The sequence below is a fragment of the Bactrocera tryoni genome, chromosome 4, assembly GCF_016617805.1.
Source record: "Bactrocera tryoni isolate S06 chromosome 4, CSIRO_BtryS06_freeze2, whole genome shotgun sequence".
Classification (NCBI taxonomy): Eukaryota; Metazoa; Arthropoda; class Insecta; order Diptera; family Tephritidae; genus Bactrocera; species Bactrocera tryoni.
The window spans coordinates 32,111,302-32,246,488 of record NC_052502.1 but is presented as its reverse complement, the minus strand read 5'-3'; the positions used below and the strand labels follow the sequence as shown (position 1 = coordinate 32,246,488).

At 34.7% G+C, this 135,187-nt stretch overlaps 1 protein-coding gene across 10 annotated transcripts; it reads left to right on the top strand.

Moving 5' to 3' along the window:
* The first annotated feature begins 37,468 nt into the window (after positions 1–37,468).
* Positions 37,469–107,788, top strand: LOC120776161 (proton channel OtopLc). Of its 10 annotated transcripts, none has more exons than XM_040106766.1 (11): positions 37,469–37,840; positions 42,538–42,671; positions 81,873–81,980; positions 86,539–86,723; positions 88,731–88,876; positions 91,855–91,908; positions 99,067–99,178; positions 99,483–99,643; positions 102,284–103,761; positions 103,828–104,176; positions 106,453–107,788. In XM_040106766.1, exons 1-11 carry the CDS (start codon positions 37,709–37,711, stop codon positions 106,591–106,593), a joined length of 3,000 nt encoding a protein of 999 aa, XP_039962700.1. In that variant the 5' UTR covers positions 37,469–37,708; the 3' UTR covers positions 106,594–107,788. The 10 variants fall into 10 exon arrangements, with proteins under 10 accessions (XP_039962700.1, XP_039962693.1, XP_039962692.1 ...); XM_040106759.1 differs by having other exon boundaries at positions 103,828–104,188; XM_040106758.1 differs by having other exon boundaries at positions 37,469–37,858.
* Positions 107,789–135,187: the final 27,399 nt, after the last annotated feature.

The window sequence follows — 135,187 nt, the reverse complement described above, 5'->3', positions numbered from 1 at the left end:
TTTATATTAAAAAAGTCTGACCACACTAATATACAAATAAATATATGTATATAAAGTAGTAGCGCTACATTTTCTTCAAATCACGTATTGTGTGTGTGACGCATTGCCGATAATAAAAAACACTTTCAAATTGTATAAATCAAATTCACGCCCGGCCCAGCGGTCAGCAGCAAAAAACAAACGGCGAGACAAAACGCAAGCATTTAACCCATTTTCCACGATATTCGAGACAGCGCAGCACGTACGCGTTTCTCATGGATCTCGAATTAAGAGTTTGCGTGTTTCCGCAAACAATTTCACATACATTTTTCCAATTACACACTCGCCCACTTTGATGGTTGTGGACAAAAAAAAAAGAAGAAGCAAAGAAAAAAGTAGAAATGTTTTAAATTACCAAAATTAAATTTCAATTCGATTGTTGGTGTTTGTACACCAGCAAACAACAATAACAATCGAGTTAAATAATCAATTTGAAAATATTACCCTAGATTGTGCGGCATGCTGTGTGCTGAGTGTGGCAAGTAATTAACGTTGGCAAGCAATTAGGTCAGTTGCCAATAGATTAGCATCCGCATAATGAAGTGCGCGAACTCGCGGCGACTCAACAACACAATGGTTACACGGTTCATGCATAAGTGCCCTACAGACTTACATTCCTACATACATACATACGCGCATGTGGATATGTATGTATATGTGTGGCGATTAATTTTGCAAATACAAGCTGAGAGTGAGTTCGCACACACACAAACACACTCACATGCGCTGGGAAAATCGAAAAAAGGAAGACAAAAAAAGAAACTTGAAAACATATAGTAGTTTCGAGACCTCAATGCCAGTGAAATTGCGGGCAAAGGGTGCAAGCGTGTGAATAATTAAATTAGCAATGTAGCAAAACTAGCAAATGTGTGCGAACGAAAATATGCGATGGCAAAATAAAGGTAACAAACAACAGCTGAGATCATCACAAACATTTTTCGCCGATACCATCATGCATGCACTGCACTCGAGTGCATAAACATACACACTCACACACATCTATAGCGTGTTGTTGCACCCCCGACTGCATAGAGCTAGCATGCAAGCCGCTAAGTGACCAGCGGAGCTCGCTTGGCGCTTTTTCGCTTTCAAAAGTGATCTAATATTGTATTGTATCACCGCTAAATTATGCCATGAAATCATAGAAATAATAGAAATCAATAAAGCAAACACGAATGGTCAATACCGAAATGGTTTAGCTAAAAGAGTTTTGCGCTCCAAAAAGGCATTGCGCATGCGTGAATGCGACAATTTGGTGATGGACAGGTACTGTGGTATATACATACATATGTATGAACGTGTTTGCATTGAGTAGAAGTATTTAATGAGATAAGCTTTCAACAGGTTTTGGCCAGCTACAAATAAGTAAAGTCAATTAGACAAATTGCGAGAGCCTTTGTTTGGAAGTTGGCAAAAGTTGCGACAGGCGAAGGCATGAAGTGGGTATTTCGTTCAAAGGAATATTTTAAAATAAATTTTAAAAGTTATAAAAAAGGAAATTTATGTAGTATAATGTTTATTAATGATTTATACTTATACCAAGCTTAAAGCCTTTGGAAATGGTGAAAAGTGAACAAATAACAAAAAGAAAACGTTAACTTCGGCTATAATACCCTTAACGGGTGAATTTTTTTTATAGCGTTAAGGGTATAAAAACATCTTTATTCTTATTTTATCGATCAGTTTGATGGGCAGCTATAAGTCATTGGATCCAATCTGAACATTATGTTCAGAGATTGTAGCAATGCCTTAGTCAATCAAAATTTCGGGAAAGTAACTTCAAATAAAAAAGTTTTCCATAAAACGAATTGATTTTGATTGTTCAGTCCGACAAATGAGTAGCTGGAAAGGACGCATGCAAAATTTCAGACTGAAATCTCAAAAACTGATAGACTAGTTTACGTATATACAGGCGACCAGACAGACGGATAGAATTGATGTACCTACTTCAGGGTATAATAATAGCATGGCATGAGTTTATAAGGACAACAAACATATTATTTCGATTTCTGAAAAAAAAACAAAAGTTTTATGGAAACACGTTAAGCCATAGTTAATAAAAAGACGTACAACTTTCGTCGCAACACACAACCTCAAATTTATGTGAAAATTTCAAATAGCCAAATTTTTTGTTTTTTTTTTGTTTATCCAAAAAATTTTTTCACGAAAATTTGGCGTAAACTAACTTTTGTATGTCTAAAATATAGTGTATTTTTTATTTAAAATATTTTTTTCTAAAGCGAAAAAGAAGTCTAATTGAAATATGATCGAATAGTCTAGCCAAAAAGAAAACTCTAAGTTTCAAGCCGAAACTCTCAGGCAAAATAATAATTAATTTCTAATAATCAGACTTCGATTGCCCATGTTCTATTTTCGTCTCATTTATCGCTTTTTCCATATGCAACTATTCTCGCGTTGTGCATTCGAATTCTACATTACTATAGAAGAATTCAAAAAAAAAGCCTTTAAACTTTTGTGATAGTATCATAGATTCCTGCATAGAAAAATTCGTCAAACTATCTGGCTGTCTCCGGATTGAGAAACCACCAACCAGATCGATCATATTGTGATAGTCGAGAAATTCGCCTTCAGTGTTGTAGACGTGCGTACGCTCCGAGGTCCTAACATTGACTTGGACCACGTCGACGTCGAAAAGCTGCAATCACTTGCACTTCTGCTCTGTGAGAGCACTCATCATCAACTCGGTGTACGGGGACTGCGGGGCGACATTACAAGCTTCTTACCTACAGCTGCAAACGAAACCATTGGTTTTCGGAAAATGCAAACGACCAGCTGGTACGATGAGGAGTGCCGTGTCGCAGCGGAAAGACAAGGTCCTATCGTACGACTTCTTCAATCTACTCTTAGACCTTTCCTATCGTACGACTTCTTCAATCTACTCTTAGAGAAACTAATTCGAAATAGATAAGGTACCATCTTCAATAAGAGTGTACAGCTGCTGGCGTACGCCGATAATATTGATATCACTGGCCTCAACGACCGAATCGTTAGTTCTGATTTCTCTAGAATGGATTAGGAAGCGAAGGAAATTGGCAGTGAACGAAAGCAAGACGAAATATCTTCTGTTATCAAACAGTCGTCGCACTTGCGACTTGGCTTCCACGTCACTGTTGACAGTCCTAAATTGAAATCGTAGATGTTTTCGTCTATCTTAGAATGGAATAAAAGAACTGAACTTATTTGGTTTTAAAATGAACCAAACATTTTTCGGAAATTAATAAATATTTATCAGAGGGTTGAAAAAAGAAACGCGTCTTGAAATCATGACCTAATCATCATATAAACATCGAACAAAATTTTTCAAAAAAGTCCGCCAACTTAGCCATAGACTTGTTAACTTGTTTCCGCAATTTTTTATTAAAAATTTCCTATTTGCAAATTTTGCTAAATTTAGCTTCGCGCCAAACTTGTACGAAATGTCTGTAAAATATGAATACTGATTTCAATTTCAAAACAATATTTACGGTATTCATAATCACATGTGTTAAAGCTTGCCGGCAGGCAAGTTGTTTTTGTTTCTTCGTCTGCTCTTATGACACTTAGTAATAATATACAACAGTTTAGTGTATTGTTGTTGTTTTAGCTACCTGCTTAGCATTGAAAAAGCAAAAAAGACAAAAGCGAACTGCCGCAAAAAAGCGAAATTTATTCTATTGACCACAATGTGCTCAATTGGAACCGGTTACTTGAGTCTAAGTCGAGCTAAGCTTCGGCTATTTAATATACAAAAACAACAATTCATTAGATAATAACTCTTCAATCTTCAACACGTTCTTAGAGCGTTCGAGCGGGTGTTGAGTTTTTTGAATGAGGTGCTAAGCCGCTTTGAGCCTATTGATAGCCGAGTAATTTATGCAAAGAGCGAAGTGATTCTTAAGCCGGTATTTTGTGATTTGACGTCATTATTAAATGAATGATTATCGTTTATGGCAGTGACAACTATTGTGCGGCTTGGAAATTAATATTATTGCGTGTATATTAATATTCGAACATCGATTTTCATCAGCTGTTGTGTCAATTAGGTGGTTACTCAATTGTGCTTGGCATAATAAGCGGTTGGCTTCCATTATTAGTTGAATTTTCGCTTGCTTGTGAGGCATTCATTAAGTCTCGATCGGATTATGTGATTAAGTCATATTTAATTGTTTCAAAGTTATATAACAATGTATTCAATTTGCATTTTCGTGCATATACATATATAGTATGTGTATTTAGGAGTTAACGATTTGAAATATTTCAGTTATTTATGGCAGTTGGAACTGGAATTTAAAATAATAAAAAACGAAATATTGAAATTTTATCAGAATATGTCTATAAAAATATTTTCAAAACGCAGAAGACACAAGAATTGAATTTGAAAAAGAACCTTATTCGAAAAACGAGCTTCTAAACCCGAAAGTATTTTACGGCGAATTTATTTGTCAAAATATAGGAGGCAGAAAGTAATGATCAGAGACCAGGGCTACAGTGTATTGTGAATTCGGTCTATTTGAGCAAAATGATTAAAAAAAGCAAAATTGTAATACTTCAGAGAAATGAAGTTTGAACTTTATAGGATTAAATTGCAGTGTTGATGAATGACAAACAATCCATGTAAATTTAATATTGGGAAACCATTGGAACCATCTTAAGCGAAATTCTTAAAAATAATGCTTTTATAGAAACATACATTTTTCAAACAACAGGCCACGATTACTATCAAACCAAGCTTTTATAACTTGAATAATGTTCCTTATTTGCTTTTTTAACTAATTTTTACAAGGTTTTGCGGTTTTAAAAAAATCGAATTTTTTTTATTGTATTATTAAATTCTCAACACTTCTAGAATATTGACCAAAATTTTAATGTAATACTCTCGGAGAAACAGCCTTGAGAACTTATATGCTCGATGCTAACTAGGCTAAATGTGCCGTCTTTAAACGCATTTTTCTCGTAACTGTGTTTTCGAAGTTGGTTGGTAAGATTTCTCGAGAACTACTCAACCGATCTTCATGAAATTTTTCACTGGTTTTTGAGATACAATTCTTAAAAACTTGGATGGAGGATTTTATTCTCGACTACAACTATTTGAAAAAAAAAAAATGTAGCGAAATTTTAATTTTTTTTAAATGTCTGCACAAAATCAAATTTTCAGTATTTTTCTTTCAGTCAAGTTCTAAGTTAAGGGTTTAAAAAAACACGTATTTTTTTACTTTAGATTATCGTGTAAGAAGTTATCCTGCCCACGCGGGCAAATCTTTTTCCGAGGCATCACCGGAAATGGCGTCGCAATGGCCGAATATTTTTTTTCCAAAAATTTCAGAATTTCTTTGTTAATAGTGTATGTTTGTAACAAAAAAAAATTCTAATAAAATATTAAATTTTTTATATAAAAAATAAATTGTTGAAAAAAGACTGTTCTTTACCCGAAGAAGCCCACGTAATCCCTTAAAAAAGCAAATAATGAAATGGTTTGAATAAAAAACCAATCTTCAACGTACTTTTCCGTCTATTCATTAAAAATGTCTCGGTTAACACTTTCGTAAGAGGTCTACTTAGCTCTTAGCTTTCAGTAATGTTAGCTTCTCCCTAGTTGTGGGAGTTCTAATGGGCAATTGCCGTATCGGCGTCCATACTGTAAGGTTAGGAACTTTACCGCACGCGAGCTGTAGAAGCTGTATGGAGGAAGGCGAGGTAGAAACATCTCAATACTTTCTTCATCATTGTCTCGGAGCTCACACTTTCGGATATCTCACAGAGCTGATGGTAGTTGAAATTAATCATCTAATCAGACGCCACAAGGCGTTTTGATTATCAATATAATCGAACACAGGAGTTCTATCTTTATGACTTCACAAAGGACTACAAAAGTAATGTAAGTGCGATATCTGGATCAGCCACATAACCTAACCTAACTAAGTAAGGGTATATTAATAGCAGAATTTAAAGTTGCAAGTTTGTCAAGTCTGTTCATCAAAATATCTCCCGGAAACAAATTGCTTTGTGCATAGATAACTACTAAACTTAAATAGACTTCAACAAAAAATCGAACAGACATAAAAAAATGATAATTCCTGCTTTAATAATTTGTGTCTCATAAGTAAATTTTGAATTTCTAGAAAGAAGAACGAAAAAGTCCTAAGTATTGTAGTAAACCTTAGCACAAAATTTGGTAGTTACAGCAGGCTTATTCTCTGAAACAGAAGTCAGGGGAAGTAAATAATTCATTTTCTTGGAGATTTTCTACTTTATGTCCCTCTTAATAGAAATATTACTTTTTGCTTTTGATTTTCGAAAGGAACCTCTGGAATAGAAGATTAAAATATTCCGTTCATCTACTGAGTTTTTCTGGACTTTGATTTGAACAGAAATTCTGAAATTATTATCGTTTCTGAAAAATTTTGCATATAACTGTATGTTATGTCTGATCAAATTTGAACCGGATTGACAAAAAAAATCTACAATATGTGCTACTGAGCCAATACAAGCATAACAACGATTAATCAAATTTTCCGTACAATCGTTCCTACTTATTTAATTAAAATCATACAAATAAATCACTCATTATTGAGTACAGAAAACAGCTGGTTTTTAGAAATTGGTTATGCTCTAAACTCAATGTTTTTCCAAATTCGTAAAATTGCGGAAATATCTTACATCAACTCTTTTTCATCTAATTAATAATCTCATCTAATTAATAATATACCACAAATGAATCGCCTTTCAAAGCACAAACTACTACTTACTACAAAGAACTGACACTTAAATCGCTCTACGCCAACAGTAATAAAAACCTTTTGGCTAAACTAGAACAGAAGTATAACAGAAGTGACTACCTTTTCATCTTAAGTAATCAAGTAGTGCCAGCAAAGCAGCTCCGTAATCTTATGATTATCTCTGCTATTACACACTTACGTTTTACTCTCTAATTAGAAATACGGTTGTAGTGAAATACTCATAACTCTATGATCCGCTTATCTAATTATGTACAAAAGTGTCTATTCAGACCAATGACGTTGTCATTTACGGAATTCTGCTAGATTAATAATTATGTAAATTTATATTATGTATAATATCTAAAGCAAGTTCAAAGCTTTGGCTAACGCAAAGACGACTTCGACTTCATTAGAATGTAAGCATAAAACATGTAATTTATGTTTCCTACTCTTTCGAATTACTAGCACGAGTCGTTTTTTAAATAGAGTATGATTTTGTTTATGATTTCGTTTTTTAATAATTTTTTTATTATTTTTTTTATGTGTTTTTTTTTCTATTTTATTTTTTTGCAAATTAAAAAGAGTCGATGCGGGTGCGCAAACCGGTCCGCGTAAAAACTGCCTACACTTAATTATAATTTTTGTTTTGGAATCTAAAAAATGGCACAAAAAACCGATCTAATGGCAAAACCAACAATTTTATAGAAACAACAATGAATATTTTTAGAAGTGATTAAAAAGTATACACAAAGCTGCGTATAAATATATATTGTTGTATATATTAAGGTGACCTATAACTAACCTGCCGAATACAAGAGTTCTGTGTATGGAGAAAAAAATATCCCTGCAGGGGGAATTTTTTTAGATGTTTGTAAAAATAGTGGAAATTACACGCAAAAATATCTTTTCACTTAAAATACGATCACTTTTGAAACATTTTGGACACAAATTATTCATGAAATTTGCTTAAAAATCTACCACAGGGAAGCCGCTCGACCTTCCCAAGCGACATCATTTCGCTTTATGCGTTCTTGAAAAGTTCCAGGAAGTTCCGACGTTTTTGAGTCAAATGTTGCTCATCGATGAGGCCCACTTCTGGCTCAATGGGTATGTAAACTGCAAAATTTCCGCACTTGGGACGAAGAGCATCTTAAAGAGATTCAAGAGCTGCCATTTCATATAGAAAATACAAAGGTTTGATGTGTGTGGTTTGTGGACCGGTGGAATCGTCGATCCATATTACTTGAGAAAGTAACTGTCACAGGCGACCGTTATCGCTCCATGATAACCGACTATTTGATGAATGAAATTGAAGGTCGTGATCTTGGTGACATTTGCTTTTAACCAGACGACGCCACTTTGCGCACATCGCATAAATCAATGGATTTATTGAAAAAACACTTCGGTGAGCAGACAATTTGAAGTTTTTGGCCGGTCGATTGGCAACTAAGATCGTCTGATATCACACCGTTAGACTTTTTCCTGTGGGGATACATATGTCTAAATTGTAGGCGGACAATCCTGTCTATCCTAATTTTCAAATCAAGATAAAGGTCTTTGCACTCTTATGTCAAAGTTTTTTCTTGATTTCAACTTTGAAAAGTTCAATTCGACAAACAAATTTGATTGTGTCATTTTTGGTTCACCCTAATTCTATAAACATAGATATATGTATACCTACATATTAATAGAGCAATTTAGTAACATCAAAGCAAGAGGAAGACAACATTAAAGAACAGGTGGTAAATAATAGCGGCGCTAGAAAAAAGAATCACTTCCAAGCACTTGAAGCGGAAATGGGTGTACTGTTAAATTTCAGATGAGGAAATTTTCAACTTAAACTTGAACTCCAGAAAAATGTGTATTTTTATTACACTCTTCAATGTAATGTTGCTTGTAATTTAATTTGTAGCGACGCTTTAACTCACTGCCTGTTGATTTGAGCAGAGAAAAACCAAGAAAAGCAAAGAGAGGTTGAAGACAGGGGCATGCCAAAATGGCTACGAAAATAAGTGGAAAGAGTTGAAAAATCAGTTAAAGTGTTCGCGGTTAGATGAAAATAGCGCGCCATGCGGTGGCAGTCGGCAAAAACAAAAATAATATAATAAACAACAACAATAGCAAAAAGTTCCAACTACAAACTTTGCGGTTTTTTATAGTATTGTAATTACTTAGTGCTCGCTAACCATTACTTTGCCACGACGCGGACTAAAAACACAACACACATGATAAATATTATATATATAAAACCGATTTACATACCGATATAAAAATATATGCATGTGTGTGTGTTCCCGCACACGTTGCTTAGCAAATTCATTCACTGGAAAAATTGAGTGTGTATGCAAATGTGTGTTGTTGGTGTGTGTTGCGACTTTGAGGTGACCAGCTGAAATGAGCACATTAATTGCAGCATATTAAAGTGTTTGCTGTTGTTGTTGCTTAATGAAAAAGCACACACACACACACACACAGGCATGTACAAAGAGGCATAATATACAAGTGCTTGCCACACATTGTGTAGAAAGTAATGAGCAACACATAATTTAAATGAACAGCAACAACCCCAAATGTGAAAATAACAGCAAGAAGCCAGGCGATTAAAACAACTATGGAGTATCTAAGTATAATTATGTAAATATCTATATGTGTGTGTATATAAGATATAAAAGTGTACGGCGATTAGAAATAGCGGCATTGCCACACTTGTGCAGCAAGCTGAACTCTAGCGCCGCTACTTCAATGTTGTAAGTGGCGGTGGTGGCAATGTCAGCCTCCCAAACAATGCTTGCAACATGTGGATACCCAAGCATTTATGTACTATATGTATGTATTACAAACACATTTGCATATGAGCACTTGCTTGTGTGCTGTTCCCACCACAAAGTACTAAAATTCAGATGTCTCGATTTTAGCTGAGGGCAATGTAGGACGCTGTGGGTGCACTAGACCAGACCATACATACTATGTATGTAGTAGCTAATTGTTATTGTTTTTTGTTGTTCTATTAATCTTGAAATCTAGCCAATCGTTGGGATTTTGAGATTTTGCATTCCACACCGAGAGCTAAAAAATGCTTATGGAAGATGGAGGCATGAATCTGTGGGTATTGATGGCCATACTATTCACATATGGACATAAAAGACCCTTGTTAATGTTAACTTATAGTTTCCAATCCGTTAGCCAATATTTGCTCTTTGATTTATTTCGTCGGCCTTTCATATTATGTCTGCCTTATGACAGTTAGATCTGTCTTTAATTATCGGACAAAGCGAATATCTCTTTTGAAGATATGCTTCACTATACGTTTTAAAATCGTTGTATAATTATATAAAAGGGTTCGTCAAAGTTGTATTTTTCTTTTGGACTTGTTGGCTTTTTCTAACTTTTTCTCAACTTGCTTAAAATTATTTGTTTTGCTGTCCATGGATCTCCATAAAGGTCGCTATAGGTTAGTAATATCCTATTTTTATTTTACATAGTTAATTCGGGTGGTTTTAACTGAAATATTGTGGTATTATGGGGTATACGATTTTCAAAAATTCGAATTTTTTTGTTTGGTTAAGGGATTATATTCACTTGAAAATTTTATCTAGCAAATACTTTTGGAGTTACGAGTGTATTTGTAAGAATTTTCAGTTTAAACGGCTTCCACAATTCAAACGAGTCAACACACTGTGAACACACGGTGAAGAAAGTTTTTCCAACACGTTTGCACTCATCGACTTGAAATTTTCATCCGATCTGCTCAGATACATTTGTCAGATAATGATAGAATGAATAATATTTTGATGATAATTTCGATGTAATAAAAAAAACTACCGCCATTTTGTCAAAAATCGAATGACCAGTGCTTCGATTATTACCTGTATCATCTATAGTAAAAAAATTGGTTTTTGCTTTTGGATTTGAGGTAATTTTAAGCAGAAAAACATCTTCCTCAAGATTATTTACGATTCGATTAGTTTTAGGTGATAGAAACAACCGTTAGGTGAATCTAGTAGGTGAAGCTGCCACCAACCTGTTGGTTCTAAAAAGATTTGTATTCGATACTCTTTAAAAAAATTCGTGTGATTTGTTCTCCTAAAAATTGAAAACTTAGCGACCTTCGACCTTTTACTGATGAAAATATTATAAAAGTAATATTTCGAGTACGTTCGAATGATTTTGACGGGTATTTGGAGTATGAAACGCTTTCTTGTTCGACTCGTCTCTTTGGATATGCTTGATCGTGCGAATTCCGATCGCACATCCGTGGAGAGCAAACATGTCAACAATCATCGGATTGGATGAAAAAAATTAGCCGAAACCATGAAAATCATGAAAAAGCCGATCAAAAATAAAAGTTTTTTTCTTGTTCACCAAACTGAAATTGTCGCTGCGTGGAAACCGTTTTCAGTCAATCGAAGATATAAAATAAAATTTGCTGAAGGAACTGAAGGCCATCCCAAAAAGTGCTTATGAGAAGTGTTTCGAAGACTGGAAAAATCGTTGGCATAAGTGTATTTCATCTGGAGGATGATTTCCGAAAAAGCTGTCTAGCGGAGTTATAAATGAAACTTTCGTTTTGCGAAATTTCTTAGTATTCATTGAAACTTAAGTCTACAGAAGCTATCCTTCGTTGAATTATCGTTGTAAATAAGTACAATATAATCGCAATATTTTTAAATTATTTAAAGTCTTTACAGATATTTGGGTGCCACGAACTTACATGCTTATTTATATTGAAACACAAAAGAATTAGCCGAGTTCAACGAGAAGTGTGCCAGGAAAACCTGAGCTTTTTTGAATAAAAATCATCAGTGGCCATCTATTTGATAAAAACCACTTCAGTCAGTTATAGAGTATTAGCTTAGAGCGCCTGTAGAGAAGTTTAACTGTAGACGTATAATCTTTAATTTCGGCACTTAGAAAGCGAGGCGTTTGTTTTCGGTTTCTATAATGTTTTTATTTAGACTTTTCTTTATTCTAACTTTTATTTATTCTAAGCAATTGTGAATTAATACAGAAAAGTTTAACATATTCTTCTGAACTAATCACGCAAGAGACTTTGCACAAGAATCCAATCTATGTTAGAAAAAAGCAAGTGTGTAATCGAAAGCATTCACGGCAGCATTCCAAGGGTTTATTTCGACCAGACAGTAGGTAGAGCTTGTGGTTACTTCGTACATTGGTTAATAATAGTGTATGGTATTGGTTAATTTTTTAAAATTTTTTCCTCGACTTCAATGATTACCCCCAGACAACTTATGCTCTTTTCACAAAATTTATAACGTCTAACTGTATGTATATGAAGTAAAGAACTTGCTCTTCTTCAAAACATTATTCCTGGACAAACGTCATATTTATTGACGCAAGCGACCACCGCTGAATTGAACAGTCGGTCCTCAAGCGATGTTGCGCCATAAAACCAATGCTACACACATATTGCAATAAATCTTTCGAATTTTCTTTGTATATAATTGCGGCAATATGAATAATTGTAGGCATAAATATTTATGATTTCTTAATGCAGACAATATGTGAAAATGCAGCGCCGCCAAGCGGCCGGAAGCGGGCGAGCGCGGCGGCGATGGTGAGGGCGATGTAGAAGCAGCAGCTGAGAGACAACGGTTGATAGGCAGGAAATGCGCTACTGTAAATTCTCTAAACATGTTCATTTGTATGTTTTCATGTAAAGAAACTGTGTATTTTTGTATGAGGAGATTAACGACTGCGTTAGAAGAAATGCAAATGAGGGCAATTACATCCACAATGGGTGCAGCTCGAAGAGCATACAAGAATAACACATTGTAAAGAACAAGAGGCGTACAGTTACAAATGCAAAGTGGCGTTGTGCTGTTTAATGGGCGGCTAATTCTCCTCAAAGCTGCGAGGCTTCGAGCATAAATGCCACAAATACAATGTTGATTGGAAGCCTATTTCAGTGAAATGAAATGATATGCTTTGAGTGCCCAGCAGCTTCTTAAGTTCCGGCTAAGAGACAGCAAAAGCAGAGACGTATATATGTAACAACAAAAAATAATGCAGCATATGGTGATAAATTACTTATCTGAGATTTCTTTTGTTTATATCGCACGTCAATCAAGTTGGTAGTCGGCGTGGCGTGGCATGCAACATGTTGTTAGTGAGCGGTGTCAATTCGGTAATATATGACCACCTTAAGTGTTAGAAAATATATTTGAATTTTGTATTTCTTATTGTTTTCCTTTCTAATGCATTGGCGCTTATTTAAACACCCTTGCGTTCTTTGCGTTCGCTTTTGACTATATTTATCTGCGTTTGTAGCTTGTTATTTATTCTTTTCAAATGGTTTGGTGTATTTTCCGCAAAACCTAAAACGATTTTTAGCTTCGCTGCCGCCCCACTTGCAGCTGCGCCGCCTGTGAGCTGGGTTGGATCGCCTACATTTGGCTTAGTTTGCAGTGTTGCCTTGATGAAATGCCGTAATTAGCTTAAATGTGCGAAATATTTTGCAAGCCTTGCGTGTTTTTTACAACATAAATGCAAACTTATACGTTACGAACATACATCTTACGAACTTATCTTAAAAAACATATAAATATATAAAATATTATCATAAAATTATCGGCGAAGCTTTAATCGTAAACATATTGCATTAAAATGGAGAACGACTCAGTTTATTTTAGCAAAATAATTAGGAAATAAGGGTCTAGTAAGAAGAATTCGATTATCTTTGCATCAAGTTGAAGGTTTTGTTTGGCATAAATAAAGTAATTCAATTTATTTCAAATATGTACTGTAAACTTCACCAGCTTCGCCATTAAGGGGATTAGAAGCCCGAATTTTAGGTATTTTTTTTTACGCAATACAAAACAATCAAAAACTGTTTTGACTATCCGTGTTTTTACATGCTTTTTATTGATATCCTAAGAATACAAAACATAAATAATATAAGAAAAAAAAATAAATTAAAAAAAACTGCAGGTCGGCGAAGTAGAGACTGATGAAACAATGGCTTGTCCTAGTGTGCAGGATATAAATCCTTTCCGTGAGCTAAAATGAAAATGTATGCCAATTCCGTGAAGAGTAAAAGTGTAGTTACCGCACTACGAAAGGTTTTAAAAAAAAAAAAATAATTTTTTTTTCAAAATGGTGGAGGTTTGAGAAATAAGTTCCGTATTTTCCGTTTTTTTTGTGGTTCGGATTTCAAAAAAAAAAAATCTTTCGAAAGCTCTTCGTAGTGCGATACTATAATGTATAAGAAAGCTTTGGGTAAAATTTCATGTGAATCGGTTGAGTATTTGAGATAACATGCACAACGTTTCTAGAAAAGTAGTTATGAGAAAAACGAGTTTAAAATTAGAGAACTAGTCGCGCGCAGTCGGAGTCTGAGTCACAAAATGAGCTGTAATAATTTGAATTTCGAAAAATCTATTTTTTCGAATTTCTAAACCAGAATACCCCCTTAACAGAAACTGTAAAAAGTCCGGACTATCATTTGGATGCTGCAGAATCTCTCAACCAACCGTCTGGAGCTTCTGGCTGTGTATGGCCTGTCGTTGCCTTAATGGTACAGATTTCCTCTCATATTGACCAAAGCTGTCCACTTCCTGTCGATTGCTTACTTCGTATAGGGCAATTGGTAACAATGCTGGTTTGAAATAAGAGCTTGATTTGAGTTTTCCTGCCTTAACTCGTGCGGCAATAATACAGCTTATTTTTGTATCCAGTATTTAAATTATTTTAAACAGTTTTTTGTGCAATGTTTAGTTTCCAGCCAATCAAGGCTTTCTATTATTTTTTCTTTCGAAGCATGGTGCATATTTGGCTACAAAATTATCGGAACTAAACACACGAATCCAAATTGCGCGTGATTGGCTGTTACAATTTGAGTTTTCTTAATACAAAATCTCTTTCAGAAAACTACCGTCTATTGAAAAAGAGACGTATTTCTTTTTTACTAGATCTTATAGAAGTATATTAAAAAATAAGTCAGTAACAGTATTTCAGCTTTCTTAAATGATTTGTAAAGAATTTTCTGATATGAAAATATTGGGGTAAACAAGACGAAAAGGATCACTAAAAGATCTAAAACCTTTTCCGGATTCTAGATTATTATTCGTGTAGAACAGTCTTATTAAGATTGCACTTTGACTAGCCGATATTAAAAATTAAGTGAATATAGAAACAAGAGGTGATTTGAAGCTTACATATTACAGAAAAAATATATGAATGCCATAATTTTGATAAAAAAAACTTGCCGTTCTCCTCTTTTGGGGTTCTTCTAGAACCGAACGGAAAAATATTGGCAATAAAATCATAATTAGTTTGGTCGACTACGTAGGATAGATAGGAAAGCAAATGTGTTTTCTAATATTTTTAAAACTTTCAAAAAAGTGAAATAAATTTCAAGAACAGTTTTGAGTAGCTTTAGCCTCAAACCAAGCACATATACTTAAAATGTTTAAATGTGTAGATTTAAAAATGTTTACGAAAACGCACAAAATGTTTCATGAGACGGAATTTGACTTACTAGGATTTAGAAAAGCCTTTAATGAAGTAAAAAAGTAAAATGAGTTTGTATTTACAAAGCAAGTAACATGGCATTGGCATATCAATCACATCCATTAACAGATTGAAAATTTAAAAGACCGAGTGGTGAAAGTTTCTAAAAATATATAAAAGGTGCAATGTTCTCGCGACAGACCATTATATTTTCAACGAATATGCTACAAGTATACAGATACCACAAGATCCTTTGAACATATACACATATGTATGTATCGCAATTTGATCAAAGTGCTATTTGAGCTTTGTGATTCATCTTTTAACAGAGCTCTTACATGAGTCAACTTTTTGCAATTCTTGACTACTTTACAATTCTCACTGTCTGATAGTTTTCGCGGTCATAACGGGTGATTTCAGTATAGTTACTTTTTTCAATAGCCTTTTTTTGACAGATCATTACAATATAACGAAAATTGAGGTTCTGTAACTGTGTTATGGTCAACATAATCGGCCTACTATTCGCAACACCATCAATCATCTTGAGACCCTCTAATCACTGAATTCGACTGAATAGACCACGTCCAGCACGCAGTGAAAAAAATATAGCAGCTTTAGCTGAGAGTATACACGAAGACCGTTTGGAACGACTTGGCGCATTTTACGTCGAAATTTTAAACTGAAAGCATACAAAATACAGTTCAGACGTTTTCGAGTAAAAATTTTTTTAAGGGGGTATTCTACTCTAGAATTTTGAAAAATTCGTTTTTTTCATATATTTAAAGTTTAGACCCTTAAGAACATATCCTCCAAAGGATTTTTAAAAATTAAAATTATTTTAAGAGCTACAGTTACTTTAGTGACGCAGTACCTACCCCGGTTCGGCCGTATCGAATTTTTTAAACGCGTTTTTCTGGAAACTACTTTTTCCACACGTTACCGGCATTATCTCAAGTTCTATACAACCGATTTACTTGAAATTTTGTGTGAACCTACTTTATATAATTCTTTATCGTTTCTGCCAGCATAGTGTCAAAATTTTTGTTTTTAATATTTTAAAAAAAATTAGGAATTTTACAAAAAGCGTAAGAAATTATTTTTATTTTCAGGCAGTCACCATTTCTCAAACAAATTTTTTTTCGTGTTCCCTGAAATAGGGATTATAACAGCATCCTTTTGATTTTGTTTTTCAGATAACCAGGAGAGTCAGGATCAATGTCACCAGGATGCGCCATTTTTTTCACCTGTCTCTCCCCCGCTATAATTATTTTAATTTTTAACATTTTTTTGTAAAATTTTTTTTTCTGCATTCTTAAGATATCAAAAAAAAAAAACCATAAAAAAATGGAAACTAAAAATATTAATTGCCTATTTTTACGACACATTAAAAATTACCTGAAATTCATGCTTCTAGAGTAGAATAGCCCCTTAACGATGAGACCCATTACTGATTCAATTGGGAACAATCGAAATTGCCGCATTTGGGACGAAGTGCAAACTAAAGAAATTCAACAGCTGCCATTTCATCTAGGAAAAACCACGATTTGGTGTGGTTTGGGGGCCAGTGGAATCATCGGTCCCTATTTCTTCAAAAATGTTGGCGGTGAGAACGTAACCGTCAATGGCGACCGTTTGATGCCTGAAATTGAATCTGGTGATCTCAGCGAAATTTGGTTTCAACAAAACAGCGCCACGTCTCACATATCGCATCAATCAGTGGATTTATTGAGAGAACGCTTCGGTGAGCAAATAATATCCCGTTTTGGGCCAGTCGACTGGCCACCAAGATCATGTGATATCTAACCCTTAGACTTTTTTTCTGTGGGGATATGTAAAGTCTAAAGTCTATGCGGACAATCCCGTATCTATTTAGGCCTTGGAGCAAAACAATATGAGTGTCATTCGCTGGTTACCCGTTAAAATTCTAGAACGAGTCAGAGTCATCAAAAATTTAACTCAAAGGACCAGTTGAGGCGTAGCCGTGGCCACTTTGAAAGAGATAATCCTCAAAAAATAAATGCCAAAGAATGATCTTTGGAATGATAAGAACCACTCACAATTAAATTTGAAGTTTCTGTGTTTTTTCTTTAAAAAAAAGTAGTGAATCTCGAAATGTATCGCCTTTTATATACAGCCTATTTGATTTGAAGGTAAACTTATTGATTTGATTCATTTCAGTATATAAGCATAGCTAGTTGAACTTAAAATTTACGGTTCATCACCTTCAACAAAAATAAACAAAACAATCCTTTGTACAGAAATCTATAAAAATGCGGGAACTTACTGAGGCTTTCTAACACTTTCGTAAACAAGTTGAATGCACTTTTATTTGTTTTCAACCAAATTCAAGTGCGGCCAATAACGAAGTGCTTTGCCGGCATTTTCTTTGCCCGTTTGTGTTTGAACTTAAGTTCAATAAAATTTTAGTACCTCTCAAATATTTACTGCTACAGCTGAGTGCTCACTAAAGCTTCTGGTCGCAGAGGAATCAATATTTACTTGAAGCTTTGATTCATACATACATATATACCTTAAAGATCCATATATATTCATTCAATCGAGATATAGAGATGTAATTGATATACATACAAACATATTTACGTGCAGGCTAATCTTTGTACTATGTGACTTATCTCTGTATCTCTGCTCACTCCCACAAAATGCTTTGAACTTTTGCCAAATTTCGGTTGACTCAGCGAGGCCTAAAAAACCGAAAGGCCAACACACGCACACACATATGATGCGTAAAATTAAAAGCACGCTCCATTTACAAACTAACACATACATATATATGTATTTATATGCCTATAAATTAATGTGAGAAGACACATCAAACTCTCTGCTTTATTTATAAACGCCGAGTTTAACAATTCGTTGCAGTGAGTCAAGTGTGCGGCCGCCGTAACTTTATGGTTTCGGTGAGTGCGTAAATATACAAAAATATATGCAACGGTATTTATAAAGCTCCCCAACTACCTTAAGATATATCCATACACACATATGTATACATATATGTATGCGTGCCTCCATTACAACTAGACAACTGCCGCCAGTTGTGTGGCATGCGGGCACTTGCCGCCGCTCATTGTGTGATTTGTCTATCAACACCCAATTAATTTGGGGAAATTGCTTACAAGAGACGCTGTGGAGGGCAATGTCGTTGTAAATAAGGGTCCACTTCTGCTGACTTGGCCATATGTTCGTCAAACGTGAAGTATACAAGCGCATAAATAGTCCAAAAATTTTGTGTTTGTAAACAAACAACTATAACATATTAATATAAATTATTTCCTTTAGGGCGAAACGTAAGAAACACCTTTGGCATATGTATTTGTGCTTTGCGGTCCCCAATTATTTGTCTGTCCAATTACACGTTAATTGACAAAAAATATTCGGCTGATTCAAAAGTCAACAAGTGTTTGTCTGCCGCAATTAGTTGACATCGCACGCAATTTGACAAGCCGAACTGACGGGTGACATTTGTCAAAGTTTTAATTACCGTTATTTGACTTATTTTTCGGCGTTTTTAACAAAACACGCGAACAATGTTTGTTTATTAATGTATTATATTCAAGTTTGAGGAGATTTTTTTGTTGTATTCTTTGCTTAAACCCAGTTTTTTAAATGTAGGTGGTTATTTTCGCTTGCGTGATATAAAAGTTGCAGACACTACATTTTCACCATCTTCGATATTCGGGGACAGGTGCTACAGAATAACATAAGCAAAGCTTAAGTGATAGAAAAAATCTTAAGAACCAGTTAAATTGTTGTCTCATTATATTTCGAACATGATTTTAAATCTTCTTTGGTGCAAACATCTTAAAGCTATATCTCAAACTTTTCTGTGATCTGTTATCAATTTATTTTGTTTAGAAAATATTTTATTTAAAATAATTTTTCATGTGAATTTCAAAAACCGATTTTTATATATTGAATTTACATATATTTGAAAATATTCTCCAAAAGTGTGGAGTTCAATCCGCAAAAGTTCTTTAACTTAGCAAAGCCTCCGGCTCTCTACGGAAAAACAGAGCTACTAAAGCTAACAAATAAGCACATACTCCTCGAAATAAATATGCAATGCGAATATTCTTAGAACACAAAAAACAGTAAACTATCTAGGCATAAGACTGGACCCTAGATTAACCTTCTGTGTACGAAACCAGCACACCGCAGGAAAAGCAGCGAAAATCGCCTCCCAACTGAGCAGACTAATGGCCAACTTAGGAGGCCCCAGATAAGAAAAGAAGAAGCTTTTATTGTCGACGAAAATCAGCATCCTATTATATGGAGCTAAGGTCTAGGCAGACGTGCATAAAGAGGAAAACAGGCGTAAGGTAGTGACCAAAGTGCACCATACCGCAGCAGGGTTGCATCAGGCTACCGAACAGTGTCAGGTCATGTCATATTACGAAACGAAAAAGCTGTGGGAGCTAAAGAAAACATCCGACAATAACAAGAGCGCAATTGAACAAATAGAAAAAGATACAATAACAACATGACCACAAAAATGGCAGAATGAGAGTCGCGAGCAGATGGTCGGCCAGACTAATAAAATATCTAAACCTATTGACAAGGATTTTTACATAACCCAGCTGTGTCCCGTCATGAATACTTCAAAAGGTACCTCCATAAAATTAAAAAAAAAAAACGAAGAGCCGTCAAGCCTTTACAACGACGAGACAGAAGACGATGCTGAATACACATTCTTTGAATGTGTGCGCTGGGAACGACAACACACTGCCGCCGAAGACCTGGTTGGCTCAATAAACGCGTCTAATTTAAACATCACAGCAAACTTGCTACGCAGCAAAAAGCGGGACCTGGACGCAGGTGCGCAGATGTAAATCTATCAATGATACAAATATAAAGACACCCTGAAGTAACGCAAAAGTGGTCCCAGGGTGGGCGACGGTTCCGTGGAGGGTGACGGTGTTTTTAGTGACCTGCAACTGGCACATACCATTGCTGTAACGATAGCACTGATGATGCGGAAGGCATTTTCAACCCCCTCACCCGAAAAAAAATCTGCTTCCAAAACAGTGGACGCCCGACGGAGGTTGTTACCGACGAAAACATCAAAACATCAAAAAAGCAACTAAATAACTTTGAATGACTGTAAAGTTAAGTTTTCGAGATTCCGTGTATTTTAAAGATAACAACGGAATGTGTAAATCATATGAATCACGAGTATTTTGATATGAGAAAGACGATCAAGGTCACTCTTGACCAAAACCAACGATGAGTTGATGAATCGGAGCAGTGTTTGGAGATGTCCAAGTGCAATAAACCCGAGTTTTTGCATCGATATGTGACAATGGATGAAACATGGCTTTATAATTTCACTCGGAAGTCCAATCGACAGTCATCCGAGTGGACTGCACACGATGAACCCGCTCCACAGTATGGAAAAACGCAACATTCGGCTGACAATGCTATGGCGTCTGTATTTCGGCATGCGCATGGACCTTGAAAAAGGAAGGACCATCAGCAGCAACTATTACACAGCATACAACGGTCAGATAACGTTTGCAAGACGAAATCGGCAAAAACAATCCTGATTTAAAGAAAAGTAAGGTGCTGTTTCACCAAGACAATGCACCGTATCACAAGGCATTGAAAACAATGGCAAAAATCCATGAATTGGGCTTCGAGTTGCTTCTGTAAGCACCGTATTCTTCAAATCTGGCCACCAACTACTATTTTCTGTTCTCAGATCGCAAAAGAACGCTCGCTGGGAAGACATTTTCTTCAGAAGATGAGGTGATCGCCAAAACTGAAGCCTGTTTTGAAGCAAAGGACAAAACATGCTATAAAACCCTTACAGGAAAGTGAGATCAATGTTGAAGCGAACTACGCTGAATAAACAAAAATAAGTTTTGCCAAAATAATGTGTTTTACTATGGTATGATGGGAGGTGGGTGGGAATTGACCTTTCAGAACAGAAAAAAAACTTCAAAATATTTAACAATATTCTATTAAATATTAATTAGTTTTTCTATTACTATTTTGAACCAAAGTCAAGCTTTAGTTTATTTCATATTGGAAGTCAACAGAAAAATTGTCTGTCAGTAACACATGTTTGCCTTGCTATATTAACTTTCCTCATTTATATTCAAAAAGTAAACTCAAGTTGGCAGTTTCAAACAATCCAAAAAAAAAATATAATAATAATAAAAAAAAAACAAAAAGTTATTTTTGGCCAATTGTTTGTTGTTGTCAATTAAAGTAACTTCTCCATTCAACATTGTTACTGCACCGTGTCACACCGCCAGCCGTGTAATTACTTTACCCATGTTTGCCGATTGTGTATTTTATTTTTGTTTGCTTGTTTGTTATTGCCGTTCGGTGGCTCCAATTAATTCTATTGTTTATTTACTTTATCACGTATTTAATTGGAGTTCCTGAGCTAAAGTGAACTAGCGGTGACAAAGGCGACTCAATAAGTTTATTGTCATGAGAAATGTCATTCAGACCCGCTTGTTGGAAAAATAAATACAAAAAAATACAATTTGCAGATGCAAATCTATAACACAATTAGTACATACATATATTAGCTTTATGTATATTATATACTACACTCACTATATATAAAAAAGGTGATGTCATTTGATTTTCTGAATGAAAATTAAACAAATCCATGTGTCAAAATGCTTTATTAAGGCACCGAGGTGCAAATAGTCATATAAAACTTATAAGCGAATGTCAAAAAGAGGGAAATGTGAATGAAACTTAAGCCTTCTTCAAAATATGCATTCAAATTTTACAGCCTGATATACAATTCCACAGTTTAAGTAAGGCTGAAATAACCTTTTTAAATATTTAGAAACATTTTTTGTTTATGATTTTATAATGTTTGAAATTTAGAAAAAAAATAACGCATTCCGAAACTCATTTACTGTTACTAACTCTAATATCTTGAGCACTTTTATGATTCAGATTTTTTGAATGACAAACGCTATATTATGCAATACTGTATAGTATTTTACTCGCCCTTGAAACGTTGTGTAAAATATGCCAGTTTATTCTAAACGAAACAAAATACTTTAGCGCAAGCAGAATAATATCATAACCCAATAGGGCGACAACAATTTGAAGCCATAATAGAACATTTAATGCCTAAACGGTAGCGGAGCGCAACGAAGCGGAACGAAACCGTCAGAATTAAAAATAAAAAACACTCACACACACAAATATATATGTATGAATAATAATTTTTAGTCGCAATGTATAACAAAAAATGTAGAATTAGTCTGGGATAAGTGTTAGAATTCATTAAATCATCCCAACGGTCAGTTAAACCGTACTTATTGAGCCTAATGTTTATCTATTTACCTTTTTTAATAGCTCAAAAGTCGCCATCAAATTTATTTTTTCTGGAAGTAAACTTATTTCTTCTTATGCCGCAATGCGCTAGGTTTGTCAGAAAACCATGATGAAGACCTTTTGCAGACCTCTTGAATTACTTCGATGCATTATTTTTACTCAACAGCTGCTTTTGAAAATTTATTAAAACAGTACATAAAATTAAGATAAATTGACTTAACCCTCTAATAAAAAAAAATGAAAAAAATTAAACAACGAAAGCACTTCGTACAGAACTTGGAACACATGTTCTTTGGCAAGAACTGGAGGATGGTTACAAAACCGTTCCAATAATTCCATAATTCCTCATATACCTTTTAGAAACATTTGCGAACTTCCGGCTGATTATATACTTTATTTATCGGCCAATTTGAAAGATATCTCAGCAAAACTACTTGAACGTATAATATTGGATATACTATAGTAGGTGCCGGGAATATGTGATATTGGACTACAAAATAACCAAACTCTCATATGCTACATACAATGATTCTCGCTATTTTAACAAATTCTATGTCAATATGTCGGTCAGTGTATAAGTTATTTGTTTATAAAATGAGCAATGAAGTTAGTGAAATCAGCGCATATCTCTACTATCCACAATATACCCTATATAATGATTTTCGACTTCCCACCTGTCTTCAAACCATTTAGGTTGGTCAACATGTGTTCTATTTTAATAAATTTAATTATCTACTTGTTTAAAACTTATATGGTTTGTGGCTGAATATGAATGGAATTGGCTTAGACCTTGGTCCAAACATTAAATCCTCAATATAACCAATTTCGATCCTCTAATTGACGTTATGCACATCAACTCAATATATTAAACTAAGCCTTTTCGGCAGACTTTTTGCAGATATACATATGTACATTGAGGCAGAATTGTAAATAAAACGCAAAATATTTAATTATTCGTCGATATTTTTTTCGTCGCCTTCAAAGTAATCCCCAGCAGATGTAGTACTCTTAGCCAACGATTTTTCTAGTAGTCGAAACACTTTTCATAAACGCTTTTTGAAATCACTTTCAGCTTCTTCAGCGAATTTTGTTTTATCTCTTCGATAGACTCAAAACGGGCTCCACGGATATGTAATTTCAGTTTGAAGAAGAAGTAAAAATCCCACGTAGCCAAATCTCGCGAATACGGTGGTTGATCGATGTTATTCAATGCGTTTTTGGCTTTAAATCGTGGCTCGATTTGGTGGTGCTTTATCATCGTGTAAAATCCAAGAAGTGTTCTTCCACAATTCCGGAAGTTTCGAGGGATGTTCTCACGCAATTGCCTCAATACATCCAAACAGAAATCCTAAAGACCGTCTGACCCTCCGAAACAAATTAATGGTGTACCAAACTACGATTATTGAACAAAACACTGAGCATCACTTTGATTATTGAGCGGCGTTGTTGGGGTTTTTTTGGTATCAGCTCGCTTTTTCCCTCCATTCCAATGATTGCTGACTTGATTGGATTGAAAACTCATAAACACATATCCCATCGGTAGTTATAGCGCTCTCCATGAATGTGGGATCGGAAATCGCACCATCAAGCATATTGAAAGAAACCCATATACCGTACTATTTAAAAAAAAACAACTTTATCGGAACGAGTCAAGCAAGAAAGCGTTTCAAACCCTTAGTATATTTTTTCGAAAAACATCGTCGCATCGTTCACGTTTGTGATTACTACTTTCTGACTACCAGGATGTCATGAAACGTATGATTACTGGCGATGACTCTTGGATCTATGCCTACGACCCCCGAATATAGTGGCAGAGGTGAGCCGAAGCCGAAAAAACGTCAAAGGAGATCAAAAACAAAGGTTGACAGTTTTCTTCGACTTCGAGTTCCTTCCGACTGACCAAACTGTCAACAAGGAATACTATTTGAACGGTATGCGTCGTTTGCACGAAGCTATTCTAAAAAAGAGGGGCGAATTACGGGCCGACATGTTTTGGTTTTTGCCCCACGATAATGCACCGTCGCATGCTGCATTGATTCTTCGTGATTTTTTCGCCAAATTTTCAAAAAATATCGTGTAGCAACCACCGTATTTGCCTGATTTAGCTCCTGGTGACTTCTGGCTATTCAGCAAACTCAAACAACGATTCCGGGGAAACAGTTTTGAGCCAATTGAAGACATTAAACGTAAATCGCTAGGCGCATTGAAGGCTATTCCGGAAATTTACTTACTCGTAAATAACTTTTTCGAGGATAGGGAACAACATTAAAACAAGTGTAATGTGGCCATTAGGAGTTACTTTGAGGGGACGACTTAGATTTTGAAGAATAAATTAAGAATTTAAAAATTATGAACAAAGTCTTACAATTGTTTGTATATAGTAGCATATTGATATAGTGAATTTCAGTATGATAAATTTGTACCGAAATTTATATGTTTGATTCACCCAGCATGTCGTATATTATTGCACATTTCAAAACTTAAATTACTCATTCCAACAACCTGAGACTTTTCAACGACAACATCTATGATCGCACAAAGCAAAACTGAGTTGTGAGTATGTACAAGCAAATACTTCAAAATAAAAAGGTATTATAATTGAAGCGAATCTCATCTCGATTAATTTCACTTAAATAATTTTTATACATATTCAAATATACTATGTCAACTCGAACTCATCTGCACTGTATCCCCACAAAAAAGTGTTTTTGTTGATTTGATCATTTTATTCTGCGGCTTTAATTGTCAATATTGATGTATTGCCAGCAAGCTAAGCAGCAAAGCGTGTAGCAACGAAATGAGCGAATCAAACTAAAAACAGGCATGAAAAAACAACAACAATAACAGAAATAATAACAACAACAATAGCAGCAACAATAAGCGTATGACATCAGCTGGAAAACGCGTCGCGTCAAGCAACTATAAACAGCAAACAAATCAAGCGTTGCAAAGCATTCCGAAGCGCCGCTGCTTTGAAGCAAAATAAGTGCTTAATGCTCTGGCGAATTTTAATGGCAAATAAATGTCATGAAATTACACAAGAATGCTTACTACATATCACACAGAAAACGAATGATATGAAACATGCGCGACTTCCTATTTGAATAACTTCTTAAGTAGCAGCTGGCGTAACGTATACGCCCTGGCGTCTGTAAGGCTTATGGAAGGAAGTTGGGCTGCTGTCTATGCAATTAAAATAAATAAAATTTGGAACACAAGCAACTCAATTGTATTCAAATATAAATATTTCGCACACACTTTCGTCTCTCCTCCTGAGGACCACACCTTATGTACGCTCTCACGCCACAGTCACTCAACTCGTTCCAGTCTTAATCATGACTCGTGTTGGCTTTTGTGTTCATTTTAATGTCATTAACAGCATAGAAGGTGTTCATAACTCGTAAAATTGTTTTATCACCACCACCCAACAACAGCAGCAACAACAACAGCGGCGGCAACAACGGTAGCATACTTTGAAAACAAAACCAAACAAACAAGCAAAACAAAAGGCAGCTACGGACCGGCAACAAAGTAAAGAGTTATTAAATATTGATGTTGTTGTCTAAATTATTGTTGTTATTGTTGTAGTTTGCAGCAGCATCAAATGGCACAACGTGACGAAACAGCGTCAGCGCAAGTTTGCTAGCTCAGTTATACATATGCTCATGCATATGTACAGTAGCGTTCATATATATAAGTACAACCGGAAGTTGTGTGAAGGGAGTGAACTTTTTGCGTGAATAAGAGAAAAATGCTTTTCAAAAGGAAAATTTTGAGTTTGTGAACTCGTACTAAAGTGCAACGTATTTCAGAGGATGATTTTGGAAAATCTCCGGAGCAAAACTTTGTTCCAAAAGCATTTAATTTCAATCTATAAGGCTACAATAGCAAAGCTTAACCAAAAGGCAAAATGATTATTATGCATAAATGAAAGCGAATCATAAAGATATGGCTATGACATAAGGTTATACGATTGAATGGATCTCCCATTGACTGAGCTCAGAAGAATCACGAATGAATCGTTTAGTAAGGTCTTCTATTGGTCTAGTATATATTTTTTATGTCAACAGAAAATAGAGATTTCAACGAACTGTACGCCGATGACATCGATATCATTGGCCAAAACATCCCCGCCGTTAGTTCTGATTTCTCTAGGTTGGACAAAAAAGCGAGCTAATGGATCTGGTAGTGAACGAGGGCAAGACGAAACATCTCCTGTCATCAAACAAACAGTCGTCGCACTCGCGACTTGGCTCCCACATCACTGTTAACAGTCTTATCTTCGAAGTCGTAGATAATTTCGTCTATCTTGGAAACAGCATTAACATCAACAATAATATAAGTCTTGAAATCCAACGCAGAATAACTCTTGCCAATGGGTGCTACTTTAGATTAAGTAGACAATTGAGAAGTGAAGTTCTCTCTCGACGAACAAAGAAAACCCTACAAGTCACTCATCATCCCCATCCTGCTATATGGTGCAGAGGCATAGACGATGACAACGTCTGATGAGTCGATGTTACGAGTTTTCGCGAGAAATGTTCTACGGAAGATTTATGGTCTTTTGGGAAGTGGCAACGGCGAAAACCGCAGGCGATGGAACGATGTGCTGTACGAGATATACGGCGACTTTGTGATAGTTCAGCGAATGAAGAGACAGCGGCTACGCTGGCTAGATCATGTTGTCCGGAGAGAAGAAACCATTTCAGTTTTAAAGGATTCCGATTCAGTAACCGCCGGCGAAAACAGAGGAAAAAGAAGACCATCACTCCATTGGAAAGACCAGATGGATACACTTGGAATCTCCAATTGCCTACAACTTTGCCATTTAACTTTTTCCATAGGACTCGCAGTTTTGCCAAGAATCGATTATACCGGTGTTAAAATTGTTTTTCCTTCTATTTTTGTTAAAGGGTTTCATTCTAATTTACTTTTTTTTGTTTCAAAAATTTTCGTCCTTGGTCTACTGCCCATTTTGTTCGATAACCATGACATATAACATGAGAAAAACCCACAAAAAAGATTGTAGGGTCAAAAGATAGTACTGTATTGTTGCTTAAGACTTTTTTTTATCTCGAAAACTGTATAATCCTTCGAGAGTTAAGAAATTGACTACAACAGAGGTAAACAAAGTAATTTCTGGCAGAACTCACCAGAAAAAAAGTGTTTCTCAGAAGAGCTTCAAGTTTTATATTTTCTTTGAGAAGATTATTTGAAAAAGACAAATTGAAATGTGCTCAATGGGCGTTTAACCAGATTTCTTACTACGACATACAGCCTATCATAGCCTAGCCTATAAATAATAGACCAACTCCGTAAAACCACTTTATATTAGCTAGTAATTTATGTTAAAAAAATCGGCAAACTAACTAAAATAAATTACATGAAATCCTGTTCATATTACGGTACTTGAATGAGAACATTGAACTTGATTGTTTTTTATGGGGAGGGTCTGCAATGTGAATATTATTTTTTCTTTGAGAAACCGTAGTGAGTTATGATTGCTTACATATGTTTAGAGCTAATGTTATGAGTAATGTGTTTCTGATAAAAAATGTTAAAACCAAAAGAAGGAATAAGTTCAATGTAAATTGCACAGCTACAAAAATACGTGCAAAGCACTTCACCCAGCGCAGTCACCATTCGCCTAAGAGCATGTTGATTTCATTTGAGGCTACATGATCCCATGAGTGTTAGGCACGCACCTACCGTCCTCAATGACGAACTCGACTAAGGCGGCCACCAGGAATATATAAATATGTACAAAGAGCACACATAATGAAAACACAATCTAAACGAAACGCTGACAACAACAAAGCGAAAATGAGGCTGTACAAATAGCGGAAGGACGACCGAGTTTAAAAATGGGAATGGCGTGAAGGACGTTCGTTGATTACGTGCAGGAAACCCAAAGCAAACGTGTAAACGCTATACAAGAGCAAGCTGGAGCATATTTAGACCAAGTACAACGGCATATTTATGGAAATTAGAACAACTACATATGTGGTTAGTAGAAGTAAACTGAGTGAGAAAACCAGCAAATAAATTCGCTGGCAAAGTTGCAGCAGCCTTGCAATGAACCAAATGCACACTGGGCCTACAGTACATACTATATAAAGTAGGGGAAAAATAAAACCCTGGAGTTGAAAACGCCTTATATGAAATGCAAAGTTAATACATACTATTTCATAACCACAAACTAATTGGTTTGAAAGTTATGTGAATTGAGATGGTTTGCGAACCGGTGTTCATACGAATAGCTACTATCATCTGGTGTATATATTGGAACACGGCAGAAGTAGTATTAGTAAGGAACCAAAAGTAACTGGCAAAACTAGTTAGTAACTAGTTAGTGGTAGTAGTTAGAAACTAGTTAGTAAATTGTTCTCATCGAAATATTTGGTTGAGCAGTCCCTACAACATAACAAAAAACCTTATCGTACAAGTGTAACAGTTTCTTGAACTTGCTTAAAGCACACATACTTACATAGATAGCCCATTGGGGTAGTACGTGTGTGAGAAAATAAACAAGGATAAAGGATGCCACAGCGCTGCTCAAGCAAGTGTAAGTGTGCAAACTATGGCCGAAGGGGACCTGACGACACAACGAGAAATAAAAATAGTGCAAGAAAGCATGTGCGTTTGCAAAAACAATAAAAAAAAATGCAAAGGAAGGAGTCAAAAGTTTTTCTCGTGGCAGTTACAGTGTTCATTTGGCGCTTCAGCGGCAAGTTTCTTCCAACTAGACGCATTGCAGATAAAATCAAATGATCCTGAAGTGAACACTGAATAAAATGGGCTGTGTGGGTGAGAGTGTAAATACACAGTAGAGAAATAATGATAGATATAAGGACGTGCAGCGCTTCGCCTGGGACTATTGAAACGTCAAAACTTGAGTTCCATAAGAAATGTCACACTAATTAGGAGAATATTAAATACTTTGAAAATATCCTTGAGTTTACTATATATACATATGTATTTAAGCGAAAAGAAAATAGAAAGTTGACCACAACGGTTCAAACTGTCTAGAACCTGATGAACATTTTACTTCGATTTTATGGGAAACTACTAGGGTTCATATCGTCAAACAAGGTAACATCAATTTTCATAAGTTCACAGGCGAAAGAAAACCGATTAATAGAAACCACTCAAGTTATCAAAATTTGAGTTTTGGATATAAAGTGATTATGTATTGGTTATAAATTGGTTATCTTACACTCATATTGAAATAATATTTGAGTTTTGGTTATAAAATGGTTATAGATTGGTTATTATAGTTGACAACTTTTTTGGATATTCGTTTGATGAAGCGCTGTTTTGCATTTTAGTTTACGATATATACATAGTTTACCATCTAGATCAGGAGTGACTAAAAAATTTAACTCCAGAGCCACATTATATTTACTTACTTGCTGTAATCATTTTGGGTATTGTTTTTAAACAATACTGCTTTTGTTGTAGGTGAGGTTTTTACGAGCCAAACGGAAGCAAGTGAGCTAAAACGAGAGTAGCCTCGATCTAGATGAAAAAGGAAAGAATAGATGTTCTTTAGAAAGGGTTTAGGGATCTATGTTTGAAACGGTTAGTAATTGTTGATGAGAAGTGGTATAATTTAGACATCGTCAAATAAAAAAGATCGTGATTCGTAAAAAGATTGCGAGATGAGCCGGTGCAAACTGAAGCCAAGCCAGAACTGACTCTGGTTAAATTGCCAATAAATCATGTACTATGAGTTTGGCACTGTACTGTCAATGATTGGACCGTCTAAAGAAAAAATCGTCCTGGAAAGCACAACTTTGGCCTATATGAGGGGAACTCTGTTTAATCATGACGACATCAGGCTACACAAGTCTGTTGTTAGTTGCCTGGAAGTACGGCAGCTTGATTGGAAAGTTCTTACGCATCCACCATATATTGTGACAAAAACGCTTCATATTGGATGCCTTTCTTTCTACCTCTTCAACGTCAGCGTTCTAGCTCGACTCGACCCGATAAATCTAATTTTTTTCAAAAATAATACCGTTAACAGGTCTCTTTGGAAATTTTTGATAGTGCGAATTTCGATCCCAAATTAATGGAGAGCATTAAAACTGACGATGAGAAATGTCGACTTTCATCGGGTGGGAAAAACGAGCCGAAACCAAAACAACCACTTCAAAGCCGCCTAAAAATCAAAGTAATGCTCATTAATTTTTCGATATTCGTGATTTGGTGCATTTGTTCCGGAAGGACAGACGACCAATAAGGAGTTCTATTAAAGCTTTTGCGTTTCCGGAATTGTGGAAGAACAATTTATGGATTTTACATTATCATGCACCATCGCTTAGTCATGATTGTGACCGAATTTAAAGGCAAAAAGGTGAATACCATCGATCGCCCACCGGATTCACCAGATTTGGCTCTGAATGACTTTTTTTGTTCCCAAAACTGAAATTGCTGCCCTTTGGAACCAGTTTCAGTCGATTGAAAAGATAAAACAAAATTCGCTGAAGGAGCTAAAGGTGATCCCAAAAAGTGCTTACGAGAAGTGTTTCGAGAATTGGAAAAATCGTTGACAAAAGTGTATTACGTCTGGTGGAGATTTTCGGGTACTTTTTTGTCACAATGTATAATCAATATCTGGCTTCAAGTGATTATTATCGGTATCTGTCTACGGCGAACGATTTGGATGATGACAATATGCCCTCAAGAGAAGATTGTCTGTTTTTTTGGAAATGGGTATTAGGGTTATGAAATAACTTTCAAAATCACAACAAGTTAAAAAAAAACGTTGCCTACTTGATCGCACTAACTGTGACCTGTAACCCTTCCATTTAATGCAAAAATAATGGATTTTCTTTTAAACCCATTTATTAATATTTTTGAGTTTGTAAGGCTATTATTAAAGAAAGAAGTGAGTTTATGGGGCTAAAGCCCTGCACTTTCAAAAACATTATGTTCCTTAAGTCAACTCTAATTGCTTTGATTTCCTTTGTTAGACAAAGATGCATATGTAACAGCGGTAGCCACAACAAAAACTACAAATACGCGGAAAATCAACAAAAAATCGCATAAAATCTATAATTGCATGTACTTGCCGCTGGCTTATGTTCTTGCCACAAGTCATAAAATTACAATTACACAAATGCAAAATTGCTTCATTTCTATATACATACATAGGCTGAATACATACAAACATAGTATGTTAATATGTAGAAGTGCCACACGCAAACTCGCTGGCAGTGTGTAGAGTTTGGCCCATTTTTATTGCGGTTGCAGCTTTGCGTTTGCTATTTTCTTGTTGATTGCGCACAGACAAATTGCAGGCGCTGATAACAACAACAGCAACGGCAGCTATAACAAATAAATGCAACGGCATATAAACAGACGGATGAGCCAGTCAATAAGCACCAATCGATGTTGCGGCGGTTGGGGTGTTTGGAAACTGCATTTTTAGCGTGCATCCATGCGAAATTGGGCCAATCGTATTTACTACTATTTTTGTTAGTTTGTTGTCTCTGGAGCATCGAAAATTTTGCAACACAAACTAATAATAATATACACGTACGCAAGTCTATCAAAGATGGTGTGAGTGCAACAGCTGTTTGCTCAGCATCACCATCTAACAGTCGATCAATTCCTTCTAGTGGAAGCTGCCCCCACTAGACGCTTGATGGGCACACTTTGCTTTCGCTTGTTGGCGTTTAATTTTTTCGGCAACTTGCCAACAAATTCCACAATTGTGGCGCATAGCGAAATTTCCACTTCGCCGCGTCGATTTGGCTGACAGCCGCCATGGCACTAAATTTATTAGATACACAGTGTATCTGCTTTGGATTGCCTACTGGAGATCATAATCAACAGCTCCATGAAGCTGACAGTGTATCGGCGCCGAAGTACAGCGATACAGAAATGCAAATAGGGTATACGAAAAAGTGTTTTTATAAAGTGAATTTATAAGTGGCAAATATTTCAATTCTTGCGACAGCTCAAGGTCGCTAAATTTATAACCCTTTAAACGCTTTTAGTTATATAAATACGTCCAATCTCTTTGAAGTTTAGTAAACATATCTGTTTGATGTTTATAATGAACTATTTAATGAAAAATTTCTAATGAAGCATGATATTGAAATGCTGGGGTTTGACATCACCTGTAGAGTAACGTTTTATAAAAGAAATAGAAAGACTTTTTATAATTATAGAATGGCATCACCTTCCGTTCAACCGCTAATGTTTTGATTATAGGCCTAAAATGAAATTCCCAATATCTCATTTATAAGAGCGTTGTACTCTCTTCTTCCACATACTCTTTCTTACTCTTTCTAAGTTATTTTCCTAAATTGCGGTACCTAGTTACAATGTAATGAGCTAAACACACCGGCACGCTTCTTTTCCCGCAGTCATCAAAATTTTTGTTATAAATCACTACGCACTCCTCCTCCTTGACTCTTTAACTTCTTATTCAGGCCTGATACATATTTAGCGCTACTGGAATTAAATCTATAGGATTTTTAGTTAGCCCTAACCATCGCAATTTCTAAGTACGGTCTACGACCTAGTCTCAGCATTGTGTCCAACTGGGCGAATAGAACCGGCTTAGCTGCCAATCCAAGTAAAACTGAAATGGTTCTATTTATCATGAGGTACAAAATACAGGTCGCCTCTATCTTTTTATTCGGAATTTCTCGGCTTAAACCTGTTGATAAGGTTCTTTCATGGAGACAAAATAGTGTGGATAGATTATGAAAGGAATCGCTGATAGGGAGCTTTGAAGAAAAGGTGGGTACTCTCATCAAAGGTAGTGTTTTGGCTTCCCGAAACCGTAGTCAATGTTCTATGATGCATTCATTGAGTGGATGATGATTGAAAAGGCTTGCACTATGAACTACACCAAGATACTGGTTGCAAGAGTAAAAAGGGCTGTTTTTTCCCCGAGGAAACCCATGTAACCCCTTAAATTAAACACAAAAATATAACAGGTCAATTGAAATGTACACATAGATGGCGCTACTGGCGTTAAGTCTAAGTATTTTCGTTAATATTTTAAAGTCGCACTGTCGGATCATTACTTTGTGAATCAATTTGAGTGAAGAAAATTTTGTTTTTGTAAAAAAATGGATAAACAGGAATTTCGATTGTTGAAAAAATATTGGTTTTTGTAGGGGAAAAATACAGTTGCGGCAAAAACTTGGTTTGATGGCAAGTTTGCGGACCCGGTTCCAGAAAAATCATTCATCTAGGATTGGTATGCTAAGCTTAGATGTGGTGAGTCGTTTTTGGAGATTCCAAGTGTAGCCAGGCACTTATCCACTTGGCCTTTCCAACGGAGGATGGAGCCAAATGTAGAAGTTCGCGCATGTGAGTAAAGTTTTCTGTGCGTCATTCACTTGGGAGTGATCAGAAACGATTTCGGACCCGCCATTTAAAAAACACCAAATGGAAAGGACACAACAGCATCGGATGAATAATTTTTATTGACTACTTTGGAAAAGGAAGAACCATCAACAACAACTATTACACAGGACTGTTTGAAGGATGAAATCGCCGAAAAACGGACGCATTTGAAGAAAACGAAAGTGATGTTTCACCAATACAATGCAACGTGACACAAGTCATTGAAAACAATGGCAAAATTCCATGAATTGGGCTTCGAATTGCTTTCGCATCCATAATATTATCCACATCTGGCCCCTAGCAACTGTTTTTTGTTCCCAAATCTTAAAACATATGTTCGCTGTGAAGAATTTTTCTTGGAAAGAAGAGATTATCGCCGAAATGCGGCCTATTTCGAGGCAAAGCACAAATCGTACTACAAAAATGGTAAAAAATATAAAATCGCAGAGTCGCTACTACAGTGTACTTGAAGGGAACTATGTGTAACAAAAAAAAAAAACAAATTCTTTCAGGGAAATATATTTTGCTATGGCCAGGGACTCTTCACCTGACCTGTTAATTGTACTTCGGCGAGAATCCTTTTCTGATTATATTATGTCTTTATGTCAAGAAAGGGTTGCATCGCTTAAAAAAGAAAAAAAATTTGATTTTTATTCTAATATGCCTACAATTTAATATTTTTTTTAATTATTGGAAAAGAAACCTATTTTACTTTAGGATCCCAACACTTAAAGCTACTTAATTGAGCTTAAAGACAATGTCGATTATGCAACATAACCAAACAAATACAAATCGAATAAATATTTGTTTATTCGTTTTTGCACTAGGCAAAGCTTAAACCGCTTCAATTGGGTAGATCTACAGGGAATATGGCATGTTTGTTATTGCTCAATTGATTATAATTGCTGATGCGCTCTGCCGTTTCGCCGTTTCGTGTGATTGTGCGACATTTTGAATTATTTGTTGCATGCAATTGATCATATTTAGCTTGCGGTTTGGTGTGGCGTTGCGCTAAATGGATTTATCGCACGCATGCAATGTGTTTGCAAAATATAGAAATATAAATAAATAAAAATGTGTGGAAGCGAGTGGCTTAAATGAGAGCACGAGTGGTTATCGATAAGTATTTGAGTGGAAGTTATTATAAACATTTGAAAGACAGATATTTAAGAAGATACAACACATGTGGTTAAGCGCTGCTGCAATCGTTTACATACAAACAAATATGAATGCAAATTACCGGCGAGAAGAGGCATGAACCGAATTCATTTGTTGCAAGTCGAGAAAAGTCAGACTTGGTGACACACTTATACAAGCATGCAAACAGCTACATATATAACTGTATAATAGGTAAATGACTTTTATAATAAAGCTGTTAACATACACATATACACATATACATACATAAGTGAAGTCATTTGCATGCGCACTGAGCGTTTCATATGTCTCCGCTGCTCGCATTTATTGGCTGTTGTTGGTTGCCGGCTGCGCTGCCTCGCTTGCGAAGACACATCTGTTGGGCATTGTTCCACTGACTTAATTCTTATTGAATTGCAGGCGCGTTTTGTTGCATTGCGCAAGCACAAAAGCAAAAGAAGCGCTGCCAACATCAATTACAACTGACTGCAACAAGCAGCAGAAAAGTGTTTTATTCACAATTTTATTTTTTCAAGTTTTTCTCTTTTTCACTTTTTGTATCATCTTTCACTCGTTTAAATCATATTGCTTTAAATAGACTTTTTGTTATGGAAAATGGTATTCAGTTACGGTTTGCATGGTGGTGAGTACAATGCTCCCATTTTCCGCTGCGCAACAGTTTTGCATGTTTGGGCGTTGTTGATATGTAAATTTTCAAAAATTATAGGTGGAAAATATTGTGTTGGTATAGCATGGGAAATTTGTTGAAGAAATTTTTATATGAGAACTAAGAAAAGAAAAATAATACTCGAAACAATAAACTTTATATAGCTGATCTAATATTCCCATCAAAATCGTAATAATTTTGAAAATTTTATAGCATAAACGTGGCATCATGAAATACCAAATATGGAGCAAAGTAACCCACATCTCAATACCTTCGGCTTTAATGTCCGTATTTACTTGTTCAAGGCCAAAAAGAGCTTGGTTCTCACAGCTCACAGCTGAGCTGACGAGCATTTAAATTAGGCACTTGAGCAGATTTGCAATAATTGCTGGAGTTTTTTACCTAACTTCACAATGGATTGACTATAATCAGTCAAAGTGCGATCTTTTCTTGGGAACAGACATATAACCTAACCAAATATGAGAAATGTGTGGTGGCTCTGTTGGCTGTCAGTGCTATGTTTCTAGCTTTTCAGGTTTTTAGAAGTATAGTGAATATACATAAAGCAAAGAGTTGTAACTCATTAAGAATAATATTGGTAATTGACCACGATTTGATGCTACGACAACCAAATTCATTATTTCATTTCTTTCAATTAAACGTACGTTGGGTATTTTAAGCTCTTTGATCGAACAAAAAAATAACAATTTAATATCACCAATATTGATAAATTTCTCACCATACTTAGATTTACTACTATACATACATACATACATAAGTATATTTGCCGCTTTCATAAAGCAGAAGTGGGAATCTTCGAGCAAAAGTGCATTTTCACACGAGCACGCTGAAACATGTTTGCCAAACCAACACTTCGTTCACTGCATTTCTAAATTGCATTTGCATTTCACTTCTATTAATTAACACAAACTTATTACTTTACATTCACAAATTAAAATAATTTATAAATAGTACGCAAAAAACTCTACTAAATGATTAATTTATTAGTTTTTTCACAAACTTTGATCACGACCATGTACCGATGCACACTTACCGACACACGACCTATCAAACAGAGAATGTTAACGAACATGAATGAAATTGTATTAACATTAGGTCATTCAGTTGCACTTCTTTTCTGCAGTGCTACTCCCCTGCTTCGTGATGACGAGAGAACAACTGCGTTTGCATGCGCAAGTAGTATGTAACATTTCTACACTATGGTTTTGTGCATGCTGTAACGAAATTACAGGTGATCACTCGACTGGTTTACAGTAACATAAAATGAACAAATAACATTGATTTGTTGTTTGCTCGGAATTATAACAGCAATGCCAAATAATTCGTTAACATCAATGCTCATAAAGAGTTTTTTTATACACTTGGGCTGGGTTGAATCGTGTCAATAGCTATGATTTATAATATTCTTAAATCTATAAAATAAAATTAAGGATGTTTACAAACGATTTATATTTCTCTTTGCAGATCTTATAAACCAGCAAATCAAAACTAGCAACTTGGAATTAATGAAAACCATTGACTGATTTACTCTGCCAAAAACTTAGCAAACGACCTACCTACTAAGGTCTAAAAATAAATAAAAATATATTAAAAGGTAGTTAGCAGCAAATAAAATTTATAAAACATTTTTGTAGCTTTTTATATAAAGCGATTATTTGCGCTAACATTTAAATTAAATAATCACAGAAAAATTAAAATTTACAAAAAAATAAAATAATCACAGAAGAATTAAAAAATTGCCGTAATCATAATCAAAATTCAAAACATAAAAATAAACTAAAAGTGACCAGAACGCAAGCAACAAATTACTAACTAATCAGTTTCACGTCATTTGACGTAACTTTTACTACCAACAATTTTCAACCAAAAACACACACACTCATCAACAACAACTTCGACTCATCATTGGCACCACGCGAGACTCGCAAAAACGTTCCAACACTGGTAAGCGTAGAAAGGAATGCAGCGCTGTCCCTATATACATGAGATGCGAGAACGTTTACTGAACGATCAGCCGCGAGAATCAGTACCGTTACAACAAATGGAGCGCGCAAATCTACTAGACAATCGACAATCGGCTGATTCGAATCAGGTCGGCACAGTGGTCAAGGTAGGGGCCGTCTAACATACTCGTACCAAGGATATGCAAGCGCAGCGCAGCTGTTAATTATAACTGTTTAATTTTTGCTTAGCAAAATATTTTTATAATTAATTTGAAATTTCTTTTAATACTTATGTAATGTAAATTTGTTTCTATAGCGCATTCTTTAATGCATTTTGTAATAGTTTTCATGCTCCTTGCCTTGTACAGCGTTGTTGTAATTTTTACATCGTGTTCTACCGTTACACCCATACATACAAACAAACAAAACGATTTATGGAATATCCTTGCACGAGTACCGATTGCCCCGTTTAAGTATTTATAATTATTTTATGAAAATTTAAAAAAAAAAAATTATAAAAACAAAATTGTATTAAATTATTTATAGACATGCGTTTTGTTTTGCAAATTCATCTCAACACAAGTCATTGTAAATTGAACATTTTTGTAAATTTGAAAATACGACTGTTTTGTTGTTACACATACATTGCAACAACAACACACTTTTTTGCAATTATTTCGTTAAATTGGAATTGATCGAATGCGAAAATGTGAATTAGTTGTTTTCAGTAAATATATACATTTGTTTTAAAGCACAACAACAAAAACAACATTACATATGAAATAACAGCGTAATGTATAAGAGAGTGAATGACAGCGTTACCTCAGGTTAAACTCTTTTAATCATAGTACTACTCTAATTACAGAAGACTTACTACATACTATTCGTAGATTTACCTGTTTAACAAAATACATTTTCTAAGCTATTTTGCTCACAATTTACTGAAAGTTCTAAAAAATTATGTTTAAGCATGCGGTTATTATGATTATGGTTTTAGATAAGTTTTAAAATTATATAATTATTGGCCCATCAACACTTTTTAATTGTTTGGTTAGAGCATGTTGAATGAGCTCACAACTCACGTTGTTTTTTATAGTATTACGGAGAAAAAAGTACCCGGAAATTGTTAATAAAATGGAATATTTAATTATTCATTAATATTTATTTTTTTGCATTCAAAGTAATCCCCACACTTATGCTAACGATTTTTTCACTTCTTGGGATGGCCTTCGGCTCCTTCAGCGAATTTTATTTTGTCTCTTCGATCGGCTTAAAACCACGGAGCGGAAATTTCAGTTTGGAGAGCAAGAAAAAATTACACGGAGCCAAATCTGATGAATACAGTGGTTGATCAATGGTATTCAATGCGTTTTTGGACATAATTCGATCACAATCGTGGCTCAATGCGACGATGCATTCACATCGTGTAAAATTCATGACATGTTCTTCCACAATTCTAACCGCTTTCGAAAGATGTTCTCACGCTTTAATACGGCCAAATACCAAACCAGGAATATCGAAAAAACAGTGGTTTTGGCATGTTTTTTTTATTTTGGCTAGTTTTTCCCTCTATTCCGATGATTATTGACTTGTTTCCATGTGTTATCGGCAGTTATAATAGTCTCCATGAATATGGGATCAGAATTGGCATGATCAAGCAAGTCCAAAGAGATCTGTTTAATCTGGTAATATAGCAAAAAATTCGGCTTTGTCGGGATGAGTTAAGCAAGAATGCATTTTATGCCAAAATATCCATCGAAATATATCTCCTCACGATTTTCAAGCACCAAATCCTTTCCTTTTTAATATTTTCATCATTTGAAGAGGTCGACAGTCGTCCAGAACGAGGCATGTCTCCAACGATTCCTCGACCGTCTTTGGAGGATTTTTACCACATATAATCCCAACATTCGGAACGATTCTGGACACTGAATTTGTTTAGTTATGCAAAATGTGGGACAAATTTTTTGTTCAATATTTTTATGGATTGTAAAAATCGCAACGCACTACTGAGGTGTACCGACTTAAGCAGCTGCTGTAAACAGACATACTATTTAGTATAGCAGTTCAGGACGGTCCTACCAGCAAAACACATTTTTTGAAATATTATTCACCGGGTACTTTTTTGTCACAATTTAATTCTTTATAAGAGAGTGTAAACGAACAACCAGGCGATTCAAACAATGAAAGGTTATATACTGAAGACCAAGGTCGTTTATTTTTGAAAGAAGAAAATAATTTCATCAAAGAGAAGGAAATTTGGTAAAAGAAAAAAAATAAGAAACCAAAAACTTGGTTAAATAAATTTTTAAAACAATTTTGAGGTTATGAGGTTACGTATAAAAATATCAGGCGAAAGTTGTAGACTTTTTTATTAAGTACTTAGAAAATTTCTATTGTACTTTACTCTTCAGAAGTAGTAGTTTTGCCGGAAATTGAGTTAAACTGTTTTTAACTCTTAAAAATTCAACCATCTTCTCGCCTTTCTCAGAACTCAGTTCGCCCCTAAATTATTATTCCTTTCGCTTTTGCTTTCTTCCAATGGGTTTTATTCTACTATGATATTTTCCACTTTTTATCATTTTTAAAGACTTCAGCACTGGCTTATTACGAATTTCCGTTTGGCAGCTTCCAATACTTCATTAATGTATGACTGTAGTAATTGGAATATATTAGCAAATCAAGTCAGTTTAGCTTAGTTTTTTGTTCAGGTTCTTAAAATGATAATATATTCTGACTTTAACTCAAACACTTCTACTGATCACAAAAGAGACTGAAAGCTAATATAGCACACCCGTTGAACACTTTTATTTTCAATCTAATATCGAAGCGAACCTTATCGGTAAGCGCCGAACACTCTCATTTAGGTATTAGGTATTTATCTGTAAAGCATTACCGCTTTTTTTCTGACTTCAATTTCTCAGAAACTTTCTTACAAATGGCGGTAGTTTTTGTTAGACATGGGTTTTTTCAATGAGGCCAAAGTTTTTTCTGATATGGCCTGTTTGACAGCTGTTACTTGATTTATACCCATTTTGACATTTCATTATGAATATACTTATTTCGGATGAATGTTTTCTAATGATGCAAATTTGTTAAGAAAATAATTGTTCAGTCAAATATTCGGTCAACATAATCGGCCAGCAGATCGGTTTTGCATCACACTTACGCCACCTCAGAGATGCCAAAGAGTGTGCACAGATGAAGCTATTGCTGCTGTGAAGTAGAATATCGAAGAAGAATGAATCAGTAATGGGTATCAGTGAACAAATCCTGCTATAATAGCGAATACTACTCCTATAGATAGTACATATGGGAATGAGGTTCTACATAGTATGTGTCAATAAGAATAATATCGACGGAAGAATTAGTAAGGACAACTCCTGTTAAACCTCCTATTGTAAATAAGAACACAAATCCTAGTCATCGCGCGTCATAATTGGAGCTGCTTCCATCCACTAAATGTAAAATTTTAAGCTTAATTTTGTTTGAATGGATGCATTTAAAAAAAATTGTCGCATTTAAAGTGTTGATAATTCACAAGTTTTTGTTGATATACCGTAACATCCTCAAATAGTCACTGTTGGGAGTGCTCTATGAGCAGAAGTGATTATTGGTACATATTTCTTCAATAATGGAGCGGCTCATAGAAAACTGTGAGTAATGACTGAATTGGAGAATGTTGATTTAAACGAGCTCTGGTTTCAAAAAGAAGGCGCTACATGCTATACAACCAACGAAATAATTAATTTATTGGAGGAGACTTTTAGTGAACGCATTATCTCTAAAAAAATTGTCGAAAATTGAGCTTCTCAACTGGAATTTATTACAAAACTAAAGTCTTGGTCATAAAATTAAGTTATATGCAATTTAATTCCTATTCTAAAGTATGACTACTCCTCCTGGATCTGCCATTTGGCAACGAAAAGAACCAAAAGCGTTATATGCGTGGCTCAGCAGCCTACCAGACTCTACTAATCTAAAAAAAGGATAAGGAAATCTGATAAGTGTGGTTGAAAATTGAGCTTCTCAACTGGAGTTTATTATAAAACTAAAGTTCTGGCCAGAACATTAAGTTAGGTGATTTTTTTTACCCTAAAGGATGATAACTTCTCCTGGACCTCGCAAATACCTACAACGAAACGAAAAGAACCAAAACGTGTATATGCGTGGCTTATTAGCCTACCAGACTAACCCAACCTAACCTATTTCTTCTTGAAAACCACATATCTGAAAGAGGCCTCATAGGATGATATATAAATGCTGTGAAGTTCAGTGGAATTAGTAAAGATATTTCAGTACAAAATAGCTTTTCTTCATCATTAAATATAAGATTTGTTTCTTATTTGTTGCCTAGAACACCCTTTAACTGTGTGACTATAATGCATGCTTTCGATTCCAATTTAAATTTTTCTTAACTCTCGTCTATTTTCATTGTTTGATGAATGTATGTAAAGGTTAAATATTTAAAAAAATGTTTTCAGATGAATTTTGTAAAATAAAATACGAAAATAAAAATTATAGACTTCCCTCTAAAATTGAAATGCTAACCGAAATAAACTAACATAAATATTTTGTAAATTTCTCACATTTTCATTACACCCACAACAACTCAACGCGTGTGAAATTGCTGCGGAACGGCGCATCTAACATGTTGCCGACGCCTAAAACGACGACGGACGACGCTATATGAAAACAAATAAACGCGCATCACGGCCAAACATTTAAAACAACGCGTGAAAATATTAAAATTTTCGTTTTAAAATATATTTTATGCGTTATAATTAAAAATAAAACGCGCCACAACAACAACAAAAATAAATTCGGAATTACTTTCCTACTGTAGCTGCATGCCGATGGCTATCACACAAGTCCAGCACACCAGCGAACGCCGCTAGTGCCGCGCGATCTGGGCGAGGACTTCAATTTGGATTTTGACGATGACTTTCCGATCGATGCGCGTCGGCCAAAAAATGCAAAGTAAGTTCATTTAGTTTGATTATGTAAGTGTTAAGTGTTTAAATTATTTTTTTTTTGTTTTTTTGTTTTTTGGAAAATCTATTGTGTTGTACCCATTTGCACAGAAATTTCCACTTTGCTGTCACAACCCACAATCCGAATCATTGAAACAAATTACAAAAAAATTGAAAAAATTTTAAGAAAATTTTCAAAAAAAATGTTTTAAAAATAAATTTATTCATAAGTGTTTGAGTGCTCCGTTTCTGTAAGCTTTTGAACTTACGCTTGTAAATAAATATAAATAAATGTATTTTTTTTTTAAATTTTTGCGTTTTAAGCTTGAAAGTCATGAGCCCAGCGCTAAATTCCAACAAAAGTTACGAAAACATTTTTGAAACAGTATAATTTTTTTGAATTTAATTTTTTTTTATTTTTATTGGCTGAGTTTTGTCTATTGCCGCTGCTTTTGCCCCATTTATCATGTGTAAATATTAACCCTTAAGTGCTGCCCCACTAACACGAAACCGAAATATTGGAAACCTTATTGAAAAATTTTTGCCAAATATTTACGCTTGCAGATATTTGTTTTTATAATAAAACATTTATATTATTTTCTTTTCCTTTTATCGTCCATGTGTGCGCTTTATGTGCGCCTCAAACAAAAACAAAAAAAAAATATGAACAAAAATTTGAACAAAAAAAAAAAATTATTAAAAAAAATATTCTGGAAATTAAAAAAAAATAAATTTACAAAAAAAATATTTTGTAAAATTAAAAAAAAATCCTAAATTTTTCTAAAAAAAAATTTATAAAAAATGTGAAATTAAAATTATGTTTAATTTCAAAAAAAATAATAAAAAATTTACAAAAAAATTTATATTGAAAAACCAAATTGTGAATGTCTATGTAATACGAAACCAAAATCCATTCGCCCACGTCACACACAGAAACCACTCCAGCAACGCTCTGGACCACGTTTCGGTTACATCATTGAAAAGGTTCGACTCTTCATTTTACTACAACTTTCATTTCGTTGCTTTATTGCGTTTTTGTTGGATTTCTGAATTTAGCTTAATTATCGTAATATACATACATACAAATTACTCTTTGCTTATGTATATATGTAGGTAGTGTTTTTTGTGAAATTCATAAATTTAATTTGACCCGAAATTCTCTGGCATAGAATTAAATAAAATTGGCTATTCTGGAAAAAATTTACTAAAAAACTTTTAGTTGCACTTTTGTATGTTCATTTGGTTTGGGCAATTATTTTTTTTGTTTAGGAAATGAGAAAATTGTATGTGAGCACGGGATTTACGTAGTCCGTTTTTCGCATGGAATTTGTTAGTTACTGTTAATGCGTCTTGTTGTTGTATTTTAGTTGAACTAAATTTCTTTAATATGAAATGTTAGACGCATAGGTCACTTGTACGAATACTTTTGCACGTAACTGTGTCGGAATATTGCACTTACGCACTTTGGTTTGGGTTATTTAGAGTCTAAGGGGAAACTGTTGCACTAGATTTTCAATAATCTATTTAAATTTAATATGAAATATGCTTGTCTATGATAAAAATAAAAATTCCTCTCTAATATCTGAAAACTTTCTGAATAAAGTATATTTACTTTCCATACAAAATAATTTACTACATGAAATGTCGTATTTACTATTATAAGTCCATGGTTTATAGCATTTTATTAACAATATTCTATTGGTAAATTTTTTTCTAACAGTTGTAAGAATCTATAGATATATGGCCCTTGGAAATATAAGCTCAACAATATAATAGGTTGTCAAATATCTCCCTTCCGCTTTTTTACTCTTTATTCAATGCTTTATAAAAAGTGTTATAGTGATCGAATTTAGTTCAAAAATGCGCTGTTTCGTTCGACAATATCTTTCCATCTAGACGGCAACTTCATAATACCCCCTTCATAGGACCTCCCTCCTTATTTGCGAAGAACTCGGTCAGCCACTTTTCACAAGCCTCTTTTGAATTCAACTTTACATCAACAAGGGCGTTCGCCATGGACAGGAACAGGCGGTAATCACTTGGCGCTATGTCCGGGCTATATGGTGGATGCGATAAAACTTCCCATTCGAGGTCCCGTAGCTTTGGACGAGTCATCAACGAAGTGTGTGGTCTGGCGTTGACCTGGTGGAACACTACACCCTTCCTGTTGGCCAATTCTATACGCTTCTGGTCGATCGCCTGCTTCAAGTGGTCTAGTTGTTCGCAGTAGATGGTAGAATTAAGCGCCTGGCCATAAGGAAGCAGCTCATAGTGGATGATTCTCTTCAAATAACACCAAGCATACAGCAAAACCTTCCTGGCCGTGAATCCCGGCTTGGCAACTGGGATGATTCACCGGCCTTCGGCCACAACCGCTTTCGCTTCATATTGTCGTATGTGATCCATTTTTTGTCGGCAGTCACCATCCGATTCAAAAATTGGTCGAGTTCGTTCCGTTTCAGCAGTATATCGCAGGCGTTGATGCGGTCCTGAAGGTTTTTTTTGGTTCAAATCATTCGGTTTGGTGACTAACTCTCATTTTCTGGGCGATGTCACGAGATGCCACATGCCGGTCTAACTCGATGTTTTCCATGATTTGATCGGTATTCGTCGTCACAGGTCTTCCACCGGCTGGCTTATCTTTGGTGTCGTTTTCACTCGCTCTGAATCGTCGAAACCACAGAGTACCATCCCCAAAACACCATTAAACTCACGGAACGTTTGTCGAACGGCTTTGACTTTAACGAAGGAAAACTTTGAAATAGTGACCCCATGTTTACACATCTATAACTGTTGAACGCAATATCCAAACTAATCATGCATAGCGTCGTTTTGTAGGTTATGTCAATACCTTTCAAAGATGTATAGTATTGCCAGCTACGAGTTCTGTAGCGCTTTATACAAAACTCGAAAGACAAAAAGGCGGAAGGGAGATATTTGACAACCAATATTATTAAAAAGTTCAATCAGTTGGTCAAATTCTTGAGCTCTGTACTCAATTACTGTAAGATTATAAATTAATGTTTTTTCGAACCGTTAGGTATTACGAGTATAAGAATAGCTTGCAATCAAATCAGGCAATTAACCAAACACAATAAATTTGTATATCAAATATCGAATAAGAGCTTCTAAGGAAAAAAAGAAGTGAGGCATGCTGATAACCTGAGAGTATCAGTCTTACTACTGCTAATCTGTAAATACTCTAATTAAATATTATCGAAGATTTGAAAATGCATCCATCGTTGTTTTAATTACTCTACTAAATAGAAGAGGCAAACTTGATAAAATTTACCGATTAATCTGTACAAATAGTACTACTACTGCCATCAAAAGGTGAATTTGTTTATAAAATGTAAATTCCTTAGTCCTTCTTCAAAGTAGTCCTCGTCCTATAAATCGCACTTTTACTAACGCTTTTCCAGCCTTCGCTTTCCCCAGTTTTCGAAACAGTAGGAATTTTATTTTTCCGGCACAGCCTTCAAAACCCCTTTCGATTCGGATTCTATCTCCACAAACGTATCAAAACGACGAAAACGCATTGGTCTTTTGAGTTTGCTGATTAGAATCCGTACAGAGCCGAATCAGGCAAATACAGTGGTTGCGGACGAATAAGACTACAGTTTTTGCCTAAAAGTCGCGAAGAACTTGTGCAGTATGAGATGGTGTATTATGTGATTTTGACCCCATGTCTTTTTGAGACACTAAACATTCTTCAAAATGATTTGGGCTGAGCCAAGCGATATTCCAGCACTAACAGTGAGGTCTTTAATCGTCCATCCACGTTCTTCAAGCATCAAATCTTTGATTTTTTGGACGTAGTCCAGAAGTTGATAGTCGCCCAGAGCGCGACTTATCTTTAACGCGTTGTCTGACCGCTTTGGAAAGGTTGTACCATTTCAAAATGTTTTGTAAGAAGCGAAAAATTCACTTTTGTTTAGCAGAAACGCATGTAACTCGGAGATATTTAAAACTTTGGACAAACAGACGCTCGATAAATGTTATAGAGTTTTGACACACTTAAAAAAAAATTATCTGCCTTCCAGATGCCTAGGAGTTTTAAGTGGCAATTTCATCTTATTGCTTTTGAACAGAGTAGTATATTAATGATTTTTATTGACTTTTTACAAAAAAACTCCTCTAAAGTCTTCCGAATAGTTTTACATTCAAAGTTTTCTAAATACTATATGTTTCGGGTTCAGTACTTGTATTACTCAATGCATTAGTTTTTTCTGAGAGCTTTACAAATAATTTTCTAAATATGCAGAATAATTGTTATATATATACCTAAAATATTTCCATTGTCTTAAGTTACTTTTAATAAGACATATTTTGCTGATGGTGTCATAGCACAATTAAATACTTTAAAACTCATTAAATTTGGTATTCAGATGTATCGTTTGGATGTTTTGCAATTTGTTAGAAAATAATTAGTATATAATATGTATTCAGAAATAATTAGTGGGGATGACGTTAGAATTATTAATGTATTTAAATATAATTACACAAATAATAAGTACCTACTTATTACGTCTTAAACCATTCAGATATGCATATTTAGTCGTATATTTTATACCAGAGAGAAAATCATATTAAAGAAAAAGTTAAGTGAAACAGCTTAAGACTACTAATATGTTGATTTAAATAATTAATTTACAAGTGATTGTCACTCGAAACCATAATGATATAAAAAAAGATGAACTTTCCATAGAAATGTGGAGACATTTGAGGAATTTAGCCGCTTTCGACCCTTTTCTGCTTCCTATGTTTTAGTTCTGCTATTTTTCATCATCATCTACATATAACTATTTTTCTAAGATACAATTTCGAATTTCGCAACTTTAATTAAGCCTAAGGTAAGCTTTCAGCATCTCATAATGAGCGCTGAAGATGATACTACTACTGGCGAAGGTTTTGTGACAATGTAAATAGAACACGGCAACCTGCAAAATATAATGTAACAAGTAATGAAGGGCTAAGCTTGGGTGTAACCGAACATTTTATACTCTTGCTACATATAAGAATCAAAGCTAGGGAAATACTTTATGGTGTAAAACGTTAATGTGAGGATCCAAATCCAAGCAATTTTATATATGCATATACTATATATAACTTCTATACGTAACAGACACTTAAGCTTTGTTAGAAATACGAAAATAATTATATGTAGTATATGGCAGTTGGGGTCGTATCGATCTAATTTCATCTATTTTTCCCCAATATCTAATAATATTAACACGTCACATACTAAAAAACCAATCATATAGAGTAAAATCAGCCGACTGTTCGAAAATCCTCGTATTTGTTATATGGGGGCTAGGTCCAGTTTTTGCTCAATTTTATCAATGTTGGACACAAAGATACACTTCCTAATTTTCATTGAGATAACTCACATATTGGTCGATATGTGCGATACAAAATCCCCTGGAAGTTCGAAAATTTTGATGCTAGGTATATGGGGGCTAAAGGAAGTATTGACCCGATTTAACCGATTTTTGACATACAGACATACTATTGTCAGGGAAGTACTATCCCTTAATTTCAATTAAATATCTCAGACATTGACCGATATTTTCGAACAAATGTCAACTTTAGATACTGGGGTCCACATATTCGGTGCCTGCCAGTTTTTGTCATTTTTGGTCATAAGGTGGCTTCCACTAAAGGCATTATTCGTGCAAAGTTAAATCCCGTTATATTAATTAATATATCTAATCATACTGTCCTATATGAGATACAAAAGTGGCCACTGGCACCATAGACGGTGTATAAACCAGTTTCTAATATCACATATGTATATAACATTTTTTTTTTTGAGAACTTCCTCTCTCGGAGCCGCGAGTACACTCGCACTTTGGAAAAGATACAGAAATATACAAGTATATATCATATGTTCGGTCTCGATAAACTGGATGTATATGAACGTCCCAAACAAGTATCTAGAGCTTTTAGCGAGTCACTATTGATGCGACAACGCCAAGCCCCGTTCTGATAGAGCACACTTCCTCTGCTATTGGCCAAAGTTGGCCGTTTCTATGCGATTGCTTTCCTTAGATGGTCTAATTGTTGACAGTACAGGTCCGAGTAAAGAGTTTGAATGTAAGAGAACAACTTATAGCATATGATTCTGTCAATCCAAGCAAAATTAGAGCAAAACCTTTCTGGCCGTCAAAACTGGCTTGGAAATCGTTTGCGCCGGCTTATTGCGGTCAAGGCCGTTTTCGCTTGGTGTTTTCGTAATTGATCCATAACTTGTAACATTTCGCCTCACAAATTGATATATTATATTGCGATGCAGTAGTTCCATAAGGTTCGTTAGTGTTAGCTCGTGTGGCACTCATACTTACAACGGGCTTCTTTTTGCATTCAGCCTTTTTCTAATGGTTCCAAAAGGTTTTCCCTGCAATGTGAAGCTTCTCGGCAGACAAAGCAGTGCTTTTCTTCCGACTCGATGATTTCCGATATTTTATCAATATTTTCGATAATTGGCCTTCCAGAACGTGGTGCATCTTTGACATTAAAATTACCGTAGAAATTCCGCCCAAGCATTTTGTCGTAATATAATAGTGCCATGAGTTTCATATGCTGGGATTTTTAGGAGTTTAAGCCTTTCTGCCACATATTCGTAGATGTTTTCTATTCTGTTTAGTAGGCTGAATGATACTTATTACGCCGTCTGTATTTATTTTCTGTTGCCAAATCAAAGCGGAATCTGCTGATTGTATGTGGAAGTAGGTACTTACTGTTATACGTAAGCAGAAAAATCAACGTTGAAACTAGGCCAGACGCCAGGTTATTGACTTGCCGCTGGCAGATGCCAAAGGATGTGGCGCGCATGCAACAACGACCAAGTGACACATACATATGTGAATATATCTAGAAATAAGGACACATACAGGGAACAAATGCGGCACGTGCATGCGGACTAACTCCACTCCAGCCCGTTAGCTAACGTAAATATTTAATTTTCAGTGCCAAAACGTGCAACACATTTCAACATAAAATTTGCTGCCGCTTGCCAAACCAAAATGCGAGAAGTGTCATTCTAAATTATTAGATTAGAGCGACCACGCCCACTGTGGGCGTCTAAAATTCTATTTATTTACTATTCCAGTTTGGTTGCTTGCTTGCGAGCAAAGCTAAGTACGGACACACCTTTTCTCGAGCGATCCCCTCACGTTCATACGTTTCAGATGAAACAAAGCGCGACTTATCGCGTATTGTTCTTGCCACATTCGCATTGTGACAGCAACAACATTAGAACATTTCACCTCATCATTTTCACATTCAGATACGCAGCGGCCAAAAACAAAAGTCATTTTGAGCGCACCCTTTGCCACGTTTTACTCTCCGTTGTGCTGCATATCTGCTTGCTGCCGAATCCTTTCTAGTTGCCGCGTGTTGCTGCAGTCCCTTAGGTCTTTGATGCAGGCGTCGCTGTGATATATTCACTCATACCGTCGCGTAATACATTCATTTGTGCAGCAATTACTATCACCACCGTTGCAGAAGAAAGCGCGCGTGTCATAAACACACCCCTGATAATGCACAAGCAGAGTGCTGCTTGCAGCACGGGGTGGCAGCAACAAACCCACAAAGCAGTGCAGCGACGAATGATTAGCGACGAACGAACATTCCTTTTATTCCTCGTCCATAAAATTTCTCTAACCACAAAATTTCCAGGGAAAAATTATACGTGTGCGTGACTTGCAGCAAATTAGCAGCAATGTTGCATGCAACAACAAAACAATAATCCATAAATTAGCTAAATTTGTTTCGCATTAGTATTATTAAAGATTATTTGTAATATTTTTCATTGTTGTTGTACGAAAATTCATATGAATTTATAGTAGATTTATTAAAGATAACCGGAAGCTTTGCTTTTTCAAAATTGTTTTCGATAGTCAATCCAAGTATTATATTCTCCTCGCCTTAAAACGACATATTTTACTCGGCTCCCTTAAGACTCGAGTTCTAATTCTCTATTAATTACCCTGTCCAGATTCGCCTGCTATTAATAAGTGAATTTAAAATAGCTACACGCTCCCCAAGCGGAGTTCTCCCACTCACTTGCCTCAAATCACTCAAACCATTTAACAACGTACACTTAAAAAAATAATGTGTCTATTTCCCTTTGAATAGCACTGCATACTCAATATATGTACCGTATGTACATCTAGAGTTGCCATCTGCAAACTACTTTAAGTTTAAATGGAAATACTAAATTCCCTCATCCGTATACATAAAATAATAAATAATTTGGTCATAGAATTTGAATGTAATTTTATCCTAAAAGCTCCATTTTTGTATAGGGTTGCCAACATAAAATAAATAATTATCTAGTTAGAAACTCACTTATTTGTTTTGAAGCCACATAGTGAGTCGACACGCGGAATTACTATTGTTCATACGAGTGTTTTAATTGATAGGATTGCCAAATTCTTTGATTGCAGTTTTGTCGTAAAAGTTTCTGGTTTTCGTAAAAGGTTGCCAACTTTAAATAAACAATAATTTAGTTAAAGATTAGGCTCTTTAAGACGATAATATTATATCACCATGAGAAATTACTATTTTTAGAGAAAGTTTAGATGGATAGGGTTGTCAATTTATGATTTTAATACGAGTTTATTAGGCATAAGTGGTGTTATGGTAAGATCTGAGACGTCCACATATGATATAAATTTATCAACCGAATATTTTAAATATTTTAGTTATAATTACTAATGATTTTTTCTTTATAACTAAAATTATTTTGGAAGCCCACGTTTAAAACCGAAAATTAAATTTTCTATAAAGCCGATTAAAATTCCTTTACATCTAAATAAAGTGATCCATATTAGGTTTACTTCATATATAGTATACTTGAACGATAAGTTCTATAACTGATGAATTCTAGAAAGGATGGAATTGAGCTATAAAAATCTTCTGGGTTTTGTTGGCTTTCCACGTAAAATCAGTAGAATTAACAGAAGTCAGTGGACAGTCATGACGAATTTCGATTACTTTATTTTTTTGCTAATCAGATTAAATTCTGTTATTTTTTGCAAATCTAAATGATCGAAGATAAAATATGATAATCTTCTGTCCATATTGCATTTTGACTTCCTTTTAACTATGAAAATACGTACCAAGGTGTCTAATATTTGTATTTACTTATGGTTATTATTGGCGGTATATAATTTTTTATAATTATAGACAGATAGATAAATAAATAAATGCCCTTAGAGTATAGGATGCTTAAATAGTTCTACGTAGCATGAATAATGCTTTAACAATAACAACGCATACAAGCTTAAAATGGCTTAATCCCTTTAGGGGGAACACTTAGTGTAAAATTTTGAAAAGTATTTTTTTTTAATTTTTTCAAATTTCGATAGCCTATACTTTTAGAAATGCCATACTAAAGTTTTAAACGGATTTCTGAAATATTCTTGGAGTCGGAGGTTTATAAAACGTAACCGCTGAGTTCAACCAGCTTCATCAATTTACCTAAATCTGTTTTCCTAGAAAATGCATTTTTCGAATTTGATTTCAAATTAGATTTGTTCTTAAAACGTGCATATTTTGGGCAGCTCAAAACCGACAAAAGTTTTGGATATTATTAAATTTTTTTAAACGCAGCTATTTTGTCAATATCATTAATTGTAGTTCGATAATGAGACAGATTTTTTAGGTGTCATCCACGCAGAAGCCCGCAATCACTGCATAAGTAGTAGTTTTTTCGTCTTTTATAAACTTTCACACTCGTTAAAAACGGCCTTACAACCACTATTCGATCAACATAATCGCCCAGCAGAGTCGGTAATTCGAGCAGTCACGGATCGTTTTCGCACCATGCTTGCTGTAGTGGTTATTTGGGTGTATTTTATTGCAGAATGCCCGTTGTACTTGGACATGAGGGATCTGGGTGCTATGGGAATTAGCTGGACTGATCGACGTTTAGATGTCGATGTTATCACTAGTCGGAATGTCGAACAGTTAACGTCTTTTGAGCGTGAACTGAATTTGGGAGCGAAGGCGTTTAACTGGGTATTAGGATTAGCTTCTTGGGTGAATGGTGTTCTACCTCTGGTTATTAGTTCAGAGTAGTATTGAAGTTCAATTGATAGTAGTTTGGACTATGAGGTCTGACCGGTCTGGCACCACGGGTAGCAGGAGCTCTGGAGTTCGCTAAAACCTGCTCATGCGGACTGACTCCTCGGGGAATATTGTGGTGCTTGTGATTAAAACCCGAATGTGGGAGGAGCTTTCACTTTGTCAGTTGAAAGTACAGTTGCATTGCAACCGAATGCCGCACCCAAAGTACGGCAGAGGTTTCAGATGAGCCTCGAACCATACCATAGTGATTAGTATGTCCAGTCCACACTGCTAATTGATACTGAAAAATGACTGGCATTTTCAGGGCGCCGATCAACGCATTGATTTGATACGCTGTGCTTTTGAGCGACGTGGGGTATGGCTGTCATCAGTAGGTGCCCATTTTTAAAGACACTGGATGTTGTAGGGAATAATGTGCAAAGTATCGAAGGAGACCAAATCAGTTCATTTGCCATTGCGCGCAATAATTAGAATTGCGTGTTAATGAAAGATTTTGTGGAAGGATCTTGGTTTGCGGGCTTAGAAAAATCCAACTCGTGCTAAAATTGAAGCCGAACGACCATCAAACAAGCCGCACGTTCGGTGAATGGGCCCGAAACGAACTGGCCACTGATTTTCAAAAGAAAATTCACTTCATCACGTTCGGTTGAACGGCCATAATAAACAAAATTGTCGCATTTGGAGTGATGATAAACAACAAAAAGTTATTTTATACGCCATTACAGCCTCAAAAAGTCACTGTTTGATGTGCTCTGAGGTTCCCTCTGAGCATTGCTTCATATTTCTTAAACTATGAAGCCGTCTATGGTTTATAATTAATGGGGATCGTTAAATAGCCATGATTAATGACTTTTGGATACGGTCACTACCCGAAATCTTTTAAAAATATAACGACAAATCCTTATCTTTAGAATAAAGCTAAATTCTTGGTCATAACATTAAGTGATACTCAAGTGCGTTTTATTTCTTCTTGAAAACCACATGTCTAATGACACCTCACATCATTTAGATTTACACAACTTAATATTCCGAACACATGGCTAAAGTGTAGGAAGATAGAAATAAAAAATAAACAGAAGTTCTTTCAAATATGATTTACATTTAAAACCGGAAAGTGAAACGTCAAATACCTAGGTCTTTGTTTGAACAGAATCTCAAATTTAATACAAAAAAGTAAATATATACTGGCTTTAAGGTCCGCAATCACCACTAATTCTTGGAAATAAGGGTCCAAAAATCAAACATAAACTAGTATGCAGCTATGGGGGATGGCGAGTTCATCCAATATTGAAATCCTACAAGATATCAATTTAAGACTTTAAGAAGCTTTATAAGTGCTCCTTAGTAAATATGCAACTTCGAAATCCACAAAGACTTAAATGCACCTTTTGTTAAAGAATGAGTCTTGTATTTATAAAATTTGCTAGTAAGTTTTTATTATACAATCTTTCAAACTATGAGTCTCAATAGATTATATTGCTTTTCGTTGAGAACAAATTAGATCACAGAGAACTCCAAATCAATTATCTAGACCTTATTAGCAACTACCTTTTTTCTAAACTTTAAATTACGCTCAGTGTAATAAATTGCACTCGAAGGGATTTGTGTTTCCATAAAATTCAGTCAGCAAGTTAGTTGTTACAGGCCACAGACAACTACAGGGTGAGTGCGTTGGCGGCAAAACATTCCCCAAGCACGAGTACAAACACCAACAAACTAGCTAATGTTTTTGTTTTTGCAACATTTTCACTGTCAGTAGTTAAATTTACGGCATGCTGCTGCTGTTCTGGCAGAGTGAAGCCAGTGTATGTATGTATTGATGATGATGATGATGATGAGTACGGCGGTGATGCTGACGCCGGCTTCACCGTTGTTTATCCAACAACTTGAATTTTTCGATTGCGTTATAGATAGCATTAAATGGAAATCCACCCTTAAAACCCTCGGCGTTACTAAAGGCAAATGCAAAGTCGTCAACAACATCAAAAATAAACAACCTAGCAACAACAACATGGTCTTATGGTATATGCGGTGAGCTGGTGTTGCGCCAAGCGAGGTCGATGAGCAAGGTGAGTGGGGTCCATCAGCGTGCTACATCGTTACTACGACGCAACAAGGTGCTACAGAGAGTACAATGTTGTAAACAACAACAAAAATAACAACAAAACAACATGTTTTATGGTGAACCCCGTAAAGTGTGGCATGGTCACAAGTTGGTTGTGTGTGCGTGCCTTTTATGTGTGCTTGTGCATGCACCGACTACGCGCAAGTGCTACGTGGCATGCCACACTAAAGATGCTTAGGTCAATTTATTTGCGTCGCATGCAGATTGCTTGTATAATGTTGTAGCTTGTTGTTGCTATTTTTGTCGTCATTGCCAGCGGGAGTAAGGTAAAAATTGAAACGTAATATATAAAAGCAACAACAAGGAGAACAGGAAGCGACATTGTGTTGCAGCAGCGAGCAAACAGAGTGGCCACTTAAGCGGCTGTTGCGAAAACGACGCAAACAAAACAGCGAATACATACATATTCGCATAATAAGTGAATATTTATGTATGTATAAATGTGTGTATCGCGAAGAAAATATGAAAATAAATATAAAGGAAATGGGTTTGTATATATGACAGCGAATTCTCTGCCAAAGCAAGACGTTTGAAAAAGGAGAGGAGCAAGGATATACGACGTAAACAAAATGGGCTGCGTGTACCTGTGAACTGTGCATGTGTGTGTTGATGAAGCAAAAGCAAGGCAACATAAAAAGTGTTTACGACGTAAAGTAGAGAAACACAAAAAAGAAACAATTTCAGGAATTTCTCTGCGCCGTAATGTATGCTACTTCCTGCTTTCAGATATTCACCACACTTAGCTACTATGGCCCTGTAGGAAAATATAATGTTTTTAAAGTCGAACATTGCAATTTTGTAATAAAAAATTTCTGTATAACAACAAAGCGGCGGGGGCCGATGGATTGCCGGCAGAACTATTCAAATACGGGGAGAAGGAGCATGCATCAGCTTTTTTGTAGAATATTATCGGAAGCAAGCATGTGTGACGATTAAAATTTGCTGCGCAGTCCACATAAAGGGAGACCCTACAATCTGCGCCAACTATCGTGGGATGAGCCTCCTCAACATTACATATAAGGTTTTATCGAGCGTACTGTGGGAAAGACTGAAGTCTAGCGTCATCGAACTGAGTGGACCTTATTAGTGTGGCTTTAGACCTGGAAATGCTATAATCGCCCAGATTTTCCCATGCGCCAAATCTTGAAAAAGACCTGTAAAAAAAAATAGACGCACATCACCTCTTTGTCGATTTATAAGCCACCTTCCACAGCATTAAAAGGAACTGCTCTATCCCGCTATGACTGAACTTGGTAACCTCGCAAAGTGACAAGCTGACGTTGAGCAACACTGAAAGCTCCGTTAGGATTTGGAAGGACCTTTCCGAGCCGTGTAACCAAGCGATGTTTCGGACAAGGAGACTTCCTATCGTGTGACTTTTTCAATCTGCTGCTAGAGAAAACAATATGAGCTGCAGATCTAAACAGAGTAGGCTCAATCTTCTATAAGAGTGTACATCTCCTGACGTATGCAGATGATATTGATATCATTGGCCTCAACAACCGCGCGGTTAATTCTGCTTTCTCCAGACTGGATTGGTTGTGAACGAGGATAAGATGAAATATCTCCTGTCATTAAATAAAAAGTCGTCAGTAAGGTCTCACCAAACAGCACCTTTTCAACTGCTGGCTCTCATTGCCATCAGTGCTGCACTGCGTACAATACTAATGATGACTTTTAATGCCATTTAATACATATTCAATAGCATCTGCGAACAAAGCAGGCATGGTTGATTGCAAAGGTCGCTATTAGACTTGATTTTAAGAAACCGAATACATTAAGGCTTCCAAGATGGACACTCCGAAATCCTCTTGTGCTGGACTGTATCTTTGATAAATGGGACCACTGCATCACGAAGCCGACTTCTAGTGACATGCTCTCTCCGCAAAAACCTTCTAGGGATATGTGGATGAGGCGGAGAGGTGAAGGAAAAAGGGCAGTGAGCTTTTTTAAAGTTGAATTCAAGTTCACGCGGAGGGAGGCATAGTCAATGCGCATGCAAAATACCCTTACCCAAATTCCATCAGGATGGAAACTAACATTAGATCTATGGATCTCGCGCAAGCTTAGCAAACTTTGGTAAGCAAACAGCACATGGGAGTTTACGAAACTTGTGGACTCAGAAGTTTCCATTGAATTACTTGCTTCTGGCAAGGTTTATCTCCCCATAATGATTTGAGTTCTAACTGGACACTGTCCAATTGTCACTCATGGGGTGATATTACAGATTTTAATAATGCTTCACTATCTAGCTTTCGCCAAACTACGGTAAAAGCATCTCGCTGATCGTATCTTATGAGAATCAGGTAAATTGGCTGGTATGCATATTAGCCTCCTCACCACATACATATGTATAGGCTCAAGGCATTTTATTAATATACGACGGTCTGTGTGATCTTTATCTAGGAGTTCTGGGCATCATAACGGGTGGCATTTTTACTGCCTAATAGAGATTATTCGTGGCATTACGAATATCAGCAAGCTTAGGTAGCCTAACTAAACCTATTAAACACACAGCGCCTGTAGATGTTTTAAGAATAACTTTGAAAATAATAAAAATATTTAAAGGAGAACTGTTTCTTCAATGAAGAAACTTAAATCGATAACATACTAGTTCAAATTCGCTAATACATATAATATTATGCTAAATTATTTTTCATATACTAAAGTATACTTTTCTACAAGGTATGCACTTCTTTCGGTATGTTGAATAGCGAATTCGCCGCACTTTTCATTAATGCTCACTACATGCTCTCCAGAGTTAGCTCTCCGCATAGGCGCATAGTTTGCAAAAGTATTTTCCTTGAAATGTCTTCATGTGTATAGGATATATAACAACGTAGCTAGTTAAGCATAATCATGTGCAGCATATTAAATTCCGCTTTATGACCACAACTCTCAGGAGCATAGGCACATTTGATTACTTTGATGCGACTAGTTTCCTTTTCCGCATAGCAGGCTGCAGTAAAGTTTTTCTTAAGTCTTGCGAAACTTTAATTTATGTGCATTTTCAGCAACTTACTTAAGTATGTGGTTACAACTGAGCGGCACAAGATTTTGTGCCTTATGATAGGGTCTTTAATAATTGAGAAATATAATAGAGGAGTTTCTAGAATGCTTTAAGTAGCGTTAGAAAAAAAAACTAAATATTTTCTCAAAGTTGAAAAATGTGGTTCTGAGATATCATAGGTAGCCCTAGAAACTCTGTTCGATAAAAAAGTAACAAAATACCGATACTTTAAGTTGAGGGTATATGTTCTTCGACAGCATTTGAGCGATTTTTTTTATTAAATTTAAGGTTATGCGATTTTTCATCAATCATCCTAACCTAACTACGAGATATGACAGTCAGATATACTAGAATTACCTGTATATTCAGTTGTTCTAAACCAATTTTTTTGGAAGGTCTAGTCAGGAATGTGCTCTCATTAGTCATTACCTATATTTTTAATTTTATATTTACATTTTCGTGTTCTTCTTCAATTCTCAATTATAAATTCCTGTCAGAGAAAGTGGGAGAAAGAAGGTTTCTGCTCTGTCATTTAAATAGTCGATTTCAGGATTTATTTTACAATGCTATTTCCGAAGCATGGGGAATAAAATCATTTTTGAAAATTATTATTTTTTTTTTTGGGATATAACAGGCCCTAAAACCTCTTTTTTCGCAAATTTTTTAAAGAGTATATTATGTAATAAAGAACTAAAAATAATGTTGCATCGGCGACTCCTTTTGGAAAGCTTTGAATTCTCTTGATACCATTGCCGATCTCCAAGAGGATCGTCAAAAAAGGTGTGTGGTGGTGATAAAGCTTTTCTTGTTTAAAATTCTCTCGAATCCAGAAACCAAAAAAAAATTATTACAATAGCTTAATTCTTGGATCATTAAGACTAGTCGAAATTTTGGTTTTTGAAAAACTGACAGCTTCACAAAACTAAAGTCGTTGTTTGCGAAGAAACGGAATTTATATTAGAAATCTTATTCTTTGGATCATTAACTGACAAATGATTCTCAGAAGGTCGTATGAAACTTCATGTTGACCGGTCCAGCGGCTTAGAAGAAATTCTATATCTTAGTTAGTAAACTTTTATAGACTGACTTAGCATTTCACATTCAAATTGACTCGCTCTACAATCGAACTGTAAATAATGTCTGTACTAACCAATAAATAAGTAATGTAAATCAATGTCAAAAAATGTTGCCTACATTTTGGAACAGAAATAAAACCAGAGAAGCACAAAAGAAGCTCTAATCAGAAAGCAAGTCGTGCCACATTCAGCAATTGGAAATTCAAATGTAACTCTGACCCAACATAAGACACAACAAAAATGTCCGAAAACAATAAGCACGAAGGCAACTTAGGCAGCATAGATTATTGGAATGCACACAGTACAAGGAATAATGTCCTACTTTCCAGTGCAACATAAAATCAACAATAACAAAAGCAACGCAATAAAAAGTAGGTATTCGGACAAAGAAAAGAAGAAACAAAACAAACGAAACAAAAGTCGAAGACAAATCAACAACAAACAAAACAAAAACAAAGCGAATTTCCCCTCAACGAAAGCACAATACCAAGGAACAAGGACAACCGTATGCCAGCGAAATAATTTGGGAATGTTGGGAAACATTTTCCGAGCGAAAAAAGCAAACTTGTTCAGAGTGTGGAAAGTGTAGAGCAAGGAAAATGTGTAAAACTGTGGGTCCATTAGAATGCCATCCACACTTTTCCGAGTCAAAACGAAAATCATGCACACTGCGCCGAAGCGTGTCAGAGCGTAGCTTGGCTGGACCAGTCAATGGCCACTCACGCATACACCCGCACCAACACACACACACACCAGCAGCACTAACAGACATACACGTGCACTGATAGCACGAACGCGTAGTAAGAGCGTTGAACGCTGTCACTGATTGTGGCATTTATTGCTCAGTCATTTGCTGTGCCACATAATTGATGCTGTGTTAGATGCCGAACACACATACACGCATGCAAACATACATGATTGTGAGTCCGACTTTATTGTATGCTTTCACAGCATTAACGAAGACATCAACATCTTTGGCAGGCAGCCGAGCTGGCATCCATTGGCCGCGCTCGCAATCAGTTGTAGTTGGATAGGATATCGTCGCAGACGAATGTGATTGCCAGTTACGGATTGTGAAAGTATGTGTTGAGCAAAAAAAAAATTGAGAAAATTTTCACAAGTGAAAGATGCAAACTACAATTTTTGGAGCATTTCTTGTGTGAAAAATGCGATTTCGTTGTAAAATGTGTAGTGAAATTACCTTTCTGCAGAATTTTTTGTTGATTGCGAGTGAATAAGCGTGGAAATTATGAAGTTTTAATAGAATAAAGTGAAGGAAAAGATTTTGTGCGCAATTCGCAAGGCGTTCAGATACATTTTTTGCAAAATACACAGTGAAAAATAATTTTTTATGAAAGAAAAAAATAAAAAAATACAAACTTAAAGGGAACATATCTTAATTTCGTAATGAAAAAAACTTGAAAGTACTATTTTTGAATTTATATAATTTTTGCGAAATACACAGTGATACATATTTTTTTTTTATAAACGAAAAATTTAAAAAATACAAATTTAAGGGGAACACATCTTGATTTCGTGATTATAAAATTTTTTAAATCTTAAAATAAACTCAAAAATTCATACTTAGAATTTATTTATCTTACATTTTTGCAAAATACACAGTTGAAAACGATTTTTAAAATTTTAAACGTACTAAAAGATACTAATTCTGAATTTAGAAACATTTTTCGTAAAATATATTGAGAAAAATATTTTTTTGTAAAAGTAAATTTAATCAAATGTAAATTAAGAGAACATATTTTAATTTCGTTGTCAGAAAAACTTTTCAAATCTTAAAAATATTAGGAAGTTCTAATTTTAAATTCAAACACTGTTTTGGAAAATGCACTGTAAAAATTCTTTTTGTGAGCACAATTTTTTTTAAACTAAAAATATACTAATTTTGATATTTATATAAATTTTTAATTTTATACAGACAGAAAAATATTTTTTTTTTGCAAAATAAATATTAAGAAGAAGAAAATGAAAGGAAACACATTTTTATTTTTTTTAAATCTTTAAAATAACGAAAATATACTAATTTTCAATTAACATAGTTTTTTTTGCAAAATACACAGAAAGAGAGAGTGAGAAAAAATGGTTTTTTTCGCGGGCAAAAAATTTTAAAATTTTGTTTTCGTGTGAAAGAAAAAATTTGTTTGAAACTTAGAAAGTACTAAAAAATACTAAAAAAGCAAAAAAGATTTTTTTTTTTTAACTTAGAAAGTACTTAAAAATGCTAACTATGAATTAAGATACATTTTTTGCAAAACACAAAGTGAAAAATATTTTTTTTTTATAAAAGAAAAATTGAAAAAATATAAATTGAAAAGAAACTCACTTAATTTCGGGATGAAAAAGTAAAAGACTGATTGTAAACAATTAGCAAAAAAAAAACAAAAAATTTTAAAAGAATTTAAAAAATCCTTGTTTGATTTATTTTTTTGCAAAATGCAAAGTGAAATATTGTTTTTAAGAAAAAAGTAAAAAAAAAAACAGATCTTTGTGCGAAAAAACTGCGCTTCAGTGCCGCTCTTGCTTATTTTTTACATTGATAATGATTACAATTTAGTGAAAATAATTATTACTTCACTGTAATGTCAACTTTTTTACAAAAGTCATATTTTATTGAAAGCTTTGCTTTAAAATATAAAAGTTTTCGAACTGAAAACTAATATTTTATTAAAAAAAAAACTATATCCATCCAAGCTGCTAATTACTTGCGAATATACACTTGAGACCTGCTGCCCTGATATATACACAAATAGCTGCCATTCACACATCAGTGCATACACACTCACACATGCACACATATATAAACAGCTATAAAGCTATGAATACATAACTTGATGTGCGCTCAAATGAAACATAAACTCTCCTGAAGATGGTAAAATCTTTGGAGACGAGCACTCCCCAAACGCCATTCGACACAAAGCAGCAAAAATAAGACAAAATGAAAGTTAAAGAAGAAAAAAAAAAAACAAAAAATCACAAAAACACAAAAACAAACTACAACACAGCGACACGCACAAACAAGCACCTGCCTTACGCTTGAGTTTAAGTATTCCAAGCAAATCTGCCTCCTCAATGGCAAATGGCAGCATCAATATTTTACCGTTCGAGCAGCAGAGTATTTTAATCAGCTTTTTAAGCTGCTTTAGGTTACATACTTTTAGGCGATTACCATGACTGAGCTTTAGGCGTACATTTTTTGAGTGGCTCAATTTCGTTTTTATTACAAAGTTACTTGGTGGGCTCGGCATAACGAGGTTGGCGCCGCCGCCACCGAGCATACTTTGCGAATTGTGAGCGCATTGGGGAGCCTATGAAACGAGCCAAATGCGAGCACGGCGGCGAGCAGCTGGCAAGCACCTACCGAAAGCAGACGAAAGTTAGCGCGAGCTGATTTTATAGAGAGCTTGTCAGAGTTCGTTTCAACTCGTAGCATCGCAGTCGCCTAGTCGTGCTCGCGTTGGAGCCGAACGCTCACACTTACACACCTCTATAGGTGTTGTAGGTGCCTACAGCCAACCAAGCATCTTACCATCTGTTCGGAGCAGTTGGTGTGTTTTTGGTACGTTGGTGAGGGTGTTGCGCGCTGCAGAGTTGCCAAATGTGCGCATTATCTCATTAGCAACAACAGAAACAACAGTAAACGTGTATAATAGTGTCAAGCAAAACAAAAAAAAAATATTATTATATTTGCCTTTGCTTCGGGGAGGTCAGTAGGTCGGCCCGGGTTGTCTGCCGCACACATATATACATACATATAGGCTTGTATGCATGTGTGTGCTGTATTTATGTTAACTTTTTGTTGTTACTAGGACGTCCAACACGGCTTTCATTTGATGCTTGCTGCTGTTTTGCCTTAATGGCTGTGCAGGTAGTTGCCTGTTGTTGTTGCAGCACATATGTTTTTGTAGTTTTTATTGTTAAACATATTTTCCCACACATATACACACATGGTGCGCTTTCTAATGCCGAGTGCTTTGCGTGCACTTGCCTCAACAACTGCGAAGAAGCTGCGCTGCGTGAGGGTGTGACAACAACCCGCCCCCTTGTATCTTGCTGCCATTGTACACGATGCTACTGTGTTGTTTTTGTTTTGCAACTACTTTGTTTTGTTGCTTTTGTGTATGTGTTCTTCTAACTTCATTATACCCGCCTTTTTCGCCAACCCTCTCCCACTTTTCCCCACCAAATTCACTTAGTCCCCCTTGTACCCGCCTTCGTACGACGACCGCAATACGCGTAGCGCTCGTGAATTCGCGTAAACTCAATAGCTACTATAATTCGTTTAATTCAACTTTATGTTTCCGCGCTTAGCCATTGTTTGCGCACGCTCAGCCGCCCGCTCGAAATTCGCGCCTCTTTGCTATTTGGTTTTGTTTCTTTTATTTCTTTGTTTGAGATTTTAGCATTAATTGAAATCTCAATTTTTTATAGTTCTGTTTGCGTATGCTCTTAGCCAGCTGTCCAGCTTTTTGTCAGTGTCTGACACATGCACTGCTGTTGTCTTTGCTTTTGGTCACATTGTTGATGACTTCAGTTGTGTCTCATGTGTTTTTGTTGTGCTAATGAGGGTCTTATGTCAGTTGTGCTGCGGCTGTGGGTTGGTCCAATAGATGTATGTCAAACAATTAACGACCAATTCATAGTTGTAGGTTTTTATGTCTTGCCAAAAATGGTTGTAGAAATAATTGTACCGAATTGGAGAACTGAGTTTGTTTATAAATAAAGCATATAATGCCAAAAACTGAATTAAAATTAATAGAAACATGGAAAAACGTTAACTACGGCTGCACAGAAACTAAACTAACCTTTACAAATACATGTTGTTACAAAAGAGGGTATAAAAAATCTTCATCGAGAATTTGATCCAAAAATTTCAATGGCAGTTTATAGCATATACAGTAGGTAGAAAAAGTAAGTTATCATAGTGAAATATAAATCAGCGAAGTGAATAAAATTTAAAACTTTATATTTTTCAAACGAAATATTTATTTTTTATTGAGACCATATTTCAAAGTATCTAATTAAAGTAATTTTAAAACAAAAGAGAAGTTCATTGCTTTTATAAAAGGAAAACATACACACATACAGTAAATTGCATGTAGAAAAAATAAGTTATGAAATTGTTTAATATCTACAATGTCCATAATTACGTCTTGCAAGTTGATCCAATCGTTATTTCATGAAGTTGGCAAGCTTCAAACACTAATTTTGAGGAAAATTATTCCAAATGTTATAGATGCAGTTCTTCAAATCAACCAGGTTTTAGGGTTTCTCCTCAGTTATACGCATCTTAAGAATTACCAAAGCTTTTTCAATAGGTGACAAGTCAGGGCTTTGAGTAGGCCATTTCAATACATTCATATTTTCATTTTGTAGATGTTCTGTGATGATTTTTGCAGTATGAATGGGCGCGTTGTCCTGTTGAAGAAGGATAATCGGCCAATTTGTCGGTGATCCTCGGGGATGGTGTGCTCCTATAAAATATTTAAATAAATTGGAGCAGTAACTTTTCCTTCCAGGATTACAATATTGCCAGGGCCATTCGCAGATAAGCATATCCAAACCATTAAGCCCTTTTTCACCCACTTAACTGTGGGTAGAGTGCACTTGTATGATAGTTCTTGTTCGGGTGAGCACCAAACGTAAACCATAACGTGGGAATAACGAAGACAAATCATCGATTCACCAGTCCACAGCACTTTATGCTAAAATTTTTAAGATTTTAATATGTGATCTTTATAAAATGCTTGTCGCTTTTTTTATTTGCCTCATTTAGGTAGAGTAACTTGCTTGCAATACGGCTGTGAATATTGGTTTGGTGCAATCTGTTACGAGCAGTGTGCACTGAGGGGCCATTCATGGCTTCGTTTGAAAGCTGTGCGCGAATTTTTGAAACTGATTTGAAGGGATCAGAATTGGAAATATCCGAAATTCGTTTATCAACTCTCCTGTTGTTATTTTTGGGCGCCCTTGCTTCTTCTTCCTGATGACTCGATTTTCTTTGTTGTAGCCGGCAATAACTTTCCGTATTGCGACTTGGCTTTTATTAAAATTTTCAGTAATATAACGCTGTGTGTGACCATCTTTATGCAAATTAATTATGGTTGAACATTCCTCATTCGTTAATTGTTTAAAATTCACCATTTTCAGATTTTTTTTTAATTCACCGTAAAAAAATCGCCTTAATATTTCAAAAAATTAAATTAAAAAAAAAATGAAAACTTTAGTTACCAATTCAATTTCAAAATTTATTAATATAAACAATTCTTGCACGTTTAATACTTTTTTGTAATTTATTTTCAAGTTTTAATATGAAAAACACTAATTACTGCACTTGATAACTTACTTTTTCCACGCCTTGTCACTGAGCATTTCTATAGAAGGCTACGAAAATTTCTTACCAGATAAGCGGTTGCCACTAAAATCATCAACTGCGGTACTTTGATAACGGTACTTTCCGAACATATACAAAACAAATTATATTCAATTAAGCGAAAAAGTATAGAGCGTTTCAAACAGCGCTGGCTGTTTTGATAACTTATTTTTTCTACCTACTGTATAGCCCAATATTGGGGATTCCGACAAATGAGCAGCTTGTTGGGGTGAACTGGACGTGTACCAAATTTTAAATCGATCCCTTAAAAATTGAGAGACTATTTCGCATATATTATATTAAGCTCAATTTCGAAATTCGAAAAAGATATTTACATTAGAGATAATTGCCATTTCGACGTTCGAGATTTAATAGGAAGATTTTGGTCGATAACTTCCAAACTCTTATTATTTCCATTCTTACTTAAAACTAAATATCCTGAAAAATATTATATTTCATCTATCAATTTTTCGAAATTAGAAGTCAATATTTTCAATATTCGAAAAACAGTGAAATTTTTTTTTGCTTCTGACTAAATCTTTCTGCATAAAACTTTTTTAGCAGATATACATACGTACATATAAATAGGATCAATTTCGAAACTCACAAGAAAAAAATTGGATATTCGCAAAACGGATAAATTACTTTGTACTGCTTCCTTAATCGATAAAAATATTATATTTAGTATGTTAATTTTTCGAAATTCGAAGACAAAATTTTCGATATTCAAAAAGCAGAGAAATTATTTTTTACATCTGATTAAATCATTCTAGAAAGTAGATTTTTAGTAGATCATATAAGCTCAATTTCGAAATTCGAAGTAAAAATTTTCGATATTCGAAAAACAGATAAATTACGTTCGTACTGCTTACTGAATCGATAAAAAAAATTTATATTTAGTATGTTAATTTTTCGAAATTCGAAGTCAAAATTTTCCAAATTCGAAAATAAGAGAAACTATTTTTTTACATCTGACAAATATTTTTTCCAAAAAGATTTTTAATAAATCATACAAGCTTAATTTCGCGATTCGAAAGAAATTTCGATGTTCGAAAAACGGATAAATTACGTTTTTACTGCTTACTAAATCTCTCCGTAAGAAAATCAATACACCTATCAAATGACCGCCTTTATTGTTCACAACAAAATAAGTTTTTTCCGCTGACATTTGATTTCGGCATAAGTTTTCCTTAAGCTTCTCAATGTCCTGGCGTATAATTTTTTTTTTTTTTCAAAGTAACCCGCTAAAAGATAAATCTGAAGATCTGGGTAAAAAGTTATAGCATCTCTTTATATAGTATTTTTCAAATAGGAAAGTTCTGCTCGTCAACACAACCATATAATGGGAAATTACTCACTTCTGTTGATATTGAACTGAATATCAACTTCAATTTTCACTCTTAAGCGACGTGAAGATGGCACACCTTTTAAAATTTAACTACCATTTTCTTTCCAAAATGATTTCAAAGACTTTGGAATTTATAAAAAAATGTGTCTACTTTTTCAAAATAACTAACTGCCCGTAAACATTTTTGACTTGCAAAATTCAATTTCCTAATTCGAAATTGTTGAAAACCCAATTATTTATTTGCAAAGTTTTCTTTTCATTTAATTACTTTATTATGCCAATAGCCCCCTTCTCGGATATACATACTACGTACATATATTTCTAAGAAATATTCCTTAAAATATTGTTTTTTTTAAAGCAGTGAGATGTTTCGATCGAATGATTCCTTTAATAAAGTGAATCTTTAGTCAATTTTACTATTTTCTTGTTTCGATTTCAAGGTTCCGATTTTATGTTATTGTTTAAGATAAACTAAATAGCTATTCGGATTGTCTTCACGGACTTCCATTTATGCTAATAAATTGTACTGTTCACATAAACTCCCCATTGGAGAAATTGTACAGAGAAACTACATATATACATATATGAATATTAATGTATATTGCTTGTTGTTTTTAATGGTGCTTCTTCGGCAAAACTGTAATCCTCTGATTATTATTGTCAAAAAGTTAACAAACAAATTGCCAACCACACCCTACAAGTATTTAGTTCAGTTTGTTTGTATTTATGCTTTACTCGCACAACAGAAATGTGTCGAGTGCAAGAGCAGGAACAATCCGGAGTATGCATAACTGGTACATACTTGTACAAAACAAAAAGTATGCATATGTACTTTTTTGAACGATTTTCGGAGTATAAATTTCATAAAAACGGAACAAACAGAAATAAAAAATTTTGTATTATGAAATAAGTAATATTGTTTCCAGGACTTATAACATAAGAAATCTAAATAATTCCTTACGCGGAAATGTAGAAAACTTTCGAAAATTAAAATGTTGGATAAAAGTAATGTAAATTATTACTGAAACTCCTTCAAAGCGCTTAGTGATTTACGTTTAATGTCATCTATTGACTCAAAATGGTGTCCCATGAGCTGTCGTTCGACTTTGCTGATTGCCAGAAGTTACAAGGAGCTAAATCAGGCGAATACGGTGGTTGCGGCACGAGATTGGTTGAAAACTTGGCGAAAAACTTAGGAAGAACCAATGCAGTATGCGACGGTGCATTATCGTGGTGCAAAATCCAAGAGTCTTTGGCCCATAATTCCAGCCCCTTTTTACGAATAGCTTCCCGCAAATGACACATAACCCTGAAATAGTATTCATTGTTGACAGTTTGGCAGGTCGGAAGGAATTCGGAATCCCCCACACCTGGTTAATCGAAAAAAAGACTGTCAATATATCCTTGATTTTTGATGTCCCTTGCAATTTTTTTCGGCTTCGGCTCATCTCCGAATCATCTCCTTTGGCACCAAACCATGGACATTTTATTTAGTTTCTGATCTGTTTAGGTATGAATCTGAACACGACTCATTAAGCTTCAAACATACTCCTTAAATACAGAATTGATACATAAGAAATATGGAAAGCTTCTACCATCTCTCCAAAGATAACGTGAAGATTTCTTTGTATCTATTTGTTATAAAAGTTTTCTGCAATCTCTTGATCCATAAACATAGTTCAATATTATTCAAATATTTATTATTTCAAGAAGTGTACTTAGAACAACATTTTAAATCTCCATAGAATGAGTTCAAAATTTCGCGTCGTAAAGGAATAATATCAAAAATATAATTCTCAAATCTTTCTTAAACAGCAGATAAATAGAAGAGGAAGTTTCAGTCCAATGAATCTAATCCTGGTAAAATTGTTCCTTGTTAGCGGTTCACAAGTAATGGTTTACCAGATTTTTAAGTGACATATCAATAACAATGCTTCTAGAGTTCAATCATAACAAGTTTTCGGGCATTTCGGTAGCATGGCAGGATTTTGGTTCAATTCGAGTTCCTGATTAACATGGAAAGGACTATTTCTAATGAATATCGCGTTTAGTAGACAACAAAAAAATATCCGAGTCTCCTGACTTCTAAACTAAACTTTCTAAGAACATCAGAGTTTTTCATTAAAAAAATAAATCTTAAAATCTAGAATATTAAAAAATCTAATCGAAAATATATATTCCAACTCACAGCCGTGCATTAGCCACAACCACAATAATTATATAAACATTTCACTCAACCGAGGTACTTAAAATTTATTTACCGATTTAACCCATTTGCCATGCAAATGAAATTTTGTACACAATTTGAATAGAAATGATAAAGAGCATTGTATACACGATACAAGATAGTACGGAATAGGAAAAAGTGTAATAAAAACAACAATACATACTATGCGCAAAAGCCCCAACAAGGCAGCGGCGGAGCGCACAAGGAGCCTTTGTGTACACACACATACTGAACACACATACACACAATTGTGAGTATAGCTGGGTTTGGGTTCTTTGTTTAGGCTTGGGAGCAACACCCGAGAGTATACCAACATGAAAATATGCAAATAGCATAAAAGTCTGGCACAGTTTCGCATGAAAGCGAGGCAAAAGCATACAAAGGACGCTACTGCTACAGCAATAAGCAGCAACACACACACAAAGAACGACGTGTGAAAACACTTTAGTAAAGCAAAGTAATGAAGAATACACAGAAGAATATGATTTTCAAGCCGCGAAGCCGTAAACGCGTTTGTTGGGATAGTACACAAAGGCTATACCGAGTGTCAGGTGTGTAGTAGAGTAGCAGAGTGCACGACGAGGGGAAAAGCCGTAGGGGAAAGCTCAGTGCTGAAGAAGACGAAAGCTTTGGGGGCTAAATTTTTCTCACAGGAGAGTAGCCTTACAACATTACTGCTCCTATTTAAGGAGAGTTTGAAAGTTTGCTCTCTTGACATATGCTTAAATTACGTTCCACAAACCCGATCTCCGAAGCCGAAGAGCACACGCATTTAAAGCGCAGTTTTCGCTCAAACTGCTGCAACGTTTCTACAGCGCTTCTGTGTGTAGAAGCAGATTTTGTACCTCAATCATTTCCGCTCGCAGTTTTAATGTGACAGTGACAACGAAAATCGCTTGCGTCCAATTGTGGAAACAATAAGAAAAATTTCAAATAACTCAAGCTAAATTGTTTCCAATTTGGTGAAAATATAATTAAAAAAATAATATAAATAATTTTATGTCAAATCAAAACTTACTAAAAAGAAAATTTTGAATAAAAAACAGCCAAACCAATTGAAAATGTAAATCAGTGTCAAATTACAGTGCTCAAAACGACCGTTAAGTGTTTTTAAATAGTAATACAGAAATTTGAAAAAAAAAACAGCATAAAGCACAACAATAACAACAGTTGAAATAGTGCTTTACAACTTCCGTTAGTGGTTGTGTGTGTGTAGTAGTGCAACTTGTTAGAAATGGGTGGCGGCGAAGTCAAAGTCGCTACTGTGGATGTGGAGAGCGGCGATAATATGGCCACACTTCCGGTATCACGCTCGCACACAACCGGCAGCAATGACAGCGCCGAGAAGAATAATGCAGCCAACAAGGAAATGGAATTAAAGAACGTCATGCCGCAGCCATTGCAAAGGTTAATATCGAAATTTTATTACTTTTACGAAAAAATTGTGTGGTTTTAGAGTCAGGATATAAAAAGATATTCTAAGAGGAAAATATGTAAAAGGAAATTTTTGGAATATTTATGAGAATATTTTGCTGTGAAAGCGAGAATTCCCAAAAGATTTTCGGGTTCAAAAACTACGATAAAGAATATAAAAAATCAAAAGAAAACTAGAAAGTCGGAATAAATGAAGATTAATTCCTCAAAAATAATTTAAACAAATTATTGAGTACCTTTGCAAAACTTGAGCAAAAATTATAGTTTTATTCGAGAATATAAAGGTTGGAAGATTGAATGGTTATTTGGCAATAATTTTCAGGGTTTAATATAGCAAATAAGTTCAAAAAAGATTAATTAATATTTATACGAATATTGATAGATAAAAAGTGAAATAAAATGGTATAAAATTTTTTTTTAATTGCACTCACCGTAATCGATTGTTCAATGCATACTATATGTGAAAGTTACCGATATCTGAAATGATGAAAAATAAATAGTTATTATTTTAATTGTTTTTAACTAACTGAAATTCTTACTACAAAAACAAATCAAAGGACAAAACAATAACAAAATTTCTTTAGAAGAACTCAATTTTGATCGGTCAGTTTGTATGGCAGCTATAAGCCTTATTGTTCCGACCTGACCAATTTTTTCGGACACTGCCCCATGCTTAATTTGGTGAAGATATCTCGTCAAATTAAAAGGCTTTCCATATAACAGCTGATGGCCTGGAGCTAGTGCTGCTAATTTTGCTATTTTCTGTATATTTATATGCTTAAAATAAATATGAATATGAATCTGAATCCATATAAGCACATAGGAATCATGCCGTTCAGTTTCGCGAGAAATGCCCAACTCTTGACGATTTTCAAGCACCATATCGTATATATTTTGAAGGATCTTAGACGTCACTTTCGTGGCAATTTTAATATATCTTCTTTAGGGTATAAAAATGTTGATCGGTATTTATTAATTTAATTAATTTAGTTAATTTGTGGGTATTAATAAATAGTTTTCAGCCATTCTGATGGAGAACTTAAAAATAAAAAAAAGTTTTAAAATTCTATAATTTAATATTTCGAACGACTCCCCAAACTTATGCATTGAATGAATGAGCTATAGCATTTAAAAAGAGCGTCGTGTAGGATTGAACGGGGTGATTAAAAAGTATCTAACACCAGCAGAAATATTTAACTAAACTGTCGCGTCATTTCTTTAATGTTCATGTGGTGCTTCTAGAGACGCTATTTATATGGATGGGGGTTATAGAAGGCCCAATCCAGCATATTACATATTTAGATGAAATAAACGAGAAAAATGTCTTATGGTTGGTATAAGAAATAAGTTATAAAAGAGTAATATTGTTTTATAAAAGAAGTTTTTAATTTATATAGAAGGATTCTCAGTAACAAGAGTACTAAACTCGAACAAACTATGCCAGTTGTTCAAAGAAATTGTAAGCACTAGCGTTGCAACTCTCCGCTCACGTGTACTCTGACAATTTGTTGCGTTTCTCTCTTTGAGTATTAAACTCTTATTTTCGTGACAAAAACATTTTGATAACCTCTTTTCTATAAACAACTATTATACCTATTGTATTTGAAATCTTAAATTTTGAAAATCAATAAAAAATGTGTGTATTTGAATCTTTGAGTCACAATGGTAAAACTGATCTAAAATGTGATAAAACAAATTTGGTGGCATACAAGATATCGGTTCTAACACTTTAATGAGGCATCCGAATACTCTCTTGTAACAATTTAACTCATAAACTTTGTTGTTGCTAATATATGTTGATTTTTAACAAGAGATCAACGAGCAGAAAATGAGAATCGAAGATAAACTCTGCTATATAAATCACTCTGAGAAGCTGTAGGCACGTATACTAAGGTTTTAAGTTATAAAAATATACCTAGACCTTCATTAAAATTTTGGTACTCAATTTAAGCCTACCATTTATGAACTATGAGAAATCGTGGTAGCTTGAATTTAAAGAACAGTTAGTTGTAATGAAAACTCTTCTTTTGACGAGTGTGTATGAAGTTAATTATATATTAAAATGTTTGGCTTTTCGTATTTCAATGAGGTGTCGCTCCTTTGGAGGACTGATGTTATCAAATTATAATTTGCTTACTATCCAAGCTAAGAGCTTAGGTATTTTAATAAAAGAGCTTAAAATATTGCAAATGTCATCGCATTAGATAAACTAAATTCTGATCTTTCTATACCCTGAATAAAGCATATTAAGTCTGTAACACCTAGAAGGAAACATGAAAGACCTTATAAAATATATACATACATGATCAGCTTGACAAGCTGAGTCTCTCAGTTTTTCCGATATTGATCTGAAATTTTGCTAACGTCCTTTTCTTTTCAAGAAGCTGAACATTTGGCGAAACCGTCGATATCGGAACATACCTTATCTACCATACAAACTAAAAGTTCAAAATCAAGTGCTTGTGTAGACAACTTAATTGACGAAATGTCTTCGCAGATTTTTGCTCTAGACAGTAGTTCAATCTCTAGAAGAGACTGCTTTAGATCCAGTCGCTATAGCTAAGGGCAGCCAAACAAATTGGCCAATCCAAATCAGGTTCTTGTAAGCTTGTGTGGCAGCTCCATGCTATTGTGGTCCGATTTCGGCGGTTCCGTTGAATGAGCAGCTTCTTGGGGGAAAAGATATGTAGATGAAGAAGTTTTGGAATCTAGATATTGAAATAAAAAAACCTTTTCAGGATAAAAAAGGACCTTTTGTCCTTAACTGAAAGTGGATTTCATTCAGAGATCAAAAAAAAAATTTTTTTCAGACATACATTAATAACAAACTTGTAAAAATGCACACAACTTTCAGCTGACAACCTTACATGCATACATTTGCACAGCATTAGGGCAAACACAAACAATGTTAACAAACAATTTGCACACTCCAACAATTTTCGCACTCAGTCATGAACGACTTGTCAACGCGGCGTTTACAAGGAAATCATGGCTGCGAACATGAACCTTATTGTATTAGTGACAACAACAACAGCAACAACAACAAGTGTACACACAGACTATGCCATAAAAATGACATTCCTGCTGGAATAACTGTGAATCCGGCATGAGATTACGCGACCAAGCTGCAGGCGACACAAAGGTGGGGTAAAGAGAGGCAAGAGGGAGAAATTAAAAAGGAAGACGCGGAAAAAAGACATAACACAGCAGGCAGTAAAATAAAGAATGCAATGAAATTGATGAATTACTTGCAACATCAAGTTGCACATTGTCACATTATGGCGCGCATAGGGTAGCAACAAAGCAAGCTGCATGCAACGAGGGCACGCTGACTGCGTGACTGACTGATTTGAATGTTGAATCCTCTACAAACATGCTTAGGCACATATAGTATATTTCTGTATATACATATATATATATATGTGTGTGCGTGTGTAATTGTATGCATTGGCATGTTGCATACATGCCGTTGGACACTTGTCGATGTACGTGCAACAGCAGCTAGCGGACGACTTTTCGGAGTGTGCGGAGGGAGGCGTCATGTCGGACGTTGTGTAGGAATGCTTGTGAATGCCCCAAAGCAAATCAGCATAAAACGTGGGGAATCAAGTTAAATAATGTCATAAGCTACTGACTAGAGGCGCCAGAGGGTGGAGGAGGTGAAAGGTGCAGCATAGATCTCGCATATCGTTTGTGCAACATATTTCTAATATTTGCTTTTGTTGTTGGAGGCGTTTTTTTTCAGTGAAGTATGTGAAAAAGTTTGCATATTTGCATAAGTGCTAGCGAGGCGGGTGCCTCTATGGAAGAGGTCGAGGGTGTGGAAATGTTAGAAATCAGTTATAACTGTCTACATTTTAGGTGACAACTAATGAAGTGTGTTTTACAGTTTGCGAAGTTGTTGTATGAGTGCGGGAGTGGGGAAGAACACCAGCTGGAAAGGTGTATGTATTGGCAAATGGGACACGATTCATTCAAAGTACATATGTACAAGAGTTAGCATATTTAATGTTTAAAATTTACATAAAATCAGTTGCCAAAGTTTGACTTAGAACCTCTCCCTTATATTACATAAAGTGTATATTTTAAACATGTGGATTTTAAGAAGTTAGGTTAATGTAATGGCCACGAATTTAGCTTTACTATAAGAATAAGGCTTTGCTCGAACAAATTCTAGCTAAGAGATTTTCGACCACTTTTTGCAGTAAATACTAAATATCAGCAATAACGTACCGAATATTCTTCTCTTGTATGGCATGTACCGCCGTTTGTTGGAGGCAAAGATCGTCGATATCAACATCTTCCAACTAAGGTACGAATATTTGGTGTCTTCGATTTGTCAAGCATTGAGGAATAGTGAATCGAACAACCTCTAACAGCTGTTCGGTAAAATTGTTCGCAAACATATCCTCTGATCCATGCCTTACTTTTTCTGCAAACTTGCTCTTTATGGATTACTGTTGATGAGTAGCATTAAAGCAGCTTTTTTAGCTCTCTATTTCTGATTGAGGTAACTAAATGGTTCGAACCTGGAACCGAGTTTCCTTTAAATCAAATAACCTTTTAACTGACTACAGCGTTCAGCCGCTTAGTGCTCCAATTACAGAAGGAGGACAAATTTTTAGAAAGCGGTGCTCTCGCTAGTAGGTAACCTCAATTAAAGACAAGTACGCCTATATGTATGGCGATAATCAGATATTTTGTGAAGTTGGGTGAAGAAGGAATGTCCATTCTCGGTATGGTGAACTGTGTGCCAGAGAAGTCTTATATGTTGAGCTAGTTAAGAGGTTGCAAGATGTGAAGTAACTCAAATCGCTTTGGAAGCAGATGATCTTATGAATGCTAAATAAGCTAAAACTGTATTTATAAGAGTTAGGTGAGAGGCGAATGCAAAATTCTGCTGCTGAATCCATGTTATTTCAAAACGGAATGTCAGTGGATGAGAATCAAGTCTAATGAAACATTTTTCTAAGAATAACTCATAAAAGTATATATTATAGCATTGGCGGATTTTATAATAAGTACTAATATCTTTCCAATCATATGTGAGAACAAAGTTGTTTTCAGTGAGAGACTTTTGTCAATACATTTTGCTTATTGGTATTGTAAGGAGATGTATTAAAAAAAACTATTCTTGGAAACTTGTCTAATTCAGAACATGAAAGCGAATCAGAACCTGATTCAGGGATTACATGGATTTACGGGTTTGAAAAAATCTATTTTTTTATTGTCATATTAAATTCTACAACACCTCTAGATAATTGTCTTAAATTTTCTAGTTGATAGTAATAGTTTCGGAGATACTGTTTTGAGAACTTGTGTGCTCGAAGCTAGCTATGCTAAGTGCGCCATCTTTAAACACGTTTTTCTCGAAATTGTGTTTTTGAAGCCGGTTGGCAAGATCCCTCGAGAACTACTCAAGTGATCTTCATTAAATTTTAAACAGGTTTTTGAGACATAATTCTTAAAGACTTGTACGAAGGATTTTTTTCGATTAAAATTATTTGAAAAAAAAATCTCGCGAAATTTTCATTTTTTTTGTAAAAATGTCTGCCAAAAATCCAATATAAATATTTTTTTACTTCGTCCAAGTTCTAAGTTAAGGTTTTAACTAAAATACGGCTTTTTTCACTTTAGATGATGCTGTAAGATGCGGGGCCATCTATTTTTCTAAATATTTTTGTTAATAGTGTATGTTTGTAACAATAAAAAACTCTAATTAAATGTTTTATTTTTATATTAGAATTTTTTTTTTTAAATGAAGGTTTTTTATTCAAGGAAACCCAGTTAGCTGCTGTAGCTTAAGCTAAATGTTTTTTCGAAATAGGAGGGAAACCAAGGAAGTATCGAGCTATACAGCTAATAATAACAGTAACCAAATTTTTTTTTCGAGTGATTAAATCATAGGCTAAAAAAGTAATTTCTCTATTTTGCAAAATTTAACCCCAAAATCAAAAAAATTGCCCTCAAATTTCGAAATTGAGTTTATATAACCGACCAAAAATGTAAAAATATGGGTATCAACCATACCTCTTACCTCTCATTTTAATGGTATATAGTATTTTCGATTAAACTTTCGACTTTCGATTTTCGAAAAAATAAAAGTATTATATTTCAAATTTTTATACTCTCGCAACAAAGGTGCTAAGGAGAGTATTATAGTTTTGTTCACATAACGGTTGTTTGTAAGTCCTAAAACTAAAAGAGTCAGATATAGGGTTATATATACCAAAGTGATCAGGGTGACGAGTAGAGTTGAAATCCGGATGTCTGTCCGTCCGTCTGTCCGTCCGTCCGTGCAAGCTGTAACTTGAGTAAAAATTGAGATATCATGATGAAATTTGATGCACGTATTCCTTGGTTCCATAAGAAGGTTAAGTTCGAAGATGGGCAAAATCGGCCCACTGCCACGCCCACAAAATGGCGGAAACCGAAAACCTATAAAGTGTCATAACTAAGCCATAAACCAAGGTATTAAAGTGAAATTTAGCACAAAAGGTCGTATTAGGGAGGGGCATATTTGGACGTAATCTTCTTGGAAAAGTGGGCGTGGCCCCGTCCCCTACTAAGTTTTTTGTACATATCTCGGAAACTACTATAGCTATGTCAACCAAACTCTATACAGTCGTTTCCTTCAGACATTTCCATATACAGTTCAAAAATGGAAGAAATCGGATAATAACCACGCCACCTCCCATACAAAGGTTATGTTGAAAATCACTAAAAGTGCGTTAACAGACTAACAAAAAACCTCAGAAACACTAAATTTTACGGAAGAAGTGGCAGAAGGAAGCTGCACCCAGGCCTTTTTTTTAAATTGAAAATGGGCGTGGCGTCGCCCACTTATGAACCAAAAACCATATCTCGGGAATTACTAGACCGATTTCAATGAAATTCGGTATATAATATTTTCTTATCACCCTGATGACATGTACGAAATATGGGTGAAATCGGTTAAGAACCACGCCTTTTTTCAATATAACGCTATTTTGAATTCCATCTGATGCCTTTTCTATATAATATACACATTAGGAACCAATGATGATAGCGGAATAAAACTTTACACAAATACGGTATTTGAAAAATATGTAAATGACTGAAATTTCGATTATCACTTTATCATGCGAGAGTATAAAATGTTCGGTGACACCCGAAGTTAGCCCTTCCTTACTTGTTTTCAATAAAGTTTGTTTTGAAATTTGAAGGGAAATAATTCGGAGTCTAAAAGCAGTCCATTTTGCGTACAGTTTAAGAATGGGTTTCTGGCCCTGGCACACATTACCTGCAATACTTGATATTGATAGTGAATTTTCCGTACTTAAACTAAAAAACGAAATTCTCCACATTCGGAGAATGCTTTCAATTTGATAATTGCATATCTCCAATTACTTATTTTCGAATTTGCAAATTGTTAAGTGGCCAAGTCATGGACTAAAATGTTAAAAATATTAGAAGTAAAACATAATTTTAATGACATGTCTGAATAGAAAAAAATGCAACTCAAAAAACCCACACAAACAAAAATCACCAGAATATTTCATTGGCTGCCTGTCAAGCGCATCCTAGCTACAAAAGAGTATGGACGGCGCGAGCAAGCGGGATATTTTCATTCCATGTTGCCACAACTGGATGATATTTTGTGTATTCGAGCGCAGTGCACTTGGCTTAATGCAATATTTGAGGAGCAGCCAGGGGCTGGAAACGCACCAATAATCCAGCTGCCATTCAAGCAGTTCGCTCGCCTGCTCACTCGCCGCTGTGTTGCAGCTCTTGGGTTTGTAGGTGTTTTCAGTTTCAGGCTGTACGTTTCCGGGGAGCTGGCTGCGCTTGCGCATAATAAGAACGCCGCTGCAGAATTGGGTCGCTCCTCTTGTGCATATTTTAACCTGCCTCAACAAGCTGTGCGCTCGCTTTGCAGGCATGGCAAATACACCGCTATGGCTGGTGTTGATGCTGATGTTGATGATGATGATGATGGTGCTGATGGTTGAATAGTTGTGTGAGTGGCTAGCAGTCGGGTGGACGGCGATTGGGTTTGTGCGCAAATGGGGGGTTGTTGGTGTAAATATTTGTTGCTTTCAGCATTACAATACACAAACAGCAGTCAAGTTGTTTTCCATTTTGTTGCAATGCACTTAAATGGTTGGTGAGTGTGCGAGCGGCCAAAATGCGAAAAAATATGAAATCCCCGTCAGTTTTATGTGAATGATGTTGATATGCGTATGTATGATGCATATGTATTATTAGACATACCTAAAGACACATGTACCAAATACATATTCATGCTTTTGTAAGTAGATGAAAATATGCAAATCCTTGCTTTGGATTTATTTTACTGTGCAATGAGTTGTGCAAGCACAAAATAATTGCAAGTATAAATAAAAAGTATTTTTTTTTTCAAAGGCGTATAAGGTTTGTGCGAGTTTATGTAATATTTATTTGCTTTAAAGCGACTTTGATTTGTTTGATTTTGGCTCACTCGAAAAAAGAAAGGATTCATTGAAATATTTGTTTCACCGAAAGTGGTTATATGAATAGAAATGATTTCACTTTCAAAAAAAAAACGAAGCGAATAAGTAAAAAAGTACAAATTAAGTTCGAAATATGTACTTCAAACCATCCTGAATAACAGAAATGACTATATGCAGCAGATTCTTGAGCAAAAATATATGTATCGGAGTCACCAGATTACGATGCCGGATTAAATTATACTCAAAATGAACGAAAATATCGATATAGGTCATTGGGACCAAATGATGCGTTGGACCCTTTCCGACCAATTTTGAACTATTAAGATTAAATAAATTTGTAAAAATACATTTTTATTTCATTCTTTCTTTGTTTTTTTTTCTCCATTATCAACCATTTTGTGATTTTGTTTCTATCAAAAGTGAACCTGTGCACCTGTACGTTTCAAGTACTATTTAGATTTAGGTCTATGAGGCTGATATTGAACCATCACTTCACTTCAAAATGGAATGTCCAATCGCAGATCGATTTAAGTCTTATAGGGTATTTTCTATTTCGCTTAAGAATATAATACTATACATCTGCGATACTGAAGTAGGACTTAAAAAAATATATCGGGTATCAAATCTTTTTACAGTCTGTTAAGGGTAACAAATACTTTTGTTAGCGAATAGGTCACCTATGTGTTATAATACACAAAAGCATTTGTAATAATAAAAGAAACACTTATATCAGATATCAAGATGTATAATTTTTCTAAGTCCTACTTCAATATCCCGTTGGTATCTAGACTATCTCCTGTAAAAACAAACTTGATGACATTTAAAATACCGCAATATTGGCAGTGAGCTACAAAGACACTGATTCCAATAATTTTTACACCAAATGATAATTAAAAAGTAGTAATTTGTTTATGAGATAAACTAGAAGGTTTTTGAATGTTATCCCTTAGATGCTTGCTGATATTTTAGTAGCTTCAGTATATGTAAGATGGATGTGGTTATTACACCTTTTCTTGTCATAAAAGGCAGAATGCTATTTTCGCTCATAGTTCGATCAGTCTTCAATGACATACCTATTTCATTTTACATGATCGACACACTGGGGTAGCTTAGGTTCGGTAGAGTTCGATCCTAACAGGGATCTCGTTTGGGCAGCTTAGAACGTCCGTCCGTTAATATATAAAACTAATATTTAATAAATATTAAAGCTGTGCTGACACGTCAAAGGTAAGATTGCCGAGATGTTTCAAACTCAGTATTGCAAAGTCTGAACAAGGGAGAAAGTGCTTGATTGTTTTCACCTTATTTTCCTTCATACAACTTTGAAATCATGCGTACGTCAGGATTTTTGTCTTTACTTCTTAAATGCCGTTTGGACAATGTCTTGTAAAAACTCCTACTATTGCGATAAGATGAACTTTACTTAAGGAAAGTGGTTCAGAAAATCTCCCTCCAAGCCAAAGAAATCTTGTATTTGCGGTGTCGACGATCAAACCTGCTTAGCGCACGCGAAGACCGTTCAATCCGTGCAAAAATTCAAGATGCCAATGGAGATCCAACTCGGTTCCATTTAAATACGAGCGGCTCAAGGGTGCCCCCTGTGGCTAGCGCGTCGGCTTTGCAGTTTCCATTGATTCTCTTATGGCCAGTAGAGCATTACGAACCATTTTGAATAACTTTGCCTAACAGATTATCGGTCTAAAGCTGGATTTCCCGGATATAAAAACAAACTGGAACCGTTGTATTGACCAGGCACCCAAACGAGTTTGATGAGGAAGTAGCTTAATACTATTTCTAGTGAGAACAGACACTTTTTGACTAGCTATGGGAGCTTGGTTAATGAGCTCAGCGATAGTATTTCCGTTCGACTGTCGGAATAAATGTTCACCGCCCTGAAATAGGAGTTGATGGAGGAGTGAATTTCAGCGTATATTTTTTCAAACCTCTTCTTATGACCAGCTGTGTGTAAAATGTGGCATTATGGGTGTAGTTCGCAGTGCACTGACTATGCCTATGAGCTCCGCTTTTTGTAGACGTTCGAGCATTCCATCAAATGAATACAACGTACCACATTGTGGGCTTGTTCTATTAGTGATGCTTAATGTTTGAAAAACGAAATAACTTATAAAGGTTAATTTTAAAAAATTATAAAAAAAGGAGAGAGCTATATTTGATGAAGCCGACATCAAGAACTTATCTTAAGCACTTGCTTTAATTTTTTCATATTTTTTCTAATTAAGATTTACTAGCGAAGCCTAGCTTCAAAACTGTTTTTTTCAGTATGTATAAGAAATATTGAAAATTGTGTGAAAAATATATTTTTTCCATGAGACTTTATATTTTATGAGCTTAAATGCCTTCGTATAAACTTTTCTGGGAATAAAATCAAAACTAGTGAACTTTTCGACGATTTTAAACCAAGTTTACTTGGAAAAAAAGATTAAGTGGTTATTACAGGAGTGAAACTGCCAAAGCAGATGATAAATTTGTTTTATAAATATTTATTTCAATTTTTTTTTTAAATATTTTTGTTTAATTTTCGAAAATATAACTGATTCCAATTATTGCTGTATTTTTTCAAAGTTATTGCTAATATGAATAATATTATTTAGAAAATTGCAATTTTTATTAATACTTGCTGATTTAACAAACAAATATATGCTTAAAATTTGCCAGATTTGCTTTTCACCTTTGCAATTGAATATATTTATTTACACTTTTATTTCCCCGCTACTAACACTCCTAAGCAATCATTCTTAGCGCTTATTTTTCACTTTTTTTGACACTAAAATTCAACACAAAACCATAAACAAGTGAAGCTCCCTTTTTTTTTTTTTTTGTTCATTCCATACGTGCTTTCCTACGGTTTACTCCATCCCACTGTAATTTTATCCGAAGCAAAATATTTTTTGTGCTTTGTAATAAACCCCGCCAGTCAAGGAATTTCACATTGTGTACAGCATAATTTCCAATTTGAGTGAAATCGCTGACAACCGAATTGAATTTAATTTTGGGAAAATTATTATTGTTGCAGGGTTTGCTATTCAATAAAGCCAAATCCAAATCGAAGCTTTCTACCAGCTAAAATCACCGTGCATGGCACATATCAAACTAACATAATAACCGGACCAATTGAGCTATGGTAATTAACAATATGTAATAGGTATACTAAACAATAATTTTTTTAAACAAAAAAATACTTGATAAAAATACGTATTGAAAAAAGATGGGATATGTTTGTATGCGGTGATGGTAAGAGACCCGTTCTGGGTATTTTATGGTTATAGTTGAAAAGTTACACTCTTTCGGCTTAACCAACTGAAAATTAAAGAAGAAATACTTTTTTGCGTAAATACAATTAAAAATATTTACATTTCACATATCCTGACGGTTTAATTCGCTTATATTAAAAAACCATATAAAAAGTTACTCATACGCCGTGCTAAACATGACAGTGTAACCAAAAGTACATGTGTATACCGAAAAAATTCGCTAAACTAACCACTGAGAAAGGCTAATAACGGTGCTTAAAGTAGATATCATACAATATTTTTTTTTGTTTTGGCATCGCTTCAAGCGAAATGCCGACCGAAGAGGCTGGATGCTGCTGCCGCCACAAGCGCATGTGTTTACTATATTAAATATAACCAACAGACATAATTTTATGGCCATAGCCCTGCCCTCGGCTTTATAGCATAGTAAAACAACAAGTGAATTTCTTCACAGCGTTATAGATAATTGCTTGTGGGCAGAAGACGCCTTATAGCACACAACAAGTGGTCAAATCAAAGGGGTATCGAAAGGCAATTTAGGCACGCAGGAAATTACATTCGAAATCACGAATATAAAATAATCACATGAAAAGGGAAATATATTTATTAGAAATTTTTGAAAGATTTACTTTTATAAACATACCAAAAAAATTTAATAAAACCGTGACGTGTGCGCCACAAAATTGCTATTAATTTTCAGATTTCTTTGATTTTTGTAAACAATTTCGCAATTTTTTTTTTTCATTATTTAACTCAAGTGTTCTCGCTCTTGCCGACATTTATGTTTTACATTTAATTAGTGGCCAAGTTTATGATACTTGATCTGTTGAGAGTCAAGATTTTATTAATTCGAAATTCCATAAATTTCCACTTGTGCAAATTTTGCTAAAATTTTCAGAATTTGAGTATTCTAAAATGGAATTTTTGCAAAATCTATTTTAAGTGCAAAAGTGAAAAATGGCAAAGAAATGAAATGGAAACATTTTTGCTTGGTATACCAGCCAAAAAACAAAAAATAAAAAGCAAAAAAATAAAAATAACAATAAAAAAAAAAAATAAAATAAAAATAAAAAAAGTGAAATAAAAATTATTAAGAAAAAATTAAAATTAAAATATTTCCAGAACTTTGCTGCATTAAGCATAGAAAACTTGTATGTACTATACATGAGTTTAAGGGCGAAGAGACCTTGACTGCATAAATTTGAAATTTTATACTTTAGCATACTCAAACAACCAAATAGCATGATGCTAAGCAAAACTAGAGCAAGAACAAAGAAAACAGTGAAATTAATATAAAAAACTTTGAAACTTGGTATTTTCTTTGCTATTCTCAAGAAATCAATAATGCGAATTTGTAAGTGAAATACGTGAAAATACTGCTTTGAAAAGGAAGAAATAATGCAATCTACTGAATGCAGTGGAAAATATATACATAAAATCTGAATTATAAGAAAAAATAAATCTGTTACGTGGTAATATACTAATTCACCTCTTATTTGTGAGTAAAAAAATGACCGCAGTGCAAAACACAAATTTTTCTCTTCCCTGTTGTGTTCAGAGCCATTAGCTCTGGTTCAACATAAAGAAATAGACACTACAGCGCAGACAAATAAATTAGTAACATTCTCGATTGAAGTTTTTCAATTTGGCAAAAACAAGCTATTCATTAAGCCAATAATAGAATCTCCTAATTTGTGTATCATTTTGTAAATATTCTGTACATATATGGGTACGCTTATATTCCACATAGGCACCATAGGAAAACATACTACTATGGGAAAAAAATAATCAGACTTTGTTCATAATTATAAAATCTTTAATTTATTCTTCTAAACCTTTGTCATCTTCCTCTACATAATCCCTTTAGACCCCAAAGTAAATGTGCCAAAGTTTATTCCAATCTTCGAAACAGTTGCTAAAGTCAATTTCCGGAATCCTTCAATGCGCGTAGCGATTCATGTTTAAATCTTCAATTGGCTCAACACAGTTTCCCCGGAGCGTTAGAGTTTGCTGAATAGCCAGAAGTCGAAGCTAAATCAGGAGATAAGGTGGTTGCGGCACGATATTGCTTGAAAATTTGGCGAAAAAATTACAAAGAATCAATACAGAATGCACAATTCATTATCGTGGTGCTAAAACCAATAGTTGCGTGCCCATAATTAAGGACTTTTTTACGAATACCTTCGCGCAAATGATGTATAACACTCACTCCTTATTGACAGTTTGGCTGTCAACATAACCTTGAGTTTTTATCTTCTTTGACGTAGTTTTTTCGGCTTCGGCTCACCTTTGCCACGATATTCGGCCGATTGATCGTCTGTTTCCGGGGTTCCTAAGCATAGATCGAAGACTCGTCGCTAGTATTAATACGTTTCAAAACAACTTGGTAGTCAGACGGCATTGTTTTGCAGACATTAACGCGACGTTGTTTTTCGCAAAATCAATCTTTCTTTCACTTTGCTTAGGCCCAAATAATCTTTCTAAATGGTTTTCACTAATCCTTCCGATATTACAACGATTCCAGTAAGAACGCTGACTGTGAATCGTCGATTCTTAAGCACCAAACCTTACTATTATTTATTGACGTGTCGATCATCAGTTGATGTTGATGACCGCCTTGTACATCGTTCGTCGTTAACGCGTCCTTGAATGTCTTATAATAATTTGTACCAATCAAAACACTTACTCTCGACAAACAATTATCACCGAAGACCTTTTCCCACATTCTGAAAGTTTCGGCATCGCTCTTTTGATGTGACATTGGGCACAGATGTCACCGACTGTCAAACCAACCTAGAAAAAATATTTCGACGAATGGATTTTCGCGTGGCATTTAAAGTAAAAAGTCTACTATACCACATACATACCACAGTAGAATATAGCTAACATCTCAATCTTAGTATATGAACTAAGGAAGCAGTTCAATGAGATGAAAAGCTTCGTACAAAATTTATTGTCACACTGTATGTTACTCATTATACAGTTTTTAGAAACGTAAAATATCTACTTGCTAACAATCAGGTTGAATCAAATTATCCCATCTCTTGTTTTTAGGATCAAAGAATTTAGAGAATAAGACTAACCTCAGTAGCTTGGTATATCGATTTCTGGTGGCAATTAAAATTTACGTAAAACTCCTATTATTATTAATAATATTGAACACAAAGATATTCATAGGCTTGAAGCCTGTCACAAATTCGCATTCCGTTTCGCCGAAAGTATGACAATTGTGGGTTGCTAAGAGTTAGTACTTCAGTAGATTTCCTGCGTCTTACTCTAGGCCAGAATGTCTGCTAAGCTCACGCGAAGTTCGCTGATAGAAATGATGAGTATAATAGGGATCAAAGTCGTTTCCACACTGATGTAAGTGGAACAAGGTTCCCCTACTTGCAAGCTCTTCATTCAGGGGTGGATTGTATTATTTATTCGATGAGATTCTACATAAGAATGTTAGAAGAAATTACAAGACAGTTTCTTCTGTATACTTTTTCTTGATTTTTTTTGACAATAAAACAAACTTGATGTCATAAACCAAATTATTGGAGTTCAACCACACATTCAGTCGCTTATCATATTGTAGCTTGCTGCAATCTATGAAAAATATCATTTTTATAGAGTTTTCAATAACTGGCATGATAACCTCTGTTCGTCAAAAGGGGCTTAATTACTCTAAAAGGCTTGAAGATAACTCTTATATAGAGCCTAAAGTTGTAATGTGACTTTTAGTAATTCGAAAACTCATAAATTTCTATTATGTATGTACATATAAGTGACGATGCTTTTGAATATTTCAAATATAAGAAGCATTCCATATCAATACGATGTAGATTAAGTGTATGAAAATGGTAGAAAAAATGTGAAATAAGAGTTCTAAGTGAATTCAGATTCATAAACTTGTACGAGTATATTAGAAATCACAGCTAGAACTTTAATTCCAATATTATTCATACATGAGGATGTGTTTTTCTGGGAATTATAAACATAACTTAGCAAAAAAGCATTTTGTTGTATTAAATAAATAATGAAAATGCACAGCAGTATTTGCTGCAAATATCTTATAAAACCAGACTATAAACTAAAGTTAAATATAAATAGAAAGCACCTTTATACTAAAAAATCTATATTACAAAGTTGTTATTTTACTTTTGCATCACTGCATGCGGCCTTAGGGCGCAAAGAGAGAGAGAGAACTGTGTAAAAAATATATACTTATTTAAATAGTTTATATAAAATGTTGTCTGCAACTTTTTAATAGCAAATATTGGATTCTTTTGGGTTTGTGCACATTAACTAACACAAGCAATTATCGGATTTTGCTCTTAGTTTTTAGTGAAGTAATGAGAAAGTATTAGCAACAAACTTTATTTTCTGTATGTATTTTACTAATTGAAGTTTTTTATGCTTTCTTGCTGTTTTTGCGTCGCACAGGACATCGCTTTTCATCGTCACCAGTTTGGTGTATGCCATCATTTTGATTGTTGTCTGCATTGCCTATGTGATTAGCGATGTGACAACCCACCGTCTGCCCGTGCTCTACTATGAAACATTCTTTACGTACTTGTATGGCGTCAGCATACTCTTCCTTTTGTATGTATTTTGCTTCCTGCTGCAGGGTAAGTTTAACAGAAATAAATATATACATATATGTATTCTAGTACTACTAATGAGTTGATATTAACATGTGAAAGATGCAGCGGAGATTTTTTTTATTTTTATGGGTGCAAAGAGAACATAGTTCAATAAAATTATGTCAAGAAAATGTTTAGAAAATCAATGAATTATTAATAAATAATAATATTTAGTATGGTGAGACCGAGAATCTAGTCAGTATAAAAGCACAATACCTTCGATTGCGACATTCCTTAAATATAGTTTTAACAGTCTTTTCTTAAATTAAATTTAAGGAAAAGCGGTTCTTAATCTCAGATCTCAGCTTTTTCAGATTATATCAAAAAGCTGTCTTAACTTCAAAACCATAACCAAACTTTATTAAAAATTATATATTTTCTTTCGGCAGTATGTATTAACCCGTTCGGTACTAAACATAGATATAAATTCGAAATTTTTGACATCGAGAAGAAAATTTTGCTCAGTTTTGAAGTTGTATTATGGTAGCGAAATATATGTGGTAATGGAATGATAAAACTTTTAAGTCCGACTTGTCAAGTTATATAACTATAACTAGTCATTACCATGTCTGCCTGTTAATAAAAGGTCGCTTAGTTTAGATCCAACAGCTAATCCTGAAGATAAGGATCGTACTTGGATAGTACAGTCGTTTGTGAACTATAGAACTTTTATAACCAGATCTTATACGTCGATAAAACATATGCCAGCTTGCATATATATATCTTTTTTTTCTCACCCTGATATTTGAAACGTGAGTTCTGAGGTGTTTTTAAGCCTTAATCCTGCAAAGGCGCGACAAATCATGAAGGTAGAGTTGAGATGTCTATCCCTCGCCTTCCTGCAAACTGTTTTTACAACTGACATTCGATTAGGGCTAGACATTGCTATTGAACACATACAACTAAGTAAAGGTTAACCTTACAAGGGCGAAAAAATAGACTTTACATACATTACCTCTTTCTATCCACTTTGGACTAAAAGCTCCCTCGAAGCAATAACCAGTAGTAGAATGCTCAAGGAGAACGGAGCCACGACCCGTTCCTATTAAATGAATATCGGGGTTAATGTACCTTTTCTTGCCAGATCTTCAGTTTTGTAATTACCTAAAGAGTAACTTCATTCCGTAAACTCACTCTTCAGTTAATGCTATACGGCTCTTCGAAAGTGTATTACAATTCCCACAGCATAATTTCTTTTTAGTTCTCCTCACCAAAGAAAATTCTGTATTTGAAGACTAATGTTAATGGCTATAAAATCTCAGTGTTAAGTCGGTTCCAATAAAGTATCCAAAGTTATAACCTATCTCCATAGTAAACCTATAGTTATAATGCTGAAAAGGTTAGCTAAATTTGTTCTCAAACTTTATAAGCTTTTATTTTAAAACTATTAAACAATGAAATTATGAACCCTGCTACGAAGTCTTTAGCCCTCGGAGGAGGCGTCGGGGACCCAATAAAAAATAAGTATATGTATGTAAACGATAAGCACCCCCTTTCTCCGTCGGTGAATCCATCTACCTGCATACACTCAAACTAGTACCTCAGTTTTTCAGACATATATCTGCAATTTTACACACGTCATTTTCTCTCTAAGAATCTGCTTATTGATCAGAACCACCGAAGTTGGTCAACCATACCTTACATCCGAATGATCGGAATCAAGTCCTTGTATGGAAAAATTTGTCATTTGACCAGATATCTTCACGAACTTAGACATAGACAGACAAAGTAAAAGTATAATCTCCAAATCTATAGTTCAGATCAGATCACTATAGCACATGGCTGTCATACAAACTGACCGCTGAAAGCCGAATTCTTGTATGGAAAACTTTTTTATTTTTGAAAGGTATTATACATAGCTTCAGTACAACCAAATTTAAGTTTTTTTGTTTCAAGTACCAGTTATGCCAGCTTTAAATTCCAATTTGTTTAATGGAAATAAATAATATTTACTAATTAGAATATTTTACATTTCTACATCTCCACATTTAGAGAGTTCCTGCTGTAATGGCGGCAGTAAACCGAAATCACCACCAAAAGAGAAAAAATCAAAGAAGAAAGTACCAGATCCAGCCGATTCGAAGGATGCGAAGGGTTCCAAGGATTCTGGCAAAAGCGGCAAACCGAGTCCATATCAGGTGCGTGCTATTTTACGCTCACTCGATTAGTACTAAACGATGTTTCGCTTTAAAAATTCAATTCGTATTGCCCTTGCACACACACATACACCTACACTTTTGAACAGCCTTCAGACATAGAGACTCTTTCACTGCGTTGAAAAGTTCCCACACAAGCACACCCTAAGTAGTTGAATATAGTTGAATATGTACGTATATACACAGAGGTACTGAATACATTTGTTAGTCAAGTACAGTTGAGACTGAAGCATTTATGAATTTCAAAATTCTTTTGAGGGTTCTGTAGGTAATTGTGTGCTAATTGGCTGTAATTACTTTAACTATACTTCATTACTAAATCCATTAGTGCTGATTTTGTGTGTGCTTTAATTTCATTATTTGGGGGTTAGGGGTGAACTTTGTGAAATTTCATTGTTATCTATGTTCTGTAATGTTATTTCTGTTTCAATGCTAATATATACATAGTATTTGTGTTTCATAGTATTTTAGAGGGATTTTTTGTAGAAAAATATAATAAAATGCATAAAAATAAAAAAATATATAAATGAACAAACTAAAAAATAAAATATAAATACCTTTTTTGTGTTATTAAATAATGTTGAAACTTAAAAATATATAAACAAAATTTCCTAAAAAAATATTAAAAAATAAAAAAATATAGATAAAAATTTTAACTATTAAAAAATAAAAAGAATATTAAAAAATAAATAAAATAAGAGAAATTAATAAATATTTTTTTCGAAAAAAAAACTAAAAAATAAAACTTAAATAATTTTTTTGTAGGAAAACAATTTTATTTGGTGCTTAAACAATTTTTTACTTCACTTTTAACTTAAAGCTTGTCAGAAAAAATTGTATTGAAACTTAAAACTAAAATAAACATTATATTCTCAAAAAAAAAAATAAATAAATATATTTTTGGGAAAAAATAAAACATAAATAATTAAAAATATATAAACTCTTTTTCTTACAATTAAAAATAGAATAAAATAATTTTTTTTGGTAAGAAATTATATTGAAACTTAAAACAAATAAACAATATTTCTAAAAACTAAAACAAAAAAAAATTTTTTTGAAGAAATACTAAAAATAAAACTTTTAACTATTAAAAAATAAAAAGAATATTAAAAAATAAATAAAATAAGAGAAATTAATAAATATTTTTTCCGAAAAAAAAAACTAAAAAATAAAACATAAAACATTTTTTTGTAGGAAAACAATTTTATTTGGTGCTTAAACAATTTTTTACTTCACTTTTAACTTAAAGCTTGTCAGAAAAAATTGTATTGAAACTTAAAACTAAAATAAACATTAAAAAAATAAAACATAAATAATTAAAAATATATAAACTCTTTTTCTTACAATTAAAAATAGAATAAAATAATTTTTTTTGGTAAGAAATTATATTGAAACTTAAAACAAATAAACAATGTTTCTAAAAACTAAAACTAAAAAATATTTTTTTGAAGAAATACCAAAAAATAAAACTTTAATAATTTTTTTGTGGGAAAACAATTTTATTTGGTGTTAAATTTCGTCTTATTTATTTAAAATTTTTTTTAAGTTTGCCAGACAAAAATTTGTTGAAACTTAAAAAAAATAAACAATACTTTCTCAAAAGAAAATATTAAAAAATACATAAATAAATACAACATGCATAAATAAAAAACATTAATTTTTTTATTAATAATAAAGGAAATATATTAAAATAATTAGTGTTTTGTACGATATTAATTAAATAATATTGAAAATTTAAAACAAAATAACAATATTTCCTAAAAAAAATTTTTTTATAAAAAAATAAAAAAAATATATATATGTACATACATATATGTACATACATATATATTTTTTGAAAAAAAAAATTTTTATTGTGGAAAACTATTTTATTTAGTGTTGCAACAATTCTTTTTATTTATTTAAATGCTTATTTAAAATTAGAAATTTGCCAGAAAAAGTTCTAAAAGGCAAAAAAAATTAAAAAAATCTAAAAATATTTGGGAAACATTTTTAAGTTAATTAAAAAAATGAATCCAAAAAAATTTAAAAGTTTGTGTGAAAACATTTCCAAATTTTTTATAATAAAAAAATTTTTTCAATATAATTTAATTAAATATTCAATACTTCATATTAAAATAAATATTTTGTAAAGTTTTTTTTTAACTAGCTAAAGAAGCTTCCTTAACTTTTTTTAATAATATAATAATAATTGTTATATTTTCTAATTCCAAGTCTTGACTTTTCTGCTAATTTGTAAATATAAAAAGTAAATGTTAATTTCAATCCTTATTTTTCATTTTACCACTACCAACACCTTTCATCATCATCATCCACCACATAAAACAAAAATCATATACGCAACTGCCGCCTGCTAACGCCAACACAAACCCGAAAAATGAAAAAACAACCAAACTCTGACAAAAAAAAATTAATCTACAAAAATCTGGCAACCACTTACCAACACACACACCAACGATTACTGTAAATGAAAATCCTCAAAAAATTTGTGTGCGAAAAATATTAAATGAAAACAATAACTGGCCTAATGTCCATTATTTATGCTCGGTATATACTCAAAAAAATAAAAATAAAAATTGGGTCGAAAATGCTTTATGAATAACAAAAATCTACAACACAAATAACAAAACGCAAAAAAATTCAAATATTTGCCATACGTTCCAATGCGCTGAATGGCTGACAATGCAATTCCCTACTCCTGCTGTATAATTACCGCCTAATCCTGCCGCTACAACAACAACGCGCTCGCTGCTTATATATACACACACATACCACTGTGACTCTGCCGCCTACAAATAATCTGCCTAAAATGATGTACAAACAAATCTAAAATTTGCTACTTGCACACACGCCTACACGCGCGCACTTACAAACCTACACGCACAAACACGCACGCATCCTGCCAACAAAAAACAAAAACAAATGCGCATTTTAAATTTCATAATCCGTTCCGTCGGCAGGAGCGCTATCCGGTTAAGAAACGTGATCTGGTGCGCCAGTCCTTGTCGCTACAGGTATGCTTAACAACAACAACACAACAACAATAAAACCATACAAAGTACGAAACACCAACATAACTAACTGAATAACAACAACAGCAAATAACAATAAGTAATATCCGCAGCGATATTTTTCTATACTTAATAACATACTCATGCATATTGATGTGAGAACACCTGCATACACGTTCATATAGGAAATAATGACACTTGCTTTAAATAACTCTTGAAATATTAATTCTCTGTGTGGAATGGCAACAACGCGCTTTCTCTGTTTCGACATTTTTATGGCTTTCATAGTCTTTTTCGCTGTTATCTCACATTTTTCATACTTTTTGTATTTCCTCGACGCTTTCTCTTCTCACTCTTCTTTTCTTTATTCCTCTCTTTATCTATCTTTATCTCTCTCTATCACTCTTTCATTGCCTGTTTACCTACATTACTATTTCGTCGATATATTCTAGTTTTCTTTGAAATGTATTTAGTTTATTTAAAGTTTAAAGCTCTACAGAATATAGATTTTAAAACCTAGCAACCCCTTCTCATATTTTTCAAATAAACCAATGGAACCCATCTCAAGCTTACTTACTAGCCTGAGTTTGAGTTCTTTAGTCGATCCTTATAAGTTTCCAAAGCTGTTGAAGTCTTTACAGTTTTTCGAAATCTAAATATCATTGCATGTCTGAATGCTGTTATTGTCAAAAACATCCCTCAAAACCTCAAAATGAAGAAAATGTTTCATAAGATTTGAACTACCATTTGTAGAAGTCTTCATGTGTCCCTAATTTTATGTAGGCGTACTCGTATCAAATCGAATGTGACGAAATACTTTGTAAAAAGAAAACACAAACCCTATACATCCTCGAATACCAAATATTTTCATATACATATGCACCATATATACCATCCTCTGTGCCTGATTATACTAATCAACAAATCTGAAGGAAAAATTTGCGACTAATGTGTTAAGATGTCTGTGAGGTATTTGAGATGTCCTGATTACGATTTTTAATTTCGTCATTTTTGTAAACATTGGTGGTTCGAATCATACATCCCTTGACCAGAACACAAAAAATCCTACGTATTAGGAAATTGTAACTATCATTTTCGGTTTTAACAACACAAAGTAAGCAGAAAACAGCCTCTAACATCACAGTCGAAAAATTACTGTAAACTAGTGTTATCATATCGTAAAATATTTTGTTAAAGGATTTAGCCGTTTAGATCCAAATATTTTTTAGTTAGATGTAACTTGACGTACATAATCTCTAGATATATATGTAGGTTTTTGAGCAACACAACTTTTGGTATCTTGAATTTTCTTATGTAACTACTAGTCAACCAGTCAAGCCAATTCGCTGAGTGTTAACTGGTCTTAACGTCAGCTGAATGAACTAATCGTTGATCATTAAAGACCGGATAACCAAATAAGACTTTTACGAATGAAAACTTAAAAGCAAAAATTCCATAAAAATAATTTGGATGACCATAAATTGAACTTGATTGAAATCACTTACACTTTATTGAAATCAGAATAGTTACTAAAACAAATTCTTCATAGATATTTGGGTATGCGAAAGGAGATACCATGTAAGCTTAGAATCGACCGATTCAACGTGTCCCAAATCAATGAAAATCATGACAAATTTGAATGAATTGAGCTTCTTATTACTTCCACATTCATTGTATGCTAAGGTTTTGGCTCTCAGTGACTTTTTCGTTCTTAGGCATAACAACAGGGGGACTGAAACCAATTAGTTTGGTTGGTTGTTAGAAAAGTGAGACTATAACTAGGCCCCTTTTGTTCCTGGGTGTAAACGAAATTCGAAAATCTCAGTGGATTTGGTAAAACCCCTGATATTTTTGTCAAACCCAGCTATCCCATGCGACTTAAGTTGGTGAATTAGGAGCAGTGGAAAATGTCCAATCAATGTCGGCTGAAGGTTGACCTCCGCGCATGGTCTGCATTCCGTTGTATCCTCTTTTCCAATTTTCTAAAAGTGGGACCTTAATTATTGGTATCCGGTACCGCTAAATTATTACTACATAGTTCCTGTTTGCTTAAAATTAGAAGCTTTTTGGTTTGTGCACCACCAATACTACGCCAAAGTAATTTTGTGGTATGCGCCGTGTTGCTCCAAGGCCTGAGGTGCTGCTCTGGAATCTATCGTTTTGAACAATCCCTGAAGGGGCAAAATGGTATAGGGCAGCTTAAGGCAGAATTTTGTTCCCAGCTACTCTGAGTGAGCCAGCAGATCTTCCTTCTATTATTTTCTAGAGTGGGTATCCAGAAGATATGGCGAGTTATTTGGTTGATATCTCAGATCACATTAAGAGTGTAGCTATTTCTTGCTTCCATAACCTAACGCAGTGGGAATACTAACAATGACCAGTTTGGTGGCGAAACACGCTCACAGGGTGTGACAGATCGAGAAGACTGCAGGAAATGTCTAGAAGTGGGCACCAGGGAAAGAATGGAGCATTTACACTTGTTTCGCATTCGCAAGACTACGCTTTATGAATCTGGGGTTCCTACGGTATGATACACCGTAAAATTCGTGTCAAGCGCAGGCATCCGAAAGGATAACTCCTCCTCTTAGACCTATAAACTAAACTAAACTTCATCTGATATAGCAAAGGACCAAAACTGATCTATGCGTGGTTTGTTTACCTACCATATTAACCTAACCAAATGCAGTGAGAGCTAAGTATTGGCGTTACGGATAGTGAAAACTAATTTATAACAATGAAAAAGAGATTGAGGCCAAATTTGAAGCAAAATACTAAATATTTCAAAAATGATATTGAAAAGTACGAAGATTGCTACACTCGGCGTTAGCACTCGATGTCTACCATGGTTAATAATTAAATTGATATATTTAGCCAGTAATGTGTTCTTCTTTAAACGATATGAACTTGTCAGTAGATCTGGCATAAATATTTGGCAGAAAAAATGTGTTTCCCTAGTTGCGAAGTCAGTTCAAAGTGCTTCCTTTTACAAGCTTTCTATCGAAACTAGTAACATAGACTATTTTATTTTCGCATATGTCTTTTTTAGGACGTGTGTTTCAGGAAAATGTAAATGCATTATGAAGCTTCACAAAAAGTGGTTTCCAAGATTCTATACTCGAGATTTGATACTAGAAAAAAAACTCTTTTCGGTTAACTCTTTTAAAGTGCCAAATTTGATTTTATGATTACTAAGAGTAAACTGACTGCTTATAAAGTTTGAAAATTTGAAACTTTCGAGTAGTCTAGCTTTCAAAAACTCATTTCGAAATCACTTGCAAACAAAATAGTAAGTTATGGATTTATTTTGGATTCAAAAGAGTAAATAATGTAACACATAACTTTTATTCAATATTTTCCTGATTAAACTGCTTACTCAATTCCACCTTAAACAAATAAATTCCTTACTTGAGTCAGTTTTAAGTGTTATGTCATTAGAAAGTTTTGGTACATCATTTTCATATCGATAAACTTTTGGAATATCATAAAATCAGATGTCAAATAATAAAGTACTCAGAAGAAACTTACTCTATCATAAGTTTTGCTCTTCCGCATTGGAAGTAAGTAAGTAAGTTCTTCTCCATACAGAGATACATTACTACCCCTTTCAAGCATGATTGCGACTCCACATATGTATGTATATGTAAATGCAATAATTATATAGTTTCTTAGCATAACAAGGCAAAAATAAGCTCCGAGTCTGCTGTCACAATCACATTTTGCGGCGAAGTGCTTGTGTGTCTACTTATGCTTGCGGCCAAGTTGCCAAGAAAAACCGCGCAAATTTTGAAATTTATCACATTTATTGCAAAATGGCCAAAGTTGAGACTGTTTGCTGTAAGTGACGAGCTATTGTTTGTAGGGTAGCGGGCGCTGCTTGCGGCGTTGCCAACTACAGCGCGCTTGGAAGCAGCCAGCCAAGCAGGCAGTGCGACAGTTAAGTGAGGCATTCACTCAGTTAGTTAGCTAGTCAAACACAGTCGTTGTCAGACTCACTGTCAGACTCAGTTACAGTTCGGGACAAAAGTATGTCTCCCTCTCTTCATACCAGTACAAATATATGCTTGTTCGATTCGCTTACACCAACACACCACAGAGTTTGCGTAAGTTTGCACAACTTTGATTTGCCTCACTTCGTCATTTGCCATATTTGTATATCTCGACATCCGTCCGTCCATTTGCCAGCCAACTCTAATGACGTTGGCTCCAACGCGTTGTCTATGAAGGTCTCATTGTTGTGCCCATTTATGGGCCACACTGCATTTAGTATTAATTACCAGGCAGCATCGAATTGCCGTAATGCTTATGGGTTATCACATCGGTGATGTGCTGTGTCTGTTGCGACAAACAAGTGCAAACTCGCCAAGACAAATTGCAACAGATTGTGTTAATGAAAATTAATGAAAAATAAGTGAGGGTTTGGGAGGAAAAGTGATTGTGCTGTGGCGTTTTTGTTTCGTCACTTCATGTAGGAGTGAGTTATCGTTGAAAAGTGGGAATAATATTTGTCGTTAATTTTACTTAAATAACTATATTTGGACTTCTTGTAAGAAAAATATTAGTTTCTTTAGCTTGGGAACTGATTGCATACACACGAAACCCTCACTAGGTCATAAGTAGGAGGAAGAAAGCATATTCAGTGAAAAGTAATGCGGATTCCTCACTCGTGCCCCGTCGCACCAAAATTCCTATACCGTTTTCCTCAAAAATAAGCACATTATCTTTTATATTAATTCGTATACTGCTTTTATAGATTATTCCGTGTAGTCTGAGACTAAGTAGTTGCCAAGATTTCTTGCCCAATTAAAAGTTGCTGAACTTGAACTTAAAGATTTCCTTTTGGAGTTCTCCTTTAATTACTTCGAACTTAAATAACTCTTCATCGGTCTTAAAGCTTTGAGTTAAATACCGTAATATCCAACTCATATTTCCGACCTTTTAAAATCCGGTTTCCACGACAATAGGGTCTAAGTAACCGGAATGGACTCGTATTTTAATCCGGCCAAGAACTGACAGCCACGAACCATATAACCGCAACAATAAAAAAAACAATTCTTTGAATCGTTTCATTCGAATTGAGATTTGCTGTACCGTCAAAGATCGGATTTGACTGCCACATGGTCCAAGCTCAGAGCTTAGCTGAGATTAGATTAGTATATATTGTTGGTCTGATTTTCGCACACAAGTCATCAGAATCAACAGAACATTACGGGTCGAAGAAGCCCATGCGCTTGCCAAAATTTTGTTAAGGCGGCTAATATTAACCCCAGTAACTAAACCATGTTCGCCGAAACCTTTTCTACCGAGGTGTTTTAACTTCAGTTTAGCAAAAGCTGCACAGTGGAGAAGAAAGTGTATAGATAATTCCAACTCGAGTTCTTCCATACAGTTTTACCAGTTTGAACCCGACATGATATTTAGTCTCGCATCACTTGTGCTTACTGGGCAGGGTAGGTCGAGATAAACCTTTCTAAGAACAAATAGTTCTGAGTGCCTCTTGGTTCCGCTTTGAACCAGGATATCGCAGTTGTAAGTTTTGGTTGTTGACCAGAGTTTGTCAAATCCACAAGATGTCCATGAATTTATTGTTAAAGCTCACGACGTAAGCAGAATATAGACTCCTTGTCAATCTGTTGAAATTAGGGTAAGGTTAACCTCTCTAGCAAGTTCATCAGCTTTGGAAGTTTCCTGCGATTCTGCTGTCACGTGACACCCAAACAGTTCAGATAACAAAGCAGCTTGATGCTATTGATAAAGAGGTCAAACACTCATTCACAAGTCTTGAACGCACTGTCAGTCAGCGCACCTCTCTAAAGGAAGCTGCACTTCGAAGCAAGATATCTACTGCTACTTTATGGCAGCTACCTCTCCATCTCTTCATTTCGACATTGTTGTGTTTGGTTATTCTGAACTCTGATCTTCAATCCACAAATTTATATATTGAAGCGTCATAAAAAGCGAATTACTTGCTCTACTAACGAGCGAACCCAGTTCTCTTTTTGGTTTTAGGAAAAAGTTATGTGTCGACAATTTTCATGGTATATATGTTCTTCAGTGAATGTTTCTTCGGAATGATACCGACAACTCTTTGTCTGATAATTAATTTAATTGAAATCCAAAGTAGTTTATATAAATTTTTTTTCTTCTTTCGCACAACGTTACCATTTTTGTTGGTATATTTTGAACAGTCCAGTATTTCTTGGGAAAATAATTATTTATCCCCTCAGGAAACAAAGGCCTCCCTGTTTTGTTTTTCTGCTACTATTCAACGCAATATCGGTCACAGAAGTAAGCGTGAATATTCAGGAAAATTTATTTTAATGAAAAGTGTATGAAATATGATCTTACGAAATTGATCCAAATTGAAGAAAGAGTTATTATTAAAATGGTCCATCGAAAATTCAAGTTCTCATTTTTACTACCCTGTTTTCCCTACATCAGATTTGACATCTAACATTACTAAGATAGTTATACATAACAGAGAGCTGCATTCAGTAGCCTCACAACATGGCAGGAATATTTGAAGTCGGTTAAAGATATTTTAAATATTAAAGCGTGCCCACTTGCTTGTTTGAACTTCGAAAAGTTAGCGAAAAAAGTTACACGAATGAACATATCTGATCATATCAAAAGGTGATTCGAAAAAAATCAACAATAAATACATTTTTATATCAACCATGGGTTTGAGTTTTCAATATTAGCAAAAAGTCGTGAAATCAATTCTTAATCATCCGCCATAATCATCATTTTTGTTAAAAACTGAAATCAGTTCAATGTGTTCGTTCAAAAAATATTAGAAAAGTCAGGTCTTTGTTTTATTGCTTATGTATGAACCGCTATAACTTTCATTATGTATAAAGTGTTGTATGTAATTGGATGTTGGAATGAATTGGTATTAACTATGAAAACCTAACACTCAACACTTGATAACACTAAATTAACCACATAACACACTATCCAGCGCACTGCTAGTAAATCCTTTCACCCATCATTGCATCAGAAGTATGTTTATTTGTAGATATTATTAACAATTCCGACCATCTAACCGACTAAATTCGGCATACTAATATTTGTAACTATTTGGACTATAATTGTATTCTGAATTTATGTGCACCTATTTAGACTAAAAGAAAAATAACAAATTCAATAATTGATTACTCACAGGATTCACAAGCTGAAGCCGAGGTCGCTGTCACCACGAAGAATGTACGCAAACGCAAGACAACCCACAGTGATCCCACACACGGCAGCTTTTTCTTGCGTGTGGGCGCGATTGGTAAGTGGAAGTGGTATAACGGTTTATACGGAGATAGAAAACTAGAAAATAAAGTTGTAAAGAAAAAATTAGTTATAATTAAAGTGATGAAATACTTGATTTTATAACAAAAATGAGCATATAAAATTATATATATGTATATATATAAAATAAACGTTAAAACTAAGTTTAAGTTTAAAAAATTAAATTTAGAATTTCTGAACCAATAAAGTCAATGAGTATTTGTAATTTATTAAAAATAAATGCCGCAAAAATCGAGTTTAATAACTTAATATTTTGTATTTTTCCCTCTTTTTTATATTAGCCTTTGGTTTGGGCGGCATGATCTACATTGGACTGGAGTTTGGCTCTTTCTTCGAGATTCCTTTCGATTCACCGTGTCATCACATTTTGATTGGCGTAAATCCATTGTTGCAGATGATATTCACCTTTATGCAGATGTACTTCATATTCATGAATGCCAGAGTGAGTAAAATAGTAATATTATGATACGACAATTGTTAAATGCTTGAAGCTAAGGTTGTTATAGAAAGGAGTTTTAGACATATACCCCACTCTTGCAAAAACAAACAAAAAAAAAACACAAAACACATACACTAACGATTTGAAGACTTGGTATTATACTGAAATCTGATTCTTAAGGATATGTAAGGAAAGGTAATGGAGCAACGTTACCATATTCTCTATAGAATTGCATTATTTTTGATTATTGAAAAGAAAATATAATTTTGAAAACATTGGTTTAGGCTCAGCAAGGCTATAGAAACAGGATAATTATGACTAAGATAAGATAAGATAACTAGATGAGAATTAAATCGCGGTCTAAAGTCATAACGACCACAGCTAGCCCTAGCATATTGATAAATTCCAATATACTGTTAGGTTCAAGTGAGGTGATGTGATACCTTCTTGGAAACATGTATCTAAGAGTCTTAACCTGCATTTGCAGACTGCTATGTAGTCAATTGGCAAGTGTTCTGGAGTTTCAAGCTTTCTGCCGCAGAATCGGCAATTTGCACAAGTAGCTAGGCTCATGTTATATAAGTGCTTCTTGAGCTTACAGTAGCTAGTGTAGAATGCGACAAGTAGCCTGAGTTTCTTACTGTGAAAGTTGATTACGTATTTAAACATGCTGTGGTTGTAACCCCTCATTAGCATGGCGCATGACTTGGAGTTGTTGCCAATATCTCTCTATGCCTGCTCCTCCATCGCGATCCTTACTGCTAAGGGAAACCTTGAACTTCTTGGTGAAGTTTGCCCGTTTGGCAATGCAGTCACTTGGGAGAAGAGCCAATAATATTACACCACTAAAGTTCTTCATCCGCTGGGATGAGATTACCTTACCTTTGCCAAACCCTTCTGCTGTCATTTGAAGGATTGTGTATTTGGCTTCCTGACCGATAATTAGGTGAAGTGGTGTGAGCTCAAGCATGACTTCAAGTGCTGCCGTCGGGCATTTGCGCATAGCACCCGTCATGCATACGTATGTATGCAAGTCGTTACAGCTTCGATACTTGGAGCTCTACCGAAGTCTGCGATGCTACTAGGACCTAAGCCACCCACCATACGTGATTATCGATCGCACGATCATGGTGTACAACCACCTGATAATCATTGCCTTGCAGCCCCAGGATTTACCAACTAATCGACTGCACACTATTAGATCTGTCTTCCAGAATAATCAACGACCTAGACCACTATTCAAAGACTATTAATGAAGCAGTCTCGGTCCTCAATAAGTATTATTTTGCGCTAAAGGTCCTAAAATAAATAAGATATGCCTAAGTATGACCGCAGGCCAAAAGCACCTTCTATCGGCAAGGATATCTAAAGCAACAAAGAGGCCACTATATTTGCCAATGTTCCACACACTTGTTATAAGTCGCGGCTGTGATGGCCTTGTGTGCCTTTAGCGAATTTTGTTTGTTTTTTCAGTATCGGCTCATTTTTAGGGGCGCCATGCAGTTTCTACATCATATTCGTATAACCATGTCTCGACACCAGTATTCTGGATGATTGTAGGATCATCAGCGGGACGGGAATAATGAGTGACTTATTGAGTTTGGATCAAAAGGGTTTTTTCACATCCGATTATGTTTTCTTCTTTACATTGAGAACGTTTATTCCGTGGCGGGTCCTAAACCCAGCACACTACTTTGGGAAATGGGTTTTGCCTTCTCACTTTAGCTCGCCTTCAAACAGGTGTTTTTTGGCTACCCAGAAGATACCACTTGATCTAAGACTGGAAGTCGTAAGCTGCTTGAGCCATATGAATCGTTTCAGTCCACTCCGAAGTTAATGGAATTCAGAGAACTTTCCTCACTTGTGTGCACTTCTACATTTGGCACCATCCTTCGACCGTCATTTCATTGGAAACTTGTCGTGTCGTAAACAAGCAACTGCCAAACATTCGCTAATTGGCATATGGACATAAAACTTCAAAGAAACCTAAAAAAATCCAATCTATGATTTGTTTTTATCGATTTCACGATTCGAAAAAATATCCACGCCTAGTGATCTTCAAGTATACTTAGCCAGAAATTTGATTGAATAAGTCATTTAGAATAGGATCTACCGAAGTTCGCTTCAAGAAATCTAAGCTTATATTGACATATATGGAGATATTTTATCTGACACTATAAGCTATTAGAAGTGAAGTGTTAATTTTATTTGCTATACTAACTATACGGTCGCATAGACTAACAGCGCAACACACGGATTAACAAAGTATCAATATTTAGAATATAAGTTTAAGAAGCCATTTGGGTATAACTTTTTGGTAATATCTAACAAATATTTTTATTTAAATACAGTACCGAGTTAAGCATGATTCGACATTCGACAAATTCATTGCATGCAATAAAATATTTTCCAAATTCACCCAAAATTTTTTAATTCCATTTTTTTTAACAAAATCCTTTCATATGCAGACTAGGCCGCCATATCAGGTACAGTACTTCCATATTTCAATGCTTCATGTCATTTATCATTAATGTACACTAACATCTTAAACCCAATGGCTTTTTAAACAGTTATTTTTAGAAGGAATATCAAAACACACTTATTGTCAAGAATTTCGTGTAATTTACTCCTTTACAATTTCAGCTCAATATCCATCGTTTCAAGGTGATTGCACGCTTTGGCCTCATGCATGTTGTGGCCACAAATATTTGCGTTTGGATACGTACGTTGGTCAAGGAATCACTACTCGAAATCACACTTTATCATCAACGTCGTGAACCCGATCCCGAAGCCTCGTCCATTGCCAAGTCCATACGTCAACATGCACTACGTCATGCTGGTACAGTTCTGCGCACCCACGCCGGTCCGAATGAGGAATTTGAGGTGCTGGACGGCGAGGATTTACTGCCCGCCAATGCCTACAAAACCGACAATGTACTCTCGAAATTGGTGCGCAAAACTGTTGATGGCATCTCCAAGTCGTTGGGCATGGGCGCTGCTGCGGGCGCTAATGCCAATGCAGCGCTCACCACGCTGCTCACATCCACCACCAAACCATTGACCTCAACCATCACCACCACCACCACTACCACTACTACCCAACGTCCCTATTTCACCACACCATCGTATCAGTGGCAAAGCACTACTATGGCACGCAAGTTGAAGAAGTTTATCACGAGCACAACAGCTGCCACGACCACCACGTTGGGCACAACGCCTACCACACCGTCGACCACCACAATGCTGGCGAGCAGCCCTATTACCACCACGACAACAACAACTACGACCACTGAGACACCCTTCCGACATCACTTTGAACACTCGGCATTTACGACTGCTGCCCCAAGTGTCGCCACCGATTATCTGACGTCTTCTACACATGGCCCGGCAGCCGACTTAGCTTCAACCACCGCCGAATCAGTGTCCACCAGTTTTGGTACGGGCATTGCTTCGTTCTTTAGTAATTTAGTTTCGTCCACGCCTAGCACCACGGTTACCGCAAGCACACCCTCTACCACCACCGAGAATGCATTGAATGTTATGACTAACTTACTTGGTCCTGGCATGAATAACTTCCAAACCTATTCGGAAATCTCGCACCCTGAATCGACTGGCATTGTGAGCTTCGACAGTTTGGAGAGTCTCGATAATATCTATCCCGCCGCACTCTCCTCGAACATTGGCACATTGAATTCGACCGCTTGCGGACGTGTCGATATTATGGGTACTATTGTCTACGACTCAGCACCCTTCCTGTATCCCTTCATTATCGAATACTCACTAATCGGTGCGGTTGTTTTGTATGTAATGTGGAAGCATATTGGCCGCTATCCGGGCCGCATGAACGATGAGGATTTGGAGCATCGTTTGGAAGTGATGTTGTCACGTCGCGCTGTCGCTATGGCTCATCAGGCACGTTCGGGACGTGTCGATTGTGTGGGTTCGTCAAAAGGGTTATTCTTTGGTCTGTTGTTGTTGGTAGGTGCTTTGATTTGCCTGATACTCTTCTTCGTCTTGGTGCGTCATCAGCAGTTCTCGCTGCTAGCAATTTACCTTGCCGACGCAAGTCATTGCATACTCATGGCCTTCGCTGTGCTCGCCATAATCATCGGTTTTATTAGGTAATCTAGAAATTATTCAACTTCTTACAACAACATTTTTAACAAGTTTCTTTCGTCCTCTCGTAGAGTTAAAAATCTGAAATTCCGCTGCGAAGAGCAATCCAATCTCAATGACATTCTGCTACGCATTTCCGCTTTCGGCCTCTTCACCTATTCGATATTTGGCGTCATCGCCGGCAGTTTGAAGGCGCTCGAAAGCGAACCGAATCTTCTAGTCATGACCACAAGCGCCGTCGCGGTATTCCAGGTGATCTTGCAATTACTCTTCATTGCTGATGTTTCGCGTCGTCGCGTCCACTTGCCCGAGCATGATCGAAGCAAACCGGGCCGTCAAATCGTCACATTCCTGCTGATCTGCAATGTGGCTATGTTTGCTATTTACACATTTGAAGCTCAAAAAGTATTTGCCAATCCTGTAAGTAGCTATGTACGTGAGCGATATATGAAGATATGTTTTACCGCAAAAAATAAAGTCTTTTTTACGAAATTCAAAAACAAAACGCATAAGTATTTTGTGTAACCGCGAAGCATTGAAGGACATACATTTTGATGATGACTTTTGTGCTTTATGGTTTTTGAAGAGTATGTGTTTTTGAAGTTTTTGCATGACTTGCTTGTTATTATCTGTAGTGTAGTATTATTCAATATTGAAACAAGATTTTGAAATCATCAAAATTTTAATTTTTTGTTTCGTCTTCCACCCTTTTCCGAAGTTAGTTTTCCTCAACTCAGTCGAGTGTTTTCACATTGTTTCCTATATACATCAGGCTTCCCAGGTGCCTTCCAGTTAACATACACTTAAGTTTTGAATTAGAATGTATATAGAACTTAGCCTGTCTCAAAAATGTCCTAAATAAATAATTCGTTATTTGTGTTTAGTTTGACCTGATAATTATACAAATAAATTAAATTTTTCCGTTTGTTAAATTAAAACTTGTTCCGGAGGTTCTCACAAGTTTTTTTAACAGCATCTGTTTAAAGCCCTTCAGTAGAGTCTATCCTTCTTTCCAAAAGTTATCAAAACGTAATTTTTAGTGGTTTTTCGCCTTGATTTTTCGGCGGCAATCATTAGTTTAATAAAATTGGTGAATACTCCTTTTTGAACACATCTCAATACCACGTAGGAGACCATTGCAAATTTTCCAACCTGAATCTAAGCTATTATGAGCGATGCGTAAAAACTGTGTTCGAAAATCTATTATATTACATATTAATATCCATACAATACTCCAGTAATTTATCTCGAGACTAGACCAGAAATACTTCGAAGAATTCGAAGAATTCCAGAATTTAAAGATAAGTATCACAACTTATGACTTGGATTTACATCCGAAGGTCTCATACTCATGCGTATGATAGAAAATAATCACTCAAACTTTTTTATGTCTTCGAGATCATTTGTTCATGGAATAGCGACACTATTCCTATAAAAGCTTCGAGATAAATTATATCCTTTCGTTCAAGTTTTAGATACTTCTGGTCCTGTTAATGGCGGTGATTTCTTTTTCTTTTAGTGAATCTATATTTCTGATAAAGATTTCTACAAGCGTAATACTTTGTACTAGTACCTTAGCGATCGTGTTAGTGCCAAAAAATATATATATATTGGGTCTGAAAAACGTTTTTTGAATGTGTATTCAAGAAGAATGTGTAAAATAGTATATCAAAGTATTACCCAGCTGAATCTAAAATATTCCCCATATTTTTTAAAGTACAAGGACTCCATCCCTAAATAACAGAATGAGTTAACCCGATTTTTCATACCTTGTTCTGATCTTCTAAGGAGACATTCTTAACGAGCCAAACAAATGGTAGAGAGAAGGTGTACGGTCTGGCATATAAGACGGCTGAAGCAAAACTGTTTTACAAATAGTTTTTAACCGTTCTTGCAACTTTTGAAGCTTCAATTTGACGCGCTGTTGTCGGTAGCGTTCCCCAGTATTTGTTCCACCCGCGTTTAGAAACTCATACAGTATGCTCATCTGTTCCTACCGAGGAGCTTCGATTCATATTTTGCCCTATTTCTTTGCTTTTGAATGTATCTGGCTACTTTTAAAAGTCTTGGAACGTCTGTTTGAGTAACTCCCGCAAATTCTTTTCTGGTTTGGCTTCTCTCCGAGTACTGCTTCCAGTTCTAGATCTTCAAACTTTTCCGAACCTCTTTTGGTACAATCGTTCAGTTAGAGCAAGTCCACCATGAACTACGAAGCACAATGACTTTAGGCGCAGGCTTTCTTCATATTGAAGCAATGAAGAAGGAAGTTCTCAAAAACAGTTGATCAGGCACTAAGTTCACCATATTTGAAAGGAAAAGAAATTTTACTCCACAGGGTTATACTTGCATCTAAATAAAGTCTCTCTTTTAAAACCTTCTACATTACTCAAACATACATACACATATTACCGATTTTTTTGCAACTTATGTATATATTGTTTGTAGTAAAGTTATCATTTATGGTTCAACATTATGTCTGTATATATATGTACATAAAATTCTGATTTTGAAAACGAAATTAATTTAAGGCATTTTCACTTCTCATATCTTCATGTATTGCGTACATTTTTGCACTTTCTCGATGTTACGTAGAACACTAGTGCATTAAAAGTAAATGAAAATTGAATATAAATAAATTTTAACACATTCTCATTTGATCTCTTCCTTAAATTTCTTCTGCTCCACCAAAAACACAGGTTCAACTTGACTTCTACGGCTTTGTGCCATGGTCAATAATTCAACGCGTCACACTGCCACTCTGCATTTTCCATCGTTTCCATAGCGCCGTAGCACTGGCTGAGATCTGGAAGACAACGTACAAGGCACGTTTGGAGTAAGCAGTTGCCAAGGAAGCACCAAAGAGAAGCTAAATACATGTTAGAGCACATCAAAAGAGAGGTGTATGTAGTGCCCAGTGAACGAAACTGCCAAACTGCGAAAAAGGTACCAAAAAACACGAAGCAAAACCATAAAATAAACCAAAAGAGAAATAAAGTGAAGTAATTGGGGCGCAACGAAGGAGCAAGCATAAGAGAAGATTAAGAAAAAATTGAAAGTAATAAACAGAATTAACAGTAAAAGCAGCATAAAACAATGAAAATGTATTAAAAAGTAAATATTTGCAATATGTAAGTGTGGAAGGAGAAAGAGAGCGTACAAGAGAAACGGCAAAATGTAACCGTAAAACGTTTAAGTTTAACCTGCAGTTAAGCATTTTGAAAAAATGAACGGTTACGCGCATACCACTCATATACACACAAAGCCACATATACATGCAACACAAAACGAACATAAATTCATACACTGAGCGAAATAATAGCAGAGTAAAAAGAAAAAGTAATTGAAAAGCAGCAAATGAAATAAACGCAAATTAAACGATTAAGGCAAATCAATTTATGCATTGTCGTCTGACTTCGTGCAGACCAAAAGAGTTGTATATTTAAGTGTAATGTTAAGATTTTACTTATTAATTATTACAAAGAAAAAAACTTTTGAAAAAAAAAACAAACACATAACAATTATTAATTATGAATTATAGTTAAGCGAGTACAATTTGTAGATTTTCATGATAAAATTTAATTTTTAAGTCAATGTAATATTTTATTTAATATGCATAATAAACTGGAGGACAACAAATTAACAACAACAACAGCAAATAATAAAAATAAAAGTACTTTAAATGCAATTTGTTGTTTTGTAGGGAGTACATCTTGAGAAAAAAACATAAATAATTTTTTCTTAACAACATTTTCCTTTACTGCTAGGCAGCCAATGCGATATTTTTTAAGTGCTAAGTCATATTTATAGAATACGCCGTAGAAAATGCGCGCCGCACGGCAAGCAGCGTACAGCAGAAAAGCAATTATTTGCGGCTGCGCGGTGAATTATTTAGTACTTAATTAAAAAATTATTTGATAATTTAAATTCTTATGTAAAAAATGAGTGTTGATATAAAAGAAAGGTAGAAGCAGCTGAAAATTAAACACGTTATATAATTTTATGCTTTTTATGCACTTTACATTATTGAGTTGTACGAACAAAAAAATTTTTTTAATTAAAAAAGAAAAATTTTAATTCAAAATTAATAATTTAATTAATAAAAACTTAAATTAAAAATAAAATTATTAAAAATTAATTATTTAACAAAAGAAAATTAATTAAATTCATTATTAAAATTAATTTTTAAAAATATATTTATTTATTTCAAAAAATTTATTACTTAAATAATTAAAAAGTAGTTAAAATATAATTATTTAATAAATTTTTTCAATAATATTTGAAAATTAATTATTTAGCAAAAAAAAATTTATTCAATTTATTATTTAATTTAATTATTAAAACAAAATTAATTAAATAATTGATAAAAAATATTATAATGTAATTAATTATTAATTAATTACTTTTTTGATATTATTTTTTAATAATTGATTATTTATTTAGTAACTAATTTTTAATTACAAATAATTTATTTTAAAAATTTATTAATTCAGTAATTAAAATATAACTACTAAACAAATAATCAATTATTAAATATAGCATCAAAAAATTAAATAATATATTTTTAATTTTATTAATAATTAATTAAATAAGATATTTTTAACTACTATTTTTAATTATTTAATTTTTTTAATTTTCTAATAATTAATTAAATATTTTTTGATTTTAAAAATAATTAATTTTGATTAATTAAATATTAATTTAATTTTTAATAAAATATTATTTATTTGCTTAATTTTTTAAATATTTTTTTAATAAATAATTTTTTATTAAATTTTTTTTAAATAAATTAATTTTAATTACTGAATAAATTATTTAAATTGAAATTTTTTATTAATTAAATAATTAATGATTACTTAATTAAGTAATAATTAATTGTTTTTTAATAACATAAATAATTTATATAATATATTCATAAAATTTATTAAAAAAAACAAAAATTGTTTTTGTGTATATTTTGTGAAAAAAAGTTGCAATCGAAAACTTATATTTATTTGTTGTATTATTTGCAATTTATTGCTATTTTCATAACATACGACATATATATATGTATATCTAACTCCCACACAAAGAAATAAGAAATCAAACAAAATGAAACAAAAAGTGAAAACTAATATTAAGTATATTAAAACTAAAGTTAAATATACATACAGACACCCAAACATATTAATATGAAATATAAAAATACAAACAAAAAATAATAATTAATAAAAACAATTGTTGTTTATTTATTTTCTATAAAACTGCGAAATTAAAGGACAAATTTCAAAAGCAAAATTTATTTATACTAAATGGGCTTGGAGTATAAATTTTACTATACATAATTAAGGGTGTTATTAGTCGTATTTTTAAACAAACAAATGTGAGGTGTAAGCATAATCTTAATTATTATTAATTAAAGTCTATGATATTTGTATGTTACAGATATAACTAGGAATCAGAGTTCAGTTCACAGCTCACAGATTAAATGAAATATGCGGAACACAGACGTAAATCAACAAAAAGCTCATTCATCTTCATAAAGATATGTATGTAGGCATATTCTCAGTCATTAATCACTTGCTCTAGAAGAGATTCAGTAACTTTGGAAAGCTTTCAATAAAAAGCTAATTAAACTGAAAGCTTTGAGTAAAATTCAGCAGGATTTTATAGAGAAAGCAAAAAGAGAATTCACAAAATTATTTAAATTTTTGTGCGAAGCTTTTATTTAAGTGAAAACTTTTTATAAAGTGAAAGCTTTGTAAAAAATGTGGCATGAAATTCTAAGGAAAGCTATGAAAGCATTCAGAAAAGTATCCAATGTCTTGTGAAGAGCTTTCATTAAAGTGAAAGCTTTGCGTAAGCTATAGCAGGAGCTTCCAAGGAAAGCGAGAAGAGTTTTCAGAAAAGTAAATAACTTCGTGATAAAAGCTTTTATTAAAGCGAAGGCTCCTTAGAGGGAATGCTTTATTTAATTAAATGGTGTAGAAATTTCAAATGAAAGTGAGAGAAACATTCAGATAAAGATCCAAATTATCGCCAAAAACTTTCATTAAGTTAAAAACAATAGAGTGAAATACGGTAAGAAATTCAAAGTGAGAAAGGCATTCACAAAAGTATTCAAGTTCTTATGATAAACTTTACTTAAGTCGAAAGCTTTGCGTTAAATGCGGCAGGATATTGAAGCAAAACGAAGAAGAGCATTCAAAAAAGCAAACAAATTCTTGGGAAAGCTTTCAAAAAGTATTAAAGTAAAAGCTTTTCGTAAAAAGCGGCAGAAAGTTCAAGCGAAACAAGAAGAGCATTCAGTTAAGTCTTGTAGTTTAAGTAATTATACTCAAATAGTTTCACGACTTAATGAAAAAGCTGCGCTTAACTAAATATTTACTGATTGTAACGGCACTGTGAATGCTGCCAGGTCTTATGATTACAACTTTCTCCTTAGTTGAACTGAATAACGATAATCAGACAAAGTTGACTTGTCTTTGTACGAGCTTCTCAGTATACTAAGAGCTATGCTATCTAATTTAGTGGATATGAGATTCTGTTGAGAGCTTTTACGCTTTTTTTTTACTAAGTTACGAGAAAGTTTTGTCTTCGAACTTTAGCTGAATGTCTTTACATAAGGAGTTAAGAGGTAGGAGTTCCTCATAATGTCATATTTATTTTATATGAAATCTAACAGCTTCACAGATCGATTATCAAAGGGTGCTGCAAAAAAAATGTTCATAAGTATATGAATAGTGGAAGCTTTCCAATGCTTAAGAAATACTGTTATAAAATCCTTTAAGGGCGTAAAGATTTAAACATTTTTCGAATTTTTTACAGCAGTTGATAGATTATTCCGAAGAATTTCATTTACAAAAAAATTTACCCCATACGAACATTGAGTAAGTATATTTAGCACGTTACATATAAACAACCGATCAGTGTTATTTGCATCACAACAACAAAAATCATGAATATCATCACTACACAACAACAACATCACTGCACTCATGCATTAAATGGAAAAAGTAAGTGTGAAAAGCAAAAGCAGCGTGAAGGAAAAGCACAGAGTAAACTTTACATACATACATACATTCATACATAGTAAATAACAACAATAAACTGTGATCAATTGACATTTATATAATTTCAATAAAAGCTGTTTTTTTTTGGCATTGCGCAGACACAAGCAGGCGGAGAGGCCAGAATTATAGCAGAATTAGCAATTGACGATAGAATGAAGTAAAAGGTCAAAGAAAAACGGTAAATTTAAATACCTACATTTAATTGGAACCAGAGTTTTTTAGTAGTTATGAAGATTTTTTATATAAACACGAAGGTGGGAAACAAAAAAATTAATATTAATTGTGTAATAAAATTATGGAAATTCCAAGAAAATGAAATTTGTATTAAAAAAAAAGAAAAATAGAATTAAAAGTTACATCAAAACAAAGCCGGAAAAGTGTAAGTAATAAAAGTTATATAAAAAAAATTAAAAAAAATTAAGATAATTAACGAAAAAATTAAAATAATTAATAAAAAAGTAAGACAATTAAAAAAATAAAATAAATTAAAGTAATCAACTTTTTTAAATGTCCATTTTGAATATTAGTAGTGAACTTTAAAAGATAAAATCTATAAACAACAGCATTATACATAACTATTAAATATGTTTATAGCAGCGAAAAAGGCGCGCAGGAAAATTGTTGCATTTTGTCGTAAAACAAAAACAAATTATATACCAAATTAGCGAAAATATGTATCAAGAAGAAATATGTGAGTAAAAAATCTAAAAACTGTTTACTTGTAATCTATTGAAAAAAACAAAAACAACAAAGAAAGAAAATTACAACAAACAAAACAACAAATAAAACAGCAAACAAAATTACCAAAAAAACACATTCTAAAACATACTGAAAGCATTTAAGCATACAAAGCGAATCAATATATTGGCAACGCACTCGTACTTACAAAAACAAAAACAACAAAAAAATTAGCGAAAAATGTGAAAATGTCTTTTTCAAACAATTGCAAAATATATTATATATACAGATATATATTGAAAGTTTACCAGAAACCCACCAATTTCTAAGTATTACATACATACGAACATTTCTTACAAACGAGTTATACACGAAAATGTAAACAAAAAACAACAGCAACAAAAGCAACAGCAATATATAAACAGCTAAAATCGTCGCACTTATTTTGAAAAACAAAAACAAAACAAACAAATATTAAAATCATTGAAGCGCATACATTTTCGAGGGGGAGCAAAAGTAAAAGAAAATATTTTAAACATTTACCAAACTCAAAAAACATAATCCAAAAAGTAATGAAATTTAATATTTTCAATTACATAAAGAACCCAAATTCTTAAAACATTTCAACAATTGAAACTCAATCAAACCTAAAAAAAAGCTTACAAAAAGCTTTGTAGAGAGCTTACATCATTTCAGAGAGTTAAAGAGTTTTCTTCGATTAAATCGCTACTCGCGTTCTTCCACAATACAGCATCCGACAAAATAAAGAGTTTCCTTCGATTTTTGAGAGCTTTCGATTTAAGTCATCATTTTTTAAACATATATAGCATATTCACCTTCAATAAACACGTAAGAACACTGCCGTTTATATATAAATTTGTACATTTATATATATTTACATACATACAGACCGCATATTAAAGACAATTTGCAACTTCATTTGTAAAATATGAGATATATTGTAATATGAGCAGACTTTGCTACTCCATTTCTACACGAGCAAATTTAAAAGCTATATTTTTTAGGAATTTTCGATTAGTTTCTAGTTTTCTTTTCAACTTTTACCAGGAGCTTTTACGCTTTTGCTGAAACTTAAAAAAATTGAAAGTTTTTATCATTTTTGAAACAGAACAAAAAACCTGGCCTACATTTCGGCGCGTTGACATAAGAGCAGCAGAATTAAGAGAAACTTATAGTTTCAGAATTGAGGTAATCTAAAATTTTTTTCTAAAGCGTCGATTATGTCCGCCCATCCCTTTTGAAGGCATTTCCAACGTCTAAAGTCGCCAACCTTGTACGCCTACTCAATGACGGATGGCTTCCAGAGTTGATTTTCCAGGTTTAAAATCGTGTTGCCTGGGTACGAGTTCGCAAGCTTCATTGATAGCCACTTCCAGTTTAGGTCTAAGTAGCCTTTCATAGAGCTTTCCTGCAGTGTCGAGCATGCATAGTAGGCGGTAGGCAGATGGCAAGTTGGGAGCCCTTTTTCCCTTGCTGATTAGGACAAGTCATTGTTTCTTGCAAAGCCTCCAGTTTCGAGGCAGGCGCGGTTAAATATCTAGGAGTATTACGGGTTGTTTTGCAGGGATTGCTTTAAGTATTTCTACTGGGATCCCATTAGGGTCGGAGCGACCAGTTGAAGCTCCTCTAGGGGGAACTGGGGAATTTCTGAAAGTCTTATATACTATTCTGGTTCACTGATTTATGATGTCGCTCATTTTGGCAGCATTTTTAATTAAATTAAATGAAATTTCTTAAAAAAAATTAAAATAAAAAAATAATAGGTTTTTTTTTAATACAAAGTAATAAAAATAAATAATTTTAATTTAAAAAAAAATAGTAAAAAAATAAAATTTAAGCAATTAAGCTAATAATTTAATAATATTTTTTATTTATTAAAATTATTCATTTTTATTATCTTTTATTCAAAAACAAAAAATGACTTTCTTTTTTTTTACAAAAATTTTTGTATTAAATAATTATTAATTGAAAAATTTGTTTAATAAAATAATTTTTTAATCGTTTTCGGTGAAAAATTCCCAATTAAAAAAAGCTCGACTTGCTCAATACAAACGCCAAAAATTATGCTATCAAAAACAAATAACTGTAGAGAAGCTTTCAAAAAATGAGTAGCAAGTGTGAAAATGCAATTTACTTAGTACAATTCAAAAATAAAATCTCAAAACATAGAAAAAAGTATTTGTAGCAAAAAAGAAAACCGCAAAAATACATATTACTATATGCAGAGGAAGAAAATTATATAAATAAAATAAATATCAGCGCTAAAGAATATAACATCAAATTTTTTAAAACATTTCAAATTATTTATTATTATTTTTTTCAATGATTCTTATGCAAAGTAGAGCAAAAGTTTAAGACAACTTAAGTTTTTATTGCAAAAAAATATTTTAAATAAAAAAATGTGCTAGAAAACTTGTATGTATGTATATGTTAAGAGTTAAAGAAATGTAAAGCATACTTGAAGGCGCGCAACATATGCAAATTAAGCAAATATTGTTATGAATAACTGAAAAAATGTTTAAAGATATGAAAAATTGTAAGAGAAACAACAAAATACATTTGTACACAATATTTTGCGGATTAAATGTTAAATAACAAAAACAAAAAACATAAAAAACATAAAAAACGAAAATGTGCGCAGTTGAACGAAAAGCAATGCGATACGCTGATACATGTTACAGCTAGGCTGCGCTCTCTCCCTACACCCCGCATAACTACAAAACCACTTTAAATGCCGCAATTTATATAGTCGACTTACTTCACTACAAATGAGTAAAGCAATTAGAGCAGCAAGAAGCGCAAAGAGAAGTGAAAAGTGCTGCAAAAGCTACAACTCAAAAGAGACATAATTAAAAAAATATGAAATAGAAAACCAAAAAGTAAAGAACAAATCAAGACAAATTGTAATCCATTTCTTTAACAGCGAAAATGTTGCACGCAATTTGCGAGGCAGTGTACATCTCCGAATATAGAGAAGAGCAAGCTTAATGCTCATACATATTTAGAGGCGACACACATACAACTAAGAAGCAGTAGAAAGACAGATTAGCGAAAAAAGCAAGAGTAAAAGGCTCGAGGGCAATGATCCGGTTGGCATAAACGAAAGGCCTGCAGGCGAATGTCAGCGAACAACAAACAAAGTCAAATCTAAATGAAAATTAGCAAATCAAGAGCGATTCAAGCATTATAAAATAGTTCAACTCGATTCTATATATATAAAAAATATTATACAATATATATATATATATGTATGTACAAGTACTAAGTGAATATACTACATATAAATATGTATGTATGTATATGTTCAATGAGAACAGAATATGAAACGATATTGTATTTGTAGTGTAGCAAATGTAAAGCGTACGCTTCAAACGACACACACACACACACACCGATACATATACGCATACAGAGACAGGCGACACAGAAACCCACGAAATATAGAGAGTTGTAGCAACAAGCGGCTGAGAACAGGATATGAAAGACGCTCACGGACATGACAGACAAAAGAGAGTGGTATGAGAGGGGAAAAAACCGATAGCAGACGAAAGCAAGAACAACAAACTCAATTACAGCTAGACATGCCATAAAACATACAAATCATACAAACAAACATACACCAAATTGAAGCATTGAGAAGTAATTTTAAATTCGAATAAAATAAAATTAATAAATTTAAAATATAATTTTTTCCTCTTTTTTTCTACTTAAAAATATTTCATTGTATATACTTAGTATGGAGGTTACTGCTTTATGTGATGAATGAGGTTAGTCTGACTAGTGATCTGACAGAATGTTATTCCCTATATATATTGTTGGCCCATAATTTCGGCCTCTTTTGTACGAAAAACTTCCCGCAAACGACTAATAATAATTGCTGACAGTTTGGTCGGTCGGAAGAAATTCGGAGTGCACCAAAACTCGATAATCGAAGGAAACTTTCAACATAACGTTAATTTTTTTACTTGATTTGACGTCGTTTTTGCCTCACCTTTGCCACGATATTCGACCGATTAATCGTCTGTTTCCGGGTCCTAAGCATACTCATCGCCTGTAATAATACCTTTGAGGACATCCCGTAGTCGGAAAGCATTGTTTCATAGACGTTAACGCGACGCAATTTTTCGAAAAAATTTAGTGATTTTGGAACCAATCGTGCTTTCATATTTCTTAGACCCAAATGATCTCTCAAAATGGTTTTTCACTGATCGTTCTGATATTCCAACGATTCCAGTAAGATCTTTGACTGTTAATCATGAATTCTCAAGCACCAATTTCTTTATTTTCATTGACGTGTTGATTATCAGTTGATAGCCGTTCTGAACGTCTTTCGTCGTCAACGTGTTCTTGAACCTCTTTGAATAATTTGTACCGATCAAAAAATTTGCTCGCAACAAACAATTCTCGCCGAAGACCTTTTTCAACATTCTGAGCGTTTCGGCACCACTTAAAAAGTCTTACTATTTTTTGCCTACAGTAATCAGTTAAAATCAAAAGATAATGATTTTTAGTAGGAGGAAATCTAAAACTCTGTTTTACTACCGATTTAAATTTTTGTTTTAAGGAAAATTGGCGGACCAGGTGACGTCAAATTTCATCACTCGATCAACTTCGAAATCGGTTCGAAAACAATATTTGAAATCTGCTAAAAATAATTTTTAACACAATCATCATTGGATTATTATTATACTATTTGTTGGAAGCAAAATCCAATGATTTCGAAATTGTTAAAATATGTACACACATCAGCCTCTAAGACCAGAGCTGCATCGACCCAAGATAATTGCAGTCGTTAATATTATAAATAAGATTAACATATCATTTCTACAGAATATGCTTTGGTTTGTTTAGCTACATTTAGCGAAATTTATGTGGAAATATTTGCCCTACTGCTAAGACTGCAACATCAAGTTCATTTCCGAATTTGTTGAATTATATATGGTGAATTAGTATTTCATTTTCACCATTGAAATCTTCACCACTTATCTTAACTCATTTTGTCTTGGATATTATCGTGTTAGCACCATTTTTTTATTTTTATTTCAATCAGGTCACCCTGTGCCCACGCTTCCAGAACGAGCCAAGCTAATTTCTACCTCTAATACAAACCAATGTTTATAGGCGGCATCTAGCGGTCACTAGGCAGGCTTGGTTGAGTGGTTTATATACATTAGGATGGACCAATTATTGATAGTATGTATGAAATATATATATATATATATATGGTTGCCACTCAATAAGTAAAACAAAAATAAGGGTTTTCCCTTATAGCTTTTTCAGTACAATAAGATTATAATTTTAGCTTTTCAATCAACGATAAGCTCGATTAACGTTCAGCTGTTAGCTTTCTTGTGTTCTTCATTTTGCATTTTTTTTTGTTGAATAAAATTAATCAGCTGATTGCTATTTTATCAATGCACACAACCAAAGTTGCAGTGTGGACAACAACCGCTATACTAAAATACACAAAAACACAACTGCGTTCCAGTTTAAACTCAATTTCTATTAGATTAAGGAATCGTCTCAGTGTGAAATTTTCGAAAACTCAATATTTTTCTGTTACATTATCGAATAGTATGCAATGTAATAAGCATTATCTCAGATTTTGAAACCCAAATTCAAATTATTACGAAAGAAGACTGAGTGGGGAACGGAGCGAGACAAACTTTAAACACGTTTTTCGTAGAATGGTGGTTTTCAGAACAGTTTCCACTCTTAAAGGAAGAGTTTTGAAGATATCTTATTCCAGTTTGGAGAGAACGCATTTAACATCATTCTAACATTAACAAGCTTTTTTTTAGATCTTCCCATTTTTGTCTACGAAAAACTGTCGAAAGAAGCGCCAAACTCATTATATCAAAATTGGGGTCGCAATCGTGGACATCGTATAGGACCTTTTTTTACGAGTCATTTCAACAATTTATATAACTAATATACACCAAATAAGTCAACATATAAAAATCATTTTAGTTGATTTCAACACTAAAAAAAAAATCGGGAAAATCAGTGATTTTTCGGAGGATCACACAGAGACGGTCCCTTAAGAATTAATGTAGTAAAGAAAGCTGTTTAATTTGTATGCTAAATCGATCTAAATTAGCGCTTTAATCGAGCAAAGTCGGTTAATTGATCAGTTAAGTCCTCTTTGAAAATGCTATTAGGTAGCAATAACTTTATTCATCATCCCCTAAAACGTAATATGTTATAAAGCCGGAATAACAAAGAATTTACGTTCTAAACATGAACTTTTCTGATTAGAAACTTGTGATGCCATTCTGCTTTAATTTTATTGGCTATTGGAAAGACGGTATACATGGTGATAGGACTGTAGGTTTCGCTAAGTGTTTTCTGGGATTGCCATGGATAATATTTCTACGAGCTGATCTCCTAAGTCCACTCTTATTTCGGGCCTGTACTGACAAAAATTGAACCGTCTGCAGCAAGATATCGCCCAGAAGCAGCCGGCTTCGTCAAGTAGAGGAGCCCGTAGGATAAATTCCTTCTATGAGCCGTAGCTGAGAATGTCACGAAGACTGTGGAGAGTCGATTCGACGCCGGCTCGGACGGAGGTATGGAACGACATTGCACATTTTACGACGAGATCTTAGATTGAAACCGTACAAAATCCAAGAACTGAAGCCGCTCCACGAGCTCTTGCAAAGTTCCAAGAAGATCCGACGTTTAGAGTCAAATTTGGTTCAGCAATGAGCCACATTTCTGACTCAATGGGCGTGTTAACATGCAAAATTGCCGCATTTGGGACGAAGAGCTACCTGAAGAGAACCAAGAGCAACGGTTTGGTGTGGATTGTGAACCGGTGGAATCACTAGTCCATATCCCTTCAAAAAATGATGCCGGTGAGAACGTCAATGGCGACCGTTAACCCGCCATGACAACCGATTATTGATGTCTGAGATTGGAGTTCGTGATTTAGGCGACATTTGGTTTCAACAAGACGGCACCACTTCCCACAAATCGGATCAATCAAAAGATTTATTGAGAGTACACTTGGGCGACCACATAATTTCACGTTTTAGATCTGTCGGTTGGTCACAAAGATGGTGTGTAATGGGTGTCACACCATACAGACTTTTTTCTGTGGTGATATGTAAAGTTTAAAATATATGCGGACAATTTCGCTTCGATTCAGAACTTGGCGCAAAACCATACGAGTGTCATTCGCTAGTTACCAGTCGAGATGCTAGAACGAGTCATCGAAAATTGGACTCAACAGATGGACCATCTAAGCCGTAGCCGCAGCCAACATTTGAAAGAGATAATCTTGAAGAAATAAATGCCAAAGAATGTTCTTTAAAATGGTAATAAACATTCTTCATTAAATTTGAAGTTTCTATTTTTGTTCTTTAATGAAGTAGGAAACCTCGAAATGAATTACCCTTTAGTTTTTCAAAAATTGAAAATTCCAGTTATTTGTTTAAAAAACTTCGTATTCTTTTATACTTATGTATAGTTTCTATATATGAACCTTCGCATAACCCTTTAGTATTGTGAATTGGGAAACAAATAAATACTTAACTTCCTTTGATTAATTGCTGCGTGAATTGTTGTATAACGGTACTTTTAATTACAATAAAACACGCAAAAAACGTTAAAGTTGCCGGAATTATGAATTTTCACTAGCATTCACATTGGAAATCGATTCAAGGAAAATCCAAAATCAGAGTAAAAAGGTTTATAATATTTCAAGAACATTTTTTGTTGCATTACAATAATAAGTACTAACAAGTAACGCCCAAATAACTGTCTGCCCAACTGCCGGCAATCGAATCGCAGAACAATTAAAGAATAAGACAAAAAATTAATTAACACTTTGCGGTAAATCGCACAAATTTTTTCTGCCTTTGGCACGAGTTTACACGAAGCCACGCAGATTTCACAAAACCAAAGCGAATTTTCATAATGAAATCAAATTCACCGCAAGCGGCACTAAGTTGTATCTACGGCTGAATGTATGTAAGTGATATATTTGTTTGAGACTCGTGATTAATAAGCGTTTATATGGGCATATTTCGGTGTATGTGTGTGTGCGTGTGCAGCAAGTGCAGCAAGTGCGCTTGTTTATTTGTTTTTGGTTGTTGTTGATTACCGATATGGTACATGCATAATTACACAAAATCAGACCACACACACACACTCAGGTGATTCTAAGCAATGCGACGCGTCCTTCCAAAAGCTACGGTCTACTTCCAAAAAGCAGAAAAAACATGGCAAGATCGGGCAAAAACAAACCAACTAACAGTAACAAACGCTGTCAAAATGTAATTGAAAAGCTATGAAACCGTTCATCGCTGAATATCAAGCAAGTTTTCAGTAAACAAGCGCAGCCTAATTATTATTAAATGGCAAAAATGATTTCAGTGTTGTGTGTAAACATACATACACTCAGCAGCAAAAATATTCGTACAAGGCAATAAGAGTGAATAAGAGAAGCCGAAACACTCAATGATACTTTTCTAAAATGTTCATGAATGCGTTCAAATATAAATCAAAAAATCCCCGAAGTTATAAGACCCTTCGCAAATATTGGTAGTCGAAAAAGTCTTTTCGTATTTCTAATCAAACCTCAACCTATTTTTTTATACGTATTTATAACAATTTTTAATGAACCAAATATGTACCATTTTGGTCGAATACTTTTTGCCATTTTTCCACTAGAGACACTATGTATTCCATCAGTGTAAAACTTTTCTGATTTCTCGGCGAAAAACTGCGACAAGTAATTTTCACCTGCTTCTCTTGAAGCCAAATTTACTCCATTAAGGGAGTTCTGCATTGACCGAAACAAATAGTGGTCCGATAGTGCAAGGTCAAGGCTATATGGTGGATGCATCAAAATTTCCCAGCCAAGCTCTCCCAGTTTCAACCGACTCATCAAAGATGTGTGTGGTCTAGTGTTGTCCTGATGGAAGACGAAGCCTTTCTGTTGATCAGATCTGGCCGTTTTTTTCGATTGCTTGCTTCAATCTCATCAGTTGTTGGCAGTAAAATGTAGAATCAATCGTTCAACCAGGCTGAGGCAGCTCGTAGTGGATGATTACTATCCAATCCCACCAAACGCTCAGCATAACCTTTTCGAGGCATCAATCCTGGATTTGCGACCATTTGTTGAGCTTCACCACGCTTCACCATGATTTGTTTCGCACATTATTGTCCTACTTGATCCACTTTTCATATCCTATTACCATTCGCTTCAGAAATGGTTCGATTTCATTTCGTTTCAGCAAAGAATCGCAGATGTGCAGATTCGGTCCATTAAATTTTTCACATATAATTTATAGCCAAACATCGAGCTTCTTTTCGTAGCCAGCCTTTTTTAAATGGTTCAAAACCGTTTGATGATGAATGTTAAGTTCCTAAGCGATGTCATGGCTGCTTTTGTTATGGTCCTGGTCAATCTTTTCCACAATTTCTTTGACTTTTTCAACGATAGGTCGACCAGAGCGACTGATACAGTATCGCCTCCGTAAAATTCACAAATTTTATTGGTGGCTTGCGTGGCATTCTTCCCTTTTTAAAAAAAAAAATGTCTAAATATAGCGAATTTCTTCATTATTTTCACTCATTTCTGAACAGCTGTAACTTTTTTTCAACTTCCCCGAATTAAATTGTTTTTAGTAAAATGAAGCTTAAAATCTCACCTTTCCAGCGCTATATGGTATGACACAATGTGTTTGGTAGCACTGCAGATATACGACTGCAACGACATCTATTGACCAAATACGAAAATACTTGTTTGACTACCCCATAATAACTAATAAAACTTTATATTAGGTATATGGGGGTATATAAGTGAATTATTGACCCGATTCAACCTATTTTCGATACATCGACATGCTATTATGAGGAAAGGACTCTCTCCAATTTTAATTATATATTCACACATTGACCAGTATTTTCGGTATAAATACAACTTTACATTTATACAGTTTCTGTCATAATGAGGCACAAGAGGCTTCTTAACTTGGCTGACATTTCGTTAAAAAAATGTAATCAGTAAGTAATTGAAAATTCGGTCCCATGTCCGAATACTTTTTATGCCCAGTGTATGTCGCATGTAAGCATTAATCTACGAATGTCCATCAAAATCAGTCGATTGCTAACCGCAAGTAATGGTTTAGTAAACGCTCTCAATTATAACTATGTCTGACAATATTGTGCATTACTATACATAATCCGTGTGTGTTTATGTACATATATACATACTTGTGTATATATATTGTTGCATGTAGACATAATACGAATGCACTTAATTACTTATGTTGGACCCGAATCAAGAAATTTATGTTCGAAAATTAACGACCAGCTGTGTACATATGGGGTTTCGGTGTTGTGTATGTTTTCAGCATTTTTGTAAATTTATGTACACATAACGATCATAACATCCATAAATAATTTATTGCGAAACACATTAAAGAAGTGTGACAAATATGGCACGGTTTAATTGATCTGAAAGCAACAAATCGAAATAAGATTCCTGGGGGTGGACTCGATTAAATCTGATTAGCGCGCGACTGATTGACTGGCTGCTGTTGGGGATTGTTGCTATAAAAATTTCGAAAAAGGCTTGAAATTTGTGCCAGAGAATGAAATCAAATACTATTTATTAAAGAAATAAATAAAAATAGGACTTTATAAGTGAATGAGGAGATATATAGAAAATAATCCGAACAGACACATAGTCTTTAAATTGCAGTAAAAAATACAATATCACTCAAAGAATCTTGATTATAAGGGTTAGGACCTAAATCTACCATAGAATATTACCCACCACACTGTGAATAAGGGAGATCTTGAATACCCTGTTTCGGCGTTCTCACAAAGCTTATATGGGAATTTGAAATATAATTAATATGCTAGATAATATTTGAAAAAGACATCGCCAAGACAAAAAGATCTGAGCAATTTGACAAAGTAACGGGTTTGAATAAGAGCGCTACATTCGATTCCATTATGTATGAAACTCGATTTCGTTTGCATGGCCACCACGAACACGTTTGCAGAAGTCCAGACGCTGAACCCAATTTTCAACGGTTTCAAACATAAATCGGCCGATACTGCAGCAATTTCACGTTCGATATTCGTCGTCAATCGTCGCTGGCTTGTTGGCATAAACCATATACTTGACGTAGTCCCACAGAAAATAGTCTAGCGGCGTCAAATCGTCCGACCGAGGCAGCCAATTGACCGGGCCGTTTCGTGAGATAACACGTTCACCAAACTTGGTTTTCCATAAATCGATTGTGAACGTCGCTGTGTGGCTTGTGGCACCGTCCATTGTCAAAGTCCACATCATCCAATTCGGACCAAAAATATTCGGATATCATTGAGCGGTAGCGATTGCCATTCACAGTAACGTGCCGATCTTGATCATTACGGAAGAAGTACAGCCCAATGACGCCGCGGGCCCATAAACCGCACCAAATCGTAATTTTTTCGGAATGCATTGGTTACTCATGGAGTACGTGTGGATTGCTGTCTGACCAATAACGCATATTTTGCTTTTTGACGAAGGAATTCAACCAGAGGGTCATCATCGGTGAAGGCAATTTTTCGATTAAAACCCGGATGATTTTCAAATTGTTGCTCAGCCCAATTCACGAAGATACGACGATTCTGGTGGTCAGGCGGCTTCAGTTGTTGTGTCAATTTGATCTTGTAAGGATGTGGGCCAAGATGTTTTTGCAAAATTCGCCACAATGACGCCACAGAGATGCCTAACGCTTGAGAACAATGTGTGGGAGACTGATTTCGGTTTGCCTCAATTAATGCGCCTGTGGCAGCAATATTCTCCACACTACGAGAACTTCTTTGTCTCACTGGTACGGGAATACTTTGCACTGTGCCTGGGGACTCAAATTTTTCCACTAGACGTTCAATTGTTGATCCGACAGGACGATTATGAGGACCATAAATTGGACGTAACGCTCTAAAAGTTGAGGCCACTGACTCCAAATTTCGGTAGAAAACTCTGATAAATACCAGGATCTGGCTGGGAAACTAACTACCCATAAAAAGCAGATAGAGAAAGACTTAAAAGTCTGGCGATTACATTATCAAAGGATACTTAAAAATTGTTATGCTTATTTGTAGGTTGCTTTTTACATTTCGAGATTTGGCAATTCTAGTGTTGCAATAAGGAAACTAACAATTTCATCGTAAAGTTTGACGTTTTTGATGTTCTACATACTCAGAACGTTTTGACATACATACATCAGCTAGCTGTGTTGCTTACAGTAACTTAAAATATTCAACTTGCAAAAAATTTAATTTAAATCCCGAACATTTGCGTGCATTTTTTCTTATAACATTTGTAACTTAACTCAGCAACAGTGCGCCGATGAACTTAACTAAATTTTTGGCGATGAAGCTCCACCAAGTACCAGCTGGTACGGTGAATTTAATAGATATCTAGAGTTCGTAGAGGTAGGATTCCGCACAATTTGTCAATGAATCAAAAAAGGCTCATGTCGATTGGTCGGGAGAAATGTTAAAAATATACGATGCGGTGATTCGAAACACGACAGGTGGTATGGTAGAATCGTGGATTTACGCGTATGAGCCCGAAAAGAAACTGTAGTACACTGTAGGGGTGTTTCAAAATGAGTCAAATACAACAAACTGGAGCAACGCAGAACAGTAAATTCTGTAAATGGTATGCAGCCATTTGTCTTTCAAGAAATCAGGAAAGCAAAGAGTGATCACTCTTTACCACGACAATGCGAACTCTCACATATCGACTGAAACAACTGCATTTTTGAGCCCTGAAAACATCAATTTGTTGAGTCATCCAAAGTATAGTCATGACTTGGCACCAACTAACTTCTTTTTCTTCAATCAATATGGCAAAAGTGTTCAGAAAATTAGTTCAAGCCCACTCAAAAGTAGATCTTACGGAAGAATATTTTAGAATAGAAAAAAGTGATTTTTTTTTAATATCCGATACCGAGAATTTATGAAAGAACTAAATATGTACGCTTTTTTGGCGTTAGCTGTTATCCGGAAGAAGACACAACGCTTGATGCAAGACAACTAGTAAAAAATACACAATAACAAGAGCCGCTTTTCTGAAGCTTCCTCTGCAATTCAACTGTTCATAGAGCACCAGCCTGTTAAACGACAGTTAGTTGAAAAAAAAAAATAACTAAAAAAATATAATTTTAATTGTGTTTCGACTCTCTCATGCGAATAATTAAAAACATGTTTGGCTTATCACTTGCCGATATTTAAAAGAAAAGCCTCACAAGCAGCAAATTTCTTCCGCCTTGTATCGACGATTGTTTTGTCCGTCCAAACCAATGCGGGCGAATTTATTTAAATAACAATGCGCATGTGCCGCAAACGTCTAACGGCATTCAAGTTCCGACATTTTGCGCGTAACTTTTTTAATACATTTTTTAGACATTCGACGCAACAGCCACACGTGCCACTGCAACAACATTGCATGGCCAAAGACAGAGGCTATAAGCTTTGGGTGTAGCTTGTGGCCTTTGAGTTTGGCTTGCTCAGTGCAACCGTCGTTTTTCCAATTGCCTTTCGAAAATCAGCAACACAAAATATTGTATGTATGTGTATATGTTTGTATGTATGTATGTTTTTCGTTGCGAGCTGCGTTAAGCATAACAGCTACGTATCCTAAGCCATTGTATGCTTTACGGCAATTACGGTCCAAGTGGTTGTAAAAAGAAAATTGACTCCTAGAATGATTGACACTTCGAAACGATATCGATAACGAGACAACTTCGAGAGCATATGAGAGCATGATCTTACAACACAATATAATTACATATACACACACATGCATAAGTACATACATATGTATATATACAACTTCGCTTTTTGGGGTTAGATAGGTTTTGTCCATGTTTATGTAGGGTATTCGTTAGGCCATGTTCTCCAATTGGATTTTTGTGTCTTTCGAAGTTTCTGTCTAGAGTTTGTCGTGTCTTCTTCAGCAGTAAACATTTTTTACCCTGTGAAAAGAATACTTATAGGGCCGTTGAACTCGTGCCACTTAAAAAATCGCTGTATCTGCTGATTTTCTTCAAGCAGCTGACCGACGGTAGACTTTAATGAGGAAATCTTTGACATTGATCTTGTCGACATACATATCTATGTATTTCCCTTGACATAATTTTATTTTTTCTAAGGGGATTTCTACAAATGCGTTCTCAAACAATTTTATGACTGAATTGGTTCGACCTACCTGAAGATGACCACTTCTCTTTCAGTCATCAACTGTAAACGTTTGGAAAAAATGTATGCTGTATGCATTGTAAACTTTGTAACAGAATTTTGTCAAGCGTATGTAATAAAGTATAACCAGGATGTTACTTCTGCTTGAGCGAATGAAGATACTAAAAAACCAGTAAAAAAGGTCTAAGTTCGGGTGCAACCGAACATTTTATACTTTTAGAACTTGCAAGAATCAAAGCCAGGGAATTACCTTAAGTTGCAAAACGGCAACTTGAGGATTGGAATCCAACTCGTAAAGACCATAAGGCATTGGAGCAGGCATTGCGGGACCGCATACTAAGCAATCCATACTAACAAGATGTTTTCGATGAATCTTTCACGCAGAATTCTTTGCTATAAGTCAGTGTGCAGAAATCAATCTCTAACGCAACTATTGTAACCAGCGTATCGATGTACTCAGCCGTAGTCAAGCGGGGATAAAAGCAATCTCAGTTTTTGAAGTCAAATCGCTATTAGTGGAGTAGTGTATAGGTAGGTTGAACTACCACCTGATCTGGGTGCCGGAACATTAAAGAGTAGCCAGCAATGAGCTGACGAACTAGCCCGCTCTGCAGCGGCTTTCAGGTTAATGGAAGGAAGTAAAGGAATTGCTCCCTCCGCATGGAAGAGAGAGTGGGGAGAGAACGGTATTGGCTGCAGGCAACAGGAATGCGCCACGTCAAATAACATACTATAGGGAGGTTACAGCCTAGCAAGGTTTAGGGATATGATCAAACTCCCCTGAGACACATTACAGAAGGCTCAAGGAGTACTTGTTCAACACAGACATGATCTCATTTGCAAACTGCCGGTTTTGCAATATGGAACCGGAAACTCCAGAACACCTGATTTTTGATTGCCGACTAATTGTATTGAGCCTGCTTCTACCCTTGGATCCATCTACTTGGATCACATCACCTCAATCGTGCCTAGCAAGTTGTTGGAATTGTTCAAAGTGCTGGACCTTTGTGATCATATTTGATATACACAGTGCAAAACCCTAATTATTTTCTATCTATCAATCTGTCTATTTTCCCTGAGATTAATTAAGGTACCTAACATATAATCACCAATGGGTGGAGTAAAGTCACCAATATGTTATATGTTTGTGATAAGGGGGCTAAGTCAAGTTTTCGCCCAATTTTATTCATTTTAGGCATAGAGATTCACTGTTATGAAAAACACTCTTTGTCATTTTTATCGGCCAACACGATTTATGTATGCGATATAAAGTCAACCGGAAGTTCGAAAATCGTTGCATCAATGGACTCAGTTATATCCCATATAACTCATTTGTAGCATACAGTTAGCACAAATCTATTTCAGTTACTACTATCAGGAAAGGATTCACTCTGAACTTCAATTGTGTATCTCACACATTGACCTATGTTTTTGTTAAAAAGTGGCAGACTTCAAAGTCTGTGAATATCCATGAAAAGTTTAGTTTTTAATGAATCAAATGAAATTGAAAAGTGTATTATATGGAAAGTAGTCCCATTCTCTCTGTACTCGCACTACCGATTTCAACCAAATTCGGTATGTGACACACCCTTCACATTCTTATATAACAATTGCATTTTAGTTGGAATCGGTCGGTCGAGATCAGAGATATGTGAAAAAAAGAAAGTGACCGCTGCCACGCCCATCGTATAGCTTTTATTCCGGCTCCTATCAAGCTTTTTCATACCTTCTTGTGTGCCTTATTTACTTATATAGGATGTATACCTTAAAGTAAACTCAATTAGTTTTAGGTGATACAAACAATGGTGATGCACAACTTTTACAGTGTTAGACGACCTTATCTAAGTTGGACATAACCTTAAAAACCTGACATTACAACGAACATCAAACTAGTACATCAGCGATTGTTGTTAAAAATGTCTTACTAGAATAGAATTACACGTCGACTTGCTTACAATATAAACAGTTTTAGCTTTCTTGTACAACATTAGTCGCTTTACCAAATCTATTACAGTTATTTTTATAAGGAGCCATAATTGATTGATTGCTGCTCAGCTAGCGATAAGTCAGAGTATTGCTTTTTTGGACAATTTAGATTTCAATTAATTATTAAAGTTTGTGAATCTCTTAAACTTCAGAAGTCAGTTGCTATAGATACTGGCAGAGAAGTGGAAAAGGGAGTAATGCTCGTATAGTTTTAATATTTTTAACAAAAATTCACTAAGTTGAGAAAATTTCCATTGAGATTGTGCTGGATAGAGTTTGACATAAATTAATTGACAATTATATTCTAGTTGACAATTATATGATAACTGACAATTAGCTAAATGCGCTTCATTATGGTAAATTTAGTTACAATTAAAGTCAAGTTTCTGTTTTATTTTCAAATGGATTGCTTAGATATTTGGTATAATTACTAAACACTAAACTTTTTCTTGCAATTTTTAAGGAAAATAATCACTGCACAAAGTCTCTGTATGAAAACAAATGCCGATATCGACCGATATTTCGAAACAATTGCTGAAACTAGAATTGGTTATTGATTTATGCTGTTATAAATAGTATTGAAAACCAGTCAAACAGTAACTATTTTACTCGTCTATCATTTATTTTTTGGGTCAGAATTAACACTAATGCATTTTTGTGGAAATCACAGTATTTTCAAAGCCGTGCATTCAAAAGCGAAAAGTGGAAGAAAACATAATCCCACATTGCAATGCGCTGTACTCCGTAATGACCATATATCATACCAAGTACCCCGCCCCTTACCTATTACTGATTCAAGTTTGCTTGGGGCACATGCCAGCCACTAACTTACGCGGTGCCACAACACAAATGGAACGTAAACAAAAATTGCCTGTAAGCGCAGAGATTGGATTGTGCGCAGCCTCCGCGTGCTAAGTTCCAGTGACAAGTAAACCCGCTCTATTACACGCATTTGCCAATAACAGACAGATTAGTACAGGCACACACATGTATTATCTTTTTCAGCGCGAATTCGGGGAAGGATTAACTTTAAATTTTGGCAAGTATTTATTGCTTCATACTATATGTATGTGTAACACATATGTCCATACGTAGGAGGAGTGTCTATGTTTGGTGTGCAATTGCTGCTGGGCAATGTGAATTTGAATTTGGTGCATTATTGTGCGGATTGTGCATGTTTGGCACTTTTATTTGCATATCTTGCAATATAAGTAGTAGCAGAAACTGGTATTTCTAGATACCGCTATAAGAAGAATGTGGGGAGTTTCTAATTTTAAGACATCCAAAGCATTGATCATGGACGAAGAACTTATATTTTTTACTTCCTTTTGTAAAGATATAAAACGCAGACTTTGCGTACAACATACTGTCTTTATTTATTTTCTTTATTTTTTTTTTTTTAAGGAGGGGCAAGCATCTAAAACCGAAGGGCGACAACATACTGTCCCAGCATGGATATATCTATGCATATCAAGGATTATAGAGCGTAGAAACGAGTTGACAAAATTTTATAAAAATTGTAAGCAAGGCTATCTCACTCTTATTATCTGAAAGCTTCAAACCAAAACCAAGCAAATATTGCTATATATAAGTATCTTAGTGTGCCGTTAACCAAAAACTATCGCACTATTAGTATATATTATAATTTTGCAAGATTATGTAATTTCCTCGTTCTGCCCGACCTTCGTCCACCCTTACTTGATTTAAGAATATTTTGCTTCAATTAAGCGAAATAGAATTACAACTAAGGTGGATTCCGATTATAGGCAATATCAAATATAGATATCAAACCAAATGTGCCAAAAATTGATAAAATCGCTTTAAATGTTTTCTCTAAACCCAATGTAATAATAATTCAAAATTTATTTTGACCCTTATTGACTCCTATTTACCGATGTGTGTGATTATGTGTGATATCTCAATGCTGTACTGTGATTTTATTTCACTTATCAAAATTTGATGTAGGGCCACAAAATAAAAATCGGTCCAGATCTTCACCCCGACTTACAGGTGATCCAAGTAGATTACTTGGCATTTCATTATGAAAATACTTACGTCTGAACTATGTTTATCAATCGTTCAACTTTATTACGGAAATTCAACTTATGATCAACATAATCGGCCTACTAAGCATACTATGCGCAACAAATATATAGCAGCCGTAGCTGAGAGTGCACACAAAGACTGTGGAGTCGATTTGGCGCAGTTCGCAGCAACTCGAACTGACGTTTTGAACGACTTGGCGCGTTTACGTCGAAATCTTAAATTGAAATTGTACAAAATACAGCTTGTGGAAGAACTGAAGACGCTAGCCCTTCCTTCGTTCTATAGGCTCTTGAAAAATTCCAAGATGAGCCGACGTTTTCGCACAAAATTTTGTTCAGCGATGAGGCCCATTTCTGACTTCAAGGGCATGCAACGTGAGGAGATACAAGAGCTGCAATTTCAAACAGGAAAAACAAAGATTTGGTGTGGTTTGTGGGCTGGTGGAATCATCGGTCTATATTTCTTCAAAAATGATGTCGATGAGAGCGTAACCGTCAATAGCGACCGTTATCGATCCATGATTTCGGCTGTTAGATGCCCGAAATTGAAGCTCGTGATCTCGGCGACATTTGTTTTTAACATGACGGCTCCACTTCGCACACATCGCATCAATCAATGGAATTATTGAGAAAATGTTTGCCTTTTTCTAGTGGGGATATGTAAAGTCTAAAGTCTATACAGACAATCTCTCACCGATTAAGGCCTTGCTCGAACGACTCATCGAAAATTGGACTCAACGGATGGACCATCTCAGACTTAGCCGCGGCAAACATTTGAAAGAGATAATCTTCAAAAAGAAAATACTGAGGAATGTTATTTCGAATGATAACAAACGTTTCCCTTTAAATTTGAAGTTTATATGCATTTTCTTTAAAAAGTAGGGAACCTCGAAATAAATCACCCTTAAAATAAAGGTTGAAGCGGTTGATACATTCGGCTAAAAACCATTTACAAACCCGCCCAAAACAACATTACAATATATAACAAAGAAATGAGACCTACTCATTAAGTTGATTCGAACAAAGCTTTTGAGTGGCAAAAAATATTTATTGAAGGTCATGAATTCATCTAAAATCTACATGGTACTTTGAAAATCTTTTCTGAATCGATTCAACACATTTTGATTATTGTTTTGGGCATGAAGCATGTCGATGCGGGACTACTGATTCTTTCGCAAAAACGGCATTTGGTAGAGATCGCAAAAAATGATAGAAAAGGCAATTGAAGACTCTACATTCACAACAAGCACATCATTACTGGTGAGAGACGTAGGCTTCTGAATAAGACAGTCGAAAGCGCCCAGAAATGTAGCAAGCGGCGCTTCAAAAATTAACCGAAATCAAAAAACCAAAGTCAGTCCAATTCTGTCAAATTCGGTCAAAATCAAGGTGATGCTCAACGTTTGCTTAGATTAACATGGTGTGGTTTACCAAGAGTTATTTACTGTTTTGAGACGTCTACGTGAATCAATACGTCGTAAAGGTCCGGCTTTGTGTGCAGAAAATATATAGATTTTTCAGCACGAAAATCTGTTTCTAACGAGATTTTGACTGAATTTTTGGCCAAATACGAAACGAGAGTCATCGCTCAGCTACTGTACCCGCTAGATTTGGCTCCCTGTGACTTTTTCTGCTTTCGCAACTGCAGAATCCGCTTCTATGAACGCGCCAGGAGTATCTTTTTTTATTTTTTTTTTCTGAACCATCAACATCTCAAGAATATTGTGTTAAAGTTTTAGGTCATTCGGAGAAAAACTAGCGAAGTTACAGCAGGTTGAATAACGGTACCTCTAACTTAGGTTGGCGCGCCTTCCAGCTACCTGCGCTGAGTGTACAAAACTTTGAATCGATTTTCCCAAATATGTCATCTTTAAAGTCGGTGACCAGCCTACAGAAAAAACTACTGCATCGATCGTTTTGAAATTTTGTACAAATAATCTATATATATATAGCTCTCGAATGACGTCGAGTTTTTCCAAAAATTTCAATTTCTAAGAATTTTACAATAACAAATAAGTTGATTTTTTTGTCTAAAATCGTCATTTTGGCTTGAAAATGGTACCAAAAATTGAAAAATTAAAAAAAAAAACTGGACGTCAATTGAAAGATAAACTAATAAACTAAAGAAAGCATTTTGATTTTTTGGTTTCAGATGATCCAGTGATGCTGTAGGCTGGTCACCGCCCAAAAACTTTTTTTCGAGGTGCCTGCAGAGATCGCCTATAAATCCGGTATTCCTCGCTATTTTTCGATATAACTTTTTTTAAGTATCCTTCAAATATTGTGCTTTCATAAATTAATAAGTAAAATAAACCTACAGCAATAAATTAAAAAAAAAAAAATTCACGAAAAAGGTCTCTTCTTCTCTTCTTCTTCTTTTGAAAACGTAAACAGCTTGCGGATTTTGCATTAGAAACTGAATGCGTGAATAGAATACGACGCACATTTTTCAACTTTCAATGCAACTCAGTCAGCATAAACAACGCATGTTTAAATACACTGATTAAAATTGAATTATGTGTGCAATAATATTTTGCACCTGTTTCTTAAAGAAAAGGCGCTTAAAAACTAGTTTCGATATTTGCATGCCAGCAATTGTGAATATCAACAATTTTTGTGCTTGCCATTTTGGTGGTATCTAGTGCAAGTTTCGTATGAGTCCAAGCTAAAATTGTTGCCAAATGCGCGACATTTTGCAAGTAATGCGATCTAATCAACGTTGTATTTGGTGCTGCAATCGGCTCGTTAGTAATTAACATATAAATTAGCAATTGCGTGTGTTTGTGCATCGACTATGATGCTTGCCACCGGAATTTCGTGCAAAATTGTATCACTTCGCTTCTCGATTGGCGTCATGCCGCTTTGCGTACTTGAACTATGCGCGCCTGCATGCCTGTGTGTGTGTCCGTTTATTCGCTGAAATCTGCACTAGGGCTACCCGCTGGCTTGGGTTGGGTCGAAGAAGTAAAAGTATTCATACGTAAGCAAATATAAATTCTATTATTTTGCTTGTAAATCTACCAGCTACACTTGTACTTAATTTCGATCCATTATATCTACGAATCAACACGACTACTGACGCTGCAAAAAATCGTCAATCAAAAGCTTGGCGAAAAAACATGCCATTGAACTTTAGCTTTTGACTTTGCTAAAAGGCTTTTATTTGCAAGTCCATTCATTGTGATGAAGTAGAGTATGCATGAATTTGAATGCAAAGCGCGGAATTGGATCGAATCAGCAGGTGTCCCGATTGATCGGAAAATGAAAATATTTATATAAAGGGTGTTTATTGCGTAAACTTAATACCGCTTACACAATAGATATTTGATACTGGTATTGCTAGCCTGCGGCCTTAGGCCATTTTTACTCTTCTTCCAATCTGAAGGTCATTCGTGGTGGAAGTTTCAAGCGCAGTGCAATCGATCTCAGAAAACCTATTAAATTTTAAATACTTAGTTTAAATTTTGATTTTAGCTGCATGAAAAAATGTTTATATCACAACGGGTGATCTACGTAGATGTACCTTTTTCAATATCCTGTCTTGACAGATCACGAGTGGTGTAAAGCTGTCACGTTATTTTCGTTCAATGTTGTTTGGCATTTTATCATTGAAAGATTTATGCCTGAACAAAGTTTACAAATCGTTCACCTTTATTACTTAAATTCACGTTTTGTAAAGAAAGTGTTTCGGGTGCTTCGCACAACTTATGATCAACATAACTGGCCTACTGAACATACTATTCGCAACACCATCACCCACCTTGAGACTCAGCATTCATTATTGGATAATACTCTAACGAACCGACTACCTCCAGCAAGTAGTGAAGAAATTTTAGCATCCTTAGCTGAGAGTTTACAAGAAGACCGTGGAGAGTCGATTTGGCGCCGTTCGCAACAACTCAAACTGACGTATGGAGTAACTCTTAAATTGAACGCGTACTAAATTCTGTTTGTGCAAAAACTGAAGCCGCTCGACCCTCCTAAGCGACATCGCTTTCCTCTATGAACTCTTGAAAACTTCCAAGAAGATCCGAAGTTTTCGAGCCAAATTGTGAGGTTCAATTCTAGCTAGCTAGGATATGTAAACAAGCAAAATTGCCACACTTTGGACAAAGAGCAACCTGAAGAGATTCAAGAGCTGCCAATTCATCCTAAAAAACAGCGGTTTGATGTAGTTTGTAGGCCGGAAGAATAATCTGTCTCTATTTCTTAAAAAAAAACGTAACCGTCAATGGCGATCGTGCCATGATTATCGGCTATTTGATGCATGAAATTGAAGCAGGTGATCTCGGCGACATTTGGTTTCAACAAGAAGACGTTACTTCCCAAGCATCACTTCAATCAATGGATTTATTGAGATAACACTTCGATGAACAGATAATTTCACGTTTTGGGCCGGTATACCACAAGGATGAAAATCTTTTCGGAGGAAAGACGAAGTGGACTACTAGCTTTTGAAAGACTGAGGTTAAATCATCTATCGTAGACCTACTTTCTATGAAGCACTACACACTAGCAAATAATCAAGGTTGAAGATTCGGCAGTGTTTCGGACATACTCGTTTTCTGGCCATATGAATATAGGATTTTAAACAAAATTCTCAGTTCACAATAAGTGAAATTTTCAGTAACATCAACTGGGACTTGTACATAGATATAGTAATAGGGAATTTAACTAGACTTAAGGCATGTGACTCAACCTCTAAATTAGAGGAAGGGCCGTCACAGGAAGAACCGGCAAGTTACGAATATTCTCAACAATGCGTATTACATCGCATGACCTCCATCACATGTAAAACGTGGGCTGAAACCGGGTTAAAAAAGACGCGCGGAGCACGTAGTGGTAGTGTTCAAGAACTTTTCAAACTGTGCAAGATATCCAATTGGGAGTCCAGTTGGAGATAATATAAAAATGTAGTATCTCAACTTCTGTTGATGCAGCTGGCATTCAGTAAGATATTGAATATTACTGCCTGAATCCCGATTGGACACAGTCCAGTTAGGCTTCCTATAACCATTGAAACATGGCCTTTTCTGAAAGCGAGAAGTGCGTCCCTCCGATATTGCAACGAAGGACCAACTACTTTGGGCAATGAACGGCTTAGAGCTGTTTAAATCTCCTTTTATGGAAGTTATTTTTTCGCCCTTTTCAAAAGGTTGGCACATGATTAAGCCCTTCACATCTTTTTATTTTATTATACGTTATAGTACCAGCACTCTTGATACATTTCCTAACACGGCTGGCAGCTGACACTTCCTGATAATAAGATATAAGGCTTAACTAGGTGCCAAACTTTTGGAGAGAGGCGAGGGTCTCATACACCCCAAAAGCGGGTAAAAGAGTATATTTTATTTGAAGGAATATAGACCAATAAGTTTAAGCAAATTATTTTTGAAGACACTCGAAAAGATTCTATAAGCTTACATTAGGGACAACAT

What these genes read in the sequence shown, in the direction of transcription:
- LOC120776161 (XM_040106757.1), top strand. Translation starts at nt 37,709, where the DNA reads ATGCAGCGCTGTCCCTATATACATGAGATGCGAGAACGTTTACTGAAC. An exon ending in AGGTCGGCACAGTGGTCAAG is followed by an intron (nt 37,859 to 42,537) that starts GTAGGGGCCGTC and finishes TTCCTACTGTAG; the next exon opens with CTGCATGCCGATGGCTATCA. An exon ending in GCAAACCGAGTCCATATCAG is followed by an intron (nt 88,877 to 91,854) that starts GTGCGTGCTATT and finishes TTCCGTCGGCAG; the next exon opens with GAGCGCTATCCGGTTAAGAA.